The sequence below is a fragment of the Polyergus mexicanus genome, unplaced genomic scaffold (genome assembly GCF_030449975.1).
Source record: "Polyergus mexicanus isolate NDT 795.1 unplaced genomic scaffold, iyPolMexi1.0 SCAF_6, whole genome shotgun sequence".
Classification (NCBI taxonomy): Eukaryota; Metazoa; Arthropoda; class Insecta; order Hymenoptera; family Formicidae; genus Polyergus; species Polyergus mexicanus.
This window is the reverse complement of record NW_027223326.1, coordinates 5,755,165-5,899,343: the sequence shown is the minus strand read 5'-3', so window position 1 is coordinate 5,899,343 and position 144,179 is coordinate 5,755,165. Positions and strand designations below refer to the sequence as shown.

The 144,179-nt window shown below is 32.2% G+C and overlaps 6 protein-coding genes, 3 long non-coding RNA genes and 2 pseudogenes across 20 annotated transcripts in view; 3 read left to right on the top strand and 8 right to left on the bottom strand.

Moving 5' to 3' along the window:
* The window catches only part of LOC138934084 (uncharacterized), a 2,791-nt gene extending 1,710 nt beyond the window's left edge, over positions 1 to 1,081 (bottom strand). The window contains exons 1-2 of the long non-coding RNA XR_011447088.1: positions 759 to 1,081; positions 192 to 354 (exon numbers count right to left, since the gene is read on the bottom strand). This is a non-coding gene — a long non-coding RNA (uncharacterized lncRNA). The remainder of the gene's footprint in view (positions 1 to 191; positions 355 to 758) is intronic.
* Positions 1,082 to 1,603: 522 nt separating this feature from the next.
* Positions 1,604 to 3,726, bottom strand: LOC138934335 (uncharacterized; annotated as a pseudogene).
* A 28,823-nt stretch (positions 3,727 to 32,549) lies between these two features.
* On the bottom strand, positions 32,550 to 54,127 carry LOC138934016 (anoctamin-4). 4 transcript variants are annotated; one of them, XM_070297380.1, is made up of 15 exons: positions 53,014 to 54,127; positions 51,768 to 52,077; positions 50,186 to 50,333; positions 48,274 to 48,556; positions 48,050 to 48,204; positions 46,090 to 46,335; positions 45,818 to 46,017; positions 45,558 to 45,695; positions 45,206 to 45,423; positions 44,798 to 45,106; positions 44,405 to 44,714; positions 43,720 to 43,925; positions 36,053 to 36,343; positions 35,725 to 35,994; positions 32,550 to 32,768 (listed from the first exon to the last, which is right to left on the bottom strand). In XM_070297380.1, the coding sequence occupies exons 1-15, from the start codon at positions 53,050 to 53,052 to the stop codon at positions 32,766 to 32,768; spliced, it is 3,126 nt and encodes a 1,041-aa protein (XP_070153481.1). In that variant the 5' UTR covers positions 53,053 to 54,127; the 3' UTR covers positions 32,550 to 32,765. The 4 variants fall into 4 exon arrangements, with proteins under 4 accessions (XP_070153481.1, XP_070153482.1, XP_070153479.1 ...); XM_070297381.1 differs by lacking the exon at positions 32,550 to 32,768 and having other exon boundaries at positions 35,348 to 35,994; positions 51,768 to 52,072; XM_070297378.1 differs by lacking the exon at positions 32,550 to 32,768 and having other exon boundaries at positions 35,349 to 35,994; positions 53,014 to 54,126.
* Positions 54,128 to 68,958: 14,831 nt separating this feature from the next.
* On the bottom strand, positions 68,959 to 73,609 carry LOC138934070 (uncharacterized; annotated as a pseudogene).
* Positions 73,610 to 77,996: 4,387 nt separating this feature from the next.
* On the top strand, positions 77,997 to 78,854 carry LOC138934334 (uncharacterized). Its single transcript, XM_070297958.1, has 2 exons — positions 77,997 to 78,436; positions 78,536 to 78,854. Exons 1-2 carry the CDS (start codon positions 77,997 to 77,999, stop codon positions 78,852 to 78,854), a joined length of 759 nt encoding a protein of 252 aa, XP_070154059.1.
* An 8,570-nt stretch (positions 78,855 to 87,424) lies between these two features.
* LOC138934392 (uncharacterized) lies at positions 87,425 to 89,047 on the bottom strand. 4 transcript variants are annotated; one of them, XR_011447122.1, is made up of 5 exons: positions 88,619 to 89,047; positions 88,343 to 88,465; positions 88,076 to 88,233; positions 87,747 to 88,007; positions 87,425 to 87,664 (listed from the first exon to the last, which is right to left on the bottom strand). It is a non-coding gene; the product is annotated as an uncharacterized lncRNA (long non-coding RNA). The 4 variants fall into 4 exon arrangements; XR_011447119.1 differs by having other exon boundaries at positions 87,747 to 88,004; XR_011447121.1 differs by having other exon boundaries at positions 87,425 to 87,667; positions 87,837 to 88,004.
* Positions 89,048 to 90,010: 963 nt separating this feature from the next.
* LOC138934390 (lanC-like protein 3 homolog) lies at positions 90,011 to 95,804 on the top strand. Of its 2 annotated transcripts, none has more exons than XM_070298079.1 (4): positions 90,011 to 90,056; positions 90,926 to 91,463; positions 92,636 to 93,012; positions 95,131 to 95,804. In XM_070298079.1, exons 2-4 carry the CDS (start codon positions 91,109 to 91,111, stop codon positions 95,677 to 95,679), a joined length of 1,281 nt encoding a protein of 426 aa, XP_070154180.1. In that variant the 5' UTR covers positions 90,011 to 90,056; positions 90,926 to 91,108; the 3' UTR covers positions 95,680 to 95,804. The 2 variants fall into 2 exon arrangements, with proteins under 2 accessions (XP_070154180.1, XP_070154178.1); XM_070298077.1 differs by lacking the exon at positions 90,011 to 90,056 and adding an exon at positions 90,597 to 90,774.
* Positions 92,404 to 101,652, bottom strand: LOC138934393 (uncharacterized). The gene is made up of 3 exons (XR_011447123.1): positions 101,590 to 101,652; positions 99,384 to 99,450; positions 92,404 to 96,398 (listed from the first exon to the last, which is right to left on the bottom strand). It is a non-coding gene; the product is annotated as an uncharacterized lncRNA (long non-coding RNA).
* Positions 101,653 to 102,657: 1,005 nt separating this feature from the next.
* LOC138934391 (solute carrier family 35 member E1 homolog) lies at positions 102,658 to 106,716 on the top strand. Of its 2 annotated transcripts, none has more exons than XM_070298080.1 (3): positions 102,658 to 103,277; positions 105,210 to 105,418; positions 105,502 to 106,704. In XM_070298080.1, exons 1-3 carry the CDS (start codon positions 102,917 to 102,919, stop codon positions 106,006 to 106,008), a joined length of 1,077 nt encoding a protein of 358 aa, XP_070154181.1. In that variant the 5' UTR covers positions 102,658 to 102,916; the 3' UTR covers positions 106,009 to 106,704. The 2 variants fall into 2 exon arrangements, with proteins under 2 accessions (XP_070154181.1, XP_070154182.1); XM_070298081.1 differs by having other exon boundaries at positions 103,185 to 103,277; positions 105,191 to 105,418; positions 105,502 to 106,716.
* On the bottom strand, positions 105,958 to 126,181 carry Grip (Glutamate receptor interacting protein). Of its 3 annotated transcripts, none has more exons than XM_070298074.1 (6): positions 126,126 to 126,181; positions 124,189 to 124,740; positions 118,153 to 118,664; positions 117,744 to 118,063; positions 107,388 to 107,612; positions 105,958 to 107,305 (listed from the first exon to the last, which is right to left on the bottom strand). In XM_070298074.1, the coding sequence occupies exons 2-6, from the start codon at positions 124,721 to 124,723 to the stop codon at positions 106,984 to 106,986; spliced, it is 1,914 nt and encodes a 637-aa protein (XP_070154175.1). In that variant the 5' UTR covers positions 124,724 to 124,740; positions 126,126 to 126,181; the 3' UTR covers positions 105,958 to 106,983. The 3 variants fall into 3 exon arrangements, with proteins under 3 accessions (XP_070154175.1, XP_070154177.1, XP_070154176.1); XM_070298076.1 differs by having other exon boundaries at positions 107,388 to 107,600; XM_070298075.1 differs by lacking the exon at positions 126,126 to 126,181 and having other exon boundaries at positions 124,189 to 124,758.
* An 8,827-nt stretch (positions 126,182 to 135,008) lies between these two features.
* The window catches only part of LOC138933952 (uncharacterized), a 16,577-nt gene continuing 7,406 nt past the window's right edge, over positions 135,009 to 144,179 (bottom strand). Inside the window, exons 3-7 of one of the 2 annotated variants that reach the window (XM_070297244.1) lie at positions 142,339 to 142,440; positions 141,316 to 141,449; positions 137,231 to 137,725; positions 136,884 to 137,138; positions 135,009 to 136,797 (exon numbers count right to left, since the gene is read on the bottom strand). In XM_070297244.1, coding sequence (XP_070153345.1) covers positions 136,591 to 136,797; positions 136,884 to 137,138; positions 137,231 to 137,725; positions 141,316 to 141,449; positions 142,339 to 142,440 — 1,193 coding nt within the window. In that variant the 3' untranslated portion in view covers positions 135,009 to 136,590. The remainder of the gene's footprint in view (positions 136,798 to 136,883; positions 137,139 to 137,230; positions 137,726 to 141,315; positions 141,450 to 142,338; positions 142,441 to 144,179) is intronic. The other variant, XM_070297247.1, reaches the window with a different exon arrangement.

The following is a 144,179-nucleotide window of genomic DNA, read 5'->3' as shown; positions in this document are numbered from 1 at the left end:
TTAGTTTGATACAGTTTAGTTCATGAAAAGTCCTTTTTTATCGCTTGTAACTCTCAAACTATCGTTGTTTCAACATTTTTACTGAGCAAAAACCGAATGCAAATGAGTAAAAGAAACTATAAAAATAATAAGATAGTATTGTAATATCTTGTATATATTAATATTTATGCTAAAATATGTTTATATTCTACATGCTCCTCATTTTCTTCTTTTTTTCCTCTTCATGGGACTCATCTTCATCACTGCTGAATCGATGGTATGGTATATGCTGCCTCTTTCCTCGCCCCAATCTTTCTTCATCCGTTGTATTATATGTGGCATCTGTTGCACTTTTTCTTGCCGATTCCAGACATGCTATAATGAGCAGTTTAATATTTAAATTTCTTATACAAACCATTACGATCATAACAAAAATGCTTCTTAAAAACAAAATTTTAAAAATAACTGAAAATGTTAGTTTTTAATTACATAAATTTCATTATAATTTTCATTATTTATTCCACTTCTGACAAATATATATATATATATATATATATATGTTTTATCTTATTTTTAGTAACATAAATATATATATGATATAAAAATAACAATATAAATACAGCACAAACAAAAACAACAATTATAATTATAATACTCTGAATTGTATTTTATGTAAAATAGAAAAATAATTTTTTAATATTAGAACATATATATTTATAAGTCACTATTATGTACATATTATGAATCATATAGATGACATATGAAACATAAATACTTACTACAATATTTTATTATTTCGATTTCGTAGCGATCCCATGTTTCATAATTCGGAGATGTATAATTTGTTATCAATAAAGGAGTATTTACAGTATGAGGTGGCCACCAGCATTCCTGAGTATTTCCTTCTTGCATAAGCCACAGCGTTGGAATTTCAGAATAAGTACAATCCGATAGGAATTTCACAACCGCGTAGTTTTTATTTATTTTTCTTCTATCAAACTCTATTCTATTCTATAAATCCATTGTATAAAACAAGAATATAGTTTAGTTTTTGGAATATGCCTTAAAGATATAAAGATCAATATTTAAACAGTCTTATGAAAAAAAATCTGCCAAAAAATTGAAACGAAGCAAAGCAGAACCAATGTGATCAAAGTCGCAATATCTATGTCTTTGTTTACATTGCTCCTCTTTTACTTCGTTTTTTTAAATACAATTTCTTATTTTAAATTCAATAATGAACTAATGAGCATGCACCATATAAATTAGTCTGGTCGAAACATATGTATATTATAATAATTTATATACAATGTTTAGAATCACCAAGCATTCCGACTTTGCTATATTCATTAACAGTAATTTCTAAATTAAATTTCTTAACTATGTTAAAATACATGCAATTAATTGTGTATAAAGCATTTCTATTTTTTAATATTATGCTCACCTTTCTAATTTTTGTTATTCTTCAATTTTTTTAAAATCCCCATAGATTTTGCCATTTTTACAGTATTTATCTTATAAAAACTAAGATTTAGGCAATACATATATTATTTAATCATTTTTTATATAACTATTCCGACATTAAAAAGGTAAAGAAATCAATGTGCCTCTATTTATCGTCAATTTAATTATTGGCGTGTAAAAGCGGTATCACGACAGAAGAATCAACTTCGTTATATTGTTTTAATTTAAAACATTTTCGTTTTATTCGCGTTGCTGGAACTTTTATAATATCTGAAATAGTACTGCTAGTTATCAAAAATATACATAACTTTTTCGTATTACACGGAACTGTAAAAAAGATTGTGGATGTAAAAGACGTTGTGCACGGATAGATAATACGCGGTTATCTTGCAATATATTTAAAACATAAATAACAGAATTATCATCAAGTAACGCGCAGTTATCGAATTTCTTTCTTGAAATTTTAAAACTATCAAACTCTAAATAAGAAATTTCATTTTTTTTATAAACAGCAATTGGATATTGCTTTATGAACATTTATGAATCGGAAGTTGTAATTCTTCAGATATACGATTGGACAATTCCTGCAAAGGTTTTCCACATTTATGTAGTTTCTTTTTTATTTTTTGCATATAGTTTTTGTACTTGAAACAACTGAAATTATCTAAGGAACCAAAAGTTTGTACATCATTAGCAAGATGAAGAATATTATGGACGTTATACAAAAGATATTTCTCATCATAAAGTTCTCCATAGTGAGAAACAAACCATAATAATAAGGAATTAGCATAAGCATTGAACTTCACACATAGATACGGATTTATTAAAATCCTTATAACAACACTAAGGCAAAGAAAGTGATTGTACAACATCGGAGATAATATTAATTTCATAATGACAATTCCAGTATACAGTAAAAATTGACGAAATTCGGTGGCCTTCCATTTATCGACATCGTATAAACCTCTAGGTTTTCTTGCAAACTCAATTGGAATGTAAGGCTTCATTGATATTAAATGATTGGAAATTTTATGGACATTGTCTATTGATAATCGTATATTTTTATTTCTTTTTAACCATATTTGTAATAATCTTTTCATAACACCAAGGCAAACAAGATGCATATAGTCAAGTGGAATTTGAGACACCATGCCAATAGAAAGGTTTTCTAAAATAGAATCATCTGTGTGATGTTCAATGTGTGCACGTTTTTTAAATGTGTCATTCGTACGTAAAGCATTATGGGTTTCTGAATAAATTACTCGATTATGTACAAAATCGCCTTCTTGAACACATCTTGAACATGCGAAGTATCCTGTATGGCCTTTAGTACATGTTATAAAAGATCTAGCCGGAACATCACACAAGATTGCATTGCGAAAAACTATATATTTTTTATTGGAAATAGTTATACCATTTCGATTAAGTAGGAGGAAATCATTAACAAAATCCGTAAGAAATTCATTAGGATTACTTGGTTTACGCATACCGTGATACATGCCAATTATAAATGGTGATGTATAAACATTTATTCCTTCAATGGATGCCATTATGGGCCAAAACTGACTACCGGAATTTTTAGAGATAGGTAAACCATCAATATTGATGTTTAATTTAATTTTATTTTCTGTTATAAATTCGGAATATACTTTTATAGATCGCTCGAGAGTGGAAATACCAAAATGTGCATAATGGCCATCGCCTATTACCTTAATTTTTACAGACACGTTTCGTGGTGTGTTAACTAAACTCCTTACGTCACAAGGTAAATTTGTATTACCGTGTTTTCTAAGAATTTTCAATAATTTGTTTGCAGTATAATGTGAAATATTATGTTCTATAATTAATGTTTATAAATCTTGCCACAAAGTATCAGTATTAATAGAATGACAATCTGTTAATGTATCTGTATCTGTATCTGTATCTATATCTATATCTGTATCTGAATCTGTATCTGAGTCTATATCTGTTAATGTAGGAATGTTGCATTGTAATATATTGTCGCTTTTTTCATTATACCGCGCTTCTATTGATAATTCATTGCATTTGTTTTCATTTTGGGACATTGTGTAAGTACTGGTACTAAGTGTGTTATTAAATTTTTCTGTATTATCAGAAGTAATGATTTCTTTAACTCTATTAGTCGAAATGTTTCTAATGTATTCTAATTCTAATGTATTTGAATATCTGTTACTATATATTTCACGATTTATCAATTGATTTTTTCGTCTTTTTGATAAATATTGTATACTTTTTGGCATGATGGGAATTTTTAAATGAACACAATTTCTAAAAAAAAATTTTTTTTAATTAAAAATAATCATCAGGAACTTGCAAATTTATAACATTTTTTAAGGCTTATGATTATCACTGCGGACATGTTAAATTATGACATTAAAAAGGAGAATAACATTTGATATTTTGAAGAAACATGTAAAGAATTCCTTATAGGTTCTTATTTATAATAAATGACAATATAATTGAATCTAAATGCGACCAATGTTTTCAATTAAAATAAACCTTATGGCAATTGATTACAATTTGCAATTTTATACTAATTGAAAGATCAGAAAAGAAGTCCTTTGAAGACCCTCCTCCTCCATACTTCACTAGTTTATTTTATCAAAAATAAGTAGCATGTGAAGAATTTTAGAGGATTTTTCACTTCTGAAGTTATAATTTCATAATAGATTTACGGTAATAATTAGCAGTAAATCAAGAGTCTTAAAATATTGTACCATTTCACTGAAAGTAAATATAAAAATATTTTCATTATTTTTACTTACGAAAAAGAAGCGGCACAATTGTGTAGAGAAATATTAAATTTAAAGGATCGAATCAGGACTACGATACTACGAAGTGATGATACTGCTTCAACTTCAGATAGATTATTAACGATTTTTCTTGTATTTCTTGTATTTCAATAAATTTTGTTTGTCTCGATCGCAACAGAATAATATATTTTTACAATATTTTGGATATTTATAATATAGAAAGAGCTCTTTCATCGGCAATTTTCGTGAGAACGCAACCAAAATATTTTATTTATTATTTTTATATCTGCAATTATAATTTCCAAACGAGATTGAGGCATTTTTTTTCTGGCCAATATTGTTACGAGTATCAGGGTAAATTTTTTTAATCATAATTTATCATTTTGAAAAAGGCAACACTTTATTGCTTTCTATAATATTACGAAACCGTTTCCTCATACTCGAGTATATAAAGATCTTTACATCCTTGGAGTATTTTTTCATAAGGATTGCCTTCTAATAACGAAAATGTATATATTTTCTCTCTTTAGCTACCAACTTGTATACCATATACACAGCCTAATAGACTATTATATACACGAAACTTGGTGACATTAAAAAAAAGAGAAAATACATCGCCAGGAATTACAATAATAATTCCTTCCAATAATTTGTAAGCTTTTATTATTATGTATAGGTTGCAATCAGATGAAGAAATACCAGATATTGCGCACTTAATCTTTCAAAAACGGAAGTTTCTTTAACTTTCTTCTGGAATAACTGTTTTTTAATATCCAGAATGTTCATACACAAACCACATATAATATGAAATATTTTTTAAACCAACCAGCATACAAATAAAAATCACCTCTGGGATAAAATATTTCTTTAATAACCAGAGCGCACATGCAAACCGCTTCTGGAATAAAATATTTTTGAAACCAACCAGCACACGAATAAAAATCGCCTCTGGGACAAAATGTTATTTTTTTAATAATCAGAGCACACATTCAAATCGCATCTAGTGTGAAATATTTCTTAAAACAACTAGTTCACGATTAAAAATCCTCTAGAATAAAATGTTATTTTTTTAATAGGCAGAGCGCACATACAAACCGTTTTTGGTGGGAAATATTTCTTTCGACAACCAGTTCACGAATTGATCGCTTCTGGGATACATTCTTCAACTAAAACATATATGTAAAATGTTTTTGGTGAGAAATATTTCTTTCGACAACCAGTTCACGAATTGATCGCTTCTGGGATACATTCTTCAACCAAAGCGTACATGCAAAACGTTTTTGGTGGGAAATATTTCTTTCGACAACCAGTTCACGAATTGATCGCTTCTGGGATACATTCTTCAACCAAAGCGTACATGCAAAACGTTTTTGGTGGGAAATATTTCTTTCGGCAACCAGTTCACGAATTGATCGCTTCTGGGATACATTCTTTAACCAAAGCGCACATGCAAAACGCATTTGGTGGGAAATATTATATTTCTTTCAAGAACTAACTCACGAATTGATCGCCTCTGGCTAATTACTGTGACACAACTATTATTGCAAAATAAATATAATCAATTTTCAGTGAAATATACAAATAAGCAAAAGATTAATTATATTTTAATAAATTTGAAGTTACTATTACATATACACAAACATATACACAAACATATACACATGTAGATAATACACATGTAGATAATACATAACACACATATAGTATGCTCGGATAAAAAAGAGATGGACAGAGAAGAATGGACAAAGAGAGAAAAAAGATATGAGTGTAATTGAGCAAGTATCTGTACAAGTGCTAAAAGTAAGAAAAAAAAGGAAATAGTTATATCTTTTTCTGTAGCAATACTTTATGCTCACTAATGTCTAGTGACTGATGTGAATTATCTATCGATACATCGTTTCACAGCCGTTTTACTCTTCCTTTTTCTTTTTTTGCCCATATGTATCCATTTATTTATAATAAAAATACTATGTGAGTATTAAATACTATGTGCATCATATATGCATCATGTATATATTTATGTGTATACAGTTATTCTAAATTCCATTAGAAGATCAATTTTATATTACAATTTTTTATATAAAAATCTTTATGTTCTTTTCTATTTAGGAATTGCTTTAAAGATATAATTTAAAAAAAAGAAATTTGGAATATTATATTATTTTTACATAATATTATATTATATTATCATATTTATATTTTTGAGTAGACTGCATGGAAATAAAATTAAATAATATCTATAACATATTAGTATATAGTATACATTAAAACAATTCCTTCTAAAATTATGGTATATAAATATACTAACTTTTTTTTACTAACCTTATTTTTTTTAAGAAATGTCTGCGGGCAAGCGTCTCTCGAAAGTTATATTTTCGTCCCAGTATGTGGGGGGACACACTATTAAAACCACACTACAAAAACATAACACTCGTTTTTTAAATTCAACGCGTTATAACGCGTTATAACAGTTGAGCGTACTTTTGCGGTAATCTCTTGTTACGCGTATGTACACAACACGCGCGATTGAGTATCTGCCGCGCACTGATATGATCGCGTGTGCCTGCCTGCATGTGTGTGTGCATGGTACAGTCGACTTATTCCCCGATATATACATACATACATACTTACATACATGCATGCTACAAATATCGCGTAACAATAAAAACAAATACGCATCTTTATAAACGAATATTCTCTAACCGAATAAAAAAATTATTTTCATATTGATTAAAATTAATTCGATATATAAAACTATTATTCATAAATATTCTACGACAAAAATTAAATTTCTAAATTTTTGCTTTAAAAAAAGTTTATTTTTTATAAATATAGGCAAGCTTATACAAATATGCAAATGTTTAGTAACATAAGAGGATAAAATATATCAAATTTTCTTTTCTCATTTATATATATTACTAAATATAACTATGAATAATAATAAACTGTCATAAAGATTATATGTATATATATACCCAGATAGCCAAGAATGTTAAAATCACGTTTTGCCAAAGCTTTGCGACAAGGTATGCTTTAATTTTGACAATAATTGTCTAGCAAACATTTGTCTTGTTTTGGTTTGTCAAATAGTTTGAAGCAAATTGACGGCAAAATTTTTTGTCTCACGATGCTGTAAATAATAGAAAAAGGCTTGCTCGTAAATTTTACGCGAAGAAGAACACGTATGATGCTATTCACGGTGTAACACAAACTTTACATCAATTAATAGCAAATTTTGTTATACACGCTATAATAGCAAATTTACGACAAGAACAGAGCAAACCTTATTGTACACAATATGATAACATATTTACGAAAAGAACAGAACAAAGTATACTCTGGCACAACGAGATGCAAAATTCACGCAAATAACAGAGCAAACCTTGCCATGCATGGCATGACAGCAAATTTACAACTTTACTTTATTACAAACTTTACAAAAATATAGTATTCAGCCGATAGTTCGTTTGTTCATCGTTATGCGACGCGCTATATACATCCATTTCGTATTTGATTTTTAGTCATGAGAAGTATATAAAGCTTGCAAAAAGCAACTGAAAGAAGATTAAAAATATAATTATATATATATATATATATATATATTTCTATCAATTCAATTACTGATACAATCCCAAACATAGGGAATTAAGATATTGGACTGATTGTCTCTCTTAAATCGGACAGATGAATGTCTAAAAAAGTTTAAATCATTCGTTTATTGTTTACTTAAAATGTAAATATATATATATATATATAAAATTCATATATTCATTATATTATAAATTCATTTTCAATTATTCATATATTATCATCATCTCATAATTATAATAAATGCCATCTAAGACTCTTGTCTGCTCGGTCGCATATTCTTAAACGACGCGCCAGAAAACATGAGGGATTGCTTCACAAAAAATATTCTTCTCTGCGAGATTTATCGTTCCTCAGAGTTTCTGAATCATCCTATACAGAGAATGATCACAAATTTGCTATCATGCCGTACACGGCAAGGTTTGCCCTATTCTTGTCACAAATTTGCTGTCATCCCGTGCACGGCAAGGTTTGCTCTATTCTTGCCATAAATTTGTTATCATGCCGTACACGGCAAGGTTTGCCCTATTCTTGCCACAAATTTGCTGCCATCCCGTGCACAGCAAGGTTTGTCCTGTTCTTGCCACAAATTTGCTGTCATCCCGTGCACAGCAAGGTTTGTCCTGTTCTTGCGACAAATTTGCTGTCATGCCGTGCACGGCAAGGTTTGCTCTATTATTTGCGTAAAATGTGCATCACACTATTGCGACAAGCCTTGCCAGCAAAAGCTAAGATTTTTCCGGACACACCTTGTTACAATTTTGCTGTAAAGGCATGCTCGGGTTTGCTGCAAACTTTGCATCATTTTGCTTGCTGGGTATATATACATATATATATATATATATATATATATATATATCATACTCCTCGCACATTCGTTTACACATTCATTCACGCTGCTCTCTCTCTCTCTCTCTCTCTCTCTCTCTCTCTCTCTCTTTCTTTGCTCGTTCTTTTTATTGTATTCTTTCTTTTCCATTAGTATATTCTCTTATTTATTCGACTTTTATTCTTTTTATTCTCGTCTTCCTATATAATAATAATTATTAGTTTAATTATTAATTTATTCATCTTTATTTTATAGAATATAAATGAGATATTGTGTATTATAAATAGAAAAAGTAATTAATTATGTGTATTTTTGTATGTACATGTGTTGTATTTAATTATAGTTAAATAGAAAAAGAAAATAACTTATTGTTGTATCATATCTCATTTATGCTTTATAAAATAAAAATAAATAAATAAATTTATTTATTTTCATGTGTAAGGAGATGAGAATGGAAAGAATAAAAGTTGAGTAAATGAAAGAATTTAATAATGGGAATAAAAGAATACAATAATGAACGGAGAGAACGGCAGAGAGAGAGAGAGAGAGAGAGAGAGAGAGAGAAGCGCGAGTGAACGCGTAAGTGAATATGCGAAAAGCATGAAGCGATACGCGATACGTAATAGGTAGCGAGCGAGCGATTAGAAAGAGACAGAGCTTATGATCGAGAGAGAAAAGATACTGCAATAATGTTAGTGCGTACATGTATATTACTCTCCACGCACGAAAGAGACAAAAATGGTATGATTATGTTTGTCCTTGTCATGTAAGATTGCAGCTCTGCCTATCGTGACATCACGCAACTAATCTACTGCTTTGTTTTACTCTTGAGCCTCTATCTCGCACACACCATATGCACGAAATTTTTGCAGACAATAATCTTTTTTACTAGGCTTCTAAACACGTTTCTACACGTTCACCTATATTCCTTGATGCATTTTCGAGCAGAGAGGTATCCTATTTTGCACGTACACATTGTAAAATTTTTATATATTCCCAGTCAGCCAGGTCTGTTCTAACAGATATTGCCAAGTGCTTGCTACAAATTATTGTCAGCAAAAAGGCTACAAATTTGGTACAAGAGTTGTTATTACCGATTAAGCTAGCAGATTGCCGGCAAGAATCAAGCAAAGCTTGCTAACATAACTACACAGCAAATTGGCGGCAGAAACCGAGCAAAGCTTGCTGACATGATTGACATCAGATTGTCGGCAAGAACTGAGCAGGATCTAGAGTGCGCAATCTGATGGCAAATTGGCAGCAAAAACCGAACAAAATCTGCAGCTTATTTTATAAAGTATTATAAAATAGTTCAGTCGCTTATCGCTATGCGGCGCGTTATTCATTATCTATACCCGTATTCAAATTCTTGTCACGAGTGTATATAAAGCCTACAAAATGCTAATAATATTATAATATATATATTTCTATCAGTTCAATTTTTGACACAATTCTTATACAGGAAATTCAGATATTGAATTGATTTTTTGCAAATCGGACAGATAATTGTTCGATTTTCACTTATTCAAACAATTTCTGTCCAAAAAGATCTTCAATTTTATAAATTAAGTTATTTGAATTTACCTATATGTTTTAACATATTAATATATGATTTTATATAATGTCTAATTATCTAATGGTCATTTTATGACCAAAACTTATCATCATTTTGTGACTTAGGGTTAAGGCTTTAAATCTATTTAAATATATACTTTTATATGAATGGCCAAAAACTGCAGAATTTGTTCGGTTTTTGCTGACAATCTGCTATCAGATTGTCTTGCGCAGATCTTGCTCGATTTTTGCCATCAATTTGACGTCAAATCATGTCAAGCTTTGCTCGGTTTTTGCCGTCAATTTGCTGTCAGGTTATGTCAACAAGCTTTGTCACCAAAACACAAGCTTAATGCGGACACAGATGGCACTGGATTTGTTACCAAGTTTTGAGCGAATTTGATGCCAATTTGGCAACAATTTGTTATCAAATTGCTTACTGGGTTATAATATAAGTATTTTGTTCCGACCTGACGCCAGAAGCCGATAAAAAAACTGTAATTTTTTAGTTTTTTTCCGTTTTTAACATAAACTCGTAAAGTCTCATCTTTGTTTCGATGTGTACTTAAATCATGGAAAAGGATTTATTATTCTATTCAACTAAAAAAAAGATTTCGGTGTGCAAAATAATAATTGTTTTGGTCGGTAAAACAGACAAGCCTTAGATCCCCTTAAAATTTTTTTATTAATAACTTTAATGAGTAACGACTGACAGCTAAAACCTTTTGAAGATCACTCAGGACAATGACCTTGACAATATATGTCAAGGTCAAGGAGATACAAGGAGGACTCTCTTTTATGCAGATTTATCTTTTTTTAGTGATTTCTTGCTCTTAATTTTCGTTTTCAACTGTTTTTTGTAAAAACACAAAGTCAGGATAACAAGGGGCCTAGTATGGTTCTTGAGTTTGTTTACTCACTTTTCACATTCCCATCTCATATGACTTTGTTCACCCAATTACAGGTGTGTCGAGTGAAACAGCGAGATCACTAGACACTTCCGGTCTAGTAATCTCACATTTTCACGCTTTCATTTGATATTGGCTTCAAGTGGCAAATATTTAACCATTCGTCGGGCTATCAACAGAAAAGAAAAGAAATTAAACATGAATGTAACAGATAAACAGAAAAAAATTATATTAAATTATATGAAAGATAATTCCGATTTTGCAAGGAGTCATTTGCGTTATAATAGTACAAACAAAAGAATATTAGTAAGTATAATACATACATTATTATAAAATGAAGAGTTGTATTATTTAATTTCAGTAATTTTGCAAATATAGCTTATTCATTGTAGATATATTGTAATTACAATAATTATTTAAAAGATAATTTAATATTTCTTATATAATTTGTAATTAATTTTTAAATGTAATCTGAACAAATTATTTTCAGTCTCTCACCTATAAAGACTTTGAAATTCGCTTTCCGGTATCGCAAATGGATCTGAGACATCCCGTAATCTTCTTCGTATCGTCAGCATCATATTTTCCCGATTTTGCATAAACATCACAATCATTACGTTATCCATTTTTCGTAACTGTTGCTTGATTTCACCTTTTCACATGAAATTTCGTGTCGAGGCCGCTCATGCGAATTATCTCGTATTTTCACGAGGTCAGATCAACTGTAATTGGGCGAATCACTCACTTTCGTCATTTTCATCCAATCCGAGAACCGTAATAGATCCCCAGTTCTCTCTCTTTTCATTATATGACATGTATAAGTATCCGGTTTTGCCCCACCACAAGAAAAATAACAAATACGGTGGTTGTATATTTCGGCGTACAAAATGCCGATCAAAACTAATATGATATACTCTCTAATAGGTACAGAATGCAATGCCATATTTACTGAAACAGATGTTTTATACAGAAAAAGTGCATGACGATTCGATTCTTACCTCGATATCGATCTTTGGGAGGTTAAAAAATTGGAACTTTTATTAAAAAAGAAAAATTATGTGCATAGAGGCTCGGTTTGTTTTAAAATAATAATGGTATCAATCTACAACTAATAACACAAATTAGTCATAGATAGCAGTCATTATTACAAAAAAGCAGGTTACTCATTTGACCTGTGTACCCGGTTTTACCCAACTTTCCCATATATATATATATATATAGGGTGTCCCAGACCATCCATACATCCCTTTTAAAATGAAAATAAATGGCTTTTATCAAAAATTGCGAACATTTTTAAGTAAATCGGATATGTTCCATTGAATAGTGATATTTTCAACTTTTGATTCCGACTGGAAATATGCCATCCTGACCAGATTTGAATTTTTTGAGGAGAACATAGTACTTTTTATTACAGATTCGAATTGTACGTGAAAAAATAAGAAACTTTTGTATCAAACGTTTTTTCCGAAAGTGTCTCTGTCAACCTTAAAATTGACCTTGAAGTAACTGTGATGAAATTATGAACTTACTTTCAAAGTCAATTTTAAGAGTGACAGAGGCACTTTCAAAAAAAACGTTTGATACAAAAGTTTCTTATTTTTTCACGTACAATTCGAATCTGTGATAAATAGTACTATATTCCTCTCAAAAATTCAACTTCCGGTCCGGATGGCGTATTTCCAGTCGGAATCAAAAGTTGAAAATATCACCTTTTAAAATATCACATTTTGATAGAGCATACCCGATTTATTAAAAAAATGTTCGCTATTTTTGATAAAAGCCATTTATTTTCATTTTAAAAGGAGTGTACCGGTGGTCTGGGACACCCTGTATATGTATATGTTCCATTAGTCCGGATTTACAATAGGTGCAGTAAGCCCTAAGCCTTAAGAAATTGACTGATCACAGTCGAATATTCTCCTCATATCAATTTCTTACGGCTAAAGGCTTACTACACCTATTGTAGATCCGGACTTAGAGATGAATCTTGTATTTATGACGCTATATTTATGTAATACAAAATCTGTACATATGATTATATACTGCTACAAACATAATCTGTAAGGCTATAATAATGTTTGGTTACAAAATAGAAGCCAATTATATACCATAAATATAATGTCTTAGAATATTTTTTTACATATTGTATGTTTTGAGGCAATTTTGAATAATATGTACAATACAGATACGTGTTTATAATATAGAGTCGAATGAGAGATCTATTACAAGTTAATTTTTATATTTCTATAGATTATCATAGATTATCTTTCATGTAATTTAATATTATTTTTTCTATTTATCCGTTACATTCATGTTTAACTGATTTAATTTCCTTTTTCTCTATTGATGGCCCGACAAATAGTTAAATATTTGCCGCTTGGTGCCAATATCAAAGAAAAGTGTGAAAATGTGAGATTATTAAACCGGAAGTGATGCATAGTGATCTCGCAGTTTCACTCGACACATTTGATTGAGTGAACAAAGTCACGTAAAATGAGAATGTGAAAAGTGAGTAAACTCACTCAAGAATCGTAATAGTCCTCCTGAGGATTGATTGTGTATCTTCAAACGATGTGAATATTACAAAAGTAAGTAAATTCACTACAGTATCTACGATTTCATCTGTCGAAATCTAGTAAATTTGTTCACTTTTGTAATTTTCACTTTGTTTCAAAGATACACAATCGATCACCAGGATATGATTTCAACTTTTGGTTGCAACTTGAGGATACAGTAGGCCCTGAATTTGGCAGCTTCGTTCGGCAGGGAATTGTTTGCCGGTTATTAACAATCCGCAAACAAATGGTTAGCTGAGTAATGAGATTTCTAATGTACAAAAAAGTAAAATAAGTAATGGATTAACATTAGTTAATAATTAGTTAAAAATTCTATAGCACTCATTTTCCAAACAAATTTCATAAACAACAAAATAAGCATTCTCTTTCTGTTTATTTACTTATATAATAACTAATTACATACATTTTACATACATTTTACTGAGAGTATTCCAATATAAGTGCTGTACAATTTTTTAATATGGCGATGAGTCATGTAACTTGGGACAACTACATAAAAAATACCGACAGTTCAGTAACGCTATTGTGTGTAATTATACTGTAGTTCAGCTATATAAAGAACAGATCCTATGATATTATTACATTTGGAAAAATCCATGTTCTCGAATGATTCGTTCACCTTTTCCAAAAAGATCTAACTTATGAGATACTTTTAATTTATTGTCAAAAAAGCGTTCTCATTTTAATAAATGATACGCAGTAATGAGAAGAAATCGTTGAGGAAAGATATACTTGATGCAAAACATTAAATTAAAAAAGTAACGTACCACTGAAAATTAAAATATTTAAAAATTGATAATAATATATAACCTCTTTTATTAAATGTATGTAAGATTCTACAAAGAATATGATGTTTATATTTGCTATCGATGCTTTATAAGATCATGGAAAAAGCTTTTAATGTTTCATTATTTGTACTCGACGAAGCTAGAATATTTTTCTTGAATTTATTGCGAATAAATCAATACTTCAAAAATATGATTAACAGACAACATAACGTTTAATAATCTTTTCCATTATTATTTATATGAAAACTAATTAATATGACAAACAAAGATGATAATTATTCATTGCAAGACAATCAATTTTCCTGATCTTGATATATGTGTTCGACAATTTATTAACACATAATGAGTTTAGAGAGAGTAATATAAAATAGCAGTAACAAAATATCGCGCCCTATATATTAACTGTTATATATAATATAAGTTAATATATAAAAAATTAGTGTCTTGGCCAATATTTAGAATTTCAAGTTCGACAATACAAAAAATCTCGCATAAATTATAAATTACAAGCAACAGATTAAACACCAGTATTTTTATAATATAATACAAGTAATTGCTAAATAAATTACTTCATGGCTAACCGATAATAATTAAATCTGCAATATTATTTTCGGTGACACGCATTGTGATAGAAAATACACATTAATAATGTGTCAAGATTCTGAAATTTGTATTTTCTTCAATAGAATCGTACAATTCATTACACAAGAACAGTCATTAATAAAAATATAAATAGTCATAAAAAATATTACATAAATAAACGTCGATTTTTTAACGCAAGAAATTACTTATAAGAAATTATGTTTACTAAATATAAAAAAATTGTACTCTCAAAATATGTACGACTTGATATATAATGTATATTAATCAATATAAAATATAAGATATTTACAATGTGCATATATTTGTACAAATCATATATTTTTAAATACTGTGAATTTTGCTAAATATTTTATCCGATAAAAGTATATAATATTTTATTGTCGTCTGTTATTTATTTATTTATATGTTTATATGATATTATAAATAACAATATTATATACTTTTATAAATTATATTATAACAATTTCTCTTGATAATAATGAGTTAATTACTAATAAAAAGCCTTATAATAATAATTGTTATGCTTATTAATTATATAATAAATAGTTAAATTATATATAATAATACTCACATAAGTGGAGAAAAACTGGGAAATGAAATTTTTATATTATATCCAAATTTAAAATAAAAGTTTTGTTTTCTCTTTGTTAGAAAAATAAAAATTATTTTTTTTTGTTTTTTCCAAATTTTTACATTTTGAGAAAAACAAAATTATATAATAATAATATTACAAAAATAATTGTATTATAAATTTAAAAAAAAAGTCCGCACATCATTTGCATTAACTTATTTTTTCTTTTTTTGTTTTATTAAAATTGCACAAAATATTTTTGATTTATTAAAGTTATACAATTTCGCAGATCTCAAAATTTACAAACGTAAAAAAAGTTAATTTGTTGTTCATTAATGAAATTAACTTATTATCTAATTTATAATTAAACAAAGATAATTTTTTAAATGATTTTAAGATTAGTAATTAATTTTAAGTAGAATGACATTAATAAGCACCTTAATTTTTTATTAAAAGAAAAATATTTAATAATTTGCATGTAACAATTATAATCTATAATTATTTATTAATTCGTTAATATCAGTTAGTTTTCATGATATTTATGTAATATTTACCTATAAAGGCCCAAAAATTAAAATTGAGCCGTAAACGTCAGTGTCACATTGTAATATCGAGAAATAATAACAGATTACATACAATCTATATATACAACATATATATAGGCTGCGTTCTGATATTGACTGCCAGTACTAAAAATCTATATTGCACGTGACATAAACTATAGATTTTCAGTAACTATCGGAACGTAATCATAATCTGTATATATATGTATTGTATATATAATTTTTTAATATATTTTAATAATTTTATACTATATATTTAATACTATATAATATAATACTATATATTTAATAATATTTAATAATAAATATATTTTATAATAATTTTTATTAAAAAATATTTTCTTATTTTTCTCTCGTTTCTTAGCCATAACTGCATAAAGTAAATCAGTTATCTTAATATAATAAAGTTTTTTAAATTTATAATTGCGTTAATGGATTATTTCTTAAAAGTTAGTTTTGCGTTAAAAATATTTATGTTTGCAATAGTTTTTCTTTTTATTGTTACATTATATATTTATTAAAAAATACCTTATCTTAATAATTAGTCACGCATTACAACAATGCGACGTCTAAACAATTTGAAGTTGAAAATCGGGCGTCATAACATATTTTAGAGACCTTATCAATATTATAGTTATGTAAATTGTGGCAATGTGCAAAACATGAATGTCATCTTTCCAAAATTAAACATCGTCTTCTGACGACTGTAAGATTAAAGATATTATTAATATAACTTGTATATATACACACATATACAATTAATAACAATAAAAAGGGAACAAGTGTTTGGAAGCATATTTTGCTTACACACACACACACACACATACACACACACACACACACACACACACACACACACACACACACACACACACACACCATAAAGATGAAAAAAGTCGTATAATCACATGGGTCCAGAAACGCCTGTTTTTCAAATTATAAGTATTTTTATGATATAGTTTAACAAAAAAATTTCATTAAAAAACTGCTGAAAATGATCTCTTTCTGTTCTTATTCACATTTACATCTATCGATTAAAACCTTCTAGATTTTTATTTATAAAAGCATCTCAAGGCTTTTATTAATTACTATTTGTAAAAAACTTGTATTATGCTTTTTATTATAAAATTTTAAATACTCTAGGGATTTTTTAACTTTTTCGACGAGATCGTCGATAAGACATTGATGACATTGGAGACAAACATTTGCTGAAGAAACAAATTATTTTAATTTCTTTTTAACAAAATTTTCTTGTCAAACTCTACTGTAAACAAAATGTATTTATGATTCGAAAAAGAAAACGTTTATGGATTCATGTTTATATGATTTTTTTTATCTGTATGGTAAGTAGAAAGGATATCTCTCAATTTTGGTCTTTATTTCTAAAATATTGTATATGTTTATCTGAGGAGGGGGAGGGGGGGGGTATTCTTTGATATGTTTGCATAATGCTTATTTTTGTGTCGCAAAAATAAAAATGTATCAATTTGTGATAGACTTTGCATTTAATTTACTGTCCATATTTTACTTACGTATTCTAATGAATCCGCATTTTGATAAATGTCTTGATAAAGGGTAACTGGCTCATTATCCCTACCTGGCTCGTTACGATTGCGGCGAGTGAACAAATTTACTATGGTAGGGGTATATTTTTTGATGAAATATCTATCACATAATCAAAACTTGTAAACAATTTAAAAAGAATGGTTTTTAATAATGTTTTGGTAATTTGGAAATTTGTTTGGAATCACGGGTTTGGTAATTTATTTGGAATCACGGCTCTATCTGCAAATGGGCTGCAAATTTTTTTACAGACTTTTTATATTCAGAAAATAATGTAAATAACAATTTTTAATCGGGGGAGGCCCCAAAAAAAGTTATAGACCAAACTTATAAAAGATTTTACAACATTCCACGCAAAGCGAGGTTTCCATCCAAAGTAAGGTTCAGCGCAAACCTATCTGTCTAGTTTTTTAATATTGGAGCCCCACCCCCGCAGGAGGGGCGGAACATACTGCCTCCACGCATATACTTTTTAATACGAAGTGAAATTCCACATGAGTTTATAACTTTCCACACGAAGCGAGATTCAACATAAACCTTTGTATTGATAGGTGCTGTCTTATATGATTTTTGTTTAGTAAATATGCATAAAGTAGAACATTGTAAACCTATGTGGAATCTTACTTTGCATTAAAAAGTATATGCGTGAAAATAGTACGTTCCGCCCCTTCTGCGGAGGGGGCTCCAATATCAAAAAACTAGACACATAGGTTTGCGCTGATCCTCGCTTTGCGTGGAAAGTTGTAAAATCCTTTATAACTTTGGTCTATAACTTTTTTTTTGGGCTTTCCCTACCTAAAAATGATTATTTATATTCCCTTCTAAACATAAAAAATCCGTAAAAAAATTTGCAGCCCATTTGCAGGTGAAGCCGTGATTCTAAATAATTACCAATGTTTTTAATAATAAGAATATTTATAACAAATTAATCAAGATTCAATACAATAATTAGTAATTATAATTGGTTGCAATAAAATAAATATAAAATTTGTCATATTATATTTATCTGAATTTTTCCAAGAACTTTTACGATAAAAGAGCACACCATCACATTTAAAAAATTAAAACAATATTGATTTTAATATCATATAATAGTCATATTGATTTTAATATCATTAAAAAAAAGATCTGTCTCTATTAATATATTATGAGTTTAAATCAAAATAACTTTGTCCTATACTGCATTAATAATTCATTTATTATAATTTTAGTAATTCATATTAGAAATAATCCTTTTATCTCAATTAATAATATTAAATTTAATAATATTAAATTTATGTGATATTTTTGTTTCTAATACTAACATATTATTGTTTCTATAATGATTTTCATTAATATTTTTTTTCTAATAATAAAATTAATAAATGGAAATATTAAGAGCTATTAAAAGTTTTTAAAAAAATTGTCATATATTTTGGATTTTATTTAATTAAAACATTAGTTTATTATATTTTTTTTTTGCTAGGGGGAAATGGGTTATGCACATATATATAAATTAATTAATTGTAAATATAAAAATATAAGTGTTAATATTGAAAATATCTAATATAAAATATATAATATAAAATTTACCTGCATAAAATTAAGAATGTCACCACAAAAATTACCATAAATGTAGATACTACAGCTTTAATGGCAATATGATCCCATTTCGAATGTTTAGAGTAACGTGATAGCAGTACTTGTTTCACATCATCCAAATTATATATCGATTTATTATTCTTTTTGTTATTTGTTGTGTTAAGTTTAATATGTTCATCATTGATAGATTCTCCATATAACACACAAACTAAAAATAATTAATTTTTATTAATAAACTAATTCATAAATTGGTAACTATTGTTATCAATACATCGTTTGTTTTTTTCGTCTTACAAAATCATATTAAAAAATTAATAATGTTGTAATAATAAAATGGAAGTTCATTATTGATAAATTAGTCTTTTTATAAAAATATTAATTTTAATAATTTAATTTAGTGACAATTCAAGTATACTACTCATATATATATATACACATACGTATTATTAGTAAACTATGTATATACCTATATATATAATAAGCATGTATTATGTATTACTTTTTTATGGATTCAAAATATATATATATATATATATATATATATATATATATATATATATATTGTATTTTTTGTTATATTTAAAATTTAGCACTCTATATGTGTATATATACACACAGAATGCTAAATTTCAAATGTAACAGGTCAAATATCTCGATAACTAATACAACCTAAAAAAACCGGACATCGATATTTCATTTAGTTATCGAAATATTCGGCCTGTTATGTTTGAAATTTAGCACTCTGTATATGTATATATTTATTTATATATATATTTATATATTTATATATATATATAAACTCTGTATGTGTGTGTGTATGTGTGCGCGCGCGCGCACGAAGGCAATATATATATATATATATATATATATATATATATATATATGGCCTATAATAAAAATACAGACGTTATGATTATATGTGATCTATAAATACAATTTCGAAGTCATAGGTATGTATTGTTACATGAGGGAGAGGAGTATAATCATTAAGTTCCATCTTTCAAGCATGCTTTTTGATAAATATAAATATAAGCTAAATAAATCAAATTTGTACCATTATTATATAAATTATTTCTTTACCTGATATGTATATAATAAAAACAAGAATAGATAAATATAGATATGATGAATAGAATATTCGTCTTACGATATCCTTTATCCTAGCAAAATGCATCGTGAATATTTGTTTAGTGCTTTTCTTTTTAAACTTTAATAAGATTCGAGATTGCAATTTTCTTTATCCAATCTTTTTTATTTTGCTTTTGTTATCAGTATAAAAATGTTGTGTGAACAGTCTGCAAAAAATAGAAATATTTATTTTGTATATCAAAATTTTGTAGTGTGTAGTTGTCTGATAGCACAGATTTTAAGCAAAATAGAAAAGTCAACTCCTTAATAATCAATTTTCGAATTGAGAGACATTTATGATAGCGGCAAGAAAAATAATAAGAATAATAAGATATGAACAAGAAAGTGTGTGTAAAAAAGCTGTAATCACAAGAACAAAAGAACAAAAGAATATTTACTTTAAAATAATAATATATACCAAAATATTTCTAAAAATTTGTGATAAGAGCCTAGATAGTTGTTATTAAAAAAATAACTGTAAATTAAAATATTTAGAAATTAATAATAATATAAGCTCTTTTACTAAATGTGTGTAATATTCTACAAAGAATATGATGTTTATATTTGTTTTATAAGATCATGGAAAAAGCTTTTAATGTTTCGTTATTTGTATTCGACGAAGTTAGAATGTTTTTCTTGAATTTATTACGAATAAATCAATACTTCAAAAATAGGATTAACCCACACAACATAACGTTTACCATAATCTTTTCCATTATTATATGAAAACTGATTAATGACAAACTAAGATAATAATTATTTCTCGCAGGATAATCGATTTTATTCCTGATCTTGATATACGTGTTCGACAATTTATTAACACATAATAAAGAAAGTAATATAAAATTGCAATAACAAAATATCGCCCCCTCCATATATATAATATGACAGTTAATATATAAAAGATGAGTGTCTCGGCTAATATTTGAAATTTCAAGTACGAATTCGACGGTACAAAAAATCACACTAATGATGTGCCGGTTATTTTATTCTATCGAAACTTAGAACATATGCTAGAATAATAGCATAAATGAGACACTGAAAAAAAGCTCGGAACATGAAATAAAACATACTAAAATGCTAATAACTGTTTTTATGATATTAATTTTATGATTTTACCAGATAGTGATCCAAGCCGTTGTTTCGTGTCACTATGCGTTGACGATACCGTGACAATGACAAACGTGTATGGCTTCTGAAAAATATAAATAAGACACTCTCTTTTGTGTACAGTGTTAATTGGTGTATTCGTTTCGTTCTTATTGGTTGTTAATGTGGCACGAAATTGTTTATCTTTAGACGCTCCTGAATCATCATATACCTTTTCGATGGAAATCTCGGCATCATGTTGAAATTTTCTATCTCTCTTTCCATCACTTGCAAACTTTTCCTTAATGAACATTTTTGTTCGACTGCAGTTTAATATTGCGAGCATCTTATATTCGCATTTATATGTATATTAAAAAAAAAACAAAAAATGAAACACATTCGGATTTGTTTACATATTTATAATATTGATATACATTAATAATTTTTTTGCATTTTTTGGCAAATCTTAAATTTTTTACTGTGTTCTTTGTTGCATAACAGTTTTAACATTTTTTTCAATAAATATAAATTTTGTTTCGCACTTGAAACGCTGACTAATATTGGGTAAAAAGAATTTTATTTTGCACTAAAAGTTGCAAACTTATATAGAACTTCTTTTTCGCACGCGTATTATTTTTAACACACACATTTACATGAATATTTTAAAAACTATGCGAGACAGTCTTTCTCTCTCTCTCTCTCTCTCTCTCTCTCTCTCTCTCTGTCGATTTGAATGTAAACAAATATTAATTAATATTCTTACGTTTATCAAAATTAAGGTCACATCAGAGGAATGTATCTATTAATGTAATTATCTTATATTCTATATATCAAATCTATAAATTATATTATTTTAATTTGTATGGCTAGAGGAAATGTATGTGTGTAGTTTTTTTATCATCTTTGCAAATTGCGGCGGCGAATATGAATAATAAGATTTCTTTTTTTTAATGTTAAAACCTAATCTCAACGCTATTTAGGGCTCCCTTAATTTGTATATATAAAAATTGTATATATCATTCAATACATAGCTTAAGTAATTTTGCCATCTTGCATAAATTGTAAATTATTGTATAAGCAACAGATTAAAGACCAATATTTTTCTAATACATTTAATTGGTAAATAAATTACTCTTCATAGTTAACCGATAATAATTAGTTCTGCGGTATTATTTTCGGTGACATGCGATGTGATAGAGAATACACGTTAATAATATGTCAATATTTTGAAATTTGTATTTTCTTAAGTAGAATCGTACATTTTATTACACAGGAACAGTCATTGATAAAAATATAAATAACAATATAAATGTAATATAAATAGATATCAATTTTAACAGAAGATATTATTTATAAAAAAGTATGCTTATTGTTATTTTGTATAATAAATCTTGCAATCAAAATATGTTTAAATTGGTATATATATTTATTATATATTGTTATATATATTATATATATATATATATATATATATATATTTTGTTATATAAACCAATATATACAATACACTAAATTACAGTACGCATATATTTTTGTAAACCATTCTATTTTTAAATATTGTCAACATTGCTAAGTATATTATCCGATATAAAAACATGTAATATTTTAACTATCCGTATTCTGATAATTAAATAGAAAGTTAAACATCTTTGTACAAAATGTTGAAATCACAATTGTTTAAGTTACAAGGATCTTTCATCTGTGATTTATTTACTTATATAATAGAATAATTTTTAATTGCAAATAGCATAACAATCTGCTGATAATTACTTATTAATTACGCATAAATATTTTTATATAATTCTCTACGCATTTAATAAAAAATTATATATATATATATATATATTATATATATATAATATAAAAAATTTTACGAACTACAATTATATAGTTAATTATATATATAATTAATTAATTACTTGTAAGATTTTTGTAGTTCGTAAAATTTTTTATATTAAATGTAGAAGTATAACAAAAAATTGATGTTTGTTTTTTCTAAGGAAAATTGAAATTATTTTATTATTAATTTTTCCAAATTTTTTATTTCAAATAAAACAAAGTTGTATAATTATAATATTATAAAAATAATTATGTAATAAATCAGAAAAAAATAAAATACAGTTTTTGTTGTAATTTATTTTTATTTTCTTAATTTATTAAAATTACACGAAATATTTTGTATTCATTAAAGTTACACAATCTCATTTCTAAACTTACAAATATAAAAAAGGATGAACTTGCACATAATCATTTCTTTAATAATTATATTATATTTTTTTAATTTATTGACGATCATCATCCATCTTAAAAATAGTACAAAAATAGTTTAAATAAATAAAAATAAACAAAAATATTAAATAAATAATTTTATTTTAAATATATTCTGTATATAGAAATGCTTATATATATATATATATATATATATATATATATATATATATATATATACATATATACAAACATACATACATACATACATACATACATACATACATACATACATACATACATATATACATACATACATATATATTATAATAAAATCAAAAGAGATAATATATGAGCAATATTATAGCTCTGTATTCAAAATATTTATGCGACACAAACAGATATCTATATAAAGTCGTTGCTTCGACGAGACGATAGAACAGAAATAGAGTAGAAATTCAACATATTTTCTGTCTCTACATATTTAACACAATGCGAAAAGCTTATATTTTATTGTTCTTTCTAAAATATGCACATATCCTTGACTCCATTACTCTACATAATGATATCGGTAATGTAACTATAAATTGGTAATATACCGACACTTTTAGTTACACTTAGATGAGGGCGTTTACCCGTCGGAGTTCGCCCATCGCTCTGGCATCCTCTTAAATGTTTCCACAACTTTGATTGAACTATATTACTTGTAAATCATTGTCACTTGTTCCATATAATCTAATATATCTTTTAAAATATTAGGTATTTCAAATATTGCCTTTAGGACTTTCATTACAGAAATAAATTGGCCTGTGACATTAGGATGGATTAGGAATTAGGGTGAAAATATTGTTAATTTTTATACTTTCCATAGTTTGCCCAATTATATAAGAAACAGGTTCTATATAATAGTCATTTTGTAAAAAATATTGTATTCTCTTATATTCTGTATCCAGGCCGCAGAAAAGATTTTTACATTGATTAAAAAAGAATGGCAATTCTTGTTTCATAACTCTTGCAGTCTGTAAAGTATTCAAACTTTGGTTCACTTTGCTTTCTATCATGCTCATAATATTTTCCACTAAATTTGAAGTGACAACTATCTATACATGTTGTCGCGTCATAGAATTATAATATTATTATATAATATTATTATTATGATAACGAAGAAGCAGTAGCTTCTTGTATTTCTTTAAACTTAAAAGAATCGAAGGTATTCGTTAATTTTTCGTCTGCATTAACGCGTGCGCTATTGTCTCTATTTTCTAAATCAATATTTGGCACATGAACTGACTGTAATTTTATCGCATTTGGAAAGGTATGTATATATTGTTCTTCGCAATTGTATCCATCAAAAGAATGATCTTGTAATCAATGTTTTTCAAAACGAAGCGCAAATTGAAATTCTTGAACGCACAAGGGTTGCTTGCAAATATATTTGTCAAAAACACTAAAACTATGTTGCAGTTTTAAACGTTTCATCAGTTTCTTTATAGAATCCAAATTTATTTTGCACGCTTGACAGACATATATATTTGTTAAACAGATAAATGAAAAATACTATAGAAAAATATTATTATATTAATAGAATAAATATTATATTAATAGAAAAATATTATTTGAAAAATAAATATGATATCAAAACATATAAATTGTGAGAACGTAATTGTCTTGTTTACATAACTATTTAGGAAATTTTTAAAATAAAAACCAAAAACAAATAGCTTAGTATCTCATGTATCATAATATAGTATCGTAACCTCAAAATAATTGCAATCTTTACATTTTACCAAATTCTTTTTCGATGGATACAACTTTTAGATTTATCACATCGGTGTCGTACTCAGTTGTCATTTCATTTTTATTTTTACAAACATTTTTGTATAACATTTTGTATGTCAGGATAACAGACAGACAGTACAAAAAAGCACTTGTAGTTTATGTCGATAGCTTTGAGAGCACTTTCAATTTTATATAATATTTTATCGACGCAACCGTAGTATGCGTTAATTGAACTAGCGTCATGTCCTATGAAAATAATAAATGGTTGCATCATTTAGCGCAGTAGCTCTGTTTCTTTGACGTTCAATATTATGTTCAAGATCAGCAGGACTCTGGAATAAGAAGAAATAAACATTACTTCCAACTCAACTACAGCTTCAAAATTATTTTACGTAAAATATAGAAAAATATAAAAATAATACTTACATTTACTAATAAAATAAAAGAATTTAACGATTCAGTTATTGTAGGCTTGATGGTCCTTCTACCCTTGCGAATTAATAATTATTGTTGGGGTACATATAATGCTGGCAATAATTTTAGGAGTCTAATATTTTTTTCTTTTAAAAAAGACATTACGAAATATATGTATTTTACTATTAGAGTATGATAATAAAGTAGTAAATAGAATTGAATGACTGAATTGAAAAATAGATAGAATTTGATGGCATTGAATAAATAAATGGAATAAATTGAATAGTAATAAGAAATGTTAGTTTTTTTTATTATCTTCTGATATATTTTCATTTATTTAGTTTAGTTGTTCTCTATATACTGTGTCTTTAATTTCAGTTTTCATGAGAGTATATATTTTTTTTGAAAATTCTGACCATTTATTGTATATAGAGAGCACGTTTTCGAATTATGCAGCATAATCAGATTCGATCTGTAAAAATTGTTAAAAATGATCAGTCACGTGACTTCTACGAACTCTTCGAAATAACAATACTACTGCTAAAAATATTTATTAATGTGTAACTCTGCGGATGTTTCAAAATTGGCCATTTCGTAAAAAATAGATGAACATTTCCATCCCATATAGTCATATCCTTTATTCTAGCAAGTCGACTTCCCAATGTTCAACAACATCAGTCCACAGTTCACTATTATGTTTTTACCATTGCAGGTGGGGTTTACATACTTTTAAATATATATATATATACAGTCCGACAATTTTCCACCCAGACTTTATATCTCCCGCCTAAACGCGTGGCGCTGTCGGAATTATATATCGTTAGAAAGGTGGGAATGTTTTTAATACGTCAAGCGAAGTTTGAACGCTGTGCCACGTAAAATGGCTGGAGTTATGACATTTCACATGACAGCCCTAAAAAAATTGTGTCGGAAAATTATAATGGAACAATGTAGAATCTTAAAATTCCATGCTAAATCAGGCATAAATGCCACAAAAACATTCGAATCGATGAAAAAAGTCTACGGCGATGAGTGTTTATCCCGAGCAACAGTTTTCGATTGGCATAAACGTTTTCGCGAAGGTCGCGAATCACTTAAAGACGATGAACGAGAGCCGAAGTCTCGAACGACTCGCAACGCCGATACAATCAAAAAAATTGGCGATTACCTAGCCGATGAGAATGCAAGTGTCAGGATGATTTCCTTATTCTGACTTCGTGTCGTTACAAAAAACAGTTGAAAACGAAAACTAACGCTCAGAAAAAGAAACCACTAAAAAAAGCTTTTTAAGATTTCTAAAGTTAAAAAGTTAAATAAGGAAGTCCTGCAGCAATGTCGAACAAGAGGATATCTTTATTTGTGATTCTTGTCAATAGAATACATCTTTATATTGTATTTTGATTAAAATAAATCTAGATTTTGTAATTACACAGTGTTTTGCATATTTTTAAATGGGTATCTGATTTGACCCTACCGGTAGGATAAAACCAGGTACTTTGATTTTTCCACAAAATCTTGTTATTCTTGGTAACCAAACTTTTTTTTCAGCAACTAGCTTTATTTTCTTATAGTTTAAGTTCATTAGTTCAAGTAGTTTTAGTTCACTAAAGACTACTAACGGTCGGCAAAATTTTTTGTACTCTCTGTTTTTTTGTAGGAAGACGAATCCAAAAAGGCACCCGGTTTTACTTACTTTTCCCTATTTAATGATTTTTCTTTAAATATATTTGCAGTATTAAATTTTAATGTAATTTTATTGTTTTTTATTTGTATATATTAATTATATTACGTAAAACATATTATTAAATTCCATGTCTTACAATAAATTTGTGTAATTTATATATATAACTATCTCTTCAAATTATTGTAATATCTTATATCAGAAGCTTCTAGACACTTTTCCTAACGCAATACATAAACATGCAATGACATGCATGCGTCGAACCAGAGCTATTATCCGTACAAAATATTTAGTAATACTAACCAACTTTAAATATTTATTAAAAAATTATATGGTTAATTCTGTATCATATCATTCCTTCATACATTTAACAAAAATGTTTTATATCATAATAGATTATTTTGTTGAAATTACTAAAAAATAATTTATTTTGTAACTGTGACCAAACTTTATATTACTCTATTTACAAAATGTGATTAACCAAATAATATCGTTTTATTAATTCAAAAGGTTTACCAAATTTTGCTTGTCTAATAAAAAAAAGTATTACATTTTGCCATTTTAACAAAATTGTCTAATTAAAAACGACTATTTGTGAATAATTTTATTTTTTTGTTACCATTAGTATAACTTTTTTCTCAATAGGCTCTTGGTAAAACCCCATCACTACACAACAACGATCTATATTTTAAAGCCAAAATGAATTAGGAATTTTTCCATTTCGTCAACAAATCGTGTAAACCGGAAGCCAATTTTTTGATAGGATCTTTTTTAAGAACGATGTATGTCTCCGTATCTTTGAGTAATTCTTCAACACTCTTTAGATATTTATCCTTGTCAAGAGCAACAGTAACGTTGCCCTTATCGGCTCTTGTAAGGATTAGGTTTGGATTGTGTTTAAGAAAGTTCATTAAGTTATCATCGACAATTATCCCCAAGAATATACAAAGCCTATTACAGTTAGGAAAAAATTTCAGTCGGAATATTGTCGCGGATATTGTACTGCAAAATTTAGAGAAAAAAGCGTTTGGGTCATTAAAGTTCACCCCTCCATTTTGCTTTAGATATGGAGATGATATTGCTCTTGCTGTCCCGTCTTCTTTAATCAATTATACATTGAATATTTTCAATTCACTTAACTCCAAGTTACAATTCACATTGGAAATAGGAACAAACAACAGATTAAATTTTCTGGATTTCACTATGATTTTAAATAACAATCGTATAATATATGGTATAATTGGTTTCATAAGCCAACTTTTTCGGAGAGATATCTGAACTTCTTCTCTCAACATCCTACTTGTCAGAAAAGAGACACAATTATTGGCCTCATTGACAGAGCATTTTTACTCTCACATCCAAACTTTCACTCCAAGAATATTGAATAGATTATAAAAGTTCTTCTCGACAATGATTATCCATTGAAGCTCATTTCTCAAACTGCTCACGCACGTCTCAAAAGATTCAATAAGTCGAAAAATAGAGAAACAAATATTAAACAGGAAACGAAGAGCGAGGTCATTTTGTATTTCACTAGATCGTATGTTCTCTCTATATCCGAGCGATATATTAATTGTTACGTCCAGACTCGAAGGAAGGTGAGTCAATGGAAGGGCGCAACAACTATTCTAATTATCCCGAAATTAGACGCCTTGCGAGGTAAGAATCGGGTCGAACGAAATCTTAAGTCTGAAAGCCAGGTAAACGACCGTTCCGGTTGCTATTGCACTATTTATTCAGACGTTCGCTCGGTGATCTCTTTTCGGTCAGGGAATTTAATCCCTTTTATGGACTTTGTGCAATCTTTTCGCTGGGAATGAGAGAGAGAGGTCGAGAAATAGTTAATTATTTGAGTAAAAATATAATTTTATTCATTAAGAAAAGTGAAAGTTCGAATACATGTTATATATTTATAAAAGGTGATAACATTAATCGTGAGTGTGAGTGTGTTTGTGTGATTGAACTTATCGCTCCGCGGGTGTTACAATGGTTCGGGGGATATCAGCCAGTTTGATTTGGAAAAGGCTCTATCGTTAAGATTAGAACTCTGGCTGTATATACTGGTAAATACAATATCTTTGATTATCTTTTAGAAAGAATATAAAAACAAAGTGTAAAAGTAAGTCAGTGTGGAAATGGGTTATTGAATGAGTAAATACACAAAGAGGTCTTTAAATTATGTTGTTAATTTTATTCTTACTACTCTCTAAACTAACGATGAGAATTGAATTCGCGGATGCGCGAGTCAACGTCTTCCGAGTTCTGCGATAAACTCGATGTATGTACTTGGTTCGCGAATGAAGTCGCTTGATCGAAATGTGCAAAGTGATCTTTTACACATAGAAAATGATAAGTAATAATTCCTAGTTGGAATTCGCGTAAAGGAAAATTGATTGGTAGCGATTTACTCCTTTTTAAGTAGTGATAGAAGACAGGCAGCTTAACTCGCAAATTGTCGTTTGTGGTCAAGACAGATGGCGTTGAATAGGACACTGGTCACAGTTTGCGATGTAAGCGATTTTTAATAATTGCACTGAGAACTGACTAACTAATTGACTTAGAGATTGACTTGCTGAATAATTTGCTTACTAACGGACTGACTCGTTAGCCGGGTGACTCTGATGAAAAACTGTGATGAATGTCTTTTCTGACAGACTAATTGCCGAAAACTAGGTGAAAAACTGCACTGAAGTGAATTGAATGTGTGGATCTCGCGAGCTCCCTTTTTATAGTTCGTTGATAGATCGAGGGTTGAATCATTTTCCAGCGGGCTTTGCGCTCGTAATTCTGAGGTAAATAGCAAAGGTCTTATTTTCCTATGATTTCTATCGATGATGATGCGGTTATTTTGTGAGATATTTTGTAAGGTGATTTCGTCGTCGTTTCGCTGTTTATTTGTTCTTTCGCTGGAAAGTTTTTCTATATATGGAATATCTATTGATTGGCGTGATTTCTTCTTGTTTTTTTCTCACGGTTACTCATAGATATATTTACTGATAAATGATGAAATGTTTAAAGTTTAAAACGTTATGGTGCAAGATGTTCCATTTATCGAAAGGCTTGTATTTATTGACGATCCTTGCCGCAATTTCGCGGAAGGAAGGAATTGTGGAATCAGCAGGACGTAACATAATATTACGAGGAATCTTAATGTCAAATTGTCTATTTTAATCTCAATAAACTACATAGTTACATTAGAGTTTACAAAGACACTCTTCCTAAAGCTTCGCACAGCAATGTCGCTTATAAAATCAATTGCAGTAATTGTAACGCTTCAGTCAGTCAAGTAAGAGCGTGTTCGGCATAACTAGCAGTTGGTAAAAAATATTGCTGTAATTCTTTCGTGAGTAGATAGAGCATTTGCTCTTTGCGTTGTCAAGAAAGATTCAGTTGACATTGAATTTTTGTCAGAGAAACACGTAAAGCGATATGAGTGCCGCGTACGCGTTGCGCTACGAGGCTGTGTTCCTCTATATCCACCCGAAAGGTTCGAAAATATCTCATGCAGCGGCTGCTAAGTACATGAGGATGTCGAAATCATTCGTCAGTAAGTGGGTGCAGCGATATAAAGAGACAAAAACTGTTGATGACTTGCCGGAATGTGGCTCGATAGGCAAAGTGTTCCATAAAGTCGATAAACTAATAATGTACTTGTTTTCGCGGAATCCTGATTTAACACTGCATCAAGAAGCAGCAAAATTAAAACAGAAAGGTTTTGATATATCATACGAAGCTATCCGAACCCATCTCCGTGCTCATGATATCAAATGGCGCAATACAGTGAAAAAACTTTTGTTAAGTGAAAAGCACGTGACGAAGCGATTCGCTTGGGCGAAGGACAATATCGATCAAGATTGGAGCAATGTAATTTTTACGGACGCGATGCAAATCCAATTGAGAATGTGTGGGCATACATCAAGCAAAAACTCCGTGGAAGGAAAGTATTTACTTTGAAGCAGTTACCTAGAAAAATTCATCGCATTTAGAGGTCCTTGCCGCATGAATATGCCGTTAACTTGGTCGAAAGCATGCTTCGGAGATGCCAGTGGTATACAATTATCGATGCCGGTGGTAACTGGACACATTATTAATACAATTGCATCTTTGTTCTGATCGAGTATGCACCCACGTATTTGAAAATTTTGTTCAATAAATTTTTTTCCAGGTTAACCCGAACAGCTCTTACTTGACTGACTATACATTGGTCAGACGAGCAGACAATTACGTACAAGAATATCCAAGCATCGTAGTCATATTAGATGGAATACGACGAATCAATCCGTTTTAACCAATTGTATATTAGAATTTACTCCGAATTTGATTGGGATGAATAGTGAACTTTTGTTTAAAAACCGCTTAATTTCTGAAATGATATACATTAAAAGGCAAGAAAATAGCCTTAATTTTTATAGATGGAATGTTTATATTATGCTTACATATACGGATGTAATCGATAAATTACCAAAACTTTGAAAGTCTTGCCGTCTCATTTGTAAATACTTCTTTGTATTCATATTTGCTGTGTATGTATTGTGCGATACGAAAAGACTTGCCATTCCGTCTCGAACATCCGTGTATAACATTTGCCTTCTGTACAACATGGGTGACTCACTCAAGTTCGGTATAATTATATTGCCAGTTATTTTTTAATGTAGTATATTTTATCAGACAGTCTCTTTCTGTCTCGAAATTACATTATATAACACATTTACCATCTGACAACATGAATGACTCACTCTTGTTCCGCGTATTATTATTGTCACATTTTTGATATAAAATATTACATATACTTTATAATTGCGTTGAGGATAGTCCAAAAAAAGAGACCAAAACGTACGCTTTTTGTGATTCTGTCTATCACATAGTCAAAATATCAATGTAATTTGATTGTAATAAAACATGCGCACAAATTACCGCGCTGGCTCTTGATTTTATTTTCTTTTATTTTCTTCGTATGATATATTCATAAGAACCTTTATTAGTTAATTTGATTTTTATTTTAACTAAGAATTCATTTTTCGGCATATGTAATAGAAGTTCCATCCCTTTTCCACCGACATATGTAAGTTGTTGACATATTACTTTCCTAGAGGCAGGGCTCCTCCCCCTCACACACGCGTTCGATTTACTACACATAAATAAATGAATCTGCTAAATTACACTTTATTAAATATATGGCATCTGAAAATTACGTATAATTTGTGAAAATTCTTTTGTTAATAACTTTTTAATAAACAACGCTTAAAATCTTTTGAAGGATACTCAAGACAGTGACCTTGACAACATGTGTCAAAAAGTGAAGTATTTTTTCATAAAGTACTTTTTGAGTTATTTTATATTTTAATCTGACATATCTTGATATAAAAAATAAAATATTTTGTAAAATATTCAGTTTTCGATAATTTTACCGTAATACTTTTATGTACAGAATAACGAGACAAATCAATTAGTATAAAAAAATAATTATTTTTAAGAAAATTATTTACAATGTATTTTTTAAAATAATTATTTGTTTTTTTTGGCACTAATTAATTTGTCTCATTATTCTGTACATAAAAATATTACGGTAAGATGATTGAAAACTGAATATTTTATGAAATATTTTATTTTTTATATCAAAATATGTCAAATTAAAATATAAAATGATTCAAAAAGTACTTAATGAAAAAATACTTTATTATAGTGTTTTGGAAAGCTCTCGAGATAAGCTACAAGAATATATAATGAAAAATAGGAGGTTCCATTTAAGAAATTAAAGGTGTCCTTGACTTGACCTTAACAATGCCATCCAAGGTCAAACCAATGACACCATCTTATGTTCCCCTCAAAACCATACAATTTTTATTGAAAACGTTTTTCTCTAAAATGCTTAGTTTTTGAAAGAAAAGGGGTGTACGGGTGATATAGGACACCCTATATATGATAGACATCTATATTAAACTAGATTGCTAATATGTCACCATTGGAATAGGACGGCTTGTATCTTTTATAAGATTTCCAGTGTACGAGAGAAAATGGTCGTCGCCGCTCAATTTTCTTGTTATGAACATCATGTGACATATACCATATACTAATCTTCTATTATTTTTTAAATTGACTAGTTATTGTATATGCTGCTAATTTATTTTTTTATCAGAAACTTTCTGAATAATATTATCCATACAAGCATTGCATTTAACTATTTTGACTAATTGATCGACACATACCGACGCTGTAAGTAAGACTCATGACACGCTTTATACACACTGGATTGCTATCATTTTCTCTCATACAACCGGAAATCTCATGCGACACAAGTCCGAAGATCAAATGAGCAATCTAGTTTAGTATATCTATGATATATCTAGTTTAGTAGACATCTGTGATATATTTTTATTTCTTTAATGAAATTTAGATTTGGGTTTGGTTAGTTTTTAGAGGGGTAGAGGCGCGGAGCCCCTTTTCCTCGCCTACGCATTTACTTAAATATTTATATACAACTAATATAAAATTTATATACAACTAATATACAATTAATACAAAATTAATGGTTCTTTAAATCTCGGAAAAGTTTAGATTATCGCACTTAATACTTGTTCTTATCGTACAATTTAATTGTTAATAAATTTTGATAAACAATATGGATATTACTTAGGATCGTGACCCTGACAACATATGTCAAGGTCATTGGAGGTGCCTCCCTTAAACGGGAGTTTTACTATTTTTAGAAAAAAATATGGTATTATATAAAATAAAAAAAATATATTGAAACATTTCATAGTAACTCTTACCTTATTCTTACGTATTAAAAAATGTGTATCGTAATAACTACCCAGGTAGCAAGGCGTCATCATTATAACGTCGTTTTTTAGTCACTGGTTACGTCAAATTCACTTTTGAAACGACGTAAAAATGACGTTAACATGACGGTTCTAAGTCACAGACCGTTGACGTCATATCTATGACGATATAAAATGACGACATTTCTCTAATATAAGATAACGTATAAAATTGGTGAACCTTTGACTTCTCAAAATTTACCGTTTTTTCAATAGTACAAATCCATCGAATTTTTAACTCTTTATTAAATAGAATAATAAACATAGAATTATTATAAAATATATTAATGGAATTACAAATGTAATAAACATGATTTATATAAATACATATATATATATATATATATATATATATATATATATATATATATATAAACGGATGATTTTAACTTTTTCGGATATTTATCTATTCAATTTTTAAACTATTGATTGGTCTAATATCTGAATTCCCTATATCGGGATTGCATCAGAAATTAAATTGATAGGAATAATTACATTTTTAATCTTCTGCTAGTTGTTCTTTGCAAGCTTTATATAATTCTCATGACTGAAACTCAAATACGATATAGGGCGCATCGCGCGTCGTATAGCAGTAAATAAAGGAATTAGCAACTGAAGTATAAACTATCTTTTTGTAAAGTTTTGAAATGTTGCGCGCAGTAACATTTTTCATGAAATATTAAATAAATAATAATTTTGGACACAAATAAACATGCACATCAAATTCAATTATTAATATTAAACAATATTTCATAGTTTTGTAATATAATAATACCGTATTTTCAATGGTTTTAAACAGAAAATCATGTAAACTTTGTAAGTATCATAAAATATACATATTTATTATTTTCCTTATATAAATATATTAATTTTAATATTGACGTATTTACAAAATTAGTTAATTGATCAGTAAATAACCTTCAAAAGACGATTTAATGACGTTATTTCTGTGACGATATTATGTCGTCAAAAATATCACGTCTGTGTCATTATTTAATCGACTGACATCATATGACGAGAAATAATCTTAAAATGACGTTATAATGACGACATCTTGCTATCTGGGTAGAGATGAGAATTGAAAACATGTCAATTTATTATATGGAACTTGAATTATAAACTCTCTGGGAATAAAGAGAATATAGCATATTTGGCTTCATATTTCGTTATTATTTTTACATGTAATCAAATATTATGAATGGAATGTATGTGATAGAGTTAACGTTCCTTTCCTCTTCCCGATTATCACTTTGGTACTTCCCATACCGTGGAGCTATCGCTGCGCCTGCTGTGCTTAACATCACCGTGAACATCTATAACGTCGCTTAGTTTGCTGAATCGTCTAGCCCAGCTTCCTCTACCGATGCTACCAGCTTCTCTCAAAACCGAAATCAAATCATCTTCGTCCTCTTTTCCCTTTATCTCTTTTTCGTACTTTTCTTCTTGTGCGATCAATCGTTCGCGTTGTAGTTGAGTCGCCAGAGAATGCGGTACGGCTGGTATAACGTAGCTCATAATACCAGTAAGTGCGAAAACCTGTCAAAAAAATTGTTTCACTTCGTCAATGAAAGGAACGTATTTATCGCATACTTACAACATGCTCAAAAACAACGACGAAGGCCAAACGTGCGGCGAAGACATGCCAGTATTGCGGACTAAGGCCGTACGGTTCTTCGGGATTATCCGGACCATTTCTATAGCCTCTGTATTGACATGTCTCCGGATGTTCGTCTTCCACGTCGCTCTTCATATCCTCGCGATAATGGGAAGTTTTGAATTCTGATAAAGAGCTATCAATATAACCCATTAGATCTTCAGTGGGAGAGTAAACAAATGCGTACACACTTCGTGGAATGAAATCAGAGGTATACGCGATAACAAAAGCCTAAAAAATATATTTATATATATATATATGTTTAATGAATCATTATATGTATATTGTATAGAGGATACATATATGTATAATTTTGTATGATCATATATGTATAATAATATCCAAAATTTGGCGCGATATAATATTATTTTATATAATTATATTTGGCCAGATCTGTTTTCACATATAATCAGATCTAGACGAATATGATTATATAAAGATGAAATCATATTTCTTTAAATTTCGGACATTACTATATGCATAGTGTATCCTAAAAAGTGGAAAGTATTGCAATACTTCAGGGGGGATTCAGAACACAAAAATAAGAGAAAAAATTCATATAAACATATATCCGATATGACCTTGTTTTCAGATTGTAGCTTGTTTTACTTTCCAACAGAGTTAAGATAGCATAGTTGGATATCGGTTTGTTGTTTATATACAAGATTTAAAGGACTTAAAGGTCTTGTTAATTTGTAAACATAAACGTATATTATTTGTGTTGTAAGTGATACGGTTACTATGGTTTGATCAAACAATAATGGCAGACGTACATATTATGGATTAGATCACGGTAATGCAGTCAGAGCTAGACTTTTGTATGCAGAAACGTAATTATCTTAATTCTGTTGAAAAATAAAACAAGCTATAATTTGAAAACGCGATCATATCGGATATATGTTTATATGAATTTTTTCTCTTCTTTTTGTGTCCCGAATCTCTCATTGCAATACTTCCCATTTTTTAGGATACACCCTGTATACAACCAGATCAAATCGTGTCAAATTTCAGATTTAATTATATAGGGTATCCTAGACTACCCGTACACCCCTTTTCTTTCAAAAACTAAGCATTTTAGAGAAAAATGTTTTGAACAAAAATTGTATGGTTTTGAGGGGAACATAAGATAGTGTCATTAGTTTGACCTAGGATGACATCGTTAAGGTCAAGTCAAGGATACCTTTAATTTCCTTAATGGACCCCCCCCTCTTTATAGCTTATGTCGAGAATTTTCCAAAACGCTATAATAAAGTATTTTTTTATTAAGTACTTTTTGAGTTATTTTGTATTTTAATCTGACATATTTTGACATAAAAAATTAAATATCTTGTAAAATATTTAGTTTTCGATAATCTTACCGTAATACTTTTATGTACAGAATAATGAGATAAATCAATTAGTATAAAAAATAATTGTTTTTAAGAAAATTATTAACAATGTATTTTTTTAAACAATTATTTGTTTTTTTTGCAGTAATTGATTTATCTCATTATCCTGTACATAAAAGTATTACGGTAAGATTATTGAAAACTGAATATTTTATGAAATATTTTATTTTTTATATCAAAATATTTCAAATTAAAATATAAAATAATTCAAAAAGTACTTAATGAAAAAATACTTTATTATAATGTTTTGGAAAGCTCTTGAAGTAAGCTATAAGAATATGCAATAAAAAATAGGGGGTTCTATTTAAGAAATTAAAGGTGTCCTTGACTTGACTTTAACGATGCCATCCAAGGTCAAACCAATGACACCATCTTATGTTCTCATCAAAACCATACAATTTTAGAAAAGTTTTTTTCTAAAACGCTTAGTTTTTGAAAGAAAAGGGGTGTACGGGTGGACCAAGACACTCTGTATATGGCCAGATTATATATTACGCCAAATTCCGAATTTAATAATATTTCTAATAATATGTTCAAAAGAGTTTCAGAGAACATCCAGAGAATATTTTACATAACTTAACAAATTTAACGTCTTTTGAACATGCGTGCTGTTAGGAATATGATCTTATATAATTATACAAATCTATTTTTTCTCGGGATGTGTTATAAAATTATTACCAAATTATAACCAATTATAAATAACCAACTTAATAGTATGTTTCGATTATTTTATTAGAAAACATAGTATGTTTTGATTACTTTACTAGAAAACATGAATAAAATTGGAATATAATTATAAATTTTATTTAAGAAGAAATTGGACGGATCAGTTATGTCAAAAGTTAATAAATCCAATATTTCGAGTTTCATGAATTTAACCTTGCGTACAAAATACTTTTAGCCGTTTAAAATATAAATATAATAATTAATTTGTAAGCAAAAAAAAGCCTTATTCTATAAAATATAATTTAATTTAAAAATCGTTATTGTTATCTTATATGAAACTTTTTTATAGTGACTGTAAAACAAAAATTTTATAGTAATTGTATATAAAACTTTATAAAAATAAAAATTTTAATTCTACAAGGCAATTCTTTACCTAAATTTAAATTAATTATTAATTTAAAATTTTTAAAGGCTGAAGTGCTTTATGCTACGCCCAATTTATGAATTGAATCTCGAAATGTATTAGATTTATTAACTTTTAATGCAGCTAATTTGTCCAGTTCCTTCTTAAAATGATGACAAATAGATATAAATAATGAATGAAATAATGGAATAACGCTCTCTATAAATAGACGGAATAATAGATTATATATTTTATCCAAAATAATGCCAATTAAATATAAAAAGCAAATGGAAAATATAAACATAAATGTAAACATAAATATAAACATAAATATAAATGTAAATGTAAACATAAATATAAATGGAATGTAAATGTAGATGTAAATGTAGATGTAGATGTAGATGTAGATGTAGATGTAGATGTAAATGTAGATGTAGATGTAAATGTAGATGTAGATGTAAATGTAGATGTAAATGGAATGTAGATGTAGATGTAAATGTAGATGTAGATGTAGATGTAAATGTAAAGATAGATGTAAAGGTAGATGTAAAGGTAGATGTAAACGTGGACGTGGACGTGGACGTGGACGTGGACGTGGACGTGGACGTGGACGTGGACGTGGACGTGGACGTGGACGTGGACGTGGACGTGGACGTGGACGTGGACGTGGACGTGGACGTGGACGTGGACGTGGACGTGGACGTGGACGTGGACGTGGACGTGGACGTGGACGTGGACGTGGACGTGGACGTGGACGTGGACGTGGACGTGGACGTGGACGTGGACGTGGACGTGGACGTGGACGTGGACGTGGACGTGGACGTGGACGTGGACGTGGACGTGGACGTGGACGTGGACGTGGACGTGGACGTGGACGTGGACGTGGACGTGGACGTGGACGTGGACGTGGACGTGGACGTGGACGTGGACGTGGACGTGGACGTGGACGTGGACGTGGACGTGGACGTGGACGTGGACGTGGACGTGGACGTGGACGTGGACGTGGACGTGGACGTGGACGTGGACGTGGACGTGGACGTGGACGTGGACGTGGACGTGGACGTGGACGTGGACGTGGACGTGGACGTGGACGTGGACGTGGACGTGGACGTGGACGTGGACGTGGACGTGGACGTGGACGTGGACGTGGACGTGGACGTGGACGTGGACGTGGACGTGGACGTGGACGTGGACGTGGACGTGGACGTGGACGTGGACGTGGACGTGGACGTGGACGTGGACGTGGACGTGGACGTGGACGTGGACGTGGACGTGGACGTGGACGTGGACGTGGACGTGGACGTGGACGTGGACGTGGACGTGGACGTGGACGTGGACGTGGACGTGGACGTGGACGTGGACGTGGACGTGGACGTGGACGTGGACGTGGACGTGGACGTGGACGTGGACGTGGACGTGGACGTGGACGTGGACGTGGACGTGGACGTGGACGTGGACGTGGACGTGGACGTGGACGTGGACGTGGACGTGGACGTGGACGTGGACGTGGACGTGGACGTGGACGTGGACGTGGACGTGGACGTGGACGTGGACGTGGACGTGGACGTGGACGTGGACGTGGACGTGGACGTCAAATTCTTGTACCCGAAAAACTCGTATTTTCGAGTATAGAGGTGATATGCTGGCCGTATTTCGAAACATCTAATTATGATAAAATAATTCTCGTGTAGTTTTGGGCATGTACATTGCTTTTCCTAAGATTTCTGATGAAGAAAATAATTAGAAAATTTTTTAAACAATTGTTTTACCCGAAAACCTCGTATTTTCGAATAAAGAGGTGATATGCTGGTCGTATTTCAAAAGTTCTGATTATTATAAAATAATTCTCGTGTAGCTCTGAGCATATACATTGTTTTTCCAAAGAGTTCTAATAATAAAAACAATTAAAATTTTTTTTGAACAATAATTTTCTCCGACAAAAGTTTATCTCATCCTTTGTGTAACCCGGAACTAACGACGTGGAAGTGACGAGATTACCTAACCCAGTGCATGCCACGATCTGCACATTTCGGCCGATTTCCGAGAGTCAACGCCTATCGCCCCCCCCCCCTTGCGTCTTGAGATCCTCAACTAGCAACCGTAACCAAGCGCGCGGCGCTCTGCCTCAGGTACGGTGCATCTGTACCGCGAAGCGGTTCCGTACCCCCTTACTGCCAAATATTAATGTTTTAAACGCGATCTCTTTAGAATTTTTTTAAATAATTAATTCAAGAACAAAGTTTCAATACTCGATTATTAATTACATTTACGATATAATAATTATAAAATATTATTAAATTATATTCGATAGATTAAATTTGTTAAATGTGTCGCGCGCGGAAACTCTTTCCGATATTTAAATTAATAAATAATTGTAAATTTAAAGTTTTATAAAAGACGCTTTTATTAAAAGCACGAAATACTTATGAACGATATTATTTAAGTTATAGACTGTTGGATATCCCCAGTATATGATGTCATTATATAAATTAGAATAACGTAATATTTTTAGAATTATTATATTGTAAATGTAATTAATAATCGAGTATTGAAACTTTATTCTTGAATTAATTATTTTAAAAAATTCTAAAAAGATTGCGTTTAAAACATTGATATTTGGCAGTAAGGGAGTACGGAACGGCTTCGCGGTATAGATGCACCGTATCTGAGGCAGAGCGCCGCGCGCTTGGTTACGGTTGCTAGTTGAGGATCTCAAGACGCAAGGGGGGCGCGATAGGCGTTGACTCTCGGAAATCGGCCGAAATGTGCAGATTGTGGCATGCACTGACCTAACCTAACCTTTTTTTGGTTTTAGGTTTTTTTCCCCAATATATTTTGTATGTATTCAGAACTAAAAAACATCTCAAATAATTTAAATTAGTAAAAGCTAATAATATGGAATAATATATATATATCTATTATATAAGAATATTATAATAATAATATTATAATAGTAATTAGAATAATAATAACAAAATATATTTAAATTTAAGTTTCTTTCTAATTAGAGTTTCTTTCTTTTTATATGTAATATAAAAGAAATATTAGAATTTAATGTCTAATTATAAAAATAAAATTGTTTTTCAAATATATAATATGATAATATAAATCATAAATATATCTTTTATGCAAAACGTTCTTTTCTTATGTAAATTAAAAATAAAAAGATAATGAAAAAATAAACAAGAAAATAAATGTTGAGATCAAATAACTTAAAATAACTTTTGAAAAGAATAAATTTTCTAATTATTTCCTTCATCAAAACTTTTTGGAAAAGCAATGTATATCCTCAGAACTACACGAAAACTATTTTATAATAATCATAACTCTCGAAATACAGCCAGCATATCACCTTTATACTCGAAAATACGAGTTTATCGGGTAAAATAATTGTTTAAAAAATTTTTTAATTATTTTCTTCATCAGAACTCTTTGGAAAAACAATGTACATGTGCAGAACTACATGAGAACTATTTTATAATAATTAGAACTTTTGAAATACGGCCAGCATGTCGCGTCTATACTCGAAAATACGAGGTTTTCGGGTAAAACAATTGTTTAAAAAATTTTCTAATTATTTCTTTCATCAACTCTTTGGAAAAGCAATGCACATGCCCAAAACTATACGAGAACTATTTTATCATAATTAGATGTTTCGAAATACGGCCAGCATATCACCTCTATACTCGAAAATACGAGTTTTTCGGGTACAATAATTGTTTAAAAAATTTTCTAATTATTTCCTTCATCAGAACTCTTTGAAAAAGCAATGTATATGTCCAGAACTACACGAGAACTATTTCATAATAATCAGAACTCTTGAAATACGGCCAGCATATTATCTCTATACTCGAAAATCCGAGTTTGGCGGGTAAAATAATTGTTTAAAAAATTTTCTAATTATTTCCTTCATCAGAACTCTTAGGAAAAACTATGTACATGTCCAGAACTATTTTATCATAATTAGAACTCTTGAAATACGGCCAGCATATCACCTCTAGACTCGAAAATACAAATTTTGGGGTAAAAAATTGTTTTATTTTATTTTAATGAATATTTTTTACTTTTAGAAGGCAGAAATCTTCTTAGAACTCATATAGAACTATAAATCTTTTAAATTTGAACAATTATTGATAAAGAAAATGTCGTAGGACAAAATAATATGCTGCGTGAAGTTGGCACATCAGTTTGTCCTGAGGCATTTTCGTTGGTTTAATCGCTAGAACTATGTGTTTAAACTCACTGAACTATGTACCACACCGGAACGCCCACCACTACTACTGCGGCCACTAAAGGATAGCTGCAGCTTTTCAGAGCTGTCTCTTTTTACCGTGAACTATCATGACTGAAAACATCGTCCTGCCACTCAATCATATCAAATCACACGCGCTCTTTGATACCACGCAAATATTTATTACTTTGCTAGATGGTTGAAAACGTTAAGAAGCAAAGAATTAAAATAAATATGAAAAATGGTAAAGTGTATCTTAAAAAACTGCACATCAAGCTATGATAATGGTTTTAGAACAGATAATATATCTGATCACGTGGTCGACGTAGTTAGATAGACAAGAACAGATCTGAGAAGTAACAACTCTTGCAATCCCATATTTCTGGCCGCCAATCAGCAGAGCCGTGCGCGTTCCAGTATGGTATATAGTTTAGTGTTTAAACTGTCAAGAACTCTAGAACTATTGAAAATAAAGCCAGAACTCTTAATTATTTATGATCTTTTATGAAATGATATGCTAGCTTCACACACACATATAAATATAAATAAATAATGGAATAAATTATAAATTTAGTTTAAAATAATGATAAATCAATATAAATAATGGATTATAAATTTTATCTAGAATAACAAAAGTAGATAAGAAATAGGAATGGATATAAATGATGGAAAATAATTATAAATTTTGTTCAAAATGATGGTAAGTAAATAATGGATAAAATAATAAACTATAATGGATGGAATAATAAGCTATAAATTTTGTTTAAAATGATGGCAAATGAATAAAACGCACACACACACACACACATAAACACACAAATCGCACACGGAGAAACGCGATGTGTATGTATATTTTGCAATTTCGATGCAATTTGCGATTTGCTTTTTTGTATGGAATTCTAGGAATTTCTATATGTACATTTGATACGACTGCCACATAAGTAACACCCCTGAGAATGCCGAACCAGGCGCCAATATCCTCTACTCGCTCGGCCAACGGTCGTCGGGCCTCCTTCACCATTTTATATGCATCCAGTCTTATCTCGGCGATATTATTTAATAAAGCGAATAGCGGTGCCAACGGAAATGCCGCTACGAACAACGTTACAAATCCGTACTGCAAAACTATAAACAGACATCGCAGAAAGAAAAATTAAATATTCGCAAAAAAATATTTCTCCATAAAGTATACATAGCATATATAAAGTGTTCCAAAACAATCAAATGTTCTTTTGATAGAAAGTTTTTTAATCATTTTTTCCTAAACTTTTTCCTTTGAGAATCAATTTTTCCTTAGCAAAAAGAGAAATTATTTTTTTTGCAAATCTTAAATTTCTTCTATCATGTATTTTTATTATATCGTAATTAAGCTTTAAGGATTTTACTTGAAAATAATTAAAAAACATAGTTTTGTAAACTTTTTGATTCCACAAAACTCAATTTGTGAAAAAAAAAATGTTTTTTTCTTGATCATTTATCGAAGTTATTGATGATTTTTGGAAAAATTATCTTCAAATAGAAGAAAATTCCGAAGAATTTGCTATTAAAAGGATATTCGGTAGTTTTAGGATTCCTTGTGTGCATGCAAGAATAATTATACTCACTCATTTCTAAATATTCATCGAACAAAGCTAGTCTTCCCGGATCTTGAAGCTGATAATCTTTCTCCCAACATGTATACCTTCTATCGTGATTCTTTGTCGCCGCCACTTGTGTTCTCTTGCGCCACCAGTTCCACAATTTCGGCGATAGAATCTCCACAAAATTATTGAAGCATTGCTTACCGACCATTATGATTGCAAGTTGAATACAGACCTCTGAGAGGCAACCAGCGGGATCGCATACATCTGTTTTGATGCGATAAAATTCCGAGGATCTTGCGTCCGCGTCACCAGGATGAACGAAAAATCTTCCCTGAAAATTAAGATCAATGGATATAAGTTTTAAGATGTTTTCAGTACATGTATCATCTATTATTGTACTTCTATATATTTTACTTTAAAAAAAGCGATGTAAATCAAGGAAGAATAAAAATTGACGAATTCGAATAGAAAAATTTTGAACGTATAGCTGGCTTCATATTCCGTTTGCGTTCTTGGATTCTCCAGATTGACCATCCATCCTGCCAATCGATGATATATCCGTGTGAGTATCATTATTATCACCAGATTAATGAGGGCGGCGGTCATGGAAGTGAATATCTTTGCGTGTCTCTTTAAGAAAGAACCACCGCCGCCGTAAAAAACGGCGACCAGCGAAATGCGATACACGATTGTCCCCAAGACCGCCCCGAGGACCACGCATATCTATATGTAAATGTAAAAGGGAAAGGGAATAGTGTAAAATTATACAATAATACTGTAAAACGCGCGAAAAACGCGCGGAGATACGTGTGATATAATTACCATGAAAAATACCATCGAGCCTGTGGCCAAACATCGTATGGCTTTAGACCATGCGGGTAAATATGGTTCTCTTTCCTTTGTTACGGGATTTATACGGAACGTTTTAACGGATGCCTCGAATTCGGGCCTGGGCTCTTCGTCGTAATCGGCATTTTGGAGATCCCACTCCCAAACAATCACGGCTTGTCGTCGTTTCCAAAGCTCGAGAAACGTAGTAGCTGCGTTACGTCAGATTATCGAAGAAAGATATATATATATATACATACATATATTAAAATACTAATGTTAAAACACAAACACGCTGAATGCTAGAATGGAGAAGAAAGTATTTTTTTCTTTCTTTGAGTCTTACCCCAGAAAGACATAAAAATGGCGAAGAAAACAGTCGCAGGATTATCGAATAGATAAGTCAATTTCGAAAATATACAGGAATCGCCGAGTTTCTGATAGGTACAAACTTTATCACAAAGAGGACACAGAGTGATATTTCCTAAAAAGTTGCAATTACATAAAATTACAAATATTAGTTAAAACGTTAAAATAAAGATGGAGTACGATTTCTTTTTCGATCATGCGAAATTCGAGGCAAATGCGATATGCAAAGAAATTTACCAGCTATATTAAAATCGCAAATCTCCTTGCTGGGTACATTATCCTTTCCCTCCATGCTCCCAAGACCATAAAAGAAGCACAAAAGTCCGACCATTGCCGGCGCATATAAACATTTCGTATAAAATCCTAGCCACGCAAAGTAAAGAGCAACTTTCTCGCCGAAATATCGCCGTATTAACCATAACGGTTGTTTCTTATACCTGAGAGCATATGAAAAAACATAATTAATCTTAATGCAATGTCAAATACTTTAAAACTTGTATATATAGTACCATTGCGAGGGTCTTGCCCATATCAAATACAATAGATATCTATCGAGAATTTCTCCATTCCCCATAGGTTTATTGTAAGGACCCTCATGCAATGAAAAGCAATCGAGATACGTTCCATCCGCTAGAAGTCTGCGAATACCAGATTTCTCGTGGTTCTCATCATATCTTGTTCGTAACAATATTTGCATCACTATTAATGATCTTTGAGCAGGCGTATAAGCATTATCTCTTTCCTTTACGATAAACCTTCAAAATTATATTAAATTCAACAGTAAAGTTTTATAACGATAACATTCTATTTCGCACGGTTTTTATAAAGGGTGCCCCAAAACCATCGGATGTCATTTGAATATTTACTTTGGCCAATTTGAAGATGATCTTTCTTCAGCAAGAATGTCGAGGGAAATGATCATTTCTTGCAAGCTTTCAGTCTTTGCCGTTATAATGATCTTGAAAATTGTAATACAGGGTAAGTTATTTTAATCAATACACGCAAATATCTCAAAACTTGTAAGTTTTAGAAGGAAACTTTTTAGACAAAAGTTGTTTGATTCTGAGGGAAAAAGGAGATAGGAATATTAGTTATACCTTAAATGGCATTGTTAAGGTCATATAAAGGTCACATTGAATTTTTTTAAATAGAAACCTCTATTTTTTATTACATATTCTTATAGCCCTTGTCAAAACCTTTTTAAAACTCTATAATAAAGTATGTTTTCATTAAGTACTTTTTGAGTTATTTTATATCTTAATCTAACATATTTTGATATAAAAAATAAAATATCTCATAAATCATTTAGTTTTCCATAATCTTACCGTAATACTTTTATGTACAGAATAATGAGACAAATCAATTGGTATAAAAAAATTGTTTTTAAGAAAAAGTATATAATTATTGACAATATATTTTTTTTAACAATTATTTGTTTGTTTTTACACTGATTTATCTCATTAGTCTGTACATAAAAATATTACAGTAAGATTATCGAAAACTAAATATTTTACGAGATATTTTATTTTTTATATCAAAATATGTTAGATTAAGATATAAAATAACTAAAAAAGAAGGGGAAAGAGATATATATATATATATATATATATATATATAGAGAGAGAGAGAGAGAGAGAGAGAGAGAGAGAGAGAGAGAGAGGAAGAGAGGAAAAGAAAGAAGGAGAGAGAAAGAGGGGGAGAGAGGGAGAGAAGGAGGGAGAAAGGGGGAGGGGAAGAGAGAAAGTTTCAGAAATAGGTGGCCAAACTTTAAGAGTATATTCTATTCACTATGAGGATGAAAAAAAGTCATATAAACGTAGGTCCGGAAACACTTCCTTTTCAAGTTATAAACATTTTTTATTTACATCGGACAATGTCTCGCATCATCATGTTTCATGAATTATTGATTGGAAATGATCCATCATTTGACCTGCACGTTCTCCCGATTTAAATCCTTTGGATTTTTATTTATGAGGACATCTTATTAAGACTTTTATTTATGATATTCTTGTCGCTACTGTAAAAATACTCCGAAATCGTATTATAGCTTCGTATGACAAATAGGGAAATTTTGAACGTCTTCGACAATCCATGCGACATTGATGCGAGATATACATTAATGCGGAAGGAAATCATTTCCAGTAATTTCTGTAATGAAATTCTGTTATGTTTTGACAGTTTCAAATGTTCTTAAAGTCTGTTACAAATAAAAAATGTTTATAACTTGGAAAGGTAGCGTTTCCGCACCCATGTTTATATGACTTTTTTTATCTTCATAATGAGTAGAATATGCTCTTAAAGTTTGACTACGTATTTCTGAAACACTCATATACATATTTTATATATATATATAATTCTATTTAAATAAACTAAGAGGAAAAACTGTCTTCGCAAATTGGCCAAAGAATCTGTTATTAAAAAAACATGGTTTTTTGGAACACCTTATATATATATATATATGTATATTACTTCTCTTCAAGATCGCCGGAATCTATATAGTCATAAAAGTACGGTTCCTCAGGATACTTTGTCGTGTCCCAAGTATGTATTTTACGTATCCATTGGATCCATCGTCTCCATCTCTTCAAGAACTTTGATGTTTCTTTGGCACCGTCTGTACCCTGCTTTCAATTCGGATATCACATTTATAATATAAAATACAATACGAGTGACTAGCTTTAAAAAAAACGTACCCAAGTCTTCATAGGGATGGTCTTGAATCTTTTTGTGGGTAGTTTCAGACTCATTACTTCCGCATATTGCACCTTTATTTTCCAAGGTATATGTAATTTTAGGAAATATGTTTTTCCATCAAATGAATTCTCCTTCGGCTCCAGCTCCAGTTGCAAACCCTCTTTTAAAAGATTCTGTTGAAAGACCCGCCTCTGTTCTCTCCGACGAGCTTCTATTTCAGTCATGACTCCTTCGTTTTCTTCCTGGTAGACCAATACCATATCGATTCTTCGATGGCCGTCGCTAAAAATTATCATATTGAATCAAGTAATAGCGCCAAATAATTATATCAATACATGTATTGATTATAACTATTTATAAACAAATTTTATACACTAAAATTTTTGGTAAATATGCATATTAGAGAATTCACACTCAATGACCTTGATCTTGACGAAATATGTGAAGGTTATAATCCTGAGTAACATTGAAGAAGTTTTAACCATCGCTCGTTGTTTATTATAAAGTTTAAAAAAAAATTCATGATTCTTCATATCAGAGAAGTTCAGATTATCGGATTTATTACTCGTTTTTATCGTACAATTTATTTGTTAATAACTTTTTAATAAACTTTTTAATTAACGAGCAACGACTGAAACTTCTTGGGTGTTATTTAAAATCATAATCTTGACATATGTTGTCAAGATCATTGAAAGTGAGTTCCTTAATATGCACATTTACCAAATTTTTTTTTAATGTATCGATGTTCTTGAAGAAGTTAAATATTAAAATAAAAATTAAAATAAAAATAAGAATATTAAAATAAAAATTTATATTTTCAAATATTTATTAGAGACTACTCTCTATTATATTGTATCACAATTTTGATAGTATGATTTCAAACTTTTCTTTTAAGCAAATAGCTTTAAAAAAATTAAACCGAACGCAGATCAAAGTTTGAGAAATTAATCCTTAAAACCGACATACTCAATGAAAACTGATAGAAACATAGTGAAAATATAGAAAAACACAGTGCAATAAATTCTTGAATTATATAAATTTCTCTTGCTCTTGTACAATAAAATTGTATATTTTTTTATTTATAAAAGTAAAATTACTTTTACGGACATTTTTTTTATTTTTCGAAACTAAAATTTTTAATGCAAGACATTTTCGTGCGCGTGTATCCGAGGCATATTTATTAAAAGAAAAAAAACACACTGTACAAAAAGATAAATACAGTCTACATCAACAAATAGTATATATTTAGAAATCCCTACAAACATTTAGAATAATATAATTATTACAAAAAATATATTTATTGCTATTTATAGATTATGTAATTTATCAGGAAAAAGACAGAAGAAAATTTTGGCAAAACTGCAAAAACTTTATAAAAGCCGATTTAATACAAACAAGTAACAAATGCACAAATCATAGATTTCTGATGAGTAAATTAATTAAACACTAACCAAGTTTATATAAATTCTGATATCAGTATTTAATTGTTGAAAAATATAAATATGACAGTTTAGAAACAGAAAAAAAGGAAACGTATACTAGGCTTTGATAGTTTTCCTGTAAGAAATCGTTTCAAGAAAAAACGACTTAATTTAATAATAATCCTTTTTCTCGCGCGCGTATATGTTTTTGCGTTAAGAATATCTAAAAATAAATGAGACTCGGAAATAAATGATTTTCTATATTCTCTACACTCGTGTTATTCGCTTATAAGGGGTTCACGTAACAATAGAAAAATAATAAGACAATTGCTAACATTCCGCAGAATCGTATTAAGCTTGTCATAACAGAAAGAAAAATAATTGAAGATGTCTCTGTATGTCCATCTATATATGCACCTATACACTCAAGTGCTTCATGAAGAAAATCTAAAATAACTCGTGACATATATATGTGGCCGCAACTACTCACCGAAAATAAAGTGTCTCGGAATCGATTCCTGTTTCCGTTTCCTTCGCCGGCAATGAATTCCCGGTGGTTTCGGCAAAATCCAGCGAGACTGGCGTATCCGGTAACGAGGAGTTGACTTCCGGGGTAGCGGGTGCCGTGAGTTTAGGACCTTGCCCAATTTAAACAAAATTACCATAATCATATGCACGGTTTTTTTCAAGTTGATTTAATTATTACCGCCTTTTTTATTACGTTAATAGTGTCGTATATTTAGGAAACTACTACAAAGGTATTCATGTATTCTCTCAATCGTTCAATCCAACGTGTATTTTTTAACACAGACATTGTAGGATCTTTTTTATTTTTAGTTTTTTATTTCAATTTTTAATTTCTCTACTTTTATTATATACTAAATTGTTGCTCCTCAATAAACTTTATATCAATTGAAAACTTAACACAATCTAATATACATTTTTTGTTTTATATAATATATGTATACGTGTCTATATACAGCATGGCGAAAATAAAACAGGCATATTTTTTGGCAAAATTTTTAGGGTGACATTAACCCTCCTTTTAGGATTGAAGTGAACGGAAATAGCCAATTAACATGTTCCCCTTGCAATAAAATTGACCTGTTCGAGCGTTTTTCGAACAAATGAAGTTAAATGCCAAAAACAATCTTGTTTCGTTTTTGGTAAGCCACTCTGTATGCATAAGTATATAATGTGTGTGTATAATAAAAGGCTTCGATAATAATAGTTTCTATAAAAAAATATTAACGTTTGAAATCAACAAATTTGGAAAAATATAAATTTATTTTTGTGATTCTGCAACTTTCTCTCTATATAATATATGAATAAAAATGCCAATTTTATTTATATATTATACAATGATTGATACTTATAAATATCGAGTGCGGATGATTAGAACCTATTGCATTGATGGTAAATTTTCTATAGAGTATATTATTTTTCATTCGTATAATCTAAAAAAATATGAATAAACATGTTTGTGAGAGACAATTAATATATATTGTAAAAACCTCTTTTTCAAAATTAGTGCTTCTTATTTTGAAATTGTTAAGTATTTGTAAGTACGAAACATACTTTTGCAAAAAAGTGCAAAAAAATGAGGAATTGAAGCGTTTATATAGAATATTCTCTTATAACATCGTGAGCCAAGTCTTAAACGTTGCATTATTAATATCCGATATTCGTGACACGCTGACATTCGTACGCATATTGATCGTGGTTTACTGACATAGCTTTATTGCTATTATAGACGTTAGTTTCCATTTCCACGAGTTTCCTCTAGTTTTTTTATTCTTTTTATATACGTGTAGATCGTATCGCGTTACGTCCAGCAAATTCCGTTATTAAAACGCGAGACAAATGAAAATCTAAAATTAGTAGAGGCTAAAATTAATTTGCATTATGTAAGGCGTGAAATTTTAGAAAAAACGCGAGGATTGCCGAAAAATGTTGATAACCGGTATGCTATACCAAGCGTATACTCGCGTTGATCTTATACGAGGGACCTTGAAATAAGGTTCCGTCTGAATATACGAGCGTTTTATTTTTTCATCGAATTTAATTCTCACCGAAGGCATCCTGCGTGATCAGAGTCGTTCCGGACGGATGGATCACACTGGCTCTCGACAATTTTCTCTTGATACTTGCCGGCGTTCCTCCGTTTTTGTCGAGCTCGTAAACGATTTCCCTATTCGAATAGACGGAGCAGTTATATTCCGGCGATTTTGACCCATTTTTCGTAGATGTTGACTTTGCTGAAGACGTACGAGAAGTGGTATTTCCCGAACCGCTTGATTTTTCGTCGTTGAACTGATGCTCGACTGGGCTATTATCATCTGGATGAAGAAAGGTGCCCCAGCTACTGGGCCTTCGGCTGTGCTGAAATTATTTAGACGCTTATAGCTTTTAGCGGTAATCACGTTATCCTGTTCATATTCTCGTTTGTAATAAAAAAATCATCGCAATAAATCATCTCCTGAGTTTGTATTTTATAATTGCATCGACGATATTGTTAGTAAAAGACAGAAATAAGTTTGCCATAAACAAAATACTCGGATGAAGTATATCTTAAGTCGATTAAGCAATCGTATTTATCGAAAATGAAGTTTTTTGGGAGAGATTTATTACACTGAATAAATATTATAGCTTGTACTCGATAATATATATAAAAATTTAAGATATTTAAAAGCATCTTTTTTCTTATAATTTTCTTAATAAGTGAGAGATATCATGATATAAGCTATTTAGATATATCATTAACATATGTGTTTCTTAAATGCTTTGCATTATTCTTTATTTTTTTTATGTTCGCGCTTTACATTTTTAATTTATTTTAGACGCATATATATACATACATACCTGTATACATACATATATATATATGTACATATATTTGTGTGCGCGTGTGTGTGTGCGCGCGCGCGTGTGTGTGTGTGGATATGTATACACATAATTTTTATTGTAAGACATTATTTTAGAGACGCTTGCAATAATCTGATAAAGAAAAAGATAAAAATTTATTGGTTTCTCGCAAGCTACAATTTATAATAAGTAACTACAATAGATTCTTTCGTTGTAAAGAATACAAGGCATACTTTGAGAGTTTTTAAAATAAAATGATATGATTTCCTTTTTATAATATTGCATGTGTGCGTGTTTGTAATATACTTATATACATATACATATATATATATATATATATATATATATATATATATATATATGTATATATGTATATGGAACATTAAACGATAACTCACTATGAGAAATATTCTCACATGCGCGGGATGCAAAACCAACTTTTGTTAAGTATACCTGGCTGTCATCGTCTACTTGCAACTTGTTATCATCCATGTTGGTCGCTTCGAGTCCCTTTCAAGATACGCAAAGGCAGATCGGAAGACTTTTGATGGACAGTGTTCGAAGTATTGCCATATCGGATAACATCTTTTTCTTCCCTTTTCAGGAACAACGACTTTTCGAGGCGATTGTTCGAACGATTACTCCATTAATTTGCACGCGATACAATCGAGAAGAATACTTTGTTTCTTAAGTAGATCATCCCGAGATGAGATCTGATATTTTTGCTAGGTCGTCACCAGAATATCTGACTAGCCGCCGCCAGAACGCTTTGGGTGAGCTTTCACAATCGCGTCTGATAGTTGATCGCAAGGAACCGAATCGATCAGTATCGATAGCTCAGGATAGTTGCGGCGATAGCCTTGCGTCGGTTGGATAATCGTTTAATTATGAATGGGTCATGATTCAACCTCGCTCAAAGAAATATGATCGGTCAGGGCCATATATTCCCGGGATGCGAAAAGGCATGATCGGCCACTGGGCCTTCGGCTATGGTTATGTTTATGGGGGTACGAGAGAAGAACCGAAGATTTCGAAGGAGCGTTGCCAATTTAATCGCCACGAATATGTTCTCATGCAGTGGAACATAATGTTGGATCTCTAGTGCCTTTTAATTCCGCATATGTTGAATCTCGCTGATTTCTCGGATTCACGTTAGATTGACCGGACGTAGATTGATCATTTACACTATCCGCGATTAATTCGTACTTTTACTGTCATTTCTTTAGTTTGGGTTTATTTAATATTTTTAAGTAATATTTTCGGACATTTATTAAAATTTAAGAAAAGAACGTTTGCCATATCTTCCTTAAATCGTTGCCAATCGACGAGAAGAATCCAAAATCCAAGTAAAGCGATCAAAGTAGTTAGAACGCCGAAGTAGTTAGTTGTGACTTTTATCGTGTCGGACTGCGTTGGAGAACACGTCTGTATGAACGAATTGTTCTCGATTGAACTGATACCGTTCTTCCGCGACGGTAGTGTGACATATACTGGCTAATGGATAGCGAAACAATACTTATATATCACGCACATATATCGTCTCATCAATGTCTCTTATTTATGGGCTTGTACACATTTCGCGAGGTTGTGCGTGTGTATGTGTGCGTATGTGTGTGCATTACTTTTGCCGGAGGTAAAGATTTCGCCCCTTTCCTCGCGCGGGGGTGAAAGCAGCCAAGCGGCGGAATGTCGAGGCTTTTGAAATTGCTATGGTTACCAGATGGACACAACATATGTTACATACGTCATGTTAAACGCATTACCGGTTTTTCTTTTGAGCTTGAACTTGAAGAATGTCGGCGGATATAAACGCGCATGATCTACGCAAGCTTCTTCACCACGCGTTGACAAGCCATTGACAAGCCAAGCTAAAGCTGAAAACACGCTTATTACATGAGATTATCTTTTTATTGAAACAATTATGGCACTTTGATGAAACAATTGTAGTATTGGTTTCGGCATCGAGTTTATTTGGATAAAATTATGTTACTTCCTCGATATGATTATCATATATTATTTTTTACTGATGCTAATTAACAGAATATATACAAGTAGGGGGAGGATCTTATTAAATCTGTCATTTGTACATATATAAAGAATTTTGCTGAGATGCATTCTATGAGCAAATGCAATTATCTTTGAGAATACGAAAGAGTTTTAGACAATAAAGTATCTCAATATACAACTATTACAAATATAACATAAACATATATTTTATATTTAATTGTGATTATGATTTGATATATAATTTCGGAGAAGATGTAAACTATCTGTTAATATAATAAATTATAAAAAATAGAAAAAACTATATCTCGAATGGTACTTTATCACACATCTATCTACAACATCAATTTAATAAGAAGAGGATAATTCATAAACGTCAATTCCACTAAGAATGTATTAATAAAAAAAGATGATTAGAATTATTAGATGTTTAAAACATCTGATTTAATGTTTTTCTATTTATATGCTCATCAAATTTTATTTATTTATTGTTAAATGCTCATTTATTGATTTCTTTGTTAATAGCGTTGGATTTCAATCCATTTTTTCCTTAAATTATTCGTATTTATAGTCGCGTTTCTGTAAATTTATAGTCGCGCCATGGAAATCATTGTCGCAATTGAAACCAGTTTTGAGAAGTGATGCAATTCAATAAATGGATTTTGAGAATCAATCTCATAATCGTGACATTATTCCAGTAATTGCAATTCAACTAAGAAATTCAGATAAAATTTATTTTGTAATATTTTATAATATTATTTCAGCTTCAATTATATTTCTTGTAATTCAGTAAGATATTTTATAGAGATAGAGAATAGTGTACGTATACATATCAATAATCTTTAAAAGAAAATGAAAACAAAGTGGAAAATTATAGGGGAATTTCATTAATGAACATAACATATAATTGTATATATTGTATACATCGATATTGTATAATTGTATATATCGATTAACAGAAGAACTAAAGAGCAAAGAGAATGTTGAAAGAAAGGCAATTTTACTAGAAATGCAAGCAAGATTCAGAGAAGTATAGTAGACAATATATATGTGTATACTTTCTCTACAATACATTATAAAAAGAGTAGTAAATAAAATTAAGAAAAATAATTTAACTTTTTTTTGTCTTATAAGTGGATTTTACTAAAGTTGATAAAAAAATAATATAAAGGGCAATAGAGGAATAAGGAAAAAGTTGATAGAAATGATTAATCAAAGAATCGTATCAATAAACACAGGGCCATTGCGAGGGCGAATGGAGCGATCGCCCCGGGCGCCACGAGCTAGGGCCCGCCGCGAGGCGCTCCTCTTACGTGTTATTACGTATTCTTACGTATTACTTATACGAGGGGCGGCATGAGAGTTATATATCATGTTCGCGATAAAATATTATTCAACCTGTTTAATATTGCATATTGCACTTTTAAATGTTTGTTAGTTTATGTTCCTTTCTTACATTCTATCATGAACTTAAAACTAAGGCTAAATGTTTACATTTACACTTTACGGATCGTTTTCATTTTCACATATATTATAGAGGGCACATTCCTAAGTAATACGCACTTTGAATTTTGTGGCGCTCTCTTCTGGTTCCAGAGATATGCAATTTTAAAGTTTCATAGTTTTAATGCTTTTTCTGTTACAAAATAAGGAAAAACAAAATTTGTTTACGTTGTATTTGTGTAAAACAGACGTGGAAAAAGTGTTTGTTTACATTTCCGGGAACGAAGCTCTTTGAATTTTCCGATTTTCCACACGAAGCTAGGTCCAACGCAAACCTATGTCTAGTTTTTTAATAGTGGAGCCCCCCGCAGGGAGGGTGGAACATACTGTCTCCACGCATATACTTTTTAATGCGTAAATATAAAGTGGAAAGTTGTAAATCCAGGTGAAATCTTACTTTGCATTAAAAAGTATATGCGTGAAGACAGTATGTTCCGCCCCCCTGTGGGGGGCTCCACTATCAAAAAACTAGACACATAGATTTACGTTGAATCTCGCTTTACGTGGAGAAGCAATATTTTTATCTGCACGATCCGTGAGGTGTAAATTAATGTAAACATTTACCAAACTTAGGTTTGTTTTTTTCTAAAGGGGAGTGGGGCTTGTTGACTCTTGTCCCGGGCACTTATGGCCAACGCGACGGCCTTGAATAAACAATAGGATAACAGAAAAGTTTTGAACAAATCAATAAGAAAGTACAACAAAATTGTCGCATACTATTTGCAGTTTTTCTCCCGAAATAAAATATATTTTTTCATAATTATGTCTTAAATGTACATGGTGACAAAAAATTACGTTCTAGTATTGAATTTATTTTGTTAGTTATAACTGTTTAATAAACAACGAGCGACGACTAAAACCTTTTGAGAGTTATTTAAGACCGTGTCCTCAATGATATATATTCATAATCGACGACTAATCATGTCCAAACACGCTCTATTAAATTTAAAAACTCTGGAATTTGTGCGCGTATTCATCTTTGGCGTAAGTTTCCGCGGAAATACTAACAAGTAACACTACCCAACTGATACTCACCGATTTGAATGAAACTCAACATACTTATTAAACACCGAAAAACATTAAATACGTGTTTTTTTGTTTCGGCTAAACACGATTTTTAGGGGTAGAAAGCACCCCTCAATCCCTGGAGGTGGAAACAGTTATGGCTAATTATTTCTGAAACGATACATTTTCTGAAAAAAGTGCTTAGGACCAAAGTTGTAGAGTTCAAAGTGATGCACTTGATGACGTAAAACTATAAACAATGAACACTCGCCCAAGTACAGATGTGAAAATGATAATTGAAAGTATATTCGAACGAAATTCACGAGCAAGATAGCTCATAGCAAATAACTGATCAAGAAGTAATTTTGGAAAATGCTTGCTCAACGACAGTCGGGAAAATAATAATTGATCATATGTCCAAATGAAATCCTAATACAAAATAAAGAGTAAAAGATATTGTGGATAACTCCAGAGTAGCAATAAAAATTTAAAAAAATTTTAAAGTTTCTAATATAGCATGAAGGTAATGTTTAACTTATAATTAGAGTGACATTTTATGTTTTCTTATCTTTACTTCTATTCTGAAGTTACTTACAAAACTTTTTTCTCCTTCTTATTTTTTCTATAAATTTGCGCCTATTTTCCCATTACGACAGGTTTTTTTCTTTTTTTAGAAAAATAACGCAACAAATCAATTCTGAAGACAGATTTAGAGTCAACGCATAAAATTACTGATTATAGATACAGGATGTGGTCAAAGTCCGGCAACGGCTAATTATTTCCAAATTTAATTGACCTTGAAAATCGACCTCAAGGTCGACTTCAAGGTCGCCATCAAGTGTATCACTTTGAACTCTACAACTTTGGTCCTAAGCACTTTTTTCAGAAAATGTATCGTTTCAGAAATAATTAGCCATAACTGTTTCCACCTCCAGGGGTTGAGGGGTGCTTTCTACCCCTAAACATCGTGTTTAGCCGAAACAAAAAAACACGTATTTAACGTTTTTCGGTGTTTAATAAGTATGTTAAGTTTCATTCAAATCGGTGAGTATCAGTTGGAGGATATTCACCTGTGAATATCCTTCAAAAATTTGAGTAAATGTCTACTCACAATGCACAATCAAGTTTTAAAAATATATTTACTGAGACACAAATTTCGAATCGATGGCGCATGATGTGAATAAGGATCCTCAAAGCCAGTATATATTAAGTCATAACCCATACAGCACAGAACATTGCAATTACATTGCAGCAATGTTACAATCTTGCAAGTTGCAATGAAATATTGTTGAGACATTATTGGAATATCGAATTGTAATATTTTATGAGAATGTTACAGCAACATTTCAAAAACATTACAAAAGACATTTTTTGATAATCGCTACTTCGTACGTTTACCACTATGCGGCGCTCGTTGTGTTATCTATCCCGTATTTAAGTTTTAATCACGATGGTTATATAAAGCTTGCAAAAAGCGGTTAGTAATATTAAAGGTATAATAACTATTTTTATCAGATTAATTTGTCTGATACAATCCCAACGCAGGAAATTCAGATATTGAATTGAGTGTTCAGAAATCGGACAAATAATTATCAAAAAAAAGTTAAAATTATCCGTTTATTGTCTACTTAAGATATGGAGTTTAATATTTATATAAATAAAATTTTAATTTTTATGAATTAAATTATTTAATCATCATTTCTTAAACTTGTAAATAATTTATAAAATAGCGATGTTAATTCTGTTAAGATAACAGAAAATTGTTTAATAGTTCCCTTCTTTATATAAAAGCAAAAATTTGATAATAATTTTTTAATATGCAAAATGCTTCAAATTTAATAGATAAACTTGGAGAATATATAAAGACATCCAAGAGAGACGAGAAAAAACTCGTTGTAATTGCGTAAATTCACAATCTTTTTGTTTATCTCTCTTGGATGTTTTTATATGTTCTCAAAGTTTATGTATTAAATTTGAAGCGTTTTGCATATTTGTAGCAATGTATTTAAATATTACAAATACATTGCACCGTAACATTACTGTAGTCTTACATTGAAATATTTCTGAGGGCGGACATTTTAACGTTGCCGCAGGCTTGCAATAACATTGCAGAAACATTTCTCAACTTCTATGCAATATTACAATGTTTCAATGTAAGATCTATGCAACGTTTTTGCAATCTTTCGGTGCTGTATGGGAAGAGATATAGTGCAAAACAGTAATGAATAAAATCGGGCGCCCAAATTAAATATGCTCAATTTAAAATATGGTATGGTATGAATAGTGGATAAATTTTTTTCTCCCGTGTATATTGCCATTTTGAAAATGAAAAGTTCCAAAATTTTGATCGGCGGAGGCGCTTATCTTGACATAAATTTAAAAAAAAAAGTTCACGTGTTCGCTCAAAAAAAGAAAAAAATTATTCTACAGAAAATATTACTTTACTGCATATTTTATTAGTTAACCTTTATTACTTTTCCTGCAAAAGTAATAATACCAAAAAACTACGCTAATTGAATTGAAACTACGCATATTATAAAACTTAATTTTTATATATTATTATATTTCAAAAAAATATTAAACATATTTTATTAAACATATTTTATTAAACATATTTTATTATTGTATAGTATGATTTGCATTAACTCAAGTATTTGTGCCCACGTACGTTAATATAATTATAGAACCAACAAAGTGAATTTCTTCACATGTAATATAAGTATCAATATTATAATACAATTAAAATAATTAAAAGTAAATTTAATGCAAAAAAAAACTTAACATTTATGAGAATAATATTTTGACTGATTTTTATAAAGAATTATTATTAATATCTTCTATTGTAACAAAATATTAAAATGCAAGTATATGAAAATAATTCCACATAGCAACGCCAGGTTGTTAGAAAACAATGTACAAAATAATTAAATCTTTATTATATTTTATTACTTGAAGTTATTACGCGCTATGCGCAGTAAAGTTGTGTATCGCACAATAATATCATAAAGTGATGTAATTTTATTCTTTTATATTTTTTATAAGTGAAAACTGCTATTCTAAACTGCTAAAAATAGAAGTTTTTATTTTTTTAATATATTAAAATATATATGTATATTGATATATGTATATTGTTACGTCCGTTTCTGTGTACTTCATCCCTGCGAGTCGTCTACGATAGTTAATCTTGAAGTTGCTGTTCCCGTTTCTAAGAGATGATCTCCAAACACGTTACTAAGGGTTATTGTTAAACAACGGCGGACATCTTGAGAGTGATTGGACATGTTGAGAGTGTTCTGTATCCTAAGCTGTTATTAAAGTTCCTCTTGTTCTTTTTAATAAAGTGTTTCTTATTTACGTCGCGGTACGCGAGTGCTGGTTGTGTCGCGCGTGTTCGAGTAATATCGATTTCGATCCGCGGTCGCAACATTTTGGGGGCTCGTCCGGGATAAGAAACCGCACAACAAGCTATGACTACATTTGAATAGCGAGATTTACCTGCTGAAGTGTCAACACGCAAAAGATTTCGAGCTGTTCTCCGTTCTGTACCGCAGGGTTAGAAATGACTGAGGATACCATGACGGCACAAGCTGCGACATCCGGACTAACTTTGAAGAGAGTAACTCTTTAGTTTGCGCTGCGAGAGATACAACGCTTTGCGAGGAGCATCTGAAAGAGCGAGCTGAGTTCGAAGCGCAACTTCAGCAGCAGAATGAGATGCTTCATGGAATGCAGGAAAGGATGCGTCAAATGGATGCTAACTTCCAGCTAAGTCATTCCAATAATAGAAGTAATTTTAGAGCGAGTAGTTTTGAGGAAGTCAGATCGGGTAAGGAAGTCGGAGCGCGAGAATCGATTAATAAAAAGTTAGGCTATAAATTGAAGCCGGATATTTTTGATGGAACTGTTCCATTGAGGGAGTTCTTTTCACAATACGAGTTGATCACGCGAACTAATCAGTGGAGTAATGCAACGAAAAATGTAGCATTAATATCGTGTTTGAGAGGGAAAGCATGGGCGATTTTGGAGTATATAAATAATATTGAGAATCTGGATTACGCAGAGTTGAAATCAAATAAGAAAGTTTTTTTTTTAAATAGGACAGATTGGTTTACATCCAATTTAAATTTAATTTATTTCTTGTTACTCATTTGATTTTTTTTTTATTTCTTAAGGAGTTCAATGAAGAAGATGCGGTATGAAACATGCAAAGTTTGGTTAAAAAATTGCGGTGTGAAACATACGAGATTTGGATTAAAACACAATTTTATTTTCGAAGACTGCCTCATCCGCGATTTTTGAGCCATGGTTTTCCCATCGGGTCTTAGGGTGAATGCCGAGGTAGGGGCTTGAGAAGTTCTCTTATGAGGATGTCGGGTCTATAATAGATGTCCCCCTTTTGTCCGAAGATTTCCTTCCTTCTTGAGAAACGGCAGCGTGGGATATTTCTACAAGTCGGACAAGGAACAGAAAACAAATTTTGCAGTGAGAAGATTTATCGGAGTCAACTGGGACTGTTCGATAACTTGTGGCAGCAGCTCAAGGTAGAGCAAGAAACTGATTTGGTGTCTTGAAGTTGACGAAAATGAAGAGGCAATGACAATATCCTGTGTATTCCTGGGAAGCGTGTGATTGGGACCAAATAATGACGCTCGGAAAACTGCAACAGCAGCTCAGGGCAGAGCAAGAAGTCATTGTGGCACCCTGGAGTCTTCGCTTTGGAAGAAGAGGACTACAGTCAACCCGTTCAACATAGACTCGTCGATCACTGATTGTCGGGACGATAATCTTGAGGAAGAGGGGGGGGGGGGCAGTGTTACGTCCGTCCTTGTGTACTTCATCCCTGCGAATCGTCTGCGGTAATTAATCCTGAAGTTGCTGTTCCCGTTTCTAAGAGATGATCTCCAAACACGTTATTAAGGGTTATTGTTAAACTACGGTGGACATCTTAAGAGTGATCGGACATCTTGAAAGTGTTCTATGTTCTAAGCTGTTATTAAAGTTCTTTTTGTGCTTTTTAATAAAGTGTTCTTAATTTACGTCGCGATACGCGAGTGCCGGTTGTGTCGCGCGTGTTCGAGTAACATCGATTTTGATGCAACAATATATACAGGGTGAGTCTTTTTAATCTTAACAGGCAAATATCTCAAAACCTGTAAGTTTTAGAAGGAAAATTTTTAGACAAAAATTGTTTGGTTCTGAGGGGGAAAAGAGATGGGAATATTAAACCTAGAATATTAGACCTTGGATGGCATTGTTAAGGTCATATCAAGGTCACATTGAATTTTTTAAATTGAAACTTCTATTTTTTATTGCGTATTCTTATAGCCTTTTACAAAACTCTATAATAAAATATTTTTTCATTAAGTATTATACTTTTGAGTTATTTTATATCTTAATCTGACATATATTTTGATATAAAAAATAAAACATCTCGTAAAATATTTAGTTTTCAATAATCTTATCGTAATACTTTTATGTACATAATAATGAGACAAATCAATTAGTATAAAACAATAATTGTTTTTAAGAAAAAGTATGTAATTATTTACAACGTATTTTTTTAAGTATGTAATTTTAATGTATTTTTTTAATGTATTATTTTTCAATGTATTTTTTTAAATATGTAGTTTTAAAAAATACTTTATTATAGTTGAAAAGCTCTTAAGATAAGCTACAAAAATATGCAATGAAAAATGGAGAGTTCTATTTAAGAAAACATAGATCACATTGACCTGGGCTTGAAAAGATCACTCAAAGTCAAGTCCATATTTTCATCATGTGGCCCTCTTCAAACAACGCGACTTTTATGTGAAATATTTTTCCGTATCTTTTTTATTTTTCAAGATATTTGTCTCGGGCGATTAAAATGAAACATCCTGTATATACGCACGCACGTACGCACGTAGGCACGTTGCAAGAAGCGTAAATTCGACCATGCAACTTTAATGTAGTACACTTTGGATAACACTAATGCCGTCGGTAATTGAATTTTAAGACTTCGTGATATAGAGAAAAAAATCTTAATAATTCGGCCGTTTGCAAAAGTAATTGGAATATTTTTTACTTATATATATTATAAAGCTTATAAAAATGTTAGTTTTTTCATTAATTTGTATTGATTTAAATGAAAAGGGGTAAAAGTGCAATTTTTACTTGATCTTAAAGTAACAATTACACTTTAACAATAGATATTGATTGAAAACGCAATTAATTAAAGTGCCGACTTTTTTCTTTAAATTACTTTTTTAATGATTATTGTGCAGTAATTTTTTCATTAGTTATAAACGCTCGAAGTCAATAGATCGATTTTACTTTAGTAGTGAATAACTCGGCAAAAAAAAATCGTAGAACATTCATTAAAAAAGCAAATTAAAGATAAAACTCATTAAAATCTAGTTAACGAAATTGTGCTACAATTTTTTTCTTCAGCATTTTTTGACAAACTTTTGAAAAATTTAATTATTTAACTGTTACGTCCTGGCCTCCACGATTCCTTCCTTCCGCGAAGTTGCAGCAACGATAGTCGATCGGTGATAAAAATGAATCGTTTGGTAAATAGAGCATCTTGCGCCACACATTTCTTTAAACGTTTAGTTACTTCTCAATATCTATATCTATAAGTAACCGTGAGAAAAACGCGAGAGACCGGTGACGAAACCGCGCTGGTCGCCTAAAGATAAATAAAAATCAGTAGATAACCTTGCAATAGAATTTTCTGGCGGAAGAATAAATCTATACCAAAAAGATAATAAAATTCCTTCTAACGAAATATCTGACCAGTACAACTAAATCAATAATGATCCCAGATAGCCAAGTCTGTTCGAACAGATTTTGCCAAATGTCTGCTACAAATTTTTGTCAGCAGAAAGATTCCAGATTGTATACAAAGTCTGTTATATCAGATAATGATAGCAGAATGTCAGCAGAAATGTTACAAAACCTGTTGACATAATTTGACAGCAGATCAGTAGCAGAAACCGAGCAGGATTTGCATAGAATTATTATAGCAGATAGCCAGCAGAAACCGAGCAGGATCTGCACAACGCAATTTGATGTCAAATTGATAGCAGAAATCGAGCAGGATCTGCTAACATGACTTGACATCAGATTGTCGGCAGAAATCGAGCAAGATCTGCGCGCGCGCAATCTGATGGCAAATCGGCAGTAGAAATCAAACAGAATCTGCAGCTTTTAGCATTCATATAATTTATTGAAATAGTATTAGCGCACTATTCACTTTCTATATCCGTATTCAAATTCTTGTCACGAGCGTATATAATGCAAAATGCGGCTAATAACATCGTAATTATTTCTATCAATTTAATTTCTGACACGACTCCCGTACCGGGAATTCAGATATTGAACTGATTTTTAGAAAATCAAACAGATAAATATCCGATTTTCACTTATTTGGAAAGAAATTATCCAAATAAGTGAAAATCGTTCGTTATTATATCTATTTAAGATATAAAATAGAAATTAACTTCCATATAAATAAAATATTTTAATTTTGATTTAATTTCATAAATTAATTATTCAAATTTTCATATATATATTACATTAATACATATTATTAATATTATAAATTTATGTTATTAATACAAACGTCAGAAAATGACATCCCGTGAATGTGACATATCAACTATTGACGTCATTTTTGAATCTTATGAGATCTAACTTTAGGATTAACTCTAATTGGTTATTTTGTGACCAAAATTTACTGTCATTTTGCTACTTGGACTCGAGACCCTTTAAATGTTTAAATCCATTTAAATGTACCATTTTATATAAATATCTAGAAATTGCTCGATTTCTGCTGTCAATCCGTCAGATTGCGCGCAGGCTCTGCATGATTTCTGCTGCCAATCTGCTCACATTGCCTGTCAGCAGGCTCTGTCGACAAAACCTGAGCTTAATGTGGTCACAGATGGCTATGGTTTTGGCATGGAATTCTGATTAAATTTGCTGCCAATCTGCGCGCATGCTGCTAGCATTTTGCTATCTGGGGATGAAATTTCTATAACAAAATATTTAGTAAATACAGCTGCGTTAATATTGATAAAAATAATCATAAGGAAATAAGACCTTTCCTAATCAAATCAAGAGAAATCTAATGCTCAAGGGATTCTGAACTGATATCGAAATTACCAATTGACGATCACCACGGTTGAAAATTCGAAAAGTAAGAGAAACACCCCGCCTAATGAGGACACTAGCACAATTTTTAATTCGTTAAGATGAGGAATTCCTACTTCTGCGCAATTCCAATTCGTTGAAATTTTTGGAAGATTCCCACTCTTAGAATTAGAATACATCCCGAAAAGAGAGATATAAAAAGAGGATTTGAAGGGACACTCAATCACTTACCTACGTATTCTTGCACTTACGCACTTATTCTCCGGTCTTCAGCTTCACGCAATCTTAAGGCTCGTACACTCTTGCAACAAAACATCATAACTGCAACATAATCGTAAACAAGATCGGATAGGGGTGATGTTACGCGTAATTGTCACCCGAATTGAACGTCGTCGCGAACAAGAACATTCTTGCGTCCCATTACAATGTTCGTGGCAGTCGTGAGATAACACTCAAAATGGACAGAAGTGTCGTAGCTGCAGCAGCATATATTTATATTTATCATAAAATTAAAAAGAAAAAAAGAAAGAAGATAGTAGCAAACGATGTTATATTCAAAAAGAGAACAGTACAGTAGTAATAATTTGCTCACCGATCTAAAATTTCAAGAAATTAGTGGAATGTATAAGAATTTTATTAGAATGTCTTCAACAAACTTTGAATACATTTTAAAGATCAGTCCTATAATTTTTAAAAGAGGTACGTATATGAGAAAAGCTATCAGCGTACAAGATAAACTTGTCTTGACATTGCGTTTTTTTGCGAGTGGTGAATCGTATACCAGCCTGCAATATCTATTTAAAATTTCGAAACAGACTATGACCAATATTATACCAGAAATATGCCAAGCTTTAATTGAAGTATTACAAGAAAACGTAAAGGTAAGAATATGCATTTTTATTCATTTTTTTGTAAATGTTGAAAATTATCGACACATTGCTTTAGACATGTAGAAAGTAAAAGTAATAATATTACATTTGTTTAAAAATAAAAAATAAAAAAAATGAAATAGTTACTAGTATTACTAGTCACAGTATTAGATTGTTAAACTTATATTATAAAGTAAAATTATACAATATCTTTTATATGTCCTATATTAGTGCTATTATATACTCTATACATCTTATGTTAAAAAACAAAAATGCGCTGTTTTAGACATGTAACTGTATACTATATATAACATTAATAATAAATATTATAAATATAATAAAATAAATACATCAAAACATAATAATGTTAAATATTGCACATGAAACTAAATTAAATTAAAATACAACCTTGGACATATAAGAACCTAATATTTTAGCATAATACCCAGACAGCACAAGGATGTCCTTAGGACGTCCAAAGGGCATCCAGGACATACATGTAGGATATCCTCAGGATATCCCATTGTAATCCTCAGATCTCCTCTGGATGTCCTGAGGAAGAGTAAATGATAGCCGTATATTAACCTCTGGAGAATCCAGGGAGATCCTGTGGAACGTCCTAAGGATTTTTATAGGATATGTTAGGGATATTTTTCGTATGTTTCAAGGAGCAAATTTTAAAATTTAAATATAAATTAAAATTATGTTTTGTTATTTACTGCCAATATTAAAAATCTAATATTAAAAATAGTTCACCGTTCTTTAATATTTGAGGCTTTCGTGCTGTACATGAATATTTTAGGTTTGGCTCCCGGGTTTGAGTTGTGTAATATTTTCTAAACAATCCAATATCTGAATTCCCTATGTTGGGATTGCATCAAAAATTGAACTGATAAAAAATAATTACATTTGTAATTTCCTGTCAGTTGCTCTTTGCAAGCTTTATATAATTCTCATGACCAAATCTCAAATACGAGTTCGCGTGTCGCATAGCGGTAAACAAACGAACTAGCGGTTAAATATTATTGTTTGTAAAGTTTTTGGAATGTTGCGAACAGTAACATTTCTCATGAAATATTAAATAAATAATAATTGTGGATATATGAAAATATGCGCATCAAATTCAATTATTAATATTAAACGAAATTAACGTTAACAATTAATTGCACATGTATATGTCCTCTGGAAATCCAAAAAACATCCAATATAATAGACAGGGTAGATATATCCTACAGACATCCAGGGGTTATCCAGTGGACATTTATAGGACATTAATACTTATTATAATACTTAAGATTTCTAAATTATATAAAATAGCCGACACAACTAAAAATAATTATGTATGCATATTAAACTTTTATAAATATATTTATAATAATATCTTAAAACATCCTACAAATGTCCTGAACCGTCCTGGACATATTCAGGATGATCCTGAGGATGTTTTGTGCTGTCTGGGTATGTTTGATAAGAATTGTTAAATATAAAACAAAAGAGATATAATTAGATTAAAATGTAATATTGCTGAATATATAATGATAAATTAGAGACATTGGAATGAAATCTCTTCATTGGACAAATCTTCTGTTGAAGTGCTATAAACAGATATTGATGTACTACGATGTGAAACATTTTGAGTATTGATACATTGATTAGAAGTGGAGTAAGGTTGTACACTTGTTGTTGCTACACTTGTGTCTGAGAAGGAAAGCCAGAATGAGATTAGTTCAATTAAGGTGGGATACATGCTGCATAATTTTGTAAAGATTGGAAAGATTTTGAAAATATATGATTATAAAATCCGGTATCTGCCTTTAAAAAAATATTCATAATATCATTTTGCATAGCACTTCGAATTCTATTTGGATAAAGTCGTAGTTTTTTGGCTACTATATTCCCAAAGTCGTCACATTTATCATTGCTTGCAGTTGAAGCACACTTGGTCAAAAGTTGAAAAGCTGTATGCAAATCATGTTTTTTTTTCCTTAAAGGAGTTTTATTTTCAATGGGCTGTAATACATTGGTCTCTTCATGAATTTCATGTTCTCTTCATGAATTTCAGAGTGCGATAATACGTTATCAGAGTGCGATGATACATTATTTTGTTTATGTTCCATATTTTCAGTTATTATCTGCAAAATAAAATAAATTTACAAAATAGAAATAGCTATTTAGAAATTAAGCTATTAAATAGATATAGTTATTTATTTTGTATATTATTTCAGATCCCAACAACACAAGATGATTGGTTGATGATTGCGGAACAGTTCGAAGAATTGTGGAACTTTCCCCATTGCTTAGGAGCATTGGACGAAAAGCATGTGGTTTTGCAAGCCCTTCATTGTAATGGTAGTGATTATTTTAATTATAAGTCTACTTTTAGCATTGTTTTATTTGCTATAGTAGACGCTAATTATAATTTTATATTCGTGGATATTGGATGTCAGGACAGAATTTCAGATAGTGGAGTTTTTCAAAATTGTGCATTATATAAAAAATTACAACAAGAAAGCTTAAATTTACCGAAACTTCAACGATTGCCGGAGAGAAATAAAGACATTTCCTATTTTTTCATTGGTGATGAAGCATTTGCTCTTACAACAAGTCTTATGAAAGTTTTCCCGGGAAATCATGAGAAAGGTTCTCGCGAAAAAATTTACAATTATAGAGCAAATATAGAACAAATATAGAGATATCTGTAGAGCTCGCAGAGTTGGTAGCTGATAAGAATCTCTGATGTCTGATGTAATGCCATACTTTTCCTGAAACTTATTAATACCTGTATTACTTGAGTGCGCAATGTTATCAATCACTGTATGATTGGATGTGGGATAATGTGTGGGATATGTATGTGTGCGTGATTGTGAAAAACTATTTTGAGGAGATAAGTATGATGGAACATTTGTATGTAATGGGATGTTTTGTGTATGCGTATTTGTTTTAGGCGTATAAACGTTGTAAAGATCATTTGAATTATTTGATTCATCCATCGAAGAATGTTGCTCTTCTAAAAGTGTCCTCAGCTTGCCGATGTCCTGATCGATATTTTCATTCGCGTTGTTCTCTAGTGTTTTTCTACGCTTTGGAGCCTCGTCCGATGATGTCATCTGGTAACGCAATGGTTTCAATACAATGCGCTTCGGCCGTTCCGACATTTTCCTATAAACAAAAGAATGAATATTAGAAAAGTATATGTGTGTGTACATGATGTAATATTACAGATATAATAAAATAACAATAGAAGCATTTTTCTACCTGTCTATTATGAAAAGATTATAATTTGAAATATAAATGCGCGCAGAAGAAAGACAAAGCTGTCACACACAAAAATAAAAGAGAAATAGAATATGAAAATTACTAATTAATATGCGATAGCAAATATATATGTAGGCTGTTCCGAAGAATGGAATGCAAGGAAAACTGAGACAGAAGATAAAATACAAAATAATAATTGTAAAACACAGAAGATGTGTAGAAAAGAAAAAGAATAATATATCATGCTCTCTCGAATTCTTATAAATATAAAAACCAAAAAACTTTAAATTTTTACAACAATTATATATAAGAACGTAGCAATATATAGTATACTACAATTTCTCGTTATGTATAATAGCAGCAACTATGTATTGAGATGCTTCCGAGTGATTTTCTTCATCACTATTGTTATCATATGTCGGATTCCAAAGAGGCATTCTGTAACATTTAGTACGGACTTTTTGTAGATGGATACGGAAAACCTCGTTGCTCAACATAAAACATTTATATACTTGGAGAACAGAAGACAAAATGCCAATATCATAAAAATCATTAATCTGCAAAAATTTTTTAACTTCCAAAAGATACGAATTATTGTTCTTAACAATTTCAAAAACAATGCAAACCGATCCATCATGTAAGAGACAGCAATTATCACGCATATCTACACTTAATGATATTCCATCGAATATGATCTTACGAGAATAATTGTTATTTACATGCTGCACAGATACGTGAATAGAAGAATCATTGTCACGATTCTGATTCGTTCCGTGAATTTCTATCTCTGCCATTCTATTGAAGAATTGCTGAAGAGGTAATCTTGGCTTTCTGCAATATTTTCTAAAAATTGTCATGTTATTTTCGGAAAAGCAGAAAAAGAATCTAATTTACCAAGATATCTCACATCGTTAGTGAGATGAAGAAGACCATGTACATTATAACTATTAAAAGTTGAACCGTAAAGATTTTTACTTTGTTGAACAAATTTTTGCAGCGCAAGCTCTGCAAACCGTAGTTGCAATTTTGATGGTGAATTTGAAACCAAAATTCTTATAACTACGTGTAAGAATAAAAAGTGCTTGTATAGTTGATCGTCTAAAATACCATATGTTACAACTATACCTGTATAGAGTAAAAACTGACAAAACTCTGTGGCTTTATATTTAGAGCATCGAGGATCTAGGCCGTCTTGAAAAATCCGAAGGGTAATATTCTTTAAGAGTGTTTAGTGTCGTACACATAATAGAAATGGATCGGCCAGACAATTTTGACAATCGTGAATATTTCCCATATATCCATGCGGATCAAAGTTTTTTCATTACACCCAGACATACAAGGTGCATATATTCAAAAGGCACTTGTGAAACCATACCTATCGAAACCATCGACAATGGACTCTTACCTTCTTTATGATGATCCCCATCCACACACCTTATATATTCCTCATCGGTTCGAAGAGGATGATCATCATTGAAGACATAACGAGCTTCGCTACGTGTACCAGAAACTTTGCATTTGAAACAAGGCTGACTAGATGTATGGCCACGATGATTCAGGATAAATGCACGAGCTGGTGCATCAGCTATGAAGCATCTTAAGCGTATGGGCACTTTATTGCCATGAAGATTTATTCCACCATTGAACATTATTCTCTCAATATCTGTAAAGAATTTATTAGGATCATATGGCTTCTACGTACCCTTATAGATTCCTGCTATTATCGGTTTTGTATGCTGCATATTTGCAATCCTATATTGAATTGGCCAAATATAAATGGAACCTGATTTATCTAAAGCACATCCATCTGTATTAAAATCTGTTTCCAATTGATCAACAATAGATAAAGATGAAACACACATAAGGCATCGAATAATACTTGATTCAAGATCGAAATGAATATATTTGCCTGGTTCCACAATAGACACAGCAATACAATTTCGTGGTGTATGTAATAATGTTCTAACATCTTTCGGCAAATCATAAAAGCAAGAATGTGTACGAAGAAGGAATAGTATATTATTTCCTTGAGCATGTGTTAGATTATTATTATGGGTCACTGCGTGTGGTACGCGTAGTTTCTATGCTAGTTTGTTTTACGCAGTTCGTATCCCAAGGTTGTAGGTAGAGAAATGAATGTTTTTATCATTATAAATATAATTTATTTTGTTCTCTCCGTTCCCGTCTTACATTTGCTTAAACGATTTTCTTTACTATCATTGCGATTGCACGTTTGACTATTGTTGTTTAGTAGCACTTTACGTGCCCGTCCTCCCCGCTTCTTGGTTTGCGTCGCCGTGTCGACGTAGATTTTTCGTGGGCTCGTCTGCGTGGCAATGTTCTCCTTTCGTGGCGTCCTTCGTAACGGCGAAATGAGCGGAGAAGGGTACCACGGGGTCGGAGGCGTGGTACTCCGTGGCCGTCCGATGTCAGGAGTGACCGGTCGATCCCTCCTAATTCCTGAACCGGTACGCCCGGGGCTAGCCTTTGGCGGGCTAGTGCCGAACAGTTCTTGCAGCCAGGCCTTAGTGTCCTTCCTTTTCTTCCCAGAGCTGCCCGGGAGGTGAATCTGCTTGGACAGCTGTAGCGGGTCTCCTGGAGCCGGTTATTCGTCCCTGGTGTATGGCGGACTGGCGCCGAGTGTTAGGTCAATAGTGCCCAGAGGATGCAGCGACTGAGGTCCTGGTGGTTTCAGCAATTGTGCGGTTGTCCTTGACGACCGAGCGCAAGTTGCTGGATGCGACTAGGCGCCGTGGGTTCTTAGCGACCGAGCGCCTGAGGCTGGAGGTGACCGAGCGCCTGAGGCTGGAGGTGACCGAGCGCCTGTTGATGGAGGCGACTAGGCGCCGACTTTCCTCCGCTTAGCCGAGGTGAGATGTAGCGGCGCTGGGCGAGTCTTGCGCCGTGAGATAATCTCAACCTCTGATGGTTGAGTCGAGGATGCCCCGTCCTGTTTGCGAGACGTGGTGATGTGTCGTAAGTCCGGTGTCTAGCGCCGAGTACTTCCTTTACTGTCGAGAGCTAGCGCCTAGCGCTTTCTTCTGCCTCTTTCTCCAACGTTTTTAGCGACTTGCGCTTGAAAGTGAGGCGTCTGGCGCCAAGAACTTTCTTCGTCTTTTCACCGCAGGGGGTCTGACCTATATTCTGGCCGAGCGGCTTTCTACTTCCAGGTTGGCCCGGGCGCCCTGCGCCGCCTATCGGTGCCGCCCGTAACTACGCGCGGACGCGCTATATGCGCGCCGGACTGCTTTCCACTTCCATATTGGCCCGAGCGCCTTGCGCCGACTAGCGGCGTCCCCGCACTAGGCGCGGATGGGCGAGCGCTTGCGAGAAACGCTAATATTTCGCGAATATCGCGCTGCCGTTATTTTGTGGTTGCCGTAGGCCGCCACAATTATCTACAAAACAAGATGTTAAGCGCTCGCGAAAAGATGGTTCTGTTTGTGTAGTGAAATTGAAAAATGATGATGCTGCATCACTGGCATCAGAGATAGAAGAACAAGAAGAAAAAGACGATTCATCGCTTTCTGTATGCATATTATCTCTAATATTGCAAATATCATTTGTAACAAAAGACGGACATTCTGGAGACGAACTACATTCTACAATAAACAAACTGGAAATATTCGATTTATTATTATTAGCAGCAGCAGCAGCAACTTTTGGACAAAGTTGTAACCGTAAATTATTTCTAATCTCGGACATAACCCTACTTTGCTATCTTACAGATAATCTGTGCAGCGATTTCCGCGAGGTAGATAATTTTAAATTAATCTATTTCATAGTTACTTCTGCTCTGGACAGTATTTGAAGCTGCAAGCGCTGTATCCTTGCCAACAAATAGCCTCTGTGATCAAATCTCACTTTTTCCTTCGTTCACCACACTTAACTCGCGGTAGTTGAACTCAGAATGATCGATGCTTTCTTGGAGCTTGGAGAGATGTGATGTGAAACAATCGATAAAGCTACGACCAACCACAAGCTGTAGGATATGTAATTCACCCAATGCGGGAACGTCAACAAAGCCCGCCAAAATAAAAGAACAGTTATTAATTTTTACGATCGTAATAAAAGAGCAATTAATAATATATTGGAACAAAAATTTCTTCGTTCTGATTGGTCAATTAAACGCTTTCAGCACTTTTAGCGCCAAAACGAAAGCGGTCGGTGGATATCACTAGCGAAGAAAACAAACAGCACTTTCCAGTGCCCATTTTTAAAATATTAGATTGTTCTCAGGAACTTCCTCGCTTCGCAAACGATACTTTTCAGTACCATTACGAAACCAATCGGCGCTTTTCAGTGCCTATTACGGAATCAATCGGCCCTTTTCAGTGCCCATATCGAAATTAAATAGTACTTCTCACTGTGTGTGTGTGTGTGTGTGTGTGTGTGTGTGTGTGTGTGTGTGTGTGTGCTTATTAATATATTTTTTATTCTTTTACATATTAGCACTTTCCCGTGCTGATATGTTAAAGTAATGGTCGTCATTAATATACAGGGTGTCCCATAATTCGCGGATCACCCTTTAAGAGAAGGTAGAGGGTGTTATTCTGAACAGAAAAGTTCTGTAACATTTTTTTTATAATGCTTAATAAAGGAGTTATTATTGAGCAAAGTCTGGCCAATCAGCGCCGACTTTTAGCCGGGTACACGTCAGTGAGCCCCGCGCCGTGCCGTAAAGTGTGCGCCGCCGCATACTACTAAACGCGCGGCTCACCGACGTGCGCTCGGCTAAAAGTCGGCACTGATTGGCCAGATTTTACTCAATAATAACTCCTTTATTAAGCGTTATAGAAAAAAATGTTACAGGATTTTTCTGTTTAGAATAACACCCTCTATCTTCTCTTAAAGGGTGATCCGCGAATTATGGGACACTCTGTATATTAATGACGACCATTACACCCTCTACCGTTTATTCCCGTTCATTGTCTTTCAGTAGTGGTTCTTTGTCATCCGTCATTCGTCGCCGTTCGATAGCCGTTCGTAGCCGTTCCTGACCCGTTCGGTAACCGATCCTAATTCGTTCGCAGCCGTTCCCAAACCGTTCCTGAGACTGTAGATAACCGTCCGACAACCGTTCCTGAACCGTTCGACCGTCCTTCAACCGTTCGTAGCCATTCGTGAACCGTCCGTAGCTGTCCGTGAACCGTTTGTTATCGTCCATTGTCGTTCGTTGACGTTTCGTTGACGTTTCGTCGTCGTTCGTTGACGTTTCATTGACGTTTCGTCGTCGTTTTGTTGTCGTTCGTTGACGTTTCGTTAGCGTTTGTTGACGTTTTGTTAACGTTTCGTCATCGTTTCGTTGACGTTTCGTCGTCGTTCGTTGACGTTTCGTTGACGTTTCGTTGACGTTTCGTTGACGTTTCGTTGACGTTTCGTCGTCGTTCGTTGACGTTTCATTGACGTTTTGTCGTCGTTTTGTTGTCGTTCGTTGACGTTTCGTTAGCGTTTGTTGACGTTTTGTTAACGTTTCGTCATCGTTTCGTTGACGTTTCGTTGACGTTTCTAATCTAGCGATATTCGCACGCCGAAGCTCGTTTACCACAATCTGTAACGCTCGCACGTCTTTCTCTAACGCTGCAAGCTTCTCGTCTAACTCTTTCAATTGATTTCTCAACGTTTTAACGCACTGATCCACGTACAGTTTGTTGATGGCGTCGGTATCAGCCACAGGTTGCGCCACACGATGAATCTTGAGCGACCTCGCGTCAAAGTCCGTAATGGTGGGACACAGAGCGTTATCGCGCATGAAATTTCTCATTAATCCGTTCCATCGACGATACGAAATGGCATTCGTCGCGTCTTTGCTCTGCTCGGATATTCCAAATTTGTTGATGCGCATCATCGATGCGAGAGACGTCGGTCGATCGATTGATTAGTTTTGTCGAGATACCGCTTAATTTATAATAATACCGACTTCGCGAAGTTCCTCGATGATCGATAGGATCTCGTTGTCGTGGTCGTTGTGGCCCGCTTGGTGCGAAGTGTCGAGCAATCGTAAACGATCCACCAGCTCGTTGGGATCGTCCCAGTGCACGTAGTCGATCTTGTTGTCGGTTAGCGTCATCGCGCGAAGCGCGAATAATCCCTTTCCAGATTTTGTTTTTTTCGGTTCGATCGGTATCAACTTTGCGATTATTTCTTTGTACTTGTATCCCCTGTTGCCCATTAATCGACCCTGCGCATCGTGATTGCGTTTATGCGCGTTCGTCGTCAACAGCATACTCTTGTACGTTTGCTTGTCATCCTCCGTATAGATGACGTCATCGGGGACTTTTTTGAAGATCAACTCGTAAAGACCAGGTGTGCCGACGTATCGTACGCCGTCGATAATTATGTTATCCGCGTTGTCCACGTCAAAACGTTTATTACCGAACATCATTCCATCGTTGTCGAAATAAACACCGTACACGGTGTCAATACCGCTCTCTCGATCGCTGCTCAGGACAGGCCAGACGTATCTCCGACCCAGCGGACCTAACTGATCTCGCAACGTGTCTCGACTTTCCAGTGTTTGCAACTGATTTCGGACGGATGTCACGAGCGAATCATCCGTGGTTTCGAAAACATCCTCGTTTGCGAGTAATTCGGACATCGTAAGTTGTACGGTTTTCATTGACGCGGACGGTGTAGAGTTTATCGGCGGTACATCCAGTAGAGGGTCCGATCATTTCGATTTATGCGGTGCTGGTGAGCGATCCGACCTGACGTTGGATCGTTTTTTCTTTTGCGGTGTCGCATCATCTTTCTCGCGCTTCGGGATGGATAACGTTTCGATCCCCGCGTCGGTGTTACTCCCTGGCTCGTTCTTCACCGCGATCGAGCTAGAGTTGTCAACGATCTTTCGTAGCGGCTCGATGAGAGGTCTAAAGCGCCTATCCAACACGATATCCTCCTCGATCTTACCGGTCTTCAAAGCACGATATTTCTTGCAAATCGATTCGCTAGTTTTTACAATTGCCCTCGCAATCTTCTCGCGCTCGCGAATATCCTCGCTCTTATCGATCACAACCATCGCGGAAAAGCAAAAATGTCAATCTCTCTCTCTTACATTTCACCTCCGATGAAGTATTGGCAACGACTAATCGTTTTGCGGTTTCGCGAACACGTTAAATCCTTTTCTGTATCGACCATCGTTGAGCGAGCTGTCCTTGTCTATCACTACGAATCCGTACTTGTACTGCCAACAATCGCGACACAACGCGCAAAATTCATCGTACGGCATGTCGGTATTCACGTGATCGTTGTACACGTGTTTCAGGTTGGTACCATCCTGTTTGAACAGGATCAGCAGGTTCGCGTTGTCACGTATCAGATGTTTAGGTATTCTCGCGTACGTCTGACAGAGATAAAAGCAGTCGACGCTTGAGGCCGGCCCATTGAAAAGTACTCTCTCACCGCATTTTGCTTATCGCATGCCACGTCATCGAACACGAAAATCGAGTTTGGACGTGCCTCACTGAGCGGAATGACGTCACTGTTGTTGGAGAACGTGAAATAGCCGATTTCGTCGATCAATGTTAGTAAATTCTCCAGATATCGATATTTATTTTTACACTTATTACATTTATTATTACACGTTTTCGAAACGTACACCGTGCGGACTTTCCAACAGGCTTATCAAAACGTTGGTTTTACCGCAATTTGAGGGGCCGCAAACGATCGCGCGTATAGTAGTCGGTAGCATCGTACCATACTTGCGCATCTCCGCGTTGTCCCCCATCGATCGTAATCTGTCGTCGCAATTCGTCACGCGTATCGCCAAAAGTTGTCGCACGAATCTCATTTTCACACTATCGACTGAGGAACGCTGGATCGAACGCCTATTTATAGGTGCGCGGAACCGCGAATCGCTCAGTAACGAAAATGTTCGTCCTACTGTCGAGACCTTCCGATATTTGCGATTTGAGCGCCAAACAGTTACAATTTGTGCCGAAAGTTGTTCTGCTGCGAATGTGCGGCGATCACGTCCACTACCTGTGGGATAAGCTTCCGGAACATATAAAAGCGGATTTAGAGGTTCAACAATATCGGCGCTGTTACGAACATTACAATCAACCGTGGTAACGAACGCACATCGACGATCTAGCACCGTTGATAAACTTTAACAAACCCAACAACATTGGATCGCTGCTGGGATTCTCGTCGAAGCGTATATTGCAGCCGGGACAATGGCACCAATCGGACATACCGATTAATATCATCAACGTAAACATTATCCGCGTAGAGTGAAACGTGACCGCTGGTGCGTACAGCAATGGCAAACGCGTTCATACGATACATGAATTTTCACCGAGCGTGCCGCCAGGATATAAGATATCGGAAACGCCGGCGCAGATTATTTACTTGCCGATCATCGCGCGGAGCATTACGGATCTAACGATACGCGTTGCGGATCAAGACGGACGATTGCTCGATTTTCGAGGAGAAGAGATCACCATCAGATTGCACGTACGACGGCGACAAAATTAGCGCGCGATACATGAGATGCTTGTGTTGAGCGGAGCGAAAGACGCGAGAGATAACGCGACAACAACAACAACAACGTCAACATTCGCTAATATTCGATTATCCGGTTGCGCCAAGAAAAAGAAACTCAAGGCGTCAAACGTTGAATTTTTGCAATCTTTGGGATTCGCGGTGCAAAATATCTGAGAAAACATGACCGATATCTTTAACATCGAAGGCGAGCCGGTCTTTGACGATCGTATCGTCAAGATCGAGACTTACACGTACAATCCTTACGCCAATACGACGTTTGAGCACAGCGATGAGATACGAATACCCATACAACAACAGAATCTGTATACTGTATTGCCGTATGAGAGTTTTCTATACATCGAGGGAAAACTAAAGATAAACAAACCAGCTGAAGGGTTTGATGTTGTACTGGGAAATAATTGCGTCGCGTTCATGTTCGATGAGATTCGATACAAACTCGACGGTGTGGAGATTGATCGTAGCAGAAATGTGGGAATAACCAGCACACTCAAGAACTATGTAACGATATCATCCGATAGAACCGTGATTATGAGAAACGCCGGCTGGGATTCGCCTACTAACACGAATGGATACTTAAATTTTTGCGTACCGCTCTACATGTAATTAAGATTTTGCGAGGATTACAGGCGCGTGGTGATTAACGCTCGTCACGAATTGATCTTAATACGATCGCGCAACGACAACAATTGCCTGATTAGAAATTTGGTGTTGGAGCCTGTGATCGACATATTCAAGATACAATGGCGAATGCCGCACGTCGTATTGAACGAGATTAACAAGTTATTGATGCTGCGCGCCTTGGAAAGCGGACAATACCTCAGTATGGGTTTTCGCTCGTGGGATCTGTACGAATTTCCGCTATTGCAGCGTACAACCAAACATTCGTGGTCCATTAAGACCGCGACTCAGCTGGAGAAGCCGCGATACGTTGTTTTCGTTCTGCAGACAGGTCGGAAGAACGTCATGTCCGAGGATACGAGTCGATTCGACGACTGCAAATTGACCAACTCTATCTGAACTCGGAATGTTATCCGTACGACGATATGAATCTGGATTTCGATAAAAACAGATGGTCGATTTTGTACGACATGTATCAACGTTTCTGCAAAAATTATTACGGATACGGTGAGCCGAGTCTCACCGTCACGCAATTTTTACGTAACGGTCCGTTCGTGATCATCGATTGCTCTCGACAAAACGAATCGGTCAAAAGCGCAACCGTGGATGTGAGATTGGAATTCGAGTGTAAGGAGAACGTGCCGCCGAATACCACAGTGTACTGCCTCATCATACACGATCGCGTGATTCAGTACAACCCGTTGACCAATGTTGTGCGCAAAATCACCTAAGTATGGGGGAATAAGACGATATAAAATCTATAATACATCAGGATCAATCGCAGTCTTGTTCTCGACGTGCTGATATAAAAAGAAAAACGTTATGTCCGTACCAACGTTCGTGGACCTACAAGGATTCTTCGTCGGGATGAAATTTGTCGTAAAGGAGGTGGTGAGGACCGTTCTGGCGCATTACATTTTTATATACCCCCTATCATGGAATCTCCTCACAAAATCAGACAAATCGTGCGCTTCCTGGCTGATCGCGAATCACCATAGATTACGATGGGAAGACGGAAACGTGCCGTACAGCATGGCTAAACGCTTGATTACATCAGCCGTGCTCGGAACAGAAAAGGATGACGAGACGTCGACTCTCGTATACGTCAAGGGATGCCAGAAACGAGAATGGCTGGTGGATTTGCTTGAGAATCTTGCGAGAGAAAATTTAATCATTGAGACTTTTGATGCTGATTACGAAGATATTAAATCTTTAAATAATCTAGATGTTACTAATACTATACGATGCGGAAAACATGTTAAGAATTGAGCATTACAGAATGTATTAAAAATATTTAACTGGTGGTCGCAACACCAAAAAAAATTGTAATATTTTTATAAATAAAATGTGTAAACGTATTTAATGTTTTTTATTTCTTATTCTCCCCACTCCTTTCCTCGCGAGTCGTTTCTAAGAATTCTTTTTAACGTTGACCGTTTCCCCTTCTCCTAAATTTTCAGAGCAATAATCTCCCATCGCATCATACGTTGACCGTTTCCCCTTCTCCTAAATTTTCAAAGCAATAATCTCCCATCGCATCATACGTTGACCGTTTCCCCTTCTCCTACATTTTCAGAGCATTGATCTCCCACTACATCATACTTTTGAAAAATAAGCGTCACGTATATTCGATTAATTTTTATACGATCAGTATCGTGTCAACTGCTAGTACCAACGGTCCACTTCTCGGTTGCAAACGCGTGAATTACTACGTTCCACGAGACGAAATTAAGCCGTGTAAGAAACCGCGAGATAAAATTAAGCCGTACAAGAAGCCACTTGATTTGTAAGTATCACAAATGTTTTATATATTTTTCATATATGTTTTTTTCCATGCTATTTCATATTTTTTGTATTTTTCAGATGCGGTAAACCACGTATTTTGGTACGCAGATTTGCTTTGACGCGCACTGCTTATAAATACTTGTGGAATACTTATGTGGAACTGCATCCGGGCCATAACCGAGGCAACCGAATCGTTTTGTCTATCGATACATGGGAATCGCTAATGCGAGCGGACATTGAACAACTTGTACAAACGCCTAATCATGCGCCGATATGGATTAACGATTTAACAATTGAGATTGTTAAAATAAGTGATGCGAGTATTGTCAAACTTACGTTGCGCGATTCTTGCTTGTACATAAAACCGTCAACTATATTTTTCTTATTCGAACTCGAACATTGTGTTAATCACGAATATTTGAAGCTGTGCGAGAATCTAGAAGCTGTAAATGAGAGTTTCGATCAATTTGTTCGGAGTTTGCAAAGTAATATGTTTGGCGCCGAGAAAGATTCTACGGTCAAAATCTTGCGCGAAGTTTAGAAAGAGAGACAATGCGAGGCATGCATATGGGAAAAGGAAAGAAGAAGGTGCAGCAATAATCATTTTATTATATATATATATATATATATATATACTAATTTATTTTAAAAAAACGTGTGTATAATACAAATTGTGTGTGTGTGTGTGTGTAAAATATAAAATATAAAATATAAAAAATAATAAAAAATAAAAATAATAAAATAATAAAAATAATAATAATAAAAATAAATAATATAATAATCGGCGCTTGCCTTATATTTCAGACATCAACACCCGCCTTTGTAAGTACACCGATAAACATGTCCCTACGCGAATTTTAGCAGCCGGATATCGGCGCTCGCCTTATTATTTTACGCATAATAGTGCGCGAGCGACTTTTCCTGGAAAAAAAAATGAAGAGACCACCGCGATGGTTCTATCTTGTTTATATTATTTATAAATTCTCGAGCAGTCGGAAATCAGCGCTCGCCTTTGTAATACACCCCGCCGATTATGCTCCCGCGATAAGCTCCCCCCGCCCGCCTGACGTCAGTCCCCCGCGCCACAAAATCCCCCTCCGCCCGCGTGACATCATGCCCCCTCGCCCGCGCGGTTTCCCCTCGCCCCGCATTCCCCTCGGAGGACCTGAGTTAGAACTATTAATACTACTCACGGGTCGCTCCGCGAAATGCAGGTGACCCTCGGTGACGAGTGAGGATGTGAGAGAAGAGACTTGAAGTAATGTTTCCGCTAAGGGGTTAAATTTATCATCCAAGAATCATTTCAGGAAAAGAAAAAGAAAGAAGAGAAACATAGAAGAGATGAGAAAATTTAATGACTTACTATTTATTGAGAGCGTTGTTAAACAAAGTCACAAATGGTTTGCGGGGCGAGAAGATCTTGGCTCATGCTGTCAGGTTGGATGGAGGTCGCTGTAGTTACAGGTGGTTTCGCAACACAATTAGACAGAGTCTTAATACACTGATTAGTTTTGCTTCTCACTCACAACTTAACTTTCTAAGACTATTACAATCGAGGATAGAACTGTGAGAATAGGCTTAAAGACTTAATAATTCGGAACGAGTTGTAGCCAGACTTGGTGTAAAGGTTTTTTATATCGAAAGCCGAAGACGAACTCACTTTTCTGAGCCAGGATTTCGCGTATATCGAATCTTGGCGTCTCTTCGCGTACTTTCTCCATTAGGCAAATGTTCAGAAAATCTCGCGACTTTTGCGCATCTCCTCAACATCATCTCACTCATCCTGGTCCTTCTCTTTAGTGTTCTCTCTCTCTTCTTTTTCTCTCTTGTACGCGACCTTAACCCAATCCCGAAGCCTGTCCTATCAATCTAACCGGCATCGCGTCATGCTATCACCCAATCACAAGCACGCTCTAGGAACCTTATCCGCGCTCCTGCGTCGATATCGACCCTTCCCGAGATTCTCGATCATTCTGTGAGTACCGGTCTTTCGTGACGCACGTCGCCTTTAGAAAAGTGAACAAAAGCTCGGAATTTGGTTTTGCGATTCGGATCGGATCTAGTGATCAATCTCTCGGTTTTCTCAAGGTTCTCGGTAACAACAAGGACTTTATCAATCGGAAATCAAACGTCGAAATACGTTTAAGCGAGGAGATTTGTGAAGTGCGGCTCGGACCAGAGTGAGTGCGCATGGATTCTAACTGTTCTTCCCGACACCCCCCGAAACCAGAAACTCCTCGGGTACTTTATCCAACAGCAAGCAATATTCTTTTTTAACCAATCAATTTTTAAATGGTGCCTCTCTCATGAGTTGAGGGTGTCTCTCTTCCAAAATAAAGTTCAGCAGGTTGTGCCTATTGATGTAGATTTTTTGTTTTAAAAAATTAGGTCTCGCCCACTGGAGAGTCCGCCATGATCGGCCAAGTTGACAGTTTTATTATTCACTTGAGTTTTATCTCAAGCAGATAACGCGCAAGGGTGATCTGGCAGGCGAATATGTGGTGTCGAATGTCGCGAGTCTCATTGTCAGTCGCGGTTCATAGTTACATTTATAAAATATCACTCTAGTTCAGTGCTCAGATTTAGTTGCACATTTCGGCCCGATTCCGTGGCTCACGCCTATTGCCCCCCACTCACTGCTCGTGTGTTACCGACGAGACGCCAGATACGCGTAACTAAGGAGCGCAACGATTTGTCTCAGGAGCGTTCATATGTAAGAATGCCCAAATATAATAAATAAGACAATATTTTTTTAAATGCACCGCGAAAATTATCAAAATTCTAAAAGTTTTCTTCAATATTTTATATTTCATTGATATAAAATATTGAAGAAAAACTTTTAATTATAGAGAAGTATTGTCTTATTATTATGTTTGGGCATTCTTATATACGGACACTCCTGAGACAAAGCGTCGCGGTCCTTAGTTACGCATATCTGGCGACTCGTCGCTAACGTACGAGCGGTGAGTGGGGGGCAATAGGCGTGAACCACGGAATCGGGCCGAAATGTGCAACTAAATCCGAGCACTGCTCTAGTTCTTAGAAGGGCATTTGTTCGAGACTCTTCCTATAACGCGTTTTTACTAGAGGACTTCAAAAAAAAAATATTATTTGATTTATTTATTTATCTCTTGCATGCGCACTGTTTAGATTTCGAGCTTTCTCATGGTTCGAGTATCTTTTAGTTGCTGTTTAAAATTCTTAGTCTTCTAGGGGACCTTTGTTCGAATATTTATCACGCATGGTTTAGATTTTGAAATATTAGTCTCGCCTGCTAGATATTCTTTTAGTTTATTGTTTATGCTAAGTGCAGAGAGTTCCAGAACGTAGACGTTTAATATTACATGAAAGAAAAGAATTGTGGACTTAAATAAAGGACTTTTTTGTTCAGTTAACTATGCTCTATTCGCTCATGAACGGTCTTTACCAGATACCCTGCAATATTGATATGCACTAATGCAATACCATCGAGCGATTCATTTACACACACATACGCATATATTTATATATACATGCCTACACATATATACTACACAACATCTGTACACTGATTGCATTTAAATAAATCTTTTTAACAATTACATACAGCGCGTTCATGTCTAGTCAACTCTTTCATGAACCCTGATCTCGGCCGAGCTACTCCGCGCTCATGAAAGCGGACCATTACAAGTTTCTCAATTATTTTACTACATACACATACTAAGTTTTTATATAAATAGATAAATAAAAAAAAAATTTATACGAAAATATAATGCCCGAGGAATTTACATTGTGATTTTCAATGACTGTCATTGTTTTAATTATATATCTTGTTTACAAAAATATAATTTATACGAAATATTTTAGTTAAACAACAATATCAGAGTAAAGAAGAGAAAAAGAGAAAAATAAGGAACGTGAGATGTATTTCTTCTATATCAGACAACATATTGTTAACTAAAATATTGCGTATAAATTATATTTTTGGAATAATTTTTTTTAAATTTATCTATTTATATAAAAACTATATAAAAACTATATAAAAACTTAGTATGTGTGTGTCGTCCCAGACAGCACAAGGATGTCCTCAGGACGTCCAAAGGGCATCCAGGACATACATGTAGGATATCCTCAGGATATCCCATTGTAATCCTCAGATCTCCTCTGGATGTCCTGAGGAAGAGTAAATGATAGCCGTATATTAACCTCTGGAGAATCCAGGGAGATCCTGTGGAACATCCTAAGGATTTTTATAGGATATGTTATAGGGATATTTTTCGTATGTTTCAAGGAGCAAACTTTAAAATTTAAATATAAATTAAAATTATGTTTTGTTATTTACTGCCAATATTAAAAATCTGATATTAAAAATAGTTCATCGTTCTTTAATATTTGAGGCTTTCGTGCTGTACATGAATATTTTAGGTTTGGCTCCCGGGTTTGAATTGTGTAATATTTTCTAAACAATCCAATATCTGAATTCCCTATGTTGGAATTGCATCAGAAATTGAACTGATAGAAAATAATTACATTTGTAATTTCCTGTCAGTTGCTCTTTGCAAGCTTTATATAATTCTCATGACCAAATCTCAAATACGAGTTCGCGTGTCGCATAGCGGTAAACAAACGAACTAGCGGTTGAATACTATTGTTTGTAAAGTTTTTGGAATGTTGCGAACAGTAACATTTCTCATAAAATATTAAATAAATAATAATTTTGGATATATGAAAATGTGCGCATCAAATTCAATTATTAATATTAAACGAAATTAATGTTAACAATTAATTGCACATGTATATGTCCTCTGGAAATCCAAAAGACATCCAATATAATAGACAGGGCAGATATATCCTACAGACATCCAGGGGTTATTTATATGTCCAGTGGACATTTATAGGACATTAATACTTATTATAATACTTAAGATTTCTAAATTATATTAAATAGCTGACACAATTAAAAATAATTATGTATGCATATTAAATTTTTATAAATATATTTGTAATAATATCTTAAAACATCCTACAAATGTCCTGAACCGTCCTGGACATATTCAGGATGATCCTGAGGATGTTTTGTGCTGTCTGGGTTGTAACGTTCCTCTTTCGCAAGGCGGAAACAAAACAGCTCGGTCGGAATCTTGGGCTCGTGAAAGAGGTATCGAGATACGAACACGAAGTTATGTATTTGCGAAAAAGATTTATTGTATTATAAGATATGTGTGACATCGCGTAAATTTAGAATATACGGATGTAAGCGTCGAATGTAAGCGTATGTGCATGTAGATGTATAATACAAGTACAATATGTAAGCCTGTGAATGTATACTGGTGTGTGATTAATTCGGGTGCGGACGGAGCTGCATACAATGCAGCACGGTCACCTTCCCGCGTTCTTCAAGATCCGAACTATCAATTATAAATCACGCGGCGCAGATTTGGCAGAAGCCGCTAATTGTCGGGTCGTAGACCGTGTGGGCAGTAATTTCGGTAGCTTCGGTAGGCGGTCCTTCGACGCGTATGTGCGATGATATCGATTTTCGCACGTTGATCGGTGTCGCGGTAGGGATGTGGGTCGTCCCTCGACGCGGGACTTATCGCTCCGTATCTATGGCGAGTACGGTTTACCGATGGCAGTCGACTGTGAGTATCTTAATTCGTGCGGATATTAATTGTGTCGGTTAGCTGGATCACGACGTTATTTATTCGGACTTAAGAGTGTCGCGGCTGACGAGTACACCCGTCCGTGGAGGAGAACTCCCCTTCACGTGAATACTGCCGGTACACGTAAGTGGTCGAAAATCTGCGAGGTGCCGAGAACTCCCGGCGGTATCGAGTACGTTCGATCTCGTTTTGCCTCTAATTGTGGTTCGGAAGGATTACTCCTTTGAGATGCCGCAAACTCTCGGTGGAAGCTGGGTACTCCCAACCCCGTTTTCTCTCTCGTAGGAATTTTCTAAGGATCTTGGATATTTTTTCCAGGCGTCTTATTGATTCTGGCGGATCGGAAGATTTGTTTCCAATAAACGAAAACGCGCTCTATTTATACCAGTTTTTGGCGCTCGCGTCTACGTAATTCGCCTATTGTTCTAACGGTTTTTTTGTCATAGAACCGGCACGCGCGACTCGGGTGTTTTCGGTATCAGTCGATCGGTACCCGAGCGCGTCACTGGCTCTTGACGATTACGCGCGCCTAACGGCGCGGTTAGATGTTTAGCATGTTTTCAGACAATTATACTTGTAAGATTGTTGTACAAACGAGAACTTAATGTTATGCTATTAATATTAATATTATATCATGTTTTATTTTTATGTTAAGTAGGCAAAAGTAATAGATGGGTACTAATTTGCAAACCACAGATCCAGCTTGCATCGAGGGAAAGAAAGGAATCCATTTACAAAGTACCAGAATCTTTTAAGCGAGAGTTAAATATTTCATAGCCTCTGCTAATAGAATCTCGTGATCTGTAATGGACTGATCAACGCTCATTCATTAACTTGCAGTGTCTATTGAAGCAAAAATGATTTCGTACTATCGATGTTAAGAAATTGAGTAAACAGTTGTATTGCTATTCAAGTAGTGAATACATCAGTGAAGACAGTGGTTTAGCATGCCATACTCAGCAAATGCAGTATATTGTATATTATCTGTATTACAAAAGAAAAATCTTATATTTTATTTTTAATTTTTGATTTATTATTATCTTTGTAATTATTTTTTAGAAAAATTATCTTGTATCAATATGATAATTATATTTGTAATTATACTTGAAGATCATCTATATTTATATCCTGTTTTACATAATGCAAATACATATATTTACAAATATGGTGTTAAAATAGATATATTTATATATTTGTATATTAATATAACTGTGTTTTTCATGGCACAATTTTTAATTGTTTATGGACAGCATACAAAATATACTGATATACAAATATATAAATATATCTATTCTAATATCATATTTGAATATATGTATAAGTATATATTAAGTGATACAGTACATAAATATAAAAACTTTCAAGTATTATTATTATAAATATATAATTATCATATTGAAACAGGATTATTTCTCTGAAAAATAGTGTGTTCGTATATTTAATGTAATTATAATGGTAATAAATCGGTTAAGAACAAAATATATGATTTTTTTATTATGAAACAGATAATATACTGCATTTAAGTATAACACTAAAGCACTATCTTCTCTGATGTATTAACTTACTGAATAGCAATGTACATGTTTACTTAATATTCTAACACTGTAAGTCAATAAATGTGCGTTGATCATTCCATTACAGATCACAAGATTCCATTAGCAGAGGCTATAATATTTAACTCTCGCTTGAAAGATTCTGGTGCTTTGTAAATGGATTTCTTCCTTTCCCTCGATGCAAGCTGGATCTATGGTTTGCAAATTAGTACCCATCTATTACTTTCGCCTACTTAAAATAAAAATAAAACATGATATAATATTAATATTAATAATATAACATTAAGTTCTCGTTTGTACAACAATCTTACAAGTATAATTGTCTGAAAACATGCTAAAACTGTCTTCCTTGATGTATTAACTAACTAAATATAATGCACATGTTTACTTAATCTTCTAACATTGTAAGTTAATGAATAAGCGTTGATCATTCCATTACAGATCCCAAGATTTTATTAGCGGAGACTATAATATTTAACTCTCGCTTAAAAATTTCTCGTGCTTTGTAAATGGATTGCTGACAATCGATGTGATCCACTGATTTGCGAATTAGTATCTACCTATTTCGTCTGCTTGAAATAAAAATAAACATGATATGATGTTAATAGGCAGCATAATATCGTTTGTACAGCAATCTTACCAGTATAATTGTCATCATTATAATTTTGACAGTTTTCCTTTAAGTTGAATATATCCACAATACTTAAAAACATTATTTCATATTGTAGTTACATAATAGTTACCCCAGCACTGGTATATGTTGCATACATAAATACATTATTTGTAACGTAGATCCCACTATAAATAAAAAAAGAGATTGATTAATTTCTTGACAATTATTAGACACATATGCTTATGATGCATATACATATTTTTGTATTATGAAGATATAACAAAAATTACTCACCTTTAATAGTAATGTGTTTTATTAGATATATCTAAGAACTTGTTCCACATTGCTAAAGTACACAAGCTCTTTCATATTAGCAAAAAATACTTATCCAATGTCACTTTATAGAATGAGCAAAACCTCGAAGATTTACAGATATGTTTGATAACATGATAATAAGATATTAAGAGATTAAGACAGTGACATACGAAAGGTTAGGAAATCTCTCGTATGTGCAATGTAGAAAACTATTAGAATATCTTTATTATTTATATACAGATTTTTGTTGCATACCTGTGTTTTTCATGCTGTCCGTAAACAATAATTGTACTGTATTCTCTCGCACTTAAAATTTCACGTATATGTTACGGCATCGTTATACGAAAAATACTCCAAACGACTCTACCCCTCCCTTTACCCCTCCATCAGAGTGCATTAGATTTTGTTTTTCAAGACAAATGTGAATCAACAAACGTTTTAATTAGTTTTTCCGTGACCAACAAATGATTGCGCATCGATTGAACTAAGTTTGAAACAAAAATAATATTTTTCCGGCTAACTTCACATAAAATTTTTTCATATTTTCAAAAAAAAATATTAACCAACAAACATTGTAATTAGGCCAACAATCACCTACAAATGATTCGTAAAAAAAAAATTATAAAAGTGAATGTTGATCGGCTAACTTTATGGAGCTACATATCTAGACCGAGTGTTGAAGAGTGGGAGCCAAGGTGCACATAGAAAAGGACATACTATGTTTCGTGCTCCTTGCGTTCTCTCTTGCTTGCGCGTAGCATGACGAAAGAGAGCAGTATGCTCTGTGCGAGCGAGAGAGAACGCAAGAGGCACGAAATAGAATATGTCCTTTTCTATGTTCTTCTCGGTTCCCACTCCTTAAATAAAGGCAAACGCTCGGTCTAGATATACTATGTCTATGCCCGTTCCTTTGCATTGTGCGATAGACCCTAGACATAGTATATCTGGATCGAGCGTTTGCCTTTATTTACGGAGTGGGAGCCGAGGAGAACATAGAAAAGGACATATTCTATTTCGTGCCTCTTGCGTTCTCTCTCGCTCGCACAGAGCATACTGCTCTCTTTCGTCATGCTACGCGCAAGCAAGAGAGAACGCAAGGGGCACGAAACATAGTATGTCCTTTTCTATGTGCACCTTGGCTCCCACTCCTCAACACTCGGTCTAGATACACTATGTCTATGGATAGACTTAGGCCGGTATTCATAGTCAGTTCTTATTTTAAGACCGTCTTAAGTAATGTCTTAAGATGCTAACACGGCTCTGTGATTAGTTTAGAGTTTAGGACATCTTATTATTTGACATGTTATACGGTTAAGACGGTTTTAAATGTAAGAACTGACTATGAATACCGGCCTTAAAGGTTGGCACCATCTACTTTCAAGCATTTCCACCACAGACTTCTATATAATACTAGACCGCCAACTCCCTTATATACTGACCGAAAAATTGACTCCAAAAAGTATGTATCACTGGTCTAGTTTCCACCGAAGTATTAAGGGCTCGTTCCCACTGAGCGCGTCTCGCGTCGCGTCATGCGTCGCGTTACAAGATAGCCAATCAGAACGTCTGTTTTATTGCATCATCTCCGACGCGACCTTCTTGCGCGACGCGTCGATTTGGTTCGTTTGGTTGCTCGACATTCTCGCGTTTGCCATTGTTGGTCACCATGTCCACCGACACAGAACTGACATTTGTAAGTGATATGATAATGATATGCAACAGCATAGTGCTTGGCATAGAAAATAATTGTTTTTCGGATTCTCATTCACTGTGGGCTTCCATAATTCTACAAATACAAACCCAACAAATGACATAAAAATAAAAATAAACAACAGATTGACTTGCTGTGATATAATTAGTAATGGAGAAAAAGTAACTTTAAAAATTTTGATAATAACATAATTTCATACATACATACTATACTCACTCTGTTTCAATCGTATGTCTCCGATATTTAATACACTGTTTTAGGTCATATATACTGTTTTACAGAAAACAGATAATCAGATTTGTACTATATTTTAATTTAAAGGTTATGTTCACATTTATTGCAACCAATAACCTAGCGAACTAGTACATTCTGCGCATGTGTTGATTTGCCGCGACGCGTTCAGTGTGAATAACAAAAAACGCCATGTCTTGAACTGCCGTCGCGTCGCGTCGTGACGCGACGCGAGACGCGCTCAGTGGGAACGAGCCCTAATTCGCATCTAGTACGGCATAGAATCAAATTTAAGTCGATGGAAACACGATTGACTGCATTCATTTCACTCCCACTTCGATCAACAAGCTTTATCGGAGTAGCACCGAATTGACATGAAATTTAGTCGGTGAAAACGGTTGAAAGTAGATGGTGCCAACTTTTACTTTTCATTATTTCGTAATCATCAATATATAATCTATATATCGATGTTCGTAACAGTTACCATTTGTTTGTATTAATTATCAAAATAGAAAATTAACAAAAAAATTGTCAAGGATTATGTGTATTTATATTCACAAGCAAAAGTTAAGTTGGCTCTACTGAAATATCAATCTTTCTAGCTTCTATTCTACTTTCAGTAGAAACAGTACGTTAAATTCGATGCGCACCGAAACAGAATCGGATTGACGACTTCGGTGGAAACTAAAACACTGAGGCGCTCTTTGGCTTCTTTCTAACTAAACTGGGCTAAACGCAGTATGCTGCGTTTATTAATCTAATTGATATTTCCTTGAGTAAACCTTGAGAATTTTTCTGACACAATGTCGCAACGACCTAGGTACTTTGTGAATGAGTACCATGCACGTGAGAAGGAGATCATTAGTTGTGCGACATCAATGCGACGCGATATTGATGACAGTCTATGTGCCGCTAAGATTAATCTACGCAAGATTCTGCAGCGTATTGTTGATAAGGAACCGCCCGAACGTGCGGAACCAGATGGTAGTCTGTATGTTGGTGCATCAGGTATCTCTTATGCGTTTCTACGTCTTGCTAAATACACTTTATTGGAAGCTGAGACTGAAAAATATCTGTCGCTGGCCGAGCGTTACTTATGTTCATCTCTGGCAATGGTGCAACGTCGCGGGAACCGTTCTGGCACTGGCTTCCTTTTGGGTTTGTATGTATACTTTGTTAGGAACATGTGAGTGAAATATGATGGAAAGAGAAGGAAATTTAAATTATAGATTGGACTGTTATTTTTGAATTTGTTAAATATCACAAAAACGATAATGTAATTATTAAGTGCAAGATAAAATTATTAATAATTTATTTAATATAGCATATTCTCTCTTTCTCATGTAATAAAACAAGAATAGATCAGCTACACACATAGAATGTCAACTTTATTATGTGTTCAAAATTTAATATTTAAAATATTTAAAAAAAAATAATGTGCCTGTATATGATCTGTAGAGGTGTGAAAAATCTTTTTAATAGAAAATAAACGTCTTTTTTATTCATTGAAAAAACAAATAAAAAACATCTGTTTTTCTTTTTTATTTATTTTTGTTTAATAAAATATTATTTTTCTTCACATTTTTTATTAATAAAAAAACTAAAGTTTTCATATGTTTTTAATTAATTATTTTAAAAGTAATTTTAATGAGTTAATAAAACTTGCGGCAAATTAAACTAAAAAAAAACATGATATGATTCAAATAAGTTTCAGTTAAATACATAACATAAATTTTTATTATGCATCTAACCGAAATTATCCAAATTATGTTGTGTTTTAGTATCATTCTAACTAAAAATCTCATTAAGCCATTAAAATTGTTTTTAAAAAAGTAAAATAAAAAATAAAAGGATTAGTTTCTAGTTCATAAAATGTTTACATTTGTGAATTGCGAATGGATGGAGGAAGACGTTTGTAAAAGATTTTAATACTCTTTAATGATAGTAAAAATGTTAAAAATACATATGTAAGAACAATAAAATTTTGTAAAAACAAGACGTGATTTTTTTCATAAAATATATTTTATAACGGAAATTTAATTTTTTTTTTATTTACATCTCTAGTGATCTATATTTAATAAAGATAAAATACTTAATAAATTGATAAAATACTTATTAAATTAATACATATTTTATTTTGCATTTCTAGTTTCTGCCCTATTAAATTGTATAGTAACCAATATTGATAAATATAGGAATAATATAATGAAATGAAATGATAATATATTATTTCTTTCTATTATTATGTTTGTATTTTTTGACAATTAAGATAGAATAAAATTTGAAAATATATAATGATCTATTTAAAGTAAATGATTTGATTATTACAGGAGATTGGGGCATCCTAGCAGTGGGCGCAGTCCTCGCAACTGTCCGAGGTGATGAAAAGACTGCTAGTGAATTTATAAAGCGCTACACAGAGACGGGAGTACGCTGTAGGGAAGTGAACTTTCTGAAATGCGGATCGGACGAATTCTTTGTCGGTCGCGCTGGCTTCTTGTATAGTGCATTGTGGTTGAATCGCACGATAAAAAAAGTCGTCGTTCCACTCGATACAATGCATGAAATCGCGCGGACGATCGTTGTCTCGGGCAAGATGTACGCACGAGTGCATAACAGTCCATGTCCATTAATGTACGCATATTACGGTACGGAATATCTAGGCGCTGCGCATGGACTCTGTGCAATTTTACAAGTCCTTATACAGGTGGTTATAATAAATATCCACTTTCTGGTATAATTACATTGGTCAACAAAATGAGACCTTTTTTTGCCTTAAGTTCTATTAAGTTATTTCTGGTAGATTTTTTTAGCGCTGATTATGAATCTAGGAGTCGATTGTGTAGCTTGAAACGAAATGAAAATTACAAAAGTAAACAGATTTACTAGATTTCGACAAATAAAATCGTAGATATTCTAGTGAATATCTTCACTTTTATAATTTTCACATCATTTTAAGATACACAATCCACCCCCTGGTCGTAAAAATGGCGTATTTCGTCCAGTTTTTGAGAAAATCTCAGTCAAGGTTGCTACAACCCAGCAAACCAAGATATAATTGTTATATAATATGTACGTAATAAGAGCACATGTTACATCTATGTTATATGGTAGATATATTCGGTGTTTGCTGGGAATAGGCGTTTTTGAGTGAGTTATATCTTTTGATGTCAGAAGTACCAAACAGGATAGGTTTTCTTTCAAAAAAATGGTCGAAACATAAGTAACATTATCGCAATGTCCGCCAATCGTATGTCTCCAATTGTCTGTTACTAAAATTACTAAAATTTTTTAAAAAACCATTCTAATTATGTATACGTTTTTGTGGGCGCTTTCAGTTAAGAGCAAAATTAGAATAGTTTTTGACATTAGTATTTTAGTAACGGACAATTGAAGACGTATGACTAGGGGACATTGCGATAAATGATGTTTTTTATATTTTGAACACTTTTTTTTTAAGAAAATCTTTCCTGCCTGGGAATTCTAGCATTTTTATTATGAAGTATAAGTCTTGAGCTTCATTTTGAGCTGTCATTGCTTTCTGGAGCACCCCCCCCCCCCCTTCGAAAAATATAACTCACGCAAAGGTATCAAAAACGCCTATTTCAGCAACTTTAACTGAGATTTTCTCAAAAACTTGATGTGATACGCCATTTTTAGCCAAATCCAGCGCAGGTTTTTTTTTAAACAAAAAAAGTTTAATAACGAGTGAAAACGAACCAATAACGAGTTATTTTAATTTCAAGATATTTATATAAAATTATTCCTACCGCAGCATCTTTATTCCTATGTCACCACCGTCAACTCGGAGTTTCACGGTGACTACTCAGGAACCTTAAGTACTAAAGTAAAAAATGGGGAATTCTATTTAAGAAAACATCAGTTGCATTGACCTTACCTTGAAAATGTCATTCAAGGTCAAATCCATATGGCCCTCTCAAAACCATGCAACTTTTGTCTGAAACATTTTTGTCTATCAGATTGGTTTCAAGATATTCGGTTCGATTATTTAAAATAGGACATCCTGTATATATACAGGTGTGGCATTTATATCGAGACACCTAAATATTTAAAAAATAAAGCAAGATGTTAGAAAGAAATGTTTCACACAAAAGTTGTTCGGTTCTAAGAGGGTCATAAGATGGTGCCATTAGTTTTATCTTGGGTGAAGGCGCTTCGGAGATTTCAATGTCAATCTTGTTTTATTTTCTTTACACCAATTGATGTCTCTCATTTCTTGAGCTTAAAATATTAAAGTAACATTATTGCAAAATGAATAATTTTATGAAATATTTCATAGTTTATGTAAACTTATGTCGAAATAAAATAATAAAATAAAGTATAAAATATCTCGTAAACTATTAAACTTTTGGCCATCATATCCCTATAACTTTTTATGCAGAATATTGCAAAGAATCAATTTATGTAAAAAAAATTGGGGTGTTTCCATTTAAAAAAACAAGATTGACATTAAAATCTCCGAAGTGTCTCCACCCAAAGTCAAACTAATGGCACCATCTTATGATCCCCTTAGAACCGACCAACTTTTGTCTAAAACATTTTTTTCTATCTTACTTTATTTTTTTAGATATTTAGGTGTCTCAATATAAATGCCCCATCCTCTGCGTGCGCGCGTGCGTGCGTGCGTGCGTGCGTGCGTGCGTGCGTGTGTGTGTGTGTGTGTGTGTATGTGTGGTGTGTGTGTGTGTGTGTGTGTGTGTGTGTGTGTGTGTGTGTGTGTGTGTGTGTGTGTGTGTGTGTGTGTGTGTGTGTGTGTGTGTGTGTGTAATATATATTACTTATTTATATTCTCTTTTATATCCAGGTGCCATCATTCTTGGATAACAATGCCGATATTGAGAGCATTACACGAACTTGTGTGGATTATCTATTCAGCTTACAAATGACTTCTGGCAATTTTCCGTGCGCTATGGATGAAATAAATCGTTCTAGGCGAACTCATAAAGATAGTGACGATGAATTAGTGCATTGGTGTCACGGTGCTCCTGGCGTTATTTATATGATGGCAGCGGCATATCTGCGCTGGAAGGATCAGCGTTATTTAAACTCATGCATACTTACTGGTGACCTTGTCTGGCGTAAAGGCCTCCTGCGTAAAGGGCCTGGGATTTGTCATGGTGTAGCCGGCAACGGTTATGTCTTTCTTCTCCTATACAGACTCACTGGCAATGAACTTCACCTCTATCGAGCCGCCAAATTTGCAGACTTTATGAACTTATCACAGTTTCAATCTGATGCACGTATACCTGACTCACCATATTCGCTTTACGAAGGAATTGCCGGCACCGCCTGCTTTCTCGCTGATCTTATCGAACCGGAAAAAGCTCATTTCCCTTTCCAAGATGTGTTCTGAGATTAAATACTAATAAAATATTAAATAAGAAGTTTTTCTTTATTTTTTGCATTTTAAATCTATTTATCTCTATATTTTGGTTTTAATTTATGTATTATATCAATATAGTATGATTTTGACAACTATGATTTTATTTATTTCAGCATAAATATTTATTATTGTATTTGTCTATCATTAAAGATTATATGCTATTTTTTAAAATGTTGGATTAGATAAATGTTTCTTTAAAAATTGATTTTTAATAACAAATAAATAATAATAATCATAATATCTAATAATGTAGAACAATATACATTAAAACACTTTATTATAATAAAGTTCTTGTGCAAAGCTGCCAGATTGTGGGAAATGGGAACCCCCACCATTTACTACGGAATTTACTAATACAAACGTAGCCGCCTGCGTATAGCCTAAGATCCATACTCATAATTGGTTCTTATTTCAAGACCGTCTTTAAGTAATGTTTTAAGATGCTAATACACCTCTGTGGGCGGTATTCATAGTCCAAGCTCAAGGCAATACTTAAGATCATCTTGGTCAAGATTACCTTATTCAATTCAGACCATCTTTGAGATCGTAACAATTCATAATCGCAAAATAAAAGACGATCTTCGAAAAGTTCTCGCCTAAGAAAATCTCATTTAATTTGAGACTCCTTCTCGAAGATGTGCTTAAGATAACTTATTGTCTTATTGACATTCGGCTATTTCCGTATATTTCTGTTAGAACAAACCAATAAGAATGATTTTTTTCTTTTGAAGCTGATTTAACCACATTACAATATAACACCATTGTCTATAATATCTATAATCATAGCATCCCAGATAGCCAAGTCTGTTCGAACAGATTTTGCCAAACGTCTGCTATAAATTTTTGTCAGCAGAAAATTCCAGATTGTATACAAAGTCTGTTATATCAGATAATGATAGCAGAATGTCAGCAGAAATGTTACAAAACCTGCTGACATAATTTAACAGCAGATCAGTAGCAGAAACCGAGCAGGATTTGCATAGAATTATTATAGCAGATAGCCAGCAGAAACTGAGCAGGATCTGCACAACGCAATTTGATGTCAAATTGATAGCAGAAATCGAGCAGGATCTGCGCGCGCGCAATCTGATGGCAGATTGGTAGCAGAAGTCGAGCAGGATCTGCTAACATGACTTGACATCAGGTTGTCGGCAGAAATCGAGCAAGATCTGCGCGTGCGCAATCTGATGGCAAATCGGCAGTAGAAATCAAACAGAATCTGCAGCTTTTAGCATTCATATAATTTATTGAAATAGTATAGTTTATTCGCTTACAGCTATGCGGCGCACTATTCACTTTCTATATCCGTATTCAAGTTCTTGTTACGAGCGTATATATAATGCCTGCAAAATGCGACTAATAACATCCCAGACAGTACAAGGATGTCCTTAGGACGTCCAAAGGGCATCCAGGACATACATGTAGGATATCCTCAAGATATCCCATTGTAATCCTCAGATCTCCTTTGGATATCCTGAGGAAGAATAAATGATAGCCGTATATTAACCTCTGGAGAATCCAGGGAGATCCTGTGGAACATCCTAAGGATTTTTATAGGATATGTTATAGGGATATTTTTCGTAGGTTTCAAGGAGCAAATTTTAAAATTTAAATATAAATTAAAATTATGTTTTGTTATTTACTGCCAATATTAAAAATCTAATATTACAAATAGTTCACCGTTCTTTAATATTTGAGGCTTTCGTGCTGTACATGAATATTTTAGGTTTGGCTCCCGGGTTTGAGTTGTGTAATATTTTCTAAACAATCCAATATCTGAATTCCCTATGTTGGGATTGCATCAGAAATTGAATTGATAGAAAATAATTATATTTGTAATTTCCTGTCAGTTGCTGTTTGCAAGCTTTATATAATTCTCATGACCAAATCTCAAATACGAGTTCGCGTGTCGCATAGCGGTAAACAAACGAACTAGCGGTTGAATACTATTGTTTGTAAAGTTTTTGGAATGTTGCGAACAGTAACATTTCTCATGAAATATTAAATAAATAATAATTTTGGATATATGAAAATGTGCGCATCAAATTCAATTATTAATATTAAACGAAATTAATGTTAACAATTAATTGCACATGTATATGTCCTCTGGAAATCCAAAAGACATCCAATATAATAGACAGGGCAGATATATCCTACAGACACCCAGGGGTTATCCAGTGGACTTTTGTAGGACATTAATACTTATTATAATACTTAAGATTTTTAAATTATATTAAATAGCCGACACAACTAAAAATAATTATGTATGCATATTAAATTTTTATAAATATATTTATAATAATATCTTAAAACATCCTACAAATGTCCTGAACCGTCCTGGACATATTCAAAATAATCCTGAGGATGTTTTGTGCTGTCTGGGATCGTAATTGTTTCTATCAATTTAATTTCTGGTACGACTCCCGTACCGGGAATTCAGATATTGAACTGATTTTTAGAAAATCAGACAGATAAATATCCGATTTTCACTTGTTTGGAAAGAAATTATCCAAATAAGTGAAAATCGTTCGTTATTATATCTATTTAAGATATAAAATAGAAATTAACTTCCATATAAATAAAATATTTTAATTTTGATTTAATTTCATAAATTAATTATTCAAATTTTCATATATGTATTACATTAATACATATTATTAATATTATAAATTTATGTTATTAATACAAACGTCAGAAAATGACATCCCGTGAATGTGTCATATCAACTATTGACGTCATTTTTGAATCTTATGAGACCTAACTTTAGGATTAACTCTAATTGGTTATTTTGTGACCAAAATTTACTGTCATTTTGCTACTTGGACTCGAGACTCTTTAAATGTTTAAATCCATTTAAATGTACCATTTTATATAAATGTCTAGAAATTGCTCGATTTCTGCTGTCAATCTGCCGTCAGATTGTGCGCAGGCTCTGCGTGGTTTCTGCTGCCAATCTGCTCACATTGCCTGTCAGCAGGCTCTGTCGACAAAACCTGAGCTTAATGTGGTCACAGATGGCTATGGTTTTGGCATGGAATTCTGATTAAATTTGCTGCCAATCTGCGCGCATGCTGCTAGCATTTTGCTATCTGGGATGTTAGCATTCCTCTTCTGAGTTTAAGTAAAGTTCGTTATAAAACTATTAAAATACAAAGTTTGTTTTTGTTTTAATATACAAAGTAGAAATGTCGAAATATTATAGCACAATAAAAAAAAACTTTTTTAGAAATATTAAGAGATTTCAAGCACGTTATAGAGGTAAAAAAAGTGATAGTTCTACACTTCGTGACAACCCAGTAAACACAGATACATAACTGTAACATTGCCATAATGAAACGGAATGTACCCAGATAGACAAGTCTGTCGAAAGCAGATCATGCCAAGTGCCTGCTATCAATTATTGTTAGCAAAAAGGATACAAATTTGGTACAGAAGTTGTTATTTCAGATTAAATCGACAGATTGGTGCCAAAAACAAAGCAGAATATGCTTACAGAATGTGAGCAGAAATCGAGCAGAATCTGCTAACTTGACTTGACATCAGATTGTCAGCAGAAACCGAGCAAGATCTGCACGTGCGCAATCTGATGGCAAATCGGCAGCAGAAACTGAGCAGAATTTGCAGCTTTTAGCCATTTATATAATTTATTGAAATAGTATAGTTTATTTGTTTACCGTTATGCGGCGCATTATTTACTTTCTATACCCGTATTCAAGTTCTTGTCATGAGCGCATATAAAGCCTGCAAAATACAATTAATGACATTTTAATTATTTTTATCAGTTTAATTTCTGATACGATTCCCATACAGAGGTATTCAGATATTAAACTAATTTTTGGAAAATCGGACAAGTAAATGTCTGATTTTCATTTATTCGGACAGACATTGTCCGAACAAATGAAAATAGTTATTATATCTACTTAGGTATAAAATAGAAATTAATTCCATATATAAACTTTAATTTTATAAATTATTTAAATTTTTCTATATATATTACATTAATATATGTTATTAATATTATATATTTATATGTTATTAATACAAATATCAGAAAATGAATATTAATATATCAACTGTGATGAATATAATATATCAAAACAGTCTTGTGAATATAATATATCAACTTTTACGTCATTTTCGGGTTTTATGAGACCTAGTTTAGGACATTTAATATTGATCATTTTGTGACCAAAATTCAGCATTATTTTGTCACTTGGGTTTAAGATCCTTTAAATTCATTTAAATGCATTATTTTATATGAATGACCAAAAGCTGCAGATTCTGTTCGGTTCCTGCTACCAATCTGCCGTCAGTTTGCGCGTGCGCAGATCCTGCTCGGTTTCTGCTGCCAATCTGCTCTCAGATTCTGTAAGCAGGCTCTGCTGGCAGATCATTAGCCTAATGCGGACATAACAGATGCCAAATTGCTAGCAAGATCTGAGGAAATCTGTTGCCAATCTGCTGGCATATTGCGCGCATTTTGCTTACTGGGTAACAAATAATATAACGTATTTGTTACATGTAACATTCACGTTAGTTATAATTTCCCACTCATACAAAATTGCAGTTATATAACATGAATATAATATGTTACTAAAATGTTATATGATTGTTACAGTCATGTAATACTCCATCCAAGTAGCAAACTGACGTCACAATGACAGTAAATTTTGGTCACAAAATGACCAATTAGATATCCTAAGTTCTCATGAGAATCGAAAATGACGTCGATACCCAGACAGCACAAAACATCCTCAGGATCATCCTGAATATGTCCAGGACGGTTCAAAACATTTGTAGGATGTTTTAAGATATTATAAATATATTTATAAAAATTTAATATGCATACATAATTATTTTAGTTGTGTCAGCTATTTAATATAATTTAGAAATCTTAAGTATTATAATAAGTATTAATGTCCTATAAATGTCCACTGGATAACCCCTGGATGTCTGTAGGATATATCTGCTTTGTCTATTATATTGGATGTCTTTTGGATTTCCAGAGGATATATACATGTGCAATTAATTGTTAACATTAATTTCGTTTAATATTAAGAATTGAATTTGATGCGCACATTTTCATATATCCAAAATTATTATTTATTTAATATTTCATGAGAAATGTTACTGTTCGCAACATTCCAAAAACTTTACAAACAATAGTATTCAACCGCTACTTCGTTTGTTTACCGCTATGCGACACGCAAACTCGTATTTGAGATTTGGTCATGAGAATTATATAAAGCTTGCAAACAGCAACTGACAGGAAATTACAAATATAATTATTTTCTATCAGTTCAATTTCTGATGCAATCCCAACATAGGGAATTCAGATATTGGATTGTTTAGAAAATATTACACAACTCAAACCCGGGAGCCAAACCTAAAATATTCATGTACAGCACGAAAGCCTCAAATATTAAAGAACGGTGAACTATTTGTAATATTAGATTTTTAATATTGGCAGTAAATAACAAAACATAATTTTAATTTATATTGAAATTTTAAAATTTGCTCCTTGAAACAGACGAAAAATATCCCTAACATATCCTATAAAAATCCTTAGGATGTTCCACAGGATCTCCCTGGATTCTCCAGAGGTTAATATACGGCTATCATTTACTCTTCCTCAGGACATCCAGAGGAGATCTGAGGATTACAATGGGATATCCTGAAGATATCCTACATGTATGTCCTGGATGCCCTTTGGATGTCCTAAGGACATCCTTGTGATGTCTGGGTTGTGATCAACCTGCTGTGAGGTTATGCTATTAACCGGCAGAACAAATTTAATGCGAGCATAATTAATACATATAATCAAGCTATGCATGCTTAGGATATTGCTAAAGAACTAATTATGTAAGTAATGGCAATTACCTTTACTATCACTGTATCTTTTTGGTTTAGTTTTTGTATGTAGACAGTACATATATATTCATCATGTCACTTGTTGACACTCAATTATTTTCAGGTTGGCAATACGATTTTTATAACTCTCGTAGCGTTTACACGTCTACTTAAAGCCGGATTTGTAAGTCTACTCCTTTTCCTCAGCAGAAGTAGCGTTATTACAACTGGTGCAATAACATCGGCGTAAAGCACTGTTTACACGGCATTTAACATCAGTAGTTGCAACAGCGGTTGTTACTAAACCGGATTAACGTTGCCGTGTAAACGTACTCATAGGCTATCGTTCGCTAACGACAACGATAATTGTCGCTAAGACATTAGAGAATCCCGCCACTGGGCTGCGTTCGGAAACGTCAAGGTCCCTTTACATGGGATCGTCAAGCATCGAGTGTTAAGCGTCTGCGCAGAATATTGTTGCTCAGAATTATATTTATTTCGTTTATTTTATTATATAATAGATATGTGTATGTATTATTATTATTAATCAAAAATATATTATAAAATATTACTATAGCAGTGTAAATTAAAATAAAATAAAAATACAAATGCAGCAAGAGATTTTGGATGGTTGAAATATTCAAATAAATAAGACACAAAAAAGGATTCACAAATGACAAAATGACACAGTTTGAGAAACTATTGTTAAAAGTAGGAAATGATTTAAAGTAGCAGTATGTTATAAACATGCAGAAAAAAAAATTATGAAAACTACATCCCTTAATCCTTGATTAGATTCTAATATTCTGCTAGGGGATAGTAGCGTTTTAAATATATTTTGTTTATAAAAATATCTATTGTGTATATAATGTAAATTAATATCAATTTTCAGTATTAATGTGTATCAGAACATCATTACTTTTATCTCGATCGAATTCATATCATTCATTATGCTATTAGCATCAAGAAGCTGGAATCTATCTTATTCAAATTTCTGCGCAATGATTTCTGTGTAGACGCAGACGCTCGACGCTCGATGCTCGATGATGCCATGTAATGGCACCTTTACCCGTGTGCATACGAGTGTCGTTCTATCTTTGTTCAACTTTTGGTAAATAACAAAGATAGAACGTTGCTCGTGTGCACAGTGCACACGGGTGATGTTTCCGAACGCAGCCCTGATTGTACATACGAAAAACACCGGTGTGACCGCTCTCACAGTTCTTATCGCTTCTCTGCTGACATTTAAAAATCGCTGACTGCCACAAAGAGTGTGAATTCATGAATATCGTGTATATATATATTATAAATGTATGTGTGATAAAGCAGTGAACTAGGTTTGGGAGTGAGTTTTGATATGATCGCTCGCTCTTTCTATCGTATGAACATTATGGATGATAGACGAAATAACCGCGAAATGGTGACGGTATTATTCCTGTGCCTGCTGTGGTATGTGATATCTAGCAGCAGCAACGTTGTCGGTAAGATGCTGTTGTCCGAGTTCCCGTATCCGCTCACCGTCACCATGGTCCAATTAACCTCAATCACTCTTTATTCTGGCCCATTCTTCAATCTATGGGGCGTGAGACGATACTCATCCAACATAACGTGGAGCTATTATTTACGGCTCATCGTACCCTTAGCCTTAGGCAAATTCCTCGCAAACGTGTTCAGCCACGTCAGCATCTGGAAAGTACCTGTTTCCTATGCTCACACTGGTATGTATACATAACACAAACCTTTAAAATCCCACATGCCCCACAAATGTGCCACGCAATGCGCATATGTATGCACATATGTATACACATGCGTGCCGCATATACAGACTAGGCTCGGCACGTTTTTAGCGCTATGAGCTCTGTCTTGTTCAACTTTCAGTAACAATGATAGAACAACACTGTTAGCGTTCATAGCGTCTCCCCGAATCCAGCTGCAGGTGTTTCAAAAATGGAGATCAATCGCTCGGGAAATGATTGGGGACTCAAAGACAAGAAAAAAAGTTGGTATGAACATAAGTCCCGAAATGTGTTGTTTTCGATTTATCGTTATTTTTATATTGAAATTGATTTCAAATTGCTTCGCTTTAGAATTTTTTTGTCAAGATTGAAAGAAGAGATGGCTTTTAAGAGTTTTACAATATAATTAAAGTCAAATAAAAGTTGCGGGCTGCTTTAGCACTACCCAGGATAAAAAATATGAATAAATACAAAAAAATTAATAAAATAAAATTAATAAATACAAAACATCTCTTCTTTCAATTTTGATAAAAAAATGCGAAAGCAAAGCAATTTGAAATTTCAACATAAAAATGGAGATAATTCGAAAATAATACATTTCCGAACCTATGTTCATATCAATTTTTTTTTTATTTTTAGGTCCCTAATCACCTCCCGAGCGATTGACTTCCACTTTTGAAACACCCAGTATAGTTTCGAAATGACAATAGCAAATATAACGATCTTTTACATGTTGCTGAAAATATATGCAATTATTGTCAAGCATGTCAAGTCTTTGCACAATAAGAGAAATTGAAAAAATTCAATAACATTGAATAATATAAAAATAATATGCGATGCTTGGGTTATATAATCTTGTTTCTTAGCAAGATTTTATATTATATAAACATAACAGTATGTTTATAAAAATATATTTGAATATATTTTGATGATAACTATGATATATATTCTCAGAGTGTTTATTCTCTGGAGAAACATGGAAAATCTGGACTTCTGAGGGATTTTTTTTGCATCTCAAATATCAGAGAATTCTTATGAAATTTTATTGGGAAATTTTTTTTTTTAATTATACATATATATATCTATCTTTATTTGTATAATCAAAGTTTTAACAAAATATTGAATATGTAGTATATACATATTTTTATTATAATTTTATGATAAAAAAATGAAAATGTTATATGCAAATAAAAAATGTTTATGTTGCAGAAGTTATTCAGTTTTTTTGGTACATTTACATAATCTAGTACTTAAAATTTAAGAGGCCCTGTGTTACTTTTGTATGAGTGAAAAATATTAGAAAGCACGCATCCAAAAAATTTATTTTATGGAGTTGCATCAAAAATATTTTTAAAATATTTTCTTTATACTTGAAATTTTGAACAGAAATAACCTAACTTAGAAGGTCAGGGAATTTTCAGAAAATTTTTTACCAGATTTGAGTAAAAAGAGAAGAAAGAAATATACCTTGATTCCTTGTTTTAATAATAACATGTCATATATAGATGAATGTATGTGTGAGAATAATTATTTAGAATGCCGACAATACTGACAGTCAATCAGAACACACATATATTACTCATGTAATATGATTCCAGGAATGATGAATAAAAAATACATATTTATAAAAAATATTTATGCAACTATGTATATGTATATAGCATATATTAAGAAAATATATGGCAGGGAAATTTAGAATTTTTTTTTATCAAATTGAATTACTGTTATCAAGTATAGATATGGAAAGAAATAAATATAAATATATTATTAAATAATCTAACTATAATGATTTTTGTTAGTGTTTTTTTGAAAATATAATTTTATAAAAATTACCATATAAACATTATATGTTTGCTTTAGTTTTATATTAGTCTTATATTATCTTATATTAACAGAAGTTTGGCTCTGTCCCAGTGAAGGCTACAATGCCCCTCTTTACGGTAGCCCTATCAAGAATAATACTTCAAGAACAACAGACATGGAAAGTCTACTTGAGCCTTGTACCAATAGTCGGTGGTGTAGCGATTGCTACGCTAACAGAACTTAGTTTCAACATGATTGGCCTGATAAGTGCATTAGCATCTACTATGGCATTTTCCTTGCAGAATATTTATTCAAAAAAGGTAAAATATAAAATGAACCAAATCTTAGAAAACATTTAATTCTGTCTTACTTTAACTAAACCTTACAATTTATTTGTTTATAGGTACTGCATGAAACAGGGATACATCACTTACGGCTACTGCACATACTTGGCCGTCTGGCTCTGTTTATGTTTTCGCCAATTTGGGGTGTATACGATCTATATAGTTTGATATATGAACCGATGATGAGACCATCAGTAGAGATGAGTTATTACATATTAGGATTGTTGTTTTTAGATGGTATATTGAACTGGTTTCAAAACATTATCGCGTTTTCTGTGCTATCTATCGTAACTCCTTTAACGTATGCGGTAGCCAGCGCGAGCAAACGCATATTTGTGATCGCAGTAACATTACTCATACTTGGCAATCCAGTTACATGGCTGAATATATTTGGGATGACTATGGCTATAATTGGGGTATTGTGTTACAATAATGCTAAGTATAATCAGAAGTTGGAGAAACAAAAGGAGACAATTCTTCCAAAATATTATAATCAGAATGGTAATAACAGTTCCTTCATGGTAAATGGATTTGCCAATAAACAACATCAATCATTTGCAATCTAGTCTCAAGTAATAGTTTTATTTTGACAAACTCATGTAAGTTTTCTATATCAGTGAAACCTATCCTTTTCATTTGTCTACGGATTAGTTCCATTCATACAATAAAATATAACCTGATTTGTTATACATGCATATAATTGGCTAGATACATAAAAGAAACTCATCAAATATTGCAGGAAAATGTGATTTATATTTCTTGGATTTAATTGCGATAATCAATATTTCTTAGCTAATAAAAAATATTCTATATTTTCGTTCTACATTTGTTGTGATAAATTCGATTTGGTTTTTCAATTTTAAAACTGAACCTGCTGGTAAGGTATGATAGCATTGTTTAAAAATATGGTCTTATAGCTGATTGCTGGTTCAATTAGCATTAACCACAAAACTGATTACATTCCTGCAAATCGCTCCTAGTATATATGAAAAATATGTAATATGTTTTAACATCTTGTATTCTCACATATTTGATCCATATTTATTAATATATAGAAATTAATAAGAATACATTGTGAAAATTGTGTTAAATTATCTAAATAATTAAACAGTTACAATATACAGTTTATGTAATTGTGATTTGGATATTATACAAATTATGTTGTGTTCTAATTTTATTTAACTTCTTTAGTTTTTTAAGTGTCAATATACAGGTGCATGTTCACAGATTGTATGTTGAGCATGTGCGTGTGTGAATTTTATGTAGAAAAAAATGTCTATGCATCTATTTTTATAAATAATATACACGTACAAAAATATATTGAAAGCATTATATATTGTTTGAGGCAATGCTCATATATAAAATTGCAGTCGTGCCCCAAAAATAACTACTAGTATCAACAATATCTAGTTTATTCAGTACTCTTTAAAATATTTAATATAACGATAAAATATTCTTCAAAGTAACCAAGATATTCTGTAATAAAATAACATCGCGATGATATATTAGCAGTTAATTATAGATGATGATATTGTATCGATTTACAAAGTTTTTAGAATATTTTGTGGGGATAAGAGTCTTGCTATGGTTAGATCTAAACGCGGTCCGGCTGCTGCGATAAGTGGAACCGTCAAACAACAATCGCAGTCTTCCGTGCTGGTTTCGTTCACTCGAAGAATTCTGTCATATGGTCGCAGAATACCATCGCAAGGTCCGCCGGGCCGTAAACGATTTATATAAACTCCTCGTTCATAAAGACCGTCTGACACTGAAAAGCCAAAGTCTTCATAAACAGGATCTTTGTGCAATGATACATGCACTATCTGCTGGGCTTTATTGTCGGAATCACCGCATTCTTGTACTCTGCATTTTAAACAAGAAACATTACACGAAGAAACGATTGTTATTGAATAAATCTTGTGATTGTAAGTTAATCGATCAATACCCTGGATAAGATGGTATTGATAAGTCTAACTGTCCGCTGTCTACAGAAACAGTATCCCAAATTCTCAATATCTCTGGCATAGTACTACCACTCTCTCCCAATTCGCCCCAAGAATCCACCGCGCTATCCACACTAGGAAGACTCTCTCTAGCTGAACGTAATACATCAGTGGAAAACTGTGGCTGGACTGTGTCATTTCCTATACTAAGTTTCCTGGAACAATCTCTATAAAGCTTTTCTTTCAAGTATAAGTAAATAAATATTTTTTTTTTTTTTAACGCGTTGAACTTTTTACAAAAATATTACATTTAAGTACACGCTTTTCGTGTTGAAAAGATAAAAAATTGTTTCTTTATTTTTACGTCATTTGCATTAAATTCATGTTCTTTGAATGTATATTGTAATTACAAAATTTATATAAAATAAATATTTTAATATACAGGGTGTCTGGTAAAGATTGTGCCAACAACGTAAGCGGGTAGAGCACAATAAACTGAACAGAAAAGTCCTTTAACATTTTGCGATTTTCGTAATAATTATTGAGAAATTAATTTTAAAAAATCGACCAATTTATGTGAATATAAGCGCGCAGTAAAAAGGGACAACCCATGTGTGATTGATGTATGATTGCTAGAACGCAAAAATTCATCGTTATATACCGCTCGTACATAACCGTTGTCATTTGTAGAGCGCTTCTCTCAAAACTTCCTCGCGCGCCTAACAACAGCAAACTTTTGGGATGTCTCTTTCTCGCCGCACGTTTATAGTTACGTGAATTGATTTTTTTAAATTAATTTTTCAATAATTATTACGAAAATCGCAAAATGGTAAAAAACTTTTCTGTTCAGTTTATTGTGCTCTATCTGCTCATGAGCGTTGGCACAATCTTTACCAGACATCTTGTATATTATTTTATGTATAATTATTTCGTTTATAAAAATTTATTTTTTAAAGTTATTTGTGTTTTTGATTTACTTTTTTGCTATTATTTTGTACTTTCTTTTTTTTCATATTGTACACCCAGATAGCAAAATGCTAGCAGTATGCCAGCAGTATACCAGCAAATTCAATCACGACTTTGCAACAGATTCCACTCTGCTGCGTCCTCATTAAGCTTAATTTCTGACAGCACAGCTTGCCGATATAATAAAACAGAGAAAATAGAGCAAAAATCGAGTATTATTTGCTATTATGTCGTGACAGCAGATATGTAACAAATATCGTGCGAAGTCTGCTATATCAGATCTGATGGTAGAAATGCTGCAGAAATCAAGCATGGTCTGCCGTTACAATGTGACGGCAGAAACGCAGCAAAAGTCGAGCATTGCCTGCTGTCACAATGGGACGACGAAAACACAGTAAAGATAAAACACGCCTGCAAAACATAATTACTAATGTAGATACAATAAAATCTGAATATTGGCATAGTTATAAATAATTAATTAAATATATAAATTTTTAAATAAATGATTAATTTATTAATCATTAATAATTCGTAAATTTCAAAATTTGTATAGAAATTGAACTCTTTATTTTGTTTCAAGAAGTCAATAAATTTTCTAATTATCCACTCGGTTTCCAAACTTTTAAGTTTAATATTCTGAGTCCTTTGTTAAAATGCAGAAATTAAGCTGATAAAATAGATATTATGACTCCTGTACACAGGACACAGGATGTGGCAACGCTTGCCGTGTCGCTGCGTCTTGTGTGCAGGAGCCATTACAAATTTTTAATCTTGTTAACCCCGCTTTGCGATCTTTATATTTATCTATAACAGAAACTTGATTACACGAGATAGATATGTCATATAGCGGTAAACGAAAGAACTGTAACTTTTGATATCTTAATAATGCTGTGATTCTACCATTATTTTATGATAACAGATCATGTTGTGTTTCTGCTGTGTGTTTGCTGTTATCTTTTGAAATGGCAGCACATGCTTAATTTTTGCAGCATTTCTACCGTTACGTCGTGCTTGCAGATAAACTCGATTTCTAACGATATTTTGTCAATATAGCATGATGTGTCATATTATGTTCAGTTTTTATTTGGCTTCTGTTGACATATTGTGCCAACACGCAGTGCTTTAAATCTATTGTTTTTATGCCAAGAACTTCTATTTAAATTTTGTAGCATTTTTTGTAACATATAATGATGCAGAGATTGTTTGTTTTCTGTTACATTTTTGCCGGCACTAATTAAAATGGCAAATCATGCGCGGCTGCTACCATAGTTCTACCGATATAATATGTAATGCATAATTTGCAATACGTGATCGGGCAAACTTGGCTATCTGGGATAATAATTACATAATGTTATTGCACGTGATATACATATCAATGTAATGATATCCCAGCAAGCAAAATGATGCAAAGTTTGCAGCAAACTCGAACATGCCTTTACAGCAAAATTGTGACAAGGTGTGTCCGCAAAAAACTTAGCTTTTGCTGGCAAGGCTTGTCGCAATAGTGTGACGCACATTTTATGCAAATAATAGAGCAAACCTTGTTGTGCACGGCATGACATCAAATTTGTAGCAAGAATAGGACAAACCTTGCCGTGTACGGCATGATCGTAAATTTGTGGTAATTTTTTGTATAGGGTGATTCAGAAACCTTGTGACAAACTCTGAGGAACAATAAATCTGCAGAGAAGAATATTTTTTGTGAAGCAATCCATCATGTTTTCTAACGCGTCGTTTAAGAATATGCGACCGCGCAGACAAGAGTCTTAGGTGACATTTATTATAATTATGAGATGATGATAATATATGAATAATTGAAAATGAATTCATAATATGATGAATATATGAATTATATATATATATATATATATATATTTACATTTTAAGTAAACAATAAACGAATGATTTAAACTTTCTGAGACATTTATCTGCCCGATCTAAGAGAAACAATATCAGTCCAATATCTGAATTCTCTATGTTGGGATTGTATCAGTAATTGAACTGATAGAAATAATTATATTTTTAATCTTTTGCCAGTTGCTCTGCAAGACCAACCTTAACCTAAAAATCAAGTACGAGATGGGTGCATATAGCGCGTTACATAGTGATGAACAAATGAATTATCGGCTGAATACTATGTTTTTGTAAAGTTTGTAATAAAGTAAAGTTGTAAATTTGCTATCATGCTGTGCATGGCAAGGTTTGCTCTGTTATTTGAGTGAATTTTGCGTTTCGTTGTGCCAGAATATACTTTGCTCTGTTCAGGGAGAAACGTGAGATCGGATATACGTCTATTAGATGTCGGAGCCATCTAGTCTAAAACAACATTTAGAAACATGAATTAGATGCCATGTAATTTTGTGTCATTGAATTTTTAGATACTATTAAAACTTAATATTCACACAATAGTAGTGCACTGTTTATGAAACACTCTTTGGACTGCAAATCACTTCTCGACATCTAATAGACATCTAATAAACCTCTAAGTAAATGTTAACAAAATAGGTATGTGTAATATCATAATAAAAACAGAAAAAAAATTCTCTTGTTGGAAAAATAATCTCATAAACATATTTGTGTTCATACATTAATCACTTTATAACCTTAAGGTCAAACTTTTGTCAATATATCATATGAGTTTTTTGTGATTGACGATGTTTATGACTGTGTGTGATGAGAGAAAGAGATAGCATATCGTATGTCCATTCTGTTTTGCTATTTGCTGACCGTATAATTATGTATAATAACCGGTATTAATTAGTCCTTAAACAATATACTTTAACGGAAAAACTGCTAATGATTGACTGCCGCGGATTTATATTTCATTCGCTTATCGGTATGCGGCGCACTATTTTATATACTCGTATTCAAGTTTCTGTCAAGAAGTGTATATAAAGCCTGCAAAACGCGATTAATAACAACTATTTACATCAGTTTAATTCCTGATACGATACAAGAAAATTCAGATATTGACTTGATTTTTATAAAATTGGACAGATAATGCCCGATCGGACATAAAGTGTCCAAATAAATGAAAGTCATTCATTATTGTCTTTAGTTAAAATAAAATTAGAAGTTAACTTTCGTATAAATAAAATCTTTAATTTCATGAATTAAATTATTTAGATTTATCTATATGTATTACACATTAATATGTTATCATATATTAACATTGTAATTGGTCCAAAACGTCCAAAAAACGTCAGATAATGAGATGTTTATTAAACATTTAAACGAGGCCACTATGACGTCTATCTAGATGCGAAAGTCGACCTATCTTAGACGTGTCGAATAGAATACATCTATTTGACTTCACGTTTCTCTAACATAAATATGTTATCATATCGTGTACAATAAGGTTTGCTTTGTTCTCGTTGTAAATTTGCTATTATAGCGTGTATAAGATTTGCTACTAATTGACATAAAGTTTGTGTTACACCGTGAGTAGCATCATACGTGTTCTTCTATGCGTAAAATTTATGGACAAGCCTTTTTCTATTATTTATAGCATCGTAAGACGAAAAATTTTGCCGTCAATTTGATCCAAATTTTTTGACAAATCAAAACAAGACAAATGTTTGCTAGACAATTGTTGTCCAAATGAAAGCATATCTTGCCGCAAAGCTTTGGTAAAACGTGATTTTAATATTCTTGGCTGTCTGGGCAGGTTTTGGACAATGAGCCTTGTTATACGGGAGGACTTACTTTCGAAATGTTATTCATTAAAAGACAAAAGTCAGGCTTAAACTTGCAAAGTGACACGGAGTTACTTGATTACTCTTAGTTATCGATTATCGATAAGCTCAGTAAGATTTAAAATTTACCGCAATTTAATTTCGATTTATGCTTGTTTGTTTGCCTCGTTGATCTCTATTTGTTATTATCATGCGAGTTCCGTGCATGCCTTTGACTGCGCCTAGCATGGGCCCTTCATGGGTGAATCGCGTTTTTAGAATTTTAACATCCTTGGTTCTCATTATTCCACCACTGTTTTTAAAATTCCAGGCGTTGTCTGATTTAAATTTCCTGCCACAAGTTCTGGGGAAAATTATGTAGTGGATGGTGAATTTTGACAAATATTAACGTGCCTTTAGAGGATCGATGAACAATTTTTGACTATTTCTGATTTTATTTGCTGACCGTAATTTTTCACTGAAGAGAGTCCAGTTAAAGACTGAAATGTTTGTGCTATTTATTTTGTGATATTTATATCTTTACGATGCGCTTTTGCTTTTTAATTCTAATTTTAAGAGTTTCTATCAAGACATAAACGTGTAGTTATTATTAAGTTATTTTTTTGTTATTTGCGCCTTTGCTCCTTAAGCTAATTTATTTATTTGTTTGTTTTGATTTTATGGGAGCTATATTATTATTTAGAAAGGCTGTAGATTGTATACAAAATCTGTTATATTAGATAATGATGGCTGAATATCACTAGAAATATTACAAAACTAGCTGACATAATTTGACAGCAGATCAGTAGCAGAAACTGAGCAGAATTTGCGCAAAATTATCATAGCAGATTGACAACAGAAACCGAGCAAGATCTGCAGCTTTTAGCCATTTATATAATTTATTGAAATAGTATAGTTTATTCGCTTACGGCTATGCGGCGCACTATTTACTTTCTATATCCGTATTTAAGTTTTTGTCATGAGTATATACAAAGCCTGTAAAATGCAACTAATAACATATGTAATTATTTCTATCAGTTTAATTTCTTATACGATTCCCGTACAGGGGTAGTGAGATATTGAACTGATTTTTGGAAAATCGGACAAATAAATATCTGATTTTCACTTATTCGGACAATTTCTGTCCAAATGAGTAAAAATATTTTGTTATTACTTACTTAAGATATAAAAAATAGAAATTAATTTTCATATAAAAATAAAATCTTTGATTTTATAAATTAAATTAATTAAATTTTCCTATATATATATATAGGAAAATTTAAATAATTTAATTATGTAATATATAAATAATGTAATATATATATATATATATATATATATATATATATATATATATATATATGTTATTAATACAAATGTTACAAAATGACGTCTCGTAAATGTAACGTATCGACTATTGATGTCATTTTCGGATTTTATGAGGCCTAACTTAGAATGTCTATAATTGGTCATTTTGTGACCGAAATTTAACATTTTTTGTCCCAATAAAACAAATATATGTTACATACATTGTATACTGCATTTATTATGTAAGAGAAACGAGCAATGTAAATTAATGAATTAAACATTTAAATGCCGCTATTTCATTTAAATTGTAACAACAGATCTTGTTCGGTTTCTGCCGCCAATCTGGCATCTAACTGCGTTGCGCATATCCTGCTCGATTTCTGCCATTAATTTTCTGTCGGCTTATTTCGATAGCTTTTGCCAACAGAACACAAGCTTAATACGGACAGTTGATGCAAGCTGCAATATGCTACTTTAATCTGCTTGCAGTTGATGCAAGCTGCAATATGCTGCTTGAATCTGCTCACAAACTGTTACCAGGCTGCTAACATTTTGCTTACTGGGATCTTAAGTAAATATAATAACGAACGATTTTCACTTATTCGGACAATTTCTGTTCGAATAAGGGCCCGGGCACATAAAAAAACTTAAACAGTAAGACTTAAAACTTAAGAATTTCAACCATACGGAATTTTCAGCGTAGCTTACGTTTCAATATGGCTGCCTTACTGTTCGACCGTGATTGGTCAATTCGCTTACGTCTTAAGTCTTACTGTTTAAGTTTTTTTATGTGCCACGGTCCTAAGTAAAAATCGGAAATTTATTTGTCCGAATAAGTAAAAATAGTATATTTATTTGTCCGATTTTCAAAAAATCAGTTCAATACTTGAATTCCTTGGTACGAGTGTCGTATCAAAAATGAAACTGATAGAAATAATTACGATGTTATTAGCCGTATTTTGCAGGCATTATATATGTTCATGACAAGAACTTGAATACGGGTATAGAAAGTGAATAGCGTGCCGCATAGCGGTAAGCGAATAAACTATACTATTTCAATAAATTATATCAATGCTAAAAACTGCAAATTCTGCTTGGTTTCTATTGCCAATTTGCCATCAGATTGCGTGCGCACAGATCTTGCTTGGTTTCTGCCGACAATCTGACGTCAAATCATGTTAGCACCCTTACAGCACATCAACATCCCAATAAGGTTCTAGTCATTTTAAATTGTAAGATAGTAACATTCCACGGAGATTAATAAATCTGCCATTAATCTTCCAGCAACATGAAAATGTTTGCACAAATTTATCCCATTAACATTCCAGGGACCTTGCGCATAACTTGTATTAATATTCATACAACATACCAGAAACTTTCTAATATTATTTTCAATAAGGAACCCTAGCAAACAAATATTATATTTAGCAAAAATCGATTAAATACTATTGGTTTTCAATAACTTTCAATCGTTTTTTCAATAATAATTTAATAGTCCAAACCTTTTTTTTGTTAAATATGGAATCTCGCAAAAAATTCATAAAATTAAATAAAACGAGCTATTTATTAGTGTATTTTTGGGAATATTAAAAATATATATATATATTTTTTTTCAATATGGATGATTTAAATTTTTTCAGACATTTATCTGCAAGGATTATGTTTATTTACATTCACAAACAAAAGTTAAGTTGGCTCTACTGAAATATTGATCTTCTTTGGTTCTATTCTTCTTCCAGTGGAAACAGTACGTTAAATTCGATGCACACCAAAACAGAATTGGATTGACAACTTCGGTGGAAACTAGACCACTGACTACGTTTACACGTTAACTCTAAGGGCCAATTTTACCAAGTCCGGTTAGATAAACCGACAGTTAAAATTAGCAGAATGGCTAACAGAAAATAGAGGTAAAGGAAAACCAAGCATTTATGTCATTTCAGTTAACCACCTTGCTAATTTTAACCGTCGGTTCATCTAATCGGACTTGGTGAAATTGGCCCTAAGTGTGCCGTGTAACAAATTGAGCTCAATGAGCTCTGTTACATGGCACCCTTAATCGGGTTTAATAACGTCCGTAGTTGTAAAACTGGCCAATCACAGCTATTCCTCTGAAGAATGGAATGACTGTGATTGGCCAGTCTTAAAACTACGGATGTTATTAAACCCGATTAGGGGTGACTAGAGTCCTATATAATCAGAGAATCGACATCGTTACCCCTTCCATTTCATAATCACCATGTTGGTTCCCCAGCTGTCCATGTGTAATCTAAAATGTCTTAAAAATGTCTCAAAGATATTCAAAATGTTTTTTTTTAGAAAATAACATTACAAATATACTTTTTTCTCGCTTACGGTACGCCGGTTGCGATTAGTTTGCACGTAGGTTTCACTACGTGCAAACTAACCGCCAACATAGGACGCGTTCACTTAACGACCGCAACGCTCGCAAGCATTATCTGTCTTTATTTAACTTTCGGTGAACAACAAAGATGAAATGATACGTGAGCGTTGCAGTCGTTAAGTGGAACGGCCCGTAACGGTCAGCCAATCAGCAAGCGGAACACCCTTGTCGCTTCTCTGATTATATAGGACTCTAGGGGTAACGTGTAAGGGCCAATTTCATCAAGTCCAGTTAGATGAACCGACGATTAAAATTAGCAAGGTGGCCAACAGAAAATAGAAGTGAAGGAAAATGAAGCATTTATGTCATTTCAGTTAATCACCCTGCTAATTTTAACCGTCGGTTCATCTAACCGGGCTTGGTGAAATTGACTCTTAGGTGTAAACATAGTCTATGTAACGTCATTGTAAACGTAGTCATTGTTTTGCTGAACGCAGCCATTGTATTTTTGTTGTTACCGCCATATTGCCGTTGCAATGCTTTAGGTGAAACGATAAACTATCAGTTATTGTCCTGTTACTGATAACATAACGTGTACTTATAACTACCCAGTCAGCCACGTCTGTTCTAACAGATATTGCCAAGTGCTTGCTACAAATTATTGTCAGCAAAAAGTGCTGTATTGTACAAATTTGGTACAAGAGTTGATATTACCGATTAAGCTGATTGCCAGCAAGAACTAAACAAAGCTTGCTAATATAATTATACAGCAAATTGGCGGCAGAAACCGAGCAAAGTTTGCTGACATGACTGACATCAGATTGTCGGAAAAAACTGAACAAGATCTGGAGTGCGCAATCTGATGGCAAATTGGCAGCAAAAACCGAACAGAATCTGCAGCTTATTATAAAGTATTATAAAATAGTTCAGTCGCTTATCGCTATGCGGCGCGTTATTCATTATCTATACCCGTATTCAAAATCTTGTTATAAGTGTTTATAAAGCCTGCAAAATGCTAATAATATTATAATATATGTATTTTTATCAATTCAATTTTTGACACAATTCTTATACAGGAAATTCAGATATTGAATTGATTTTTGGCAAATCGGACAGATAATTGTTCGATTTTCACTTATTTGAAAAATTTCTATCCAAAAAGATCTTTAATTTTATAAATTAAATTATTTAAATTTACCTATATGTTTTAACATATTAATATATGATTTTATATAATGTCTAATTATCTAATGTCTAACTTATCATCATTTTGTTACTTAGGGTTGAGACTTTAAATCCATTTAAATATACTATTTTATATGAATGGTCGAAAGCTGCAGAATTTGTTCGGTTTTTGCTAACAATCTGCTATCAGATTGTCTTGCGCAGATCTTGCTCGATTTTTGCCATCAATCTGACATCAAATCATGTCAAGCTTTGCTTGGTTTTTGCCGTCAATTTGCTGTCAGATTATGTCAACAAGCTTTGTCACCAAAACACAAGCTTATTGCGGACACAGATGGCATTGGATTTGTTACCAAGTTTTGAGCAAATTTGATGCCAATTTGGCAACAATTTGTTATCAAATTGCTTACTGGGTGATTGCTTGTCCTTGAAATTTCGTCAACTGATTGCTTTTATAAGCTCTCATGTTACTGCATTTAGTAATGCGTTCTATTTCGATGTCAGCAAATGTACAACAAGCATTTAACAACATATGTAATGAATTTTGGATTGCTCAATGATTAATCACGCTTGATTATCTGAATTATGTCTCCCACAAAATTACAAAACTTGTACGAAACATTTTTTGATAGAAGCCTTGGTTTTCGAGAAATATCAATTAATGCGTCATTTAAAATGGGCCTCCCTATATAAACAATAAGTTTTAATAAAAATTATGGTACAATTACCATAAATGCAGCACAATTAATAAAAATACGAAATTTAGGAAGTGCGCAGCTAACAGGTTTTTTTTGTTTCCTTACATAGGTATTTACGTTTTTAAAAATTAAATACTTGAAAACTTAAGACTTCTAAAAAGTGTTATGTACATTATTAAATACCTTATTTCTGGATTAGGATCTGGTTTTCTGACAGTTAAAGCAACTACTGAACTGCTGGGTCGATGTAATAATTGAGCGGCTTGTCTTAAATCTCCAGAATCTAATTGTTCCCCATCTATCGCGAGCAGCCTGTCGCCGGATGCTAAACTGCCTGTTCGATAAGCAAGCGATCCTCGGCGAACTTCCGTGATTATTAAGTCCTCATTAACTGTGAGACCCAGATCGGGTTGACCACCTAACGGCCTCGTTACTCTCACTGTGAAAACTCCGGAATTCGGAACCACTGGTCCACCTACTCTGTATTCTATCACTAACTCGATCTGATTATGCCAATATATAAAAATAATTAATACAAAGATATTTCATCCTATTTTTATAAAAATTAAAACAAGAAAAGATGTGTGTTTACCAATTGCGACGTCTCAAGTATATTAGCTACTTCAGTCGGTTGCAGATCGCGTAACATTCTCCGATTGATTGCGATAGCCTTATCACCAAGCAAAAGGACACCGCTTTGTTCCGCCGGTCCACCAGCTTCCAAGAAGCTCACGACGTAATTCATGCGATCTTCAATTAATTTAAGCGCAAGCCCAAAGCCCCGATGATCTGGTCGGAGAATGACCGTCAGGTTTTCCTTCATTTGTAGAGTCTGATTCGAGTTCTGCTGGATCTGCGGTTGTGCTCTCCTTTTGACTGTTCTCGATGGTCGTGGTAATATTTGTAGCCTAGCAATACGATAGCTTTGGGAATTATTTCTAAGCAGCTTCGCGGCGGTTGCCGCGTCCTGAACAGACGTATCATCCACGGCCAATAGCTGATCTCCTACTTGGAGAGCGCCACAGCGATCTGCTGTGCTCGCCGGACGGAGACTTTCTATGTAGATTCCGTTTGATGTTTCTCTCACGGTTAAACCTAGTTCTCCTGAAGATTTTCAAATGTTTCAAGTTAATATACATTCAAATGTTCATATTTTTAACATGTCAGGACAAAATAATTTTTCTATTTTTAATACATTTTTATTCCCTCGTGTGCAGAATAAAAATATCATTTTGATTATGTGTAACAATATTTTCATGTTATACATATGTAATTAAATAATGAATATGAAGTAGTGATAATACAGAAACAGATGTTAAAAATTTTTTCTAATATCAAGAAAAGAAGATATCAAGAATATATTAAGAACTTAGGAAGAACACCATTATATTAATGCTATATGAATGCTCATTTTTAATCTTGTTAATCGCATTTTGCAATCTTTATTCCCAAGTAGCAGAGTGACATCAAAAGACGACATAATGACGTCTATTTTTAGTAATTTATGGTCTATGATGTTGGCGGCTAATAATTGACCTTTAAAAATCATTTTTTAGACCAGTCAAAGACGTTATTTTGAAGACGACCTAAAATCGTCTAAATAAGATCCTTTCGTAATTTATAACTTGTAACTTATTACTACGGTTATAGTTCATTTGCTTATCGCTATGTAGTATACTCGTATTCAAGTTTTTATCATAAAACCTACAAAATACGGCTAATAACATTATAACAACTATTATCATTCGGACAGGAATTGTCCGAATAAGTAAAAATGGTTCTCATTATTGTCTACTTAAGATATAAACTTCCATATAAATAAAATTTTTGATCTTATAAATTAAATTATTTAAATTTATCTATATATATTATATCTATATATGTTATTACCCATAGCATCGAAAGATTGCAGAAACGTTGCATATGGTAGACAGACCTTGCATTGAAACATTGTAATATTGCATAGAAGTTGCGAAATGTTTCTGTAATGTTACTGCAAGGTTGCGGTAATGTTGAAATGTTCGCCCTTAGAAATATTACAATGTAAGATTACAGTATTGTTACGGTGCAATATATTTGTAATATTGAAATGCGTTGCTACAAATATGCAGAACGTTTCAAATTTGATAGATAAACTTTGAAAATATATAAACTTTTATTAAGCTAGCAGGATCAAATCAGCAGAATCAAACTAGACCTATCAGATTATTTACTACTAATAGTATTTTATACTAATTTGTACCACTAATAATAATTTTGTACCTCGTGCCATTTCCAAAAAAATCGTTGCGCTGCCAAATTAAACTAGCAGGATCAAACTAAAATAAAACGAAAAGATAAAAATAAGACCAGAAATTAAAATAGCTGAATTTGTACTAATTTGTACCACCCAAATAAACTCAATATATTTAGCCCTTATGCTTAAAACAACCCCCAATTGAATTTAGCTCTATTAAGCTCAAGAGTAAAATACTCTTTCTAATCAGCAGAATCAATCGCTATTTATATACTTGACGGGGCATAATTTGTACCACCAAAATGTGAAGTTTCAAATTTTGTACCCTCGCAGTTCCTTCGAAAACTATCCTCGACTTCTATCCGTCTCAAGAATAAAGTACCTTTTGCCACGAGCAGAATCAATCGCTACTTGTACACACAACGCAACATGATTTGTACTATCAAAATCTAAAGTTCCTGATTTTGTACCCTCGCCGTTCCTTCGAAAACTACCTCCGACCCTTCTCATACTCAAGAGTAAAGTACTTTTCGCCATGAGCAGAATCAATCGCTACTTGTACATACAACACGACATAATTTGTACCATCAAAATCTAAAGTTTCAGATTTTGTACTCCGTTGTTCTTTTTATTAAATATATATTTCAGTAATGAATTTATTCTAAATTTTTTAGTGATTCTACGTATAAAGGTATCAAAATAAACATACGTACTTGCATGTATACCGATTATGCATGAGGATATGTATGTGTTCGTGAACGAAAAACTACATTAATGTACAATTAACCTACACATCAACTTTTTAGTAAAATTATAACAGTTAATGATTAGGAATGTAAAAAGGGATAGGTGTCGGGGGTAATTTTTGAAAGAACGGCTGGGGTACAAAATTTGAAACCTTCACATTTTGACGGTATAAGTTATGTCGCGTCGAGTGTACAAGTAGCGATTGATTCTGCTGACTGGAAAGAGTACTTTACTCTTGAGCTTAATAGGGCTAAATTCAATTGGGGGTTGTTTTAAGCATAAAGGCTAAATATATTGAGTTTATTTGGATGGTACAAATTACTACAAATTCAGCTCTTTCAATTTCTGGTCTTATTTTTATCTTTTCGTTTTGTTTTAGTTTGGTCCTGCTAGCTTAATTTGATGGTAGCAGCGCTACGTTTTTTTTGGAAATAGCACGAGGTACAAAATTATTATTAGTGGTATAAATTAATATAAAATGGGTATTAAATAATCTGATAAGTCCAGTTTGATTCTGCTAATTTAATCCTACTACCTTAATAGAGGTAATATATAAAGACATTCAAGACCCATACAGCACCGCAAGATTGCAATAACATTGCAGCAACATTTTTCTGCAAGATTGCAATATTGCAGAAACATTGCAAAATGTTGCTGCAACATTGTTATGATATTGCAGCAATAGTAAAATGTCCGCCTACAGAAATATTGCAATATAATATTACAACAACATAACAATATAATATATATGCAATAATGCTTTATGTATATTTATCGACATAATATCCTTAACATATGAAAAAAAATAATAAGAAATTAGGCGTATAAGAGTCAGGATCTAGCGTGTATATAGATTTTCTGTATTATAATAATAACGAAATTATAAAATGTAAATTTTTCAGTACACATTCGACTTCCTTCAGTGACAGAAAATATCTAAGAGAAATTAAAAACTCAATTTGCAATTGTGTAAATTCACAATTTCTTTGTAACCGAAATATTCAGATATCCGGATGCAAAAAGATTGTGGTGAATTTACGCATACGAGTTTTTTCACATCTCTCTTGTCTTTATATAATCTCAAAATTTATTTATTAAAATCTGAAGTATCTTGCATGTTAAAAAATTATTATCAAATTTTTGATTTTATATAAGAATGGAAACTATTAAAAGAATTCTTAGTCCAATGTCTGAGTCCCCTGTGTTGGGATTATATCATACAATTTAAACTAATAAAAATAGTTATTATATCTTTAATCTTATTAGCCACTCTTTGTAAACTTTATATAATCATCATAACTAAAAATTAAATGCGGAATAGATAGCGCAACATGCGCCGCATAGTGGTAAACGAATGAACTAGCGATTATTGAATACTTTTTTTGTAATATTTTCGGAATGTTGCTGTAACATTGCTAAAGTTATATTGTAAAATAATGTCTTTGCAATATTTCTGCAACATTAAACTGCAATATGCAATATTACAATGTTGCAGCAATGTTGTTGGAAGCTTCAGTGCTGTATGGGGAGAGATAAGAGAAAAGGATTGTAAATTTACGCAAATACGAGTTTTTTTCTCGTCTTTCTTGAATATCTTTATACATATTTTCAAAAGTTTGTCTATTTAAATATAAAGTATCTTGCATATTAAAAAATTATTATCAATTTTTTGATTTCATATAGGAATGGAAACTATTAAACAATTTTCTGTTATCTAATTAACATTACTATTTTATAAATAATTTACAAGTTTAAGAAATTGAAAATGATTTAAAAAATTTATGAAAGTTAAAATTTTATTTATATAGATATTAGACTTTATTTTACATTTTAAGTAAACAATAAATAGATAATTTTAATTTTTTGGATATTTATTTGTTCGATTTCTGAACAATCAGTTCAATATTGTAACATTCTCATGAAATATTACGATTACATGTTCCAATAATGTCTCAACAATATTACATTGCAACTTGCAAGATTGTAACATTACTGCAATATAATTGCAATGTTCTGTGCTGTATGGGTACATGTTAATAATGTGATTGGTTTTATTTTTGCCATAAAAAAAGTTAGAAGATGACGTTCTCTAGATATGACATCGACGTCATTTTCAGATTTTATGACATCTAACTTCGAACGTTTTTAATTGATCATATTATAACAAAAATTTTGTGACAATTTCGTCATTATGACATCATTTTGCTATTTGAATTTTCCTATGATAGAAACTTGAATATGAGACAGATACATCGTAAACGAAAAAATTATAACCCGATATTATTATCTTATATAATTTCGGTGTATTTCTGCCATTATTTTATAATAATACATCATGTTATGTTTCTACTGTGTTTTTGCTGTTATCTTTTGAAATGGCAGCGAATGCTGCATTTTTGCCGTCGCCGTGCTTGCAGATGAGCTTCTAATGATATTTTGCCAATATAACTTGATATCATATGTTCTATTCAGTTTTGATTTCTGTTGACATATTGTATCAGAGCACGCAATACTCTAATTCTACTATTTTTATGTGTCAAGAATTTTTGCTTTTTTAAATTTTTGCAGCAATTTTTATAGTATATTATGATTGCATGGATTGCTCGATTTCTGCTGCATTTTTGCCAACATTAACTAAGATGGCAGATTATACTCGGTCATTGTCGGAGTTTTGCCAACTAATACGTAGCACACAATTTGTAATACGAGATTGCAGATTTGATTATTTGTGGATAACTTTATATATTTATAAATTTGATATGAACTATTGTATATATATATTGACTTTTTTCTCGGGAAAAACTGGAAGAATGAAAATAATTTAAGGACATACTGGTACTAACATTCTAACATTGACAATATCATACAAATTTAATAGATTGTTTCTATTTACTATCTAAACATGTATATAAAACCTAAGGACGATTTCCTAACCGATTCTCGAGTTATCCAACTTTAATTTTGCATGCGTTCTTATGGAGTAGCAGCATATTTCCACTTATATAAACGAAATTATAAGCAAGCACCATTGCCAATATTCTGAAACTTTATTTGTGAATAAATAAAATACTGAGCAACGTTTTTAAAAAAAGTAGATATCGATTCACTAACTCGTTATCGAGTTATTAATGAAAAGTCAATGCAAAATTCCGAAAATGACATTAAATACAGTATTAAAGTACATTAAATATTACTAATATACGCAACATTTTTTCGTTTCCCACAGCTGATTTCAAGTGAAATTCACATCCAAAAATTTTTTGCCGACGATCATAAAATTTACAAAATATGCAAATATTCATTTGTAGTGCCAAAATCATATTAATTGGCATTATTTAAATCCTTTACACGATACGAGCATATATGGTGCATATCTTAACTCCCAAAAGCATAGAATTTGATCATCAATTTCAAATTGAAGTAACTTTTGGTTGTGATTGTATAGCCAGTACGTTCTTAATAGGATTTTGTATAGTTAAACTCTCTTGATGTACAATCTCACCTTGCTATATATTTATTTCAGATTAACGTGAAATTAACGATTTAATTTTAACGATTTTACGATTCAATATTTATAGTTTAGACTATAAAGAAGATTTATAGTTTATTTTAAATGAGAATTCGTTTGAGGGAAAAACGATATACCTGAAAAGCCGCGTTCCAGTTGAATAAGCAATGGGCCGGAAGTGGCCGCTCGCACCTCTTCCATGTTTGCAACATCATACTCAATTGTGAGGGATGTAACAGGTGCATCCGAACTCTTCTTAAGTGCTCGCTGTGCCTCCGCCAAAGTAAGTCCTCGCAATTCGGTGTCATCTACCGCCAGCAACCGGTCACCGGGCCTGACTCTTCCTTCTTTGGCAGCCGGACCGTCCGTTTTTACTCCCGTCACCATTAGAGCTTTCGACACTCCACCACGAAGAGTTACACCGAGACTGCCATTCTCTCGCTCCACCCTCACTTGCGCGACTTTCGAAGAAACACTGAATGGCGATGATAAACCGATGACATTTGTTGCTTCCTGATCGTTCGACAGCAAAAAGCTGTGAGAATGGTATTGTATTTGTGCGAGTGTATCTTCCATTCTGGGCGAGTCGGAATTTGCGGATGTAGCGATGCTTCCCGGTCTGGCACGGCTCTTGTGCGAGCGCATAGTTGTTAGTCTTAATGAACTGAACATCCTTGTTGATCTATTTACTTGATTTCGGATTACGATTCGATATATTTTGCCCGAATTAATTTAGCAAAACAATTTTCATTATTCAAGAAAGAAGATCTTTTAATGATGATTTCTTGCTATCTACTTCTTTTTTTTGTTTATCACCCGAGAAAAAAGTCCATATATAATCGAATATAAATATAAAGATATATATAAAAAATATATTTAGATGTATGTTTTCTTTCTTTTGTATAATCTTTATATGTACAGGATATAATAAGAAGTATAATTAAATAATGATTAAAAGAATAATTTATACATTGTTCTTCTTTGGAAAAGTAAGAAGAAAAATTATCTATGTCTATAATCATATGTAAATATTTATATACGTATATAGTTATTTAGATTTTAGATAAACAATACATTGTCGAGAGCAGATCTTGTCAAATGCTTGTTACAAATTGTTGTCAGCAAAAAGGTATAAAAAGCTACAAATTTAATACAGAAACTGTTATTACCGATTAAGTGGCAGATTGACGACAGAAATCGAATAAAGTCTCTCTGCATTTTCTAATAATTTAAATAGAATAGTAATGTACGACGTCAGGTTATGTTAATAAGCTCGGTTTCTGCCGCCAATCTGCTGTCGGATTTTATGATCTAGGCTCTGTTCGCAGATCACAAATCTAAGGTGGACATAATTGATGCCAATTCACTAGTAACTTCTTGGCAATGAATAAATGCTGACATTGCTGACATATACATATTTTGCTGGATAGATATGAAAAATTTTTCACGTTCTTCTTTAAATTTCACTTTTTCTAAAAAACAATGCGAAATTTATTTTTAAAATTATTTTTCAATTGTTTTTCTTATTATTTTTCTTGTATATATGCATATATGAGATTATACAAGAGAAAGGAAATATATGTGGACATATTTTATATATAATTATATTATATTTGGTTATATATGGATTTCTTTTCCTGAGTATATATACTGGACTATAAGCATTTCAGTTGAGAACAGCGAAATCATTCACAAATCACACACATATGAAATTTGTACGAAAATTTCGGAAATTACCTGCTTCTTTCAAATGCAATCTTCTTCCTTGCCGATTTATATAAATATATAAAAACATTCTACATTATGTTCTACATCTCATCGAATGATGAGCATCCTCTAGATTAAAGCCGATTATTAATGAAAAATATTTATATAAAAATATATGTTTTCTTATAGCTACTTTTTAATATCTAATAATAAATCTATCGTAGCTAAAACTCGTGTGTAGATCAAAGATATATATCAGTTTTCAGGTTAAATTAAAAAAAAACTAAATCTTTCACTGATAGAAGTAAAGAACAACAAATATATAAAAGATCAGATCTTGGCACAATCAATAATTTTTTTTGCTCACGAGGTAAACAAGTTGTCTTTGTTCGATAACTCTTTAGCGCAGCGTGAAACTACCACGCTCTTACCACGAACGAAACTCCTTAGAACTGAGTGCAGAGCTATAACGACTCACGATGTGGCTTTCAAAAATAACTCCTTCAATATAGGGCCGTATCATCGTGCAGACGAACGGATCTATTTATACGTATGATGACATTCGCATCTTTGCTTCACTTGAAAACTTATGCGGCCCTGTGCGGACGCTTCGCAGTCGCCGTAGCGTTAAATGAGATCGTGCTTCTCATTAAATCTTAGGCTTAGCTGCATTCGTTCGAAATGCCTAATACTCAAGTACTGTAAGAGCTCAAAGTACATTTCATTAACCATATATTTATGTAAATATATTAATTGTGTTACAAATTAATTGATTCAAGCATAAATTATAAAGAAAGGAATACATATATTTTTATTTTATTGTCTTTCTTTGGAAAAACAATAATTTTTATACAAAATATGTGTTTATGTCAACTAATCATATGTACAAAAATATTGGAATCTTCTAATAAAAAAATTAAATATTATTTCATTAGTAATGTGTAATTGAAAAAATTATTTCCGCTATATTTCTACTTACAATTTTATTAATATATAATCGGAAATAATTTTACAGCTTGTCATGTCAATGACCATTATATTTCGAACAAATCAATATTACAATAAATTTATACAGAATTGATATGCAAATGTTTATTTAAAATATACTTTAGCATCAGCAAATATGTGTGTGTGTGTGTGTGTCTATGCGCGCGCCCATTATACAGAATGTAACAGAGCGCCCGTATCAGCAATTTTTTGAGAAAACAACGCATTTTCGTAAAAAATGTTTTATGCAAAAGTTGTAGAACTCTAAGTGGCGCATTATATAATAATATTAGTATGACCTTGAATAGCACCATCAAGGTCATATAAAAATCACTTTGAATTTTTTAAATAGTACCCCCTATTTTCCATTACATATTCTTGTAGCTTACCTCGAGAGCTTTCCAAAACACTATAATAAAGTATTTTTTTTATTTAAGTACTTTTATTTTTATATTTACTTTTTGAGTTATTTTATATTTTAATCTGACATATTTTGATATAAAAAATTAAATATTTCGTAAAATATTTAGTTTTTGATAATCTTACCGTAATACTTTTATGTACAGAATAATGAGACAAATCAATTAGTATAAAAAAATTATTTTTTTAAGAAAATTATTTACCACGTATTTTTTTAAACAATTTTTTTTTTGCTCTAATTGATTTGTCTCACTATTCTGTACATAAAAGTATAAAGGTAAGATTATCGAAAACTGAATATTTTACGAAATATTTTATTTTTTATATAAAAATATGTCAGATTAAAATATAACATAATTCAAAAAGTACTTAATGAAAAAATACTTTATTATAGTGGTTTGGAGTGCTCTCGAGATAAGCTACAAGAATATGTAATGAAAAATAGGAGATTCTATTTAAAAAAATCAAAGTGATTTTTATATGATTTTGATGGTGCTATTCAATCCTAATATCATACTAATCATCCTAATCTCATACTAATATTATTATATAATGCGCCACTTAGAGCTCTACAACTTTTGCATAAACATTTTTCACAAAAATGCGTTGTTTCCTAAAAAAGCTTGTTGATACGGGCGCTCCGTTACACCCTGTATACAGATGTTTTATTTTAATCGTCCCAGGCAAATATCTCGAAAAATATGAAAGATATGGAAAAATGTTTCAGATAAAAGTTGTTTGATCCGAAAGGGCACATAAGATAGTGTCATTGGTTTGACCTTGAGTGAATGTGCCAAGGTCATATGGAGTTCAACTTTATTTTTTAAAATGGTATACTCTCTTTTTTATTGCATATTCTTGTAGCTTATCTCAAGAGCTTTTTAATACTATGATAAAGTATTTTTTCATTAAGTACTTTTGAGTTATTTTATATTTTAATCTGACATATTTTGATATAAAAAATAAAATATCTTATTATATTGTTATTATAAAGATATTTTACCGATTTATAATTTTTGTAGTTTATCTTATTATTAAAAATTATTTGTTAATTATTTATTTGTAAAAGCAAAAATACACTCGAAAATGTTGCTATATATTTATTAATTGACTTAACGGTATTATTTTTTATATCTTTTTTTATATGCGATATTTATGTAAAAAATTATGGTGAGAGTATACATTTGTCAATTTTTTGATGATCTAATATGTACAGTGAGCACGGAACCAAATAAATGCAAACGAAGGAATATATAATCTAAAGAAATAAGGAAAAACAAAGAGAATTGCAAGAGCGAATAAGAGTGAAAGAGAGAATCTATGAAAAATATACATTTATGAGAAAACAATATTTAATGACAAAAGAAAAAGGCGAAAATAAAAATAATTTAAAAACAAACTAAAAATAGTCTGTCATTTTAAAAACAAATCTAGAGGTAATAAAAAATAAAGAAGAAAAAGATAGAAGCTAAAATGGTTTATTATTTGTAAAAAAAAAATATTTCTAAAAAAAAATTGGAAGAGCAGAGTTACAGATACGGAAAAAATAAAAAGGAGTTGATCAAAGAAAAAGGAACAAATACAAAGTAATACAAAACAGATGTAAATATATAGCAAGCAAAATGATGCATATTTTATGCAAAGTTTACAACAAAATCGAGCATGTTTTTGCAGCAAAATTGCGACAAGGTGTGTCCGCAAAAAGCTTAGCTTTTGTTGACAAGGCTTGTCGCAATAGTGTGACACACGTTTTACGCAAATAACAGAGCAAACCTTGCCATGCACGGCATGACAGCAAATTTGTGGCAAGAACTGGACAAATCTTCCCGTGCATGATGCGATAACAAATTTGTGGTAAAATCAGAGCAAACCTTCCTGTGCACGGCATGAAAGCAAATTTGTGGCAAGAATAGGGCAAACCTTGCCACGGTATGATAGCAAATTTCTAATAAGATCAGAACAAACCTAGCTGTGCATAGCGTGATAGCAAATTTGTGGTTATTTTCTATATGGGGTGAGTGATTCAGGATTTCTGTAACAAATTGTGAGAAACGATAAATCTCGCAGAAAGAACTATTTTTTTGTGAAACAATCTGTTCTTTGACGCATCGTTTAGAAGCTATGCGACCGCGCAGACAAAGTCTTAGATGATTATAATTATAATTATGATTTTGATGTAATTATGATTTATTATAATTATGAGATGATGATAATATATGAATAATTGAAAATTAATTCATAATATGATAAATATATCAAATATATATATATATATATATATATATATATATATATATATATATATTTACATTTTAAGTAAACAATAAACGGATGATTTTTAAACGTTTTCAGACATTTATCTGTCCGATCTAAGAGAAACAATTAGTTCAATATCTGAATTCCCTATATTGAAATTGTATCAATAATTGAACTGATAGAAATAATTATATTTTTAATCTTCTGCCAGTTGCTCTTTGCAAACTTTATATGTCATTGTCATGACTAAAAATCAAATACAAGATGGATGCATATAGCGCGTCGCATAGCAATGAATAAACGAACTATCGACTGAGTACTATGTTTTTGTAAAGTTTGTAATAAAGTAAAGTTTGCTCTGTTATGTGCGTGAATTTTGCGTCTCGTTGTGCCAGAGTATATTTTGCTCTGTTCTTTCCGTAAATATGTTATCATATCGTGTATAATAAGGTTTGTTCTATTTTCATCGTAAATTTGCTATTATAGCGTGTATAACAAGATTTGCTACTAATTGACGTAAAGTTTGTGTTATACCGTGAATAACATCATATGTGTTCTTCTATGCGTAAAATTTACGGACAAGCCTTTTTCATTATTTACAGCATCGTGAGACAAAAAATTTTGCCGTCAATTTGCTCCAAACTTATTGACAAACTAAAACAAGACAAATGTTTGCTAGACAATTGTTGTCAAAATTAAAGCATATCTTGCCGCAAAGCTTTGCCAAACGTGATTTTAATATTTTTGGCTATCTGAGTATAAGTGTAAGCTAATATTCATTTGAAGAAAAATTTAAAAATTCTATCATTAATTAAAGTAATAAGGCATTTTACATATTAATGACTGCGGTAACGTGAAGTCGAGACTTATAATGACTGTACGCCAGCGGTAAAATAATTGCGCATTGCGCAAAAATTTATACCAGGATAAGAATGATCAATACTTTCCGTTTGTCTCACTACTTACCTCATTAATAAAATTAAAATAATGTAACACAATATAATAATTTATAATTCCACAGATACGATGCATTACATTTACATATATTATGATAAATTCAAAATTGTATGTAAATAAATGCATTTTGTACATTCGATGAAATGTCTTGCATATATTTATACGCAATTTATTTTGGACTTATACATGGATCTTACTTTTGAAAGTAAAGCATTTTATCTTATCATACATATACATATATGTATATAAGTTTAAGCAATCAAATTATATATATATATATATATATATATATATATATATATATATATATATGAATTATATACTGATGAACATGCATACCTGTTCGAAAATTATTTTAAATTTGATTTTTAATGTTTTTTCCGATTGATTTATATAATAGATAGTTTAAATAATAGAGACAAAGAAAGAATCTCTTTAATCTTTAATAGACTAACTACAGTATGTATTTAATTAAATAATCAGTTAGTAGCAATCTGAATGCAACTACGAAAACAGTTCACTGAACTACATAAATATTTAACTGTATGTAAATGTTACAACTCTCTATTATGCTCTGTCTATAATATAAAAATTTATATATTTTTATATGTTTATAGTCCGTATAGAAATACAATCTTATGTTAAGCTAGCCTTTTGTAATCTGCAATATTAATTACTATTTTATTTATATTTACATATTTCGACAAAAATGAAAAAAACAAAAAAAGATAGTTATGAAGTTGAATATATTTTATACATTCATTAATATACATATAATTAATTGTACAACTATACACAAGAGATGCTTTTTCTTAACACACACAGAACTGATATGCATTTTTCATATACACGTATATTCCGACATTTATTTAAATTTATGTGTTAAGACATTCTATTCTCGAGTGTAACAAGAAATATTTTTGTAGAAAGTATGTTATTTGTACTTTATATAACTAATAATATACGATATATATAGGGTAACTCGAGGGAAAATGTGCCATGTCGGGTAAGATGCCACTTTTCTATAATTTTTAAATTTTTTGATAAAGGGTACCACTAATCTCTCTATTCAGCTGATCATGTTTAGCCTAGGTGACGAAACTACATATTATGTAGTTGTAGTCGGTTCTTGACGCTATATTTTTGATTTAATTAAAATAAGTTAAAAAATATTACGTATAATCAACGTACAGTTATAACCATATTAAGTTGTATGGTTGTCCGGTATCTGACACTTGTAAGAATCTTTTGTTGTTGTTACTGTTAAAATAATAAAAAAATTAATCTCTTTTAATTATAACCTGTTAGAAAGATAATATATAGGTCGTTATATACTACGTTTTTAAATCATGCCACGTTTTATTCTTTTTGTTGTGTGGCGTATCTAATCTCGCGCAGTTCCTTCTTTTTTTAGTTCCATTACGTCCATGCGTTGAGTTGTACATTTTACCGTCTCTGTTTTAAATTGTATGCACTACAGTTGTTCTTTTATTATATTCACAATATTAATTCAATATCAAAGATAACAAATGTGTTGGTATTTATTCAGTAAATCACCGAATAAAAGAAAAATCCAATTGGTTATGGGCTCAGTAACTGCGCTGTCAAGTCTGTGCTAGCAGATTCAGGTGCCAATATGCATATGACATCTCGACGTGAATATTTTCGTGAGCTTGGACCAGTAAAAACAGTACGTTGCGTAAAAATTGCTGGAGATAAAGTACTTCTAGTAGTTGGTATCGGTACAATTGACATTCAAGCAAAAGTAAACGATAAACTAGTAGATCGACAACTAACTAATGTGCTTTATGTTCCGGAGTTAAAACAAAATCTGTCTTCAGTGGGAGTTGTAACTGACAGAAATTTCTCATTTCATAGCTATAGCAATCGTTGTGAAGTTCGAGAAAGCAACGGAAATCTATCTGTAGAAGGAATTCATTATGGTTATTTTTTTCGTATGCTTTTCGACGTGAAGAAACCAGAAGAGTGTAACCTGGTGCAAGAGGAATCATTAAAACTATGGCATGAAAGATTGGGCCATATTAATGTAAAATCTATTAGACAAACAGAAGAAGCCGGAGCACTAGATGGAATGAAAATTAAAGTTGGAAATGATTTCTTTTGTGAAGCGTGGGTAAGCAGATCTAGAAGCCACATTTTTCAAGCAACCGGAAGAAAGCTAAGAAACCGGGAGAAATGATTCATTCCGATGTATGTGGTTCCCTAAATGTAAAATCTCCACGAGCATCAAGATATTTCGTGTTATTTAAAGATGGCTGTACTGGATATCGTATACTATATTTTTTGTAGCACAAATTTGATAGATTTAAAGAATATGAGGCTTTTTTTTAGTAGTTACTCAAACTAATAATAGAATAAAAGTATTGCGCACTGACAATGGTAAGGAGTACTTATTACAAGAATTTAGTGATTTCTTACGGAAAAGACGAATCTCACATGAAAAATCAACACCGTATGTTTATCAACAAAACGGGCATGCGAAACGAGAGATGCGAATACTGGTGCTAGATCGATGTTGATCGCGAAGAACTTGCCAGATTATTTATGGGCAGAAGCAATACAGACCGCATCATATATTTTAAATCGTATTATTTCAAAACAAATGGATGGTACGACTGCTTATGAAAAATGGTTTAAGCGCAAACCAGAGATAAAACATATGAAGATATTTGGAAGTGATGCATATATAAATGTTTCTAAAGAAAAGAGGAATAAGCTGGACCCAAAGAGTAAGAAGATGATCTTCGTGGGATATGAAAGAGATTCAACAAATTATCGATTATGAGATCTTGCAAATAAGAAGATATATGTTAGCTGCAATGTTGATTTTAATGAAGTCGTAGAAGAGTCAAATATTGTTACTGAGAAATCTAAGAAAAAAGTATTTTTTTAGTGGTCATTTGGAGATTATGATGACATGGAGCCTGAAAATCATCTTGAAGATCGTCCTGAAGATCATCTTGAAGATCAATCTGAGAATCAGCTTGAAGAGGTTGGGGAGCAATTAAATAACAAGCAAGCAGCTACTGAGAGACAGTTACGTGATCGAAGTAAAATACGTAAACCGAATCATGTTATAATGAAGATGAAGGTTATGCGTTTACTGTAGACTCAGTACCGATGACATATGAGAGCGCAACTGCAAGTCGAGATAGTGATCAATGGCAAAATGCGATGTATGAGGAAATAACTGCACTCCAAGAAAATGAAACATGGACGCTTGAAGAACTACCCAAGAGACAAAGAGCTATTGGATGTAAGTGGGTGTACTGCACAAAGACTGATTCTAATGGAAATATGATTTAGTACGGTATACAGATGCAGATTATGCAGGATGTCTTGATATGCGAAAGTCTACTAGTGGATTTATATTTTTGTTAAATGGCGGCGCAATTACATGGTCGAGTCAAAAACAGCGTATGGTTGCATTTTCCACAATTAAGGCAGAATATATTGTCTTAGCTACAGGTACCAAAGATGCAATATGGTTAAGTCGTATTATATCTGAATTAGGTTTTAAATGCAATATAGTTGCTATATATGTTAATAAACAATCAGCGATTAGGTTAGCAGGAAATCCTGAATATCATAAAAAAACCAAACATATAGACGTGCATTTTCACTTTGTGCAAGGTATATGAGCGTGGCGATATAGATATAAGATATGTGGAAACAAAATTACAACTAGCAGACATTCTTACAAAGCCGTTAGCAAGACAACAATTTAATAATTTAAGAAGTATGATAGGTGTATTAAACGAACCTAAATAAGTGGGAATGTTAGAAAGATAATATTTAGGTCGTTATATACTAAGTTTTTAAGTCGTTATATTCTAAGTTTTTAGGTCGTTATATACTAAGTTTTTATGCCGCGTTTTATTTTTTTTATTGTGTGGCGTATCTGTTCTTGCGCGCAGTTCCTTCTTTTTTACCGTTTTAAATTGTATGCATTACAGTTGTGCTTTTATTATATTCACAATATTAATTTAATATCAAAGATAACAAGTGTGTTAGTATTTATTCAGTAAATTATTGAATAAAAGAAAAATCCAGTATAACCAATTATAAAATTATAAAATAATTAAATATAATGACTATACTTTCGATTTCTTTTATTTTTTTTTCGCTCATAATTAATAATTACAAAAATATTGATTTTCAAAATTAAGTATGGCATCTTTTCTCGAGTTATTCTATATATATAATTATATACATATATATGTACCAATAAAATATATATAAAACTATTCATAAGTAATTGCTTTAATTATTACCGATATATAATACCTTTATATATCTCGGTAGATGTACAGGATAATAATTAGGAAAATGCTAAATAGTTTTAGCAACTTCCTAATTATTATCCTGTATTTAGCTATTATTTGGAATCAAATAAGTACAAAATAGATTGTTTTGAGTACAAGAAATCTATTAATTTAATTAGCATACAGTACTAAAATTTTATACACATATATATATACAATATATATATATATATATATATATATATATATATATATATATATATGTATAAAAAGTAATTTGATAATCAAGTTTTAGATTTAAAAAGAGAATATAAAAACAGTAATAAACAAAAAATTATCTCAAATAGCTTTATTATGTCATAATTTATGTATTATATGCTGATAAAATTGATCGGTTTCTTTTCATTTAAAAAATCTTTTCAAAACTATTTAATTTTTTCAATTTTACTCGTTTGTTTCCAAATAACAGCGAAATAGTGAATGGCAAGGAAGTTGCTAAAATTATGATTGCTGTCTGTCTGCTATCCATTTGTTGTATGTGATTGCTATCAACTATATTGCTGATCACAAAAATAATTTGATAATCAAATTGTGCCTACTACTGTTTTTTTATTTTTTTTAAATGTAAAAATTTAATTATTAAATTATATAATTTTTGTATTGTACGCTAATAAAAAATTAACAGGTTTCTTGTACTCAAATTAGTTTAATATTTTTAGTTCTGCTCATTTGTTTTCAAATAACAGCCAAATAATTTTAGTAATTTCCTAATTATCATTATATTGTATATATTTGTTTTCAAAATGTCACAAATTATATTTTGTTATATATTATTCCTTCTTCGGTTCATTTGCCCAAATACAAATCTTTATATGTGATTTGTATATAAGGGAAAGTTGGGTAAAACCAAGTAGGCGGGTCAAATCGGGTACTCCTGTTTTTTCGTAATAAGTGCTGCTAACTTGTATTATTAGTCGTAGATTGGCGCCATCATTATTTTAAAACAAATCGTGCCCCTGTGCACAGGACATTTCTTTTTTAATAGAAGTTCAAAGTTTTTAGCCCCAAAAAGATCGATATCGAGGCAAGAATCGAGTCATCGTGCACTTTTTCTATATAAAGCATCTGTTTTGGTAAATGCAGCATTGCATTCTGTACGTATTAAAGAGTATGTCATATTAGTTTTGATCAGCGCTTTGTACGCCGGAATATACAACCGTCATATTTGTTACTTTCCTTGTATTGGGGTAAAACCGGGTACTTACACATCTCATGTAATGGAAAGAGGAAGAACTGTTATCCTGACTTTGTCTCCCTACAAAAAACAGTTGAAAACAAAAACTAACACACAGAAAAAAACCACTAAAAAAAAGGTTAAAAAGTTAAATAAGGAAGTTCTGCAGCAATGTCGAACAAACGGATATCTTTATTTGTGATTTTTGTCAATAGAATACTATATATTGTGTTTTGATTAAAATAAATCTAGATTTTGTAATTACACGGTGTTTCGCATATTTTCAAATGGGTACCCGGTTTGATTCTACCGGTAGGACAAAACCGGATACTTTGACTTCTCTACAAAATCTTATTATTCTTGGTAACTAAAATTTTTTTATTCAGCAACTAGCCTTATTTTCTCATAGTTTAAGGTTCACTAAAGATTATTAACAGTCGACAAAATATTTTTGCTCTCAGATTTTTTGTAGGAAGACAAATCCAAAAGAGTACCCGGTTTTACCGGGTATCCTACTTTTCCCTATATATTGTACATTGTTATTATATAATAGTAATTTTTTGCGAGTCGAAGAGAACATAATACGTCCTTTTTCTCGCTTTTATACGGAACAAGAAAATTTATGAGAAAGAAAATGACAGACATTAATTTGTTAAATTTATAACATCATATACGTTTCAGCTTAATACGTATCAGTCTGTCGCATTCGGATTTGTATAAGAGAATCCGCGGAAAACATTTTGATCCATTGAAGTCAAAATCTGTTCTGGCACCGGCGTGAGCCTTGGACGTTCAGTTGTGAACGCTGTGTCAAAATACTTTGTGTCCAAGGTGTGATCAAGCGCGGGCTTAAATGGTGGTTCCAATTGTCTTCTCTCTAATCGATCCCAAGGCAAATGCTGTGGAATTTGGAATGCATATTTATTTAACTGACAGATTACACACGCGATATATTTTTGCTGTACAAAAGATCATAGTGGATTACCTGAAAAAAAACATGCATAGCAATTTCATGACCAGGTGGCCTCTTCCCAGCATCCTTCTCCAATAAACAGATGAGTATATCGGTAGCTTCTTGACTCAGATACCGAGGTATAAACGGCCGTTCGTTGCAAATACTCCAAAATAATTCATCCTCGTCGCACCCAGAAAATGGTGACTGGCCGGTTAACATTTCGTACAACAAGACACCATAAGACCACCAATCTACAGCGTGATTATATTTAAGTCCTTTTATAATCTGTAAATATAAATAATTTTACCTATTAAGTAACTATTAATAAATCAAATGGAGAAAATAAAGATAAATTTCCAGCGAATAATGAAATATACCTCTGGTGCCATATAGTCTGGCGTACCGCAGAATGTATCGGCTGTTCTATCTAGAAAGATTTGGAGTTTACACATGCCGAAGTCCGCAATTCGAATATGGCCTTCGAAATCAAGTAAGACATTGTCTAACTTGAGGTCCCGGTAAACGATGCCTTTCTTGTGCAGAAAATTCAGTCCGGACCATATTTCGGCAGCGTAAAAGCGTGCGCGGGTTTCGGGAAATCGACCCGACTTTTGTATGTGAAACATCAAATCACCCCCGTTAAGATATTCCATAACGAAAAAGAGATGCGAATCGGTCTGAAAAGTGCAGAATAGATGACAGAGATATGGATGTCTCGTCGCCAGCGTAAGAACTTTTCTCTCGATTAACGTGCACTCGACGTCGTCATCTTCGAGAACAACATCTTTCTTCAGACATTTCACTGCGTATACGCATTCCGTCCCGCACAATTCAGCTAGCAAGACTTTACCAAAGCTACCTTTACCCAAGACCTGCAAAGTAAAATCAGAATTTATTTAAAATAGCGTTCCGGTTTATTGCATGAATTTTAAACTCAATTTATTTAAACATTAAGATTATTTTTACAAATGAACATCTAATTAATAAAGTACCTTGTTTTGCTAAAGCTTTATTGTAGGGCTGATGATTTGCTTCGAAGGCTTCAACATTTGAAGCTTCGAAGATTCGAAGCTTTGGCTTCAAACCTTCGAAACTTCGATACTTCAATCTTCGAAGCTTTGAAGAATCAAAATTATACAATTATTAATTTATTATAATAGTAATAGTACTGCGATTATTATCAAGGTACATTTATAAAATTATATGATAAAAATCCGAATACAATTTCTAATGTTAAATAATATATATTTTTGAGCACATATATTAATTAATTTCTTTTATTTACAATATTTTTAGGGTTCTCTGAATGAATTCGCCATTTGCACGAATATATTCTTCGAAGCTTTGAAGAAATTCGAAGATTGGAAATTAATTTCGAAGATTCGAAGTTTTGAAAAAATTCGAATCTTTGAAGTTGTCAAAAGTAACAGCTCTATCTTATTGTCATTACTCACAGGTGTCTATACTAAACTAGATGGCTAACTTGCCACGATTACAATAGCATTGCTTGTGTCCGACAGGGATTCTGGTGTATGAGAGAAAGAACATCATGTGACGCATATACTAATCCTCTATTATTTTTTAAATCGACTAGTATTGTATATACTGCTAATTTATTTTTTTATCAGAAATTTTCTGAATAATATTATCTATAGAAGCACTGTATTTAACTATTTTGACCAGTTTTTGACTAATTGACCGACACATATCGACGCTGTAAGTAAGACTCACACAAATGATACACTTTACACACACACAGGACCGCCGCCATTTTTTCTCATATAATCGGAAATCTCATGCAAGTCCCAAGGCCCAGTTAGGATTCTAGTTTAGTATAGACATCTGTGTCGTTACTACATATTCATTTGGAATAACATGTAATAAATTTAGGTGAATGTTTTAAATCTAAAAATGGCAATACAAATCTCAACACACGCATATAGATGTTAATTAATAGTTTGTACAAATTAATGACAACGTTGGAACGTCATCGTCACATATGTATCCATTGGTGGTTCAAAATGTAATATTACATACTCTACGCGGATTTTGATGAGTCTTTCTCCTCGATTATCGATTTTAATTTGAATTTCGATGTAACAACTAATATCATGCATGTTAAGTTTCAAATATAAATTTAATTTTTATATATTTTGATGGACCAAAAAACAGTCCAAAACATATATATTTAATACATACTTGTTATTGAAATTAATCAACAAACAAGTTTGGGCACTTATTACCGTCCCTCGACTCTTATTTGCCAGTTTTCCCATCTGATATCACTATTTAACAGCTATCATTATCAGCTATTTTAACATACCTGCAATGCCAATCTGATCAGACTTAATGTCAATATTTTACTTTATCAAATCTAAGATCAATCTGATAAGAATTAAAATTCTTTGATTAAGAAAATTAATTATTTTTAATTGGTTTTACTATAGATTTAGAATTTCTATAATATTCAAGATTTCAGTGAAAAAAATTATATACAATAAACTATAAATAAATAATTAAATATATGGAACAAGATAATATTTCAGAATAATATTTCAACCTTAAAAAACGGTAATTATGCATATTAGGAGCAATCTCACTAATTTCAATGACCTTGACATATGTTGTCAAGGATATGCTCCTGAATAACTTTTAAAAAGTTTTAGCCGTCGCTCGTTGTTTATTAAAAAGTTATTAATAATATAAGTTTAACGAATCGAGCGTAATTTTCTGACATTAATATTAAGAAGTATACACATACGCACAAATATATATGGCATATGTGTGTATTATAAAGTAAAAAGGTGGGCGGGGGAGGGACGGAGTTCCTCCTTATTTGACGCGTGAGTAAAGGAGATTTACTACGTTTTAATTTATAATATGTGTTTAAACATTTGTAATGTAATGTAATGTAATGTAATGCAATAAGTAAGTGTAATAAGTGTTTAAAAATCAGAATTAAGAATCACAAATCACAGAAATAGGTTTAAGTTGGCTTATATCTTTCGGAAGTGGAGCCCCTCGTAGGGGGAGGTGGGGGGGGGGAGCGGTACACACTGCATCCACGCATACACTTTCCTATCCACATAATAATTGTATGGTGGACCTCGCTTTTGCGTTGTAAAATATATGCGTAGATATAGTGGGTTCCGCCCCTCCCCCCTACGGGGAGCTCCACTTCCGGAAGATATAACCTCTAACCCAAACCTATTTCTGTGTGTAATTTCTGATTATTAATTTGGATTCTTAAATGTACACGGTATCAGACAATTACGTTCTATTCGTTAAACTTATTTTGTTAATAACTTTTTAATAAACAACGAGCGACGGCTAAAACTTTTTGAAAATTACTTAGGTCAGGAGCATGTCCTTGACAACATATGTCAAGGTCATTGAAATCGGTGACGTCGTCCCTAATATGCAATTATCTAAAAAACTTATTTCATTTTAAAATAAATTTAAACCATTTCCTCATGATTTTAGACAAATACAAATATTACAATCTTATTCAGCGATTCAAAAAGTGTGTGTAAGTTTATATATATAATTTACGTTACATTATTTAAACAGAAGTCAGCTTATCATCCTTTCTAGGATCTGTGTTTCTTAATAAGGATTATGTAAATATTTATTAAATTGATATCAATTATTTCAAATATTAATACTGCAGACATAATTATTAATTAATTAATAAGAAAATTAGCGATTACAGATTCGTCATCAATTCGTCTGGAATAAATTTGGCATAGCAGAAGTAAATTAAAATAAATATCGCTTTTGTATTTGCTCAAGAAAATTATCATATGCTCTACATTCTACAACATTCATTTAGAAATATGTCAAATTATCAGCATATAACGCAAAGCAAATATTGATCTTTTTAGACTATTAGTGTACTACTGGACTGAAAAAGAACTTAACTAACTCGTGTATATGTATGTATCTATATATGCTAAAAAAATATTTTTATAACACGCGTCAGAGATTAAAATAGCTTATGCAAAATGCAACGTGAAATACGTAAAACTCTATATCAAATTACATATGTATTATCAATTTTTTTTTTTTTTTTTATATTCGCCGATTTTACGGAAAATCAGTTTAATTATTCAAAATGTATAACAATTACAGAAACAAAATGTGAAAAATATTTTTATTATGATACTCTATCGTACATGTGCGCATATGTAGGCGTGCACGATTATTTACACAAAGTACGTGTAATATACTCTAGAAATAATTGGTTGATTTTTAGAATTGGTTAAATAGAGTGCATAGCGTACGGCGTACATCACGGTAAGCAAAGAATAAACAGCTGTGTAAGATAAATATTCTATAAATAAAAAGTTAAAGACGTTTGTGTTCGAACAGAATGTACAGATTATAGCGTGTTGGGAACAATTTGCGTGAGAGTGTTTTATCATTAATAAAATTATCGACAAGATCTTCAATTTGAACTTACTTTGAGGAAATTAAAATCTGTGACAGCATATTTCTTGAACCTTGGTAAGTTTGTCGCTGGAGGCGTTATTCGACCGCTCGAGAAACGATCCGAGGAATCTGAATTTCGCTGATTGTCCGATGACTGCGAAGGAGCTAAGAATAAATGATAATCGCGTCAATTTCATTTTTAATTTTTTTTTTATAAGTAAAATAAAGTCAAACACGCATCTGTAATTGTACATTAAAATCTGTTTTTCCTCAGACTCATCAATCATGCAGTCAGGTTGAAAGACAAGAGATTTGATTTCAACCCCTAAATACAACGAACATAAAAATATTAATCAATCATTAAAAATTAGGCTTAAATAGAGCTAAATCTTGTTGTCAATATATATTTGCTAGAGAAATACATCTCTTTATAAAAATTTATACAAATATTTTGATTCCCCTTTTTAGACTTTTAGTAAAATAATTAATATAACAACACGTTTATACATATCAGTTATTATTATTATTATATATTATACTTTTCTCGATCATTTTATACATTGACAAACGTATTTAGCACCATATAAGCTTATTAATTTGTATCATTAGAGCCATCTGGTTTGATCGTTTTTAAAAATATTAATGTTAAAAATAAAGAAATATCTACACAAATCATATATATATGTATGTATAAAACTTGCATATGTATATATACATATATGTGTGCGTGCGTGTGCGTGTGCGCGCGTGTGTGTGTAGAGAATGCCAAGGTTTCTTTTGTGTGTATCAACGAAGGTTTTTACATATGCATACGATTACTTACTAATAGTCGCCTTTGATATTGTCATCGGTATTAAAAATATCTAACTCTCTAATTCGGTTGTATAACATATTTTAAAAATAAATCCGACCATTTAAAATTATCCATATAAACATATTCATACCGTGCAAACAGGTGGAGAACGAAGAATATCCGAAAAGTATCACGTGTTACTGTAGTTGCGAACCATACTTCTTGCAATTAAATGGACAGCTCAAGATATTTACTACTCACCTCTCTTCAAAGCTTGCAATGCTTCTGCGACTAGCTTTTGGTTTAATCCACATAGATTTCCAGTTAGCTTTTCGCACTTCTTATGGCAGGCCATGTCACAATCTATAGGAACGTTTTATTGCAGAGCAATAAAAAATATACCCCTTAAATCCGTTTAATATCATAATTTTTTTTGATGCCTTGTAATGGTGTGAGCAGCAGACTCGATTTATGATATATTACGCGTGCTATTATAGCGTATATAATATCGCAATATAATAACGTTATCATATAAGTTCACACGCACATACAGGATAGTATACAATTTGTAATAAAAGCAAAAAAGATGGTAAAATAAAATTATTTGGAAAGAACTATAGGGGAAAGTAAGATAAAACTGGGTATTTTTGTGAATTTGTCTTCCTACAAAAAATTAGAGAATAAAAAAATTTTGCTGTCTTTAGTGGACCTTAAACTATAAGAAAATGCTAGTTGTTGAAAAAAAAAAATTTAGTTATCAAGGATAACAAGATTTTTTGGAGAAGTCAAAATACCCGGCCCTATCGGTAGGGTAACATGTAAAACATGTAAAACACCGTGCAATTACAAAATCTATATATATTTTAATCAAAATACAATATAAAGATGTATTCTATTGACAAAAATCACAAATAAAGATATCCCCTTGTGCTGCAGGACTTTCTTATTTAATTTTTTAACTTTAGGGATTTCAAAAAGTTTTTTTTGTGGTTTCTTTTTCTGAATAGTAGTTTTCGTTTCCAATTGCTTTTTATAGGAAGACAAAATCAGAATAACAGATCTTCCTCTTTTCATTACATGAGATGTGTAGGTATCCGGTTTTGCCCCAACACAAGAAAAGTAACAAACACGGCGGTTGTATATTCCGGCATACAAAGTGATGATCAAAACTAGTGTAGATATACTCTTTAATATGTACAGAATGTATGTGTATGTGTACCATGCTGCATTTACCGAAGTAGATGCTTTGTGTAGAAAAAGTCCATAACGACTCGATTGTTGTCCCGATATCGATTTTTTTTCGCTCGAAAATTTTGAACTTCTCTCAAAAAAAATATCGTTTACACGTGGACACGGTTTATCCCAAAATAATGTTGGCATCAATCTACAACTAATAACACGAGTTAGCCAAACATAATAGCATTTATCACGAAGAAACAGAGATACCCGGTTTGACCCTACTTTCCCCTATATAAAAATATAAAAATAAAAGCAAAAAAACTTTTTCCTCGAGTTCAATTTCTGAATTAATTTCTGTTTCTCGTGATTTGATATTTTTTTAAATTACATACATATTTACTAAATTTCCACGTAAGGGGATTGCTTAAATAAATATTTAGAAAAAATCTCAAATTAAATATTGGTATTTTTCAAAATCCAGAAAAAGTCCATTATAAATGTTTATGTTAAATACAATAGTATTAATGTTATTTCTAAAAACTATACGAATGGTATATATTGTGGTATATATTGGTATATGTGGCTTGGTCACACAAATATTTTTGTAATTGTGGCTGTATGTCCGTGTGAAAATTTATTTGAATAAAGAAAAATCTTTCTGCTAATTTATAATTTAAACTTCCACAATGAAAGAATGCACGGAAAAAGAATTTATAGATCTATAACATTTTTTCATTAATGCGATACATAGCATACGATGACTGACAATTAAGTTCGTAGAAATTATTTATTACAATTACAGAACATATTTATTCGTTATCTAATACACGGTCCCTTTTAAAATAGTCCCTTCCTAAAACAATGCACTTGGTCCAATGTTTTTTCCATTGCAGGAAGCAGTTTTCAAAATCATTCTCCGTGAG

What these genes read in the sequence shown, in the direction of transcription:
- LOC138934016 (XM_070297378.1), bottom strand. Translation starts at nt 53,052, where the DNA reads ATGGATGATAACAAGTTGCAAGTAGACGATGACAGCCAG. An exon ending in TTGCGATTTTAATATAGCTG is followed by an intron (nt 45,696 to 45,817) that starts GTAAATTTCTTT and finishes GCAACTTTTTAG; the next exon opens with GAAATATCACTCTGTGTCCT. An exon ending in GCTCGATGGTATTTTTCATG is followed by an intron (nt 45,107 to 45,205) that starts GTAATTATATCA and finishes ATTTACATATAG; the next exon opens with ATATGCGTGGTCCTCGGGGC.
- LOC138934334 (XM_070297958.1), top strand. Translation starts at nt 77,997, where the DNA reads ATGACCGATATCTTTAACATCGAAGGCGAGCCGGTCTTTGACGATCGT. An exon ending in TTTTGCGTACCGCTCTACAT is followed by an intron (nt 78,437 to 78,535) that starts GTAATTAAGATT and finishes TTGCCTGATTAG; the next exon opens with AAATTTGGTGTTGGAGCCTG.
- LOC138934390 (XM_070298079.1), top strand. Translation starts at nt 91,109, where the DNA reads ATGTCGCAACGACCTAGGTACTTTGTGAATGAGTACCATGCACGTGAG. An exon ending in TGGCACTGGCTTCCTTTTGG is followed by an intron (nt 91,464 to 92,635) that starts GTTTGTATGTAT and finishes TGATTATTACAG; the next exon opens with GAGATTGGGGCATCCTAGCA. An exon ending in TTTTACAAGTCCTTATACAG is followed by an intron (nt 93,013 to 95,130) that starts GTGGTTATAATA and finishes TTTTATATCCAG; the next exon opens with GTGCCATCATTCTTGGATAA.
- LOC138934391 (XM_070298080.1), top strand. Translation starts at nt 102,917, where the DNA reads ATGATCGCTCGCTCTTTCTATCGTATGAACATTATGGATGATAGACGA. An exon ending in TGTTTCCTATGCTCACACTG is followed by an intron (nt 103,278 to 105,209) that starts GTATGTATACAT and finishes GCTCTGTCCCAG; the next exon opens with TGAAGGCTACAATGCCCCTC. An exon ending in AGAATATTTATTCAAAAAAG is followed by an intron (nt 105,419 to 105,501) that starts GTAAAATATAAA and finishes ATTTGTTTATAG; the next exon opens with GTACTGCATGAAACAGGGAT.
- Grip (XM_070298074.1), bottom strand. Translation starts at nt 124,723, where the DNA reads ATGTTCAGTTCATTAAGACTAACAACTATGCGCTCGCACAAGAGCCGT. An exon ending in TACTTGAGACGTCGCAATTG is followed by an intron (nt 118,064 to 118,152) that starts GTAAACACACAT and finishes TGGCATAATCAG; the next exon opens with ATCGAGTTAGTGATAGAATA. An exon ending in GATCCTAATCCAGAAATAAG is followed by an intron (nt 107,613 to 117,743) that starts GTATTTAATAAT and finishes AAAGCTTTATAG; the next exon opens with AGATTGTTCCAGGAAACTTA.